Source organism: Tetrao urogallus (assembly GCF_951394365.1).
Source record: "Tetrao urogallus genome assembly, chromosome: 10".
NCBI lineage: Eukaryota > Metazoa > Chordata > Aves > Galliformes > Phasianidae > Tetrao > Tetrao urogallus.
Window position 1 is genome coordinate 10832853 of NC_136823.1, and position 122050 is coordinate 10954902.

At 44.1% G+C, this 122050-nt stretch overlaps 4 protein-coding genes across 4 annotated transcripts; 1 reads left to right on the forward strand and 3 right to left on the reverse strand.

The window, feature by feature from the left end:
- Positions 1-30608: 30608 nt before the first annotated feature.
- Positions 30609-43337, reverse strand: KLF15 (KLF transcription factor 15; the record flags this gene model as incomplete). The annotated part of the gene is given in 4 exon segments (XM_079540378.1): positions 30609-30777; positions 35830-36937; positions 43169-43184; positions 43188-43337. Coding segments are annotated over 4 exon segments (1443 nt in total).
- Positions 43338-61830: 18493 nt separating this feature from the next.
- Positions 61831-71831, forward strand: CFAP100 (cilia and flagella associated protein 100; the record flags this gene model as incomplete). The annotated part of the gene is made up of 14 exons (XM_079540102.1): positions 61831-61906; positions 62102-62185; positions 62963-63069; positions 64072-64264; positions 64902-64969; positions 65569-65732; positions 66355-66435; positions 66634-67017; positions 67659-67707; positions 68859-69010; positions 69817-69949; positions 70171-70373; positions 71412-71505; positions 71718-71831. The coding sequence occupies 14 exons, from the start codon at positions 61831-61833 to the stop codon at positions 71829-71831; spliced, it is 1902 nt and encodes a 633-aa protein (XP_079396228.1).
- Positions 71832-74451: 2620 nt separating this feature from the next.
- Positions 74452-83581, reverse strand: ZXDC (ZXD family zinc finger C; the record flags this gene model as incomplete). The annotated part of the gene is made up of 10 exons (XM_079540483.1): positions 74452-74538; positions 75141-75242; positions 76299-76471; positions 78186-78270; positions 79064-79749; positions 79956-80126; positions 80688-80818; positions 80940-81018; positions 81738-81890; positions 82480-83581. 10 exons carry the CDS (start codon positions 83579-83581, stop codon positions 74452-74454), a joined length of 2769 nt encoding a protein of 922 aa, XP_079396609.1.
- A 2561-nt stretch (positions 83582-86142) lies between these two features.
- Positions 86143-120155, reverse strand: UROC1 (urocanate hydratase 1; the record flags this gene model as incomplete). The annotated part of the gene is made up of 20 exons (XM_079540450.1): positions 86143-86283; positions 87545-87644; positions 92117-92198; positions 94472-94571; positions 96151-96249; positions 97164-97234; positions 101125-101246; positions 102185-102257; positions 102417-102514; positions 102838-103017; positions 103700-103762; positions 104226-104314; positions 106984-107127; positions 107650-107716; positions 108767-108828; positions 109173-109301; positions 111273-111332; positions 111750-111843; positions 114705-114835; positions 120030-120155. The coding sequence occupies 20 exons, from the start codon at positions 120153-120155 to the stop codon at positions 86143-86145; spliced, it is 2031 nt and encodes a 676-aa protein (XP_079396576.1).
- Positions 120156-122050: the final 1895 nt, after the last annotated feature.

Sequence of the window (122050 nt, forward strand, 5' to 3'; positions counted from 1 at the left end):
TCACATTACATTTGGACCAGATCTGGACCCATATATGTATGTGCAAAGACACACAGCAATGTACAGTTACTAGCTATTTCTGTGGGACTGGTAGTAGCATAAAACACACAAAAGAACACAAAGCATTCTAGTTATGCAACATACGTGCATTCCATGCTCTCTATGGCCAGGTATTTATTATGTGCTGTGGGGGTCTTAGTAACAGAAAGACTACCAGAGCTACAGGAAAGCAGATAGTTTGGTTCAAAGATAAAACACTGATTGCAAAAAACATTGTGATGACTAAGGAAGGGAAGACAGAAAAAGATATTCAGTGTCAAGGAGCCCAATCCATATCCTGATTCTTGGCATCAGACCTTTTGACACTACCCACATTTACATGGAACAGTTCCGGGGTGGTGGGAGAGAAAATAAATGTTGTTCTGCAGGCTATATGCCAGAGTATTCATTGAGTTGCAGATGATTTATAGTGTACCAAAGACACTGAGATCAGTGCTTGGATCACAGAGGCTATTTTTCAATGGCAAGACATAGATCCATACAGCACAGAGGAATGAGGGGCTATCCTCCATCAGAGGCACTCATGGGACATCAGGTTTCTGATGCCAGGGAAAAAGCTTCCTGTTTGCTGCCTCCTGGCTCTGCCCCAGAAGCTGCAGTGTGTTGTGTGCATCATTAGTGTTTCAGCATCTTTGTTTGCTTACAAAGCAGATGTTTGACAGGCACAGAGATAATTCCTTCAAGAACTCCAGCAGTTGTGGCCAGCATTCAGATAAGAGGCCCTATATTTCTACAGCCACCAAGCCAAGGCCTTATGCAACTTGGTTAAATTGCCCTTTGAGACTCTGCCTTGCCAGCTCGAGTAAGTGGCAGACGCTTCTCTATGGGAGAAGAAAATCACTCCTTTGTTAGATGCTAATTTACTTTTCCTTTGGGCTTAAATTTTGAAATGCTCAATTTTTCCTGTTGCATTGTTTTTGAGAGGTTTTCATAATGTGGAGTCTTCACGCATCTCAGCGTGGGCTGCTTCTGCCCCTGCCAGCCTTCCACGTTTTGGCATGGAGGCGGGCTGACTCTGACTCTGTGGGAGCACTGAGCTTTCGAGGCCCTTGGTGTTGAGAGGCCATTTTCACAACCCTGTTCCTCCTCCTCTCTGCATGACAGATTTTGCTCTGTCAGGGCACAGCCTACAGCTGACATGTGGAATTTAAAGGATTCCTTTTCTGGAACTAAAGTATCATTGTATGACCGTTCATTATGGAAGAGAGAAGAAAAACCAGGCTGAACTCAGCAGAGTCCTTGAATATCCTTCAACAAGAAGATGAACAATCCCAAGATATTTTTGCAAACATAAGAGGAAATGTGAGAAGATACAGAATCATAGACTGGCTTGGCAGGGACCTTAAAGATCATCTAGTTCCAACCCTCCAGCTGTGGGCAGGGTTGGCAACCACTAAAACAAGCATTTGGTCAGGCTGTTCAGACCTCCATTCAACCTGGCCTTGAACACCTCCAGGAATAGGTGGGCATCCCCAATTTCTCTGGGCAATAACATAATACAAAGGCACTCACACTGTGTAGATGTAAGCCATTTACAGCAGTCTAACATTGGCCTGGTATTGTCACTTACTCACTTAAAAAGAAGATCCAGCATCAAGCATTAGTACTTTGATCCCACCATCACCGGGTGCTGTCGATTGGGCTACTGCTGGCTGAGGTATTTTTATGCTATATCTATGGTGTCATCACAGCCTCCTGGTTCACTGATATCCAGACTCGGTACACCCAGTTCAGAATTTAAACACACACCCTGTTTACTCCTGCTTGCTGCAGTCAACAGAAAGTTTGCCTGCCATATTTACATGTGCTTTTGGTTTTCAGATCCTAGATCACATGCAGAGAACATGGCACAGTTGACAGCAAAGACAGAACTCATTTAGTAATCTTTAAACTAGGGAAAAAAACACAGGTGGAAGAAAGCCTTCCAATATTCCAAGTCTGAGAACAAAACTTAGCTCCATCAGTCCAGACAGGAATTTCCTCAGGGTTGATTACTGAGGGAGTGCTCATCACAAAGGCAGATCTGGGAAACAGAACAAACGCGGGGTGAAGTTCAGAACAAATCACACAGTCATGCTTTTCAAAGCAGGAGTCATAAAAAGCCAAAGTAACTACTAACATTCCACCCTCCTGTTGGAACTCCCTTGAAGACGCTTCACTGAAGACACGTGCAAGGTTCTGATGCCTTTACTCATGCACCTTGCTATGTGCGACCTCTTTTAATTTTATGGTTTAATGCAGCGTGCTGAGTACAAAGGGATCAGACTTTTGCCCAAAGCAATGCCTTGTCAGTCATTTTAAAATTGTTTTTTATTCATGAAAATGTTGAGCCAGAAATTACTACTACTTTCTCTTGTCAGTAGTCTTCATATTCAGAGTGTGTTGTATTATTTATATTATATTATTTTGTGCACTAGAAGACGTGAAGGACTTTGACATGCTCTCACACCTGCTCTTTCAGATTCTGTTGCAGGATTTCCTTAGCTCCTCAGCCCTTGCTGCACGAGGTTGCAATCCCACCCACAATGACAATTCAACAGTGAGTAAAATGTAATGACTATCATAATGTGGCATTTTCCTATTGTTTTTTATGGTAAAAACACTCACAAGGATCCTCCTAGCTGTAGCTGTCAATAAGAAGGATTGCAACCTCGTGCAGTTCAGTTAAACGATGATTCCACTCAGGAACAGTGTCCCTGTATCAGTAGTATGTGTGTCATGATTCTGCAGAAGCTCTACATTTAAAAGAATTGAAACTGTCTCAGATGTTTTTATGGCGATTTCAAAGTAGTGGAAAATGAAATTAGATCAGATGGGATTGGATTAGATTTTGTTGTTGCTGTTGTTCTAGACTATATTCCAGGGGATTTCTGAGTGCTTGAAATCCCACCATGAATCCATGTTGTCAAGTGAAAAACACTGGAGTAGAATTTCCAAGAGTTTTTCTGCTGTTTTCCTCAAATCCCTGGTTCACGTTGATTGTTCCCCTTCAGTCTCTTCCTCCGAATTAGCTTAAAGGACTTGGGAAGGTCCTGCTGAGCTCATTGAGGTAGGGACTGCCTGTACTTTACAAAGACCTTGGCTTCTCAGATCTGCCATAAATCAACCATCATCACTGAAAAATCAATATATTCTTCTGACGCTAACTCATGGCCAGCTGTTGAAACATGCAGTAATACAAGAGATGCTTCAGTAGTTTGCTGTGGGAATCAGAACCTAATTAAACATTGCACTTTCATGTTTCAGTTGCTAGCTCACAGCTGATGGATTAGCTGAAGAGGGGATTTCAGAGAGCAGGTAAAATGCTGGGCAAGGGGAACTGAATCCTTTCATTTATATATGGCACAGAGTAGGCAAAACCATAGCTTTCCAAGAAGGTGAGGAGGAATGCATTGAAGCACCAGTAGATCTGGGAGCTGACTGCCAAATTTCTTTGCTCCAGTGTTGGCCATTAATCAAGTATTTCCATTCCAGGTGGATCTCACTTCATGGTTTCTAGTTTAGAGATGTTCTGATGTTCTTCAAAATGGTTCATTTCTTCCCTTCCTCCTCTTTTTCCTTTGCTCAGCCTGGTCATAATTTTGAGACAAACTGTATTAGTGAAGGGCAAAACTTGGACTGCAATGCCAGAATTTTGCATTTGCAATATTTCTGCAAGCAGATTTCTTTGTTTCAGCCCTCACATCAGACATCTAGCTGATATATATATAGAAATGACTTTCCATGGACCCAACTAAAAAGAAGCTGAGGGTCCAGTGAGAGAATTATTGCTTGCAACCGATTGCATTCAGAGTTGCAACATAGGAGAGAGTGGATTTTTGCTTTTTTTTTTCTCTCCTTGTCGCCTTTGGAAATTTCACAACCTTCATTTAGCCAGACTGAGTCTGAGCTGAGGATCTTGCAACATTGGTTTATCAGTGCCACTGAAAAACAAATCCATATCACGTCATGACTTTCATTGATCCAGCAGGTTGGTTCCAAGCTGATAGCAGCACAGACGAGATCTCGGGGAAAAAAGAATCAAGCCTTGTTGATTCAAGCCAACCCAGAATTGCAGCCTGGCAGCCTCCTGGTCAGCAAATAGACTGCATGGCCGAAGACTTGATTCAGTGCAAACTACATAGTACAATGAAGGAGGCATCTTCTGTGATAGGGCTTCTCAGAACTTTCTGTTTCAGCCTCTACTCAGAGCAACCAGGAGACCAGGGTGAGAAAACTGCAGGTTGGGAAGAACTAGAAAAATGCTACATACTACAGAATGCTACTACATACATTTAAAACAAACACACAAATATATCTCACAGTGAACCTCACAGTCCTATGACCATGACTGGTTGCTGCAGAACATAATGGAGGCCAAAGGCATGTATTCAAACAGCGGATCAGTCTATGGCTGATGTCTGGAAGTAACCTAACAATCCCAAGGAACGTGAGGCTTAGAAGGCCCCTGTTTTGCTCCTGACTTTAGCTGGAAGAACAGGCTGTATCTGCAATACACCACTACTGGCCACAATCAGCAAAAGGAGCTAAGGCACATTTGTTGATGCTTTTCTCCCCTGCAACTCTGCCAATGACCCTTGCAATACTGATGCAGACAGAATAATGATACTTAGTGCGGGTGGCCTGTGTAGATGTGTGAGCTGGTTACACAACTAGAGGACGCCTGGGGAATGGTTTAAACCCCTGACCTGCTGCAACTCTCCAGATTTGTGCAGTAATTGTTATCGGGTTGGTCCTGCCTGGGGCTGAGAGTTTGAGTTTGGATCTAACAAAGAGCTTAACCAAGTAATGCTCTTTGCAGAATTCTTGCTAAAACTGCAGTGTGCTAGTACATTCTCTTGGAATTACATCTTCTACACTTACTTCCATCATATCCATCATCATCCATGGTGAACAAGGCATGTCAGTGTTGGATTTCAGCTTTCTCATCCAGCACCAGCAGCACTGTGTGCCAACAGCCATGACTACAGCATCTGAGAAGGTAGGGGTCATGAGGTCAAGGTGACCCCATCACAAGGAGAGATGCCAGGCTCCTGGGACCTGGGGTGCTGCTGACCTGCTGTACCTTTGGAAGCTGTAGCATAGAATCAAGGACACAGACCCTTCCCAACCAGATAACCACACACAATCAAGGTACACCAGTTCTGCTCTTGCACAAGAAGAACTTTAGAAACACTCTCATTGATGCTCTTGGCATATGATATCCGGGAGCTGTTGTTTTTGTAGGGAACAACTGACATCCCAGGAGGTGGAATCCTGCTTTTGTGTGAAATGCCCCCTGTGAATAAACCATTTGAGAAGGGGAAAATGTAAGGACTAAAACTTTGCTATCAAGCATTAGATTTTCCTTTAAAGCTGGGCTTTACAGGAAGATGAAGGGTTAGGGTATTCACACCAGCTTTATCTCCTCCATCCTATCTTCTTGACAGCCCTAGTGAGACCATGAGGACTGACCTTTCCTAGAACCCCTTCCGCTTTTCCTGGAAACAAGTCTTCAGTCACATGATTGTGTTTTGCTTCTCTTCAGGAATTCCAGATCCTGAATAAGGCAGACTGTAAACAAGGAAACCTGATACCTCAAGGACAGAAAGAGGGAGAGAACAAGATGTCCATAGACATACTGGAGTGTGTTCAAGCATTGCAAATGTGCTCTGTGGTTTGTTTGTGTGTAAACCTAGAGACATGCACATATACACGCTCTTACAGAGTACATACTGTGATTTTTTATCCTGCATCACCAAACGCTGCTTAGAGAGAGCCAGTGCAAGTGAGACTTTCCAGGACAGGCTCTGCTCTTTCAGCCCAGTTCTGACCACAGCTCTCTCTTTGTGTCTGCAGCCCTGTGTTTTCAAACACAGTTTTTCCCTGGAACAGGGCAGAGATTGCAAGGGGTGCAAGCAGGTACGTGTGGACCCACAAGCTGCCATGCAACACCAGCCTCTCTTGGCTGATTGGTTATTAGAACCCTGTCTGGCTTTTAAGGAACGCAGCCAGTATTGTGGCTGGGATGGATGCTGAAGAGCAAAGGGAGGGTTTTTGGTACAAATGAGCAGTATGGTTAGTAGAAAAAATGGGAGAGATTCCTCAAAAAGCAGAAATTTCGGAAATCAAGGGTAGCAACTGGATTGGTACACCACACCTCTGAGACCCTTCCCAAAAAGGGAGGAAAAAAACCATGGGGGAGCTTGAACCCTCACCACAGCATGCTTTCTCCTCTGAATCAGATGCAGTTTGGATTTCTACATCAAATATTCACATACTCCCCAAAGAACTCCTTCATCCTAAGGCATTCTTAGGCTCAATGTTAAACATTTACCTCTTATCACAAAACTAGCCTCAAACCTAATAGAGCTGGAACCCAACCATAAGGGGGTCAACAATAACCTTTTTTCCCTCCACTTATTGCAGAATACTTCTAGACAGTTGGAGACAAACCTCGCTATCAAATCCTCCCCAAGTGAGTAAATTTGTTGCTGTATGCAAACTGCTGATCAGGGAGCCCTGTTTGCTTGATTTTTTATTTTTTTTTTACAGGCACAACCCTCAGTGGTACTGGAGGAGGAACACGCAAAATCATAGCAAGCAAGCCATTAATTACGGACTTATAAAAACTCTATTGAAGTTACTGGAACGATTCCCATTGATCCATTACATTTTGGGTAAGACTTAAAATACAGCAACTAAACTAAAAAGAGCATTAAAAACCTCTTCTCTCTCTTGCAGGATTTTTGCCGATATTGGTATTTTTCCCCGTGTGTCCAATACCAGAGGAATCAATGACCAAAACCTCTGTGTGGTCACTGCAGCATTGGTGATTGGTTTGGGCTGCTGAGTGTTGTCTCACTGTCTTCCTCCTGACTCTGTGGTGTCCCCAGAGCCTTTAGATACCAACACAGCTGTGATTTTTACAACATGGCACAGTGACTTATGTGTGGTACAATCCCACAGAGTAATGAAAGTGTTTAACTGCAGATTCTGCCATATCCCACCAAACTGAGTTGAGCTTTACCAGTCAACATGAACAACAGCCTCATAGCTGAACAATTTCTCATAACAAAATTGTTTTTTTGCACCATATGCAGCCACTGCCCAGAGCCACTCACAGAACCATTCTTTGGTTCTCTCTTGTTACACACTGGTTTAGCCCAGAAAGCACCAAGACCACATAGTGGAGCAGCTGAAGCATTGAAGCTGTTGGACAGAAAAAAAACGACCGATCTCCAGGACTATGGCATTGTAGCTTCTCAGTTAGAGAGCTGCTGATGACTCATTTTGTTCCAGCCCTGAGCTAAACACCTGCCAAGTCATTTCTCTGTGTCAGTGTTTCTGTAAAGCAGAACCAATTATTGTTAGATGTCACTGATACTATTGGTACCTAGCCCAAGACATCTAATAAAGTACTGGAAAATTCATGAGCAAATACACATGGAATTGCAACATGATGTTAATATTCATCTCATAACTAAGCATTCAGCTCCCCTGCTAAATCAGTGGGGCTATGACGTTTCTGCTATCCCCTCCTGCCTGAGTACAGCTACACAAACAGATAATAACAAGTTTCCATCTCATAACCAAATGCCTGTGTGCAGCTCCCATCCTTCAATAAATGTCAGTGGCTTCCTTGGCCATGAAAACAGGGGAAGCTGCTTTCCAGCCTTTGTGGTTCCAAGGTGGGCAGCTGGGCTCAGTCCAACTTGTTCAGGCAGCCATTGCCTGGAGCTGCTACAAGACTCTTCTGAGCCCACATCTTCATCTTTCAATCCTCTGGAGATAGTTCTAATGAGCTGAAACATCTCAGAGGAAGATTAGAAAAACAGCCAGTGGTGGTATCATGTGCCAACCAGCAAAAATTTTCCTGACAGTCCACCAGTGCGTGGATGCCTGATGGCTTTATATCCCTTCTGATATTTCCTCTTCTATCACATAACTGTGATTTCTCTTGTTAGTCATTCTGTAGCACTTCCAGCACCTTATTTAATATTTCTTCATGAAAACACCATTTAAACAAAGATTAGCCTATTTAAAAATTGCTTCCCTCTGTGCCATATTTATTTACTGCTCTATTCTTTCTTTGGTGTAGTCATGCCAGGTAGCTTTTGTTGAGGAACATACTGCTTGCATATTCCTATTATGGTTCAACAAAGCCCCAAAGAGACCAGCAAAAATGAAAATAAAGCTCATTATATGACACTGAAATAAGCTTTTCTGCAGGAAAAAAAGCATTGTCCAACAGCACAGCATGCCCTATGCTGTCAGACAGCACTTTTCCATATCATAATCTTAGCGCCTCTTTAGAAAACATCCTGCTTGCTTGCACAAAAAAAAAAAAAAAAAAGCACAAATTCCCTAGATCACACAAGAAGGAAGCATAATGTCTCAGTAAGAATCACTTCATGAATCATTAAAAAGAAAAAAAATGCAGGTATAAAGCAATTGGGAGGGGTAGAGTATTCCTGCTGCATCTACAGCTGCTGTACAGAGGCAAATTGTTCCCACTCAGGTTGGTGCGTGTGCCCATTTCTTGGCTAAACAGTCGTGCATACACCAGGGATGTTTGCAAGCATAAGCTAACTTCTGTTACTGTTGCAAACATATTTGCAAGTAAAAGTATGCAGTTTCAGAAATCTGACCTGATGTCTTTCTCTGTAGAAGTGGCCAACAGAGTGGGCTGTACGTGCAGCACAGATATCATTTGGATCACTGCTCAATGCCCACAGGGCCAGGGTTAGTAAAGCAAAAGGGAAGAGAGCACCAAAACACTGTGATAACTCTGTGTGCATCAGAGACCATTTTATTGGCTTCTGTGAAAGACCTTTCTATCATCTCATTGCTCAATATTCAAAGCAACACTTGATACTGCTTACTCAGAGATCTACAGTTCAAACCAGAAAAAATATATAGACTGACAGAAAAGGCAGTGTTAGGAAAGTCACAGCAAGAGCTGCAACAAGAAAGCATCTAGCCAAGGAAAAATATCAGTGATGCTACCAGATAAAGGTTGGTCTGGAGTCTGTAATAAATTCAGGCTTTGCATGGCAAGTGTGCAAGTCTGGGAGGAATTAATTTGAAATGGGCTACTTGTTATTCTCATCACACAGGTAGAAATGAGGGCTAATGGCTTGCCCAAGGCCATATGGCAGAGGAGTAACCAAATGTGGAGCCTTGACTTTCCTCTATATGATACCTTTTCATGCCAAACCTGATTCCATCTATCTACTGACTCAAAGAGGGTCTCAGCTACCCACCCTATGGACATATACATTCAAATGCAGAAGAAGCCATGGCCTACCTGGTAGCCTGTATATCTTCTCTAAAGAACAGAGAGAGAAAAATAATAATTAAAGACATTGAATAAAGAAACGCAGATTGTAGAGGCTTAACCCTGCTCATGTTGTCACTGGCAGCCAAAGTCCCATTGGCCCCAGTGGGGCGGTAAGCCTGGCTGTGCCTTGGCACTTGGTGATCTGTGCCTAAAAGAGTAGCAAACTCTTCTGGCAAGATATAGCTGCCATCTCTTCAAAATAACAGCAGGGAGATGCCCAGAGATGCTCATATTCTCCACTGGATGCAGGATAAGAAACTCCAACAAAGCCAATGAACGACAGTTGAGCTGGTAGTTCCCCAGGACACATACTCGCTCCAAAACCAGACTGAGTTGTACCAGAGTATGAATGGAGTTTGCCATAGAAAAAGCTTTTCTCCTAGCAGCTTCCCAGGGCTGTCCAACAGGAATACCTGAAGCATAGGCTGCTAAAGATCCCCTCGCCTCTCACAGGCTCATGATCAAGTTGTAATTGCTCAGCTATTGCATCTGTTTGCGTAATTAATACCAGCTGTTGCTGTGTTAGCTTCCATCCAAGTGCAAATACATTTTTTTTTTTACTGTTAATGTAAAGAACAGTTTTGTGGCCTCTGCCCTAACTGGACCCTGAGAAGTAGCATTTCTGTTTTAATTCCTTCCAAGTTCACACAAAAATGTAACCCTCAAGAAAAGTCAGTTCCTATCCATTCCTATTATCCAGTATATGAGCCGAGGAGTTTCCCACTTGTATGGATTTATTGCCTAGTAATTATAGTTCATGAAACCCATTCACTGGAAAGCGTGTCTTGGATACTCCAACTCTTCCTGGCAAACCAAATGCTTAACATCATGAGGGGTATAAAAATACCAGCAAGCATGTTTGAGTCACTTTTAACATAACAGATTAGTTTGCAGGGTCTAGCGGTGCTTCTAACATAAATCACACTTTAGAGATGGGAAAATACTCTAAATTATCTAGTTCAACTGTGTTTTGCAAGAATCTATTCTCTGCTGCCTTCATCTAAACCTAATTTGAGAAATATCTCTATGCATGAGATTTCCACCACTCTCCTTTGGGATTATCCAACAGCTTGACAGAAATCACTGTTAGGAAATACATCTTGACATTTAAGTCTTCAGTTTCCATCACTCAGTTTAAGCCTTTTACTCCTTATTCTCAAATCTGAGTTACATAAATTGAGTGTCCCGTTCCCTCTCCTTCTTCAATGTTCACCACTTCTCCAGATATTTGCAGAGGGCTCAAATGTCATTGTTCCCCATTTCTCCCAGCCAGATCCCTGGCTGATACAGAGGACACCTTCTCAGCTCCAGCTCACTCTATGTCAGAGATTACCCTATAGTCCTTAGACACAGGTTTCTCAGCAGCGTAGAATCATAGAATCACCAAGGTTGGAAAAGACCTAAAAGATCATCCAGTCCAACTGAGAAAAGAAGGGTGAGGACTGCTAAGGACAGGTAATTGGCCAAGGCAAACAGGCCCTATTGCACAAGGGAGCCATTTCCAGTATGTCAAAGTATTTCATGTTCAATAGGTGTTTTCCTTGCTCTGATAGTGCTTCAGTCACCTCTCCCTTAGCTGAATAAATCCTTGGACCAAAAAACTGGAGCAGCCAAGTGAGACGTTCAGAGTTAAAGGCTGTCGCTATTTACTACTTATTTTTCCTTCTCACAGAAGCACTTGGTACATTGCGGCCTTGTTGCTGAGTGAGTAGAGGCAGGGTGTGTGGGGCATGTAAAGTACATATTACCCGTTCTGGTCAGGACTTGGCAGGAGCCTCTTAGCAACAGCAGCTTAACGCACAGTTGGGCACCCTGACTTCCTCCTCCCAACACCATGCTTCATCTGGGACTTGAGACACATGAGCTCTTGGTCCTTACAAGGACACCAAAGGTGGAGCAGTGACCCTGGCTGAAGTAGTGGCAAAATTTCCACAGACTCCTCTGAGGCCAAGATTTCACTTTAAATGACTGTTCCTCAAAGGCACTGAAGGATTAAAACCGTGCCACATGAGTGCACTGGTTAAAATGAAAGACTTGCTAAGCAGATACAGGGTCCAAAAAGAGTTACAGAAGGTCAAGTTTCCAGTTCAGTGAACCCTGTCAGCTGTCCCAGGGCAGCGCTTTGCTCAGGAGGAATGGACCTGTTGTCAGCACACACTCATGAGAATTAAAGGCTGAGATTTCCAACACTCGTGGTCTTGAAGGCATAAAACCTATTTGCTTTTATGCTGGTTGAGAATTGGAAAGGGAAAATCATTCGTCTCCTGTTGAGCCTCTCTGAATGTTAGGAATTAGGTACTTGCACACTTGCACCAACTAGAACATAATGTCTGATTTGACTACTGTGCCTACTTTCACTGTAGAAATGTCACCAAAGGGATGAGAATGGATATTATGGAAAAACTTCTCAAGGAGAGCATTTGGGCACTGGCACAGGCTGCCCAGGGAGGTGGTAAAGCTGGGCTACGTGATCTTATAGATCTTCGTAATCTTAATGACTCCATGAAATTCTGGGTTGGGGCATAGCCAGAGGAGTACTTCAGTCCTCCCTACAGACTCCTGTTCCTGAACTGGTTACCTTCTTAGTCCCCAAGACACACCTCTCCAAGGAGATAAAGAGCCAGCTTCCCCACCCTAGAGCTTACAAAAGAGCCCAGGTGAGGTCCTACATAAATTTCCTTGCTGACAACCCACTGCAGAGCTGGCCCCACCAAACAACATGGGCACGTGTCAAACACCTCCCATTTTGAACAAAAGGACCAAGGAGCATTTCCTTGTTCAAAATACCACACATCATCACATTGTGCTTACCCACAACACCATAGGTCAAAGATTCGCAAGCTTTCTGACAAATCCTGGCCCCAGCAACATGCGGCCCTGCTGAGAGAGCTGCGTGAAGATTTACACTCCATCCTGTCATTTCTGCAAGATATTTCATCAGTCACCAGGCTGTTCTGCAACATACTGAATTGTGTAAACTCAAAGAAAGTGAAGGCAAAGAGCAACTTTGGCAATCCTGCAGGACAGCGAAGGTGGCGAAGGCTGGGAATGGTCCTGCCACTCAGTCATGTTACAGGTGGTGATTAGATATTTGCAGAAAGTTTTGCAGGTGTTTGCGATCCTGAGACAAGGGCTCTGAAAGGAGATATGCGTGAGCTCTTTTATTGCAGTAAGCTGGTTGACCAAATGCAGTAAGTGGAGTGAGGTTTCATAACTGCGTTTTCACCCTTTGCTGGAGCTGATACCGTGAGATAAAACTGCAGTTTATAACATCTTTATCAAAAAAGTGGTAATCAGCACTAATGGTAATCAACGTTCTTCTGCAAAACAACAGCCAAAGTAGGGAGCTGAACCTAAGGGAATGGATTTAATCAGCTTCATTGACATTTGGCCTGATTGCTATAACTGGAACTTGGTCTCCTATCTTGTTTAAAGTCTAGGCAACTCACTGCCAGTAATCCCTCAAACTGACAATGGGAGCTAGTTTTCACTTCAGGTCAGAGAGGAGAAACAACCCCACATCACATATTCTTGTGTTTCTATACAGCTTTCTCCTGCTCCAAATCATGCTGCAAGAGCCCATCTTCCTCAGGCAGTCAAAAAGAGGTTTATGATCTTGGGACACATCTGACTTGTTTCCACATTAAATGAAGATAGTTCCAATTAAAGGTGCTGAAGTAGCGGAGACTGAAGTCCTGTATTGATCTCCCAAACAGTCAACTGCAACACAATGTGCCCCAACCCTGACCCATACGGCCAGTTGCTCTCCTGAGCCCTGGGCCTCTCCATTGAGAAAGTCAGCCCAGAGAACAGATAATATCACTGGCCAGACAGGGAACATTTGTCTACTGGGTATGTGCATTTACTCCATCATGAGATAGCCATGTTTAACGCTATTAAACATCTCTGAAGTATTTTTTAAGGTCCAAAACCTGACATTACATCCTCCAGCAAAAATCAGCACGGTAGGTGCTTCCTTATGGAAGGGTAGCAATACTGGGGTCTGTCTCTGGCAGTTAGCATAGCAGCATCTTGCCCACGCCAGGGATGCTGGAGAGCACAGTACCAGTTTGCTGACAACATGCAATAATGCAATTGGTCCACAGAAAAACTTACTCTCAATAAAGATTAGACCAAGTAGAAGCTGACTCAAAAGTTCTGTGGTAGGATACAAAGTCTTTTTTCCCCTTAGATAACTGTTGCTAATTACATAGGGTGTTTGTTTGTTTGGTGAGGGTTTTTTGATGTTGTTGCAGAGGCACAGTCATTCAGATGTTTCTCAGGTAAAATGAGCTCCGCTCTTGCCACTCAAGGCTCCAGGCTATGAAATCCCAACAGCAGGCCTCCTACTTGTCATCTCAGCTTCAGGGACAAAGCCCGGGATGAAGACCTGCTTTCTAAGGTGATTCTTCCCTGCTGAGATGCAACCCATCTTTCTGTTATCTTCCCAACATCAAAGTGGTAAAAGGTATTTTAAGGCAGTCTCATAGATAAAATGCTTGTGATGAGGGCTTGCAGTCAAAGGCAGATAAATAAAAAACATAAGAAAAGGAAAGGGGAAGAAATTTGGAAGCAACTGGAAAGTACTGACTGGGACCCTTCAGGCTGCTCCAGCAGAGCTGTTCTGGAGACCAACAGATAATTCCAGGGCTTTGGCTCTGGCAGCTTTTGCCAACAGCATCCTATAACACAATAATCACGCACCTCTGGAAGAGGTGCTAGAGACATTTGGATTCCCTGGTGGCTAATTATAGATTTTAAAGCTGTGGAGGGAGCGGGTGTTTCCCCTATTGGAAAAAAAAAAAGGTATATTTATACAACTCCACACCCGTTTGCTTTCTAATGCAACGCACAAAGGGAATCTCATACATCAACTACAAAGTGCCTATTGTTCTATGTCAGCAGATAAATAAGTCACCCTCTGAAGACTTGGAAGCTTTGCTCTCGGTTCAGGATTATTGTTCCATTTGATGCATGAAGTTGGCAGTTTTTCTTTCCTCTTCTTCCCAAGCGAATTGGATCACTCCAAAACTTGAGTAACATCCAGGCTAATAGCTCACCAGAATTGTGTGTGTGTGTGTGTGTGTATACACACAAGCCTGTGGAAGAAGTTAGGCTGAGAGGTGATTTCATTTGTCTTTTATTGTCATTTGTTTTTAATTATATACTTAAGCGATGATGTTGCAACTGTTGCCTCTTGAACTTCTTCCAGATGTATTTAAAACCTATGATGCTCTATCAGCCAAAAGTTTCAAGGCAGGAAGAAAGGTCTGTATTTCTGGTTTATAATTTGGTTTGCTTTTGTTGTTGTTTTTAAAATCAGAGTGGCTTGGTATCAACACGTCTGACCACAACACCATTATGCAGTCAGTGCTGTCCTTCACAGCAGACTGTTGTTACTTGACTGTCACAGAAAGGAAAGGAAGATGTGCTACAATTTAGGTTCAGAAAGCTCATTTCATCAAAGCAGAAGTCCAAATCCTTTCCAATAGCCTCATTCCTACTTTTCTTTAGTGCAGGGAAAAAAAAAAAAAAAAAAAAAAAAAAGGTCAATACAGACCTCTGTCAAGAGAGCAAATTCCTAATGTGATTATGCTTTTTTCCTGGTATTGTTAATAGTAATTAAAATTCTCTCAAAGAGGAATGTTTTTCATTGACTTCAGCAGGCTTTGGACGAGAAACAGTCTGGAGGTTGCTGAAAAAAATGCTATTTTTGACAGAAAATGCAGAAACAGAAAATCACTGCAACAGAGCCTGGGAATAGCTTTCACACGAACAGCTCAGTTCCATCAGGTCCAGGGTGTACTTTTCAGAACCAAAGCAGGAAGCAAAAGCATAAAGTAGCAAAGAACAGATGGCCAGGTCACCCACCCCAACACAGCAGGCTGATTCAGGCAGCCTTGGGTCAGACTGTTGGTTGAAGCACAAGGAAGAGAGACTCTTTACACAGACTGAAAGTGATAGGGGAAGGGTTTTGACTAAAAGAAGGGAGATTTAGGTTAGATGTTAGGGAGAAACTGTGGTGAGGCACTGGCACAAAGAAGCTGTGGGTGCCCCATCCCTGGAGACATTCGAGACCAGATTGGATGAATTCCGGCAGCCTCATTTGGTGGGTGCCCACCCCCACCTGCCCACAGCAGGGAGTTGGAGCTCAGTGATCTTAAACAACACCTCCAGCCAAAGACATTCAATGATAGAGAGAGGTCTCAGCTTCCCCAGAAGAACGCAGGTCACTGAAGATTTAGCTAGGTGCAGAAGGCTGCTTCTGCTCTCCAGTTTAAGAGCTTATCTTCACACAGAGCAGGACTTTTTTTTAAGGCTTCAAATGTTCTTTGGGATAGGAAAAAAAGCATTTCCTGCCAGCTGTATTGTAATCAGATTGTAAAGACTTATGTTTAAAAACAATTGTGAAATAACTCAAACAAGATGCCCTCAAGGCTCTCTACTAAAGACAACAACAGCTTTGCCATCAGTTTTGATGAGCACTCAGCTATGCATCTGTAGCCCTACATTTAATTAAATGTCTACTATCTTTCTAAGAGAAAGCACCCTTCCTACAAAAAAAGAAAAAGAGGTGTGCTGCTCTTGCTCCCATCCTGGAACTTTGCATATATCCGACATGGAGATTCAATTGCCCAGACATAGCAGTATGAAAGAATAATTGTTCTCGAAAATTAGGAGAGGAACTCAAACCACAGTGAGAAGATTAACATTCAGAGAAAGCAAGAGGCTGCTGCTGCTGCAAAAACAGCCAGCCAAAAATTCATCTGGCATTAACTGGCACAGCTGCAGTGCATTCAACAAGGCAATATTGACTTACACCAGCTGAAAAGCCATCCCAGAACTTGTTTGTAAAATAGGACTAGCATTTAGGGTAAATTTCAAATGCTTTAAATGTGGAAGTGGTACAAGAAGAAAAGACCTTCTAGCCAGAAGTTGTATTTGAAAGGCACAGAAAAGCAGCAGCTGAGATTTGCCATGGTGCTGCATGCAAGCACATGCTGAAAGGAGGGCACAGATGAATGTTGTCCTTCCAAAAGTCAGCTTACGTCGTACCTCAGACAGCCGCTGCACACAGCAGATTGACAAGGGCATGAACATTCACGTGCCACAATTACACTGTGTACAGTGATAACTCCACAAGAAGAACAAACGAGTCTGTTTGCTTTCTTAAAACAACATCCCTGAATGCCTTATAGTGCATGTCAGAGAAGGGCACAAAATTTAAGGGCCTTTTTTTCCTGAACAGTGCATAAAAGCTGGTGAATTGGGAGGGGGTTGCGCAAGGATTGCATTAAACCCTGCAGTACATTTCCAAGCCTTGTTTGTCTGAACAATTGACTCTGAGCACAGACACTTATCAATAGAAGCCTAAACAAATTTCAGAACAAGCTTTATTTTATTTTTCGCTGACTTGAACATCAAGGTGTTCCAGGATTGCAGTTGCTGTAGCAACAGGAAGGAGCTCATTAAATGATCAACCTGAAGGCCAAAGCTATCAGAGTTGAAATGGACGAAGGTTAATATTTAACCTAAATCTTCTTATTTGTTTAAAAACATGCAGCTCACTTTCAATTAGCAGTTGCTTTGTGGAGCTACTTCAGAAACAGCTATGGAGCTGTGAGACCATAGAAATTTTCATACCTATCCCAAATAACATCCAGTCCTGAGCTGTGCAGGCTTTGATGGCTGTAACCTACCAGAAATCATACAACATACGTAGGCAGAGAGCTATTTCTACTGATCTGTTATGTCTGACAATCATTTGATATGCATGCCATCATTCTTAAAGATTGCCACAAACTAATAGCACCACACATTATTTTAAGGGCTCATGAGAATGTGTGATCCCTTTTCAGCCTCCTTAGATTCTGTCCTTCAGACAACCGTTCTGGGATGAGTTACACTTTGCCTTGGGCCCAGCAAGCAGAACCAAATGGAAATAGATTGCTGCGGCAAAATGAAGTGACCCATCCCCTGCTATTGCTTAACCACGTCTAGCCTCCCTCAGTGAAGTTCCACATGTCTGGCAGGCTACTCTTTCCCCAGCTTTCAATATTAACTGCTATTTTTCATCAATGAAATGGCATCTGCCAACAGCCAGGAGGGACCTCATAGCTTTATGCTTGCCCTCCAGTTGAACAAGGACACTTCAGGGAAGGCTGCATCTGAGAAACATTGCTTGGTCAGCTTCTGCTTTAGGAACAAAGCAACACATCTCCTTCAGTATGCAACTGCTAAAGGACTTCAGCAGACCATTACTTTCAGCAATTTCCTGTAGCTCAGATCTGCCCAGACTATACCTACCCCAGCTGAATCTAGCTTTCAGTGAAAATGCTAAGGAACAAAGCCTCTCCCTACTTTTATCTCCAAAACTTGCCTCAAAAAAGGGTCCTGCCTGTTTTGAAGATACTTCCATGGCTGCAGTTTCATTCAGGGACATCTCATTGCAGATGGTAGCCACTAACAAAACATTTGGATGCAACAAGAAACTGCACAGATAGTCATTTGCCAACTTTGCCCTGTCAAAGACAAAGGCAAAAAATTTCTGTAGGAGCAACTGGGGACGGCAATTTCATTTTGCAGTGTGTCTCCAGACCATTTAAGGTCTTTCAAATAATCATTAAGTTTGGAAAGATCATCTAGTCCACCTGTCCACCCATCACCAATACTGCCCACTAAACTATGTCTTTAAGTACCACATCTATACATCTTGAACACCTCCAAGGACAGTGACTCCACCATTTCCCTAGGCAGCCTGTTCCAATGCTTTACCTCCCTTTTGGAAAATAAACGTCTCTTTACATCCAACCTGAACCTCCCCTGGCACAACTTGAGGCCATTCCCTCTCATCCTACTCTTAAAAACATGGGAAAAAAAAAAAGTGACAGCTCACTGTTATTTGTAGTCTGATCAAACATCATTTTGTGATTCTGATTGGGCATCAGCAGAACCTAGATAGCTGGAGTGACCTGTGTGTTCCATCAGCCATGCACTTCACCAAACCATTCCCCTTTCTAATGCTTCTCCTTCCTATGAATATGAAACCCAGAGGCAAAACCACACCAGTAATTTAAACATTCGGATTATTGGTCAGTAAAATTGCCCTGTAAAATAAAGCTGTGAATCATGACTATGTTGTCCAATAGTTTCATAAAAACAATTTTTGAGATTGCCGATGGCATGGGGGAACACAAAGTTCTAAAAAGACATTACAGGAGCAAGGCCCAAGTTACAGTTCTGCCAGTAAATGACTAGAAAGAGTTCACGTGGGTTACCTCAACACTGATGCTGAGAAAGGACCACTCAGCAAAGCAGAACAGAGGTGTCTGCAAGGGTGAGGATCAGAACTCAGACTGAACCATCTGAGGAGGAACCTTCCAAGTGGTAAACCCCAGAAACAAGCAAACAGTAAAATAACCACAAACAAAGAAACTGCCCAAGATCAGCTTTGCTACTGGACAGTCTCCTGGATTCTTTCTGAAGCCAATCTCCAAGTGGGAAGAGCACTTGGACTTCACACAGACAGTGCTGAGAAAGGCTGGGAAGGATGCCTGCAGGTCTCTTACCCCCCAGATGCCCTCCCCCCTGTAATCTAGCTGTGCTCTGCAGACCTGCAGCTGTCAGAGCTGACTCTCCCAGTGCTCAGTAATCTGAGGCTCTGCAGGCAAGTGCTCGTTGCCTTCCTAAAGCAACACTTGCTCAGCAAACACAAATATGTTTACTGTGGAAACTTTGTACTTGCCTTACTGCCCACGCTCTTTGCCAGGTGTTTTTATACCCACAGGAGACATGTTCTAATATAGAAATATAGATTTGCACATGTTTATTAATAAACAGGTGGGCAAATCTATTTGCTCACTGCCTTATTTGAGTGATTTATTCAGTTATTTTTAGACCTCTTAGATCAAAGCAGCAGTATCAGGCACTGGCTATTGTAATATAACGAGGCTACAGCCACAAGTTATCTTTTATTCTCTGGAACAAAACAAGTAGATATAAGGGCGCCAGTCAAGCCCATATTTCTCTCACCACTTTTAAACCAGTGTCTTCCATGATATTGCCCTGAACTGCTAAAGATAAAACAACAGGAAAATGGTGGCCTCTCTACTAAGGGCTGCAGTATGGAATCATGTATTCACACCCCAGTAGCACAAAATATGCAACTCTAAACAATGTATATATATTTTTTCTACAGATTATATACATTTCCACACACAAATATACATGTAGTAAAATAAGATGAAGGACACAGCCCCCAGTATTGCTCCCTTCTCCACATATAGGAAGCGTGCAGGCATTAGATGCCAGTACAAATCAGCCCTGCTTTGCTGAGATCAGTATTAAGAAGGGTTCTCTACAAAAATCACCTTCGCACCCACTTAGATCATTCACAAGGGAAAAAAAACAAATAAAGATCAAGAGCAAAACATCCTCTCAAGGGTGCAGTACTACCCAAGATCACGAGGACATCACAGCAGGGGACCTGAAGAAGCCTTATCAGACAAGATGGGACACAAAAAGCTCCTCAACTCTCACGGGTCAAGGCCTCCCAAAGAAATTTCACTTATCAAGCCATTTTTGCACTCCTTCTGCCTGCTGCACAAGGCCTCCCCAAGTTGGCTACTCTGGGTTTTGTGCCCCCTCGGGGTGCAAACCCAGCTGAACAGGCATTTTCACTGTTCCTAGCATCCTCCTGCTACCCCTGTTGCAATAAGCAGAGTTAATTGTCTGCCTCAGCCAAACAAGCAAGCATAAGTGCCAGTAAAACAAAACATTGCATACATCCCTCATCTGGAAGTTATTTTTGTTTGTATTTATGTTCCCAAATGTTGCCAGGGTGATGCCTGGGCTCAGGCCCACATGTGGAAAAATCTGGACTATGCCCTGTACTAGGAAGCTCTCTAGCTCAGAGGCTGAATTGTGCTTGCTCTTCCTCACCTCACAAAAAAACAGCTTATGTACTTAGCCTTACACCTCAGAGCACAGCCTCTTTTATCCTGAGAAGAGGAAAATAAACAGTTGAGCTTTATTTTCCCAGTGCAACAGGAGAAGCAGGAAGAAGCCCTTCCTTCTGTGCCAGGAGAGGAGATGGGAGCACGTGCCCATCACGCTTTGTGGCACAGCATGGACCTGGCCACCTGAACCCATCTCACATCCCCCTGAGCAAGGCCAAACTCAGCCAGGGCCCTGACACCTCAGTTTAGGGAGCTTCCTCCTAGCAAAGCACAGTTCAAAACCACATTGGCTCAAACACAAGTAAACCACCTCCACCAGCCAGCCTCAAGCCCCTTCCACCACAATAGGATCCCTCTTTCCCCCCATATGAGCTGAAAACCTCAAGATCTTACCTGCTGGAGGCTCATTTCCCAAAGCACCTCTGTCCACACCAGCATCTCTCCCTCTGCCACCTTCTTCTCTTGAGTGCTCTTTAGAAGGGTCTACCCTAAACCATATCCTTTTGCACAGCCCCAAGCCATGCACGTTTCCCCCACATTTCAAACCTCCTCCCCTCATTTGGGCTTGGAAACACCCTCAGCTGAGCTCTCTAATTAGCCCCAGGCCCTGCTGACAATTCTAAGTTCCCACCTGCGCCCAGCTCAAAGTTTTCAGCCCTGAACGGGAAGGCTGCCTGAGGGCAAACCAGGGTTGAAACCATGGCTCTAAACAATTCAGTTTTTGGTCATCGTTAGCAGAGCTGGGACTTCACTTTTCTGCATTTTGCTCTGCATTTTGGCTCAGGTGCACTCAGAGCCTGACTGGGACAAGCTCCAAATCCATGTGCCATTTATCAGCCTGGCAGACACAGGCTCTCAGATTGAACACAAGGCAGGACATCAGATCTGCAAATCATGTTTCCACCTCTGTCATAAAATCATAGAATGTCTTGGGACCATAAACATCTTCTAGCTCCGACCCACTGCCATAGAGGTCACCACTGTCCTCAAGCCCATTCAAAAAATTAGGAGAGAAAGAGCCACTGCATTGTCTAAACAGGACTTCTGGACTAGAGAAAGCAAACTACAGTAGGGGTTATAATTTAGAAATGACTGAGAATATGAGATAGGAAATTGAAACACCTTTTCTCTGAAGACTTTCTCCTTCCCCTCATGATGGTGGCTGTCACTTAGCCACGCTGATCAGAAATATCATGATGTTGATGGCTCCACTTGGAGGCCCTGAAGGCTTCAGTTGAGTCTTTGCATCTCTTCAGTTTTGCATTTGTCTTGGAGTAAAAAAAATGGCATGGTCATAAAAACAGTATTTATGAGGTTGCTGAAAAGTGAAGGAAAATCAATTAAAGGATAACAATGCCAGACAGTTCTCATGTAAATTCCCATTTGATATTTTTTTTAATATTATAAAGAAATGACAAAATCTGATCTTCATTTGACAGAAGAGTTTTGACTGGTGACAGACCTTGACCAGGCAGGAGGAAGGAGGCGTGGACAACAGAGAAAGTGGCTTATGGAACCCACCACTGCCTGTTCCAACCTTTGTGCCCAGGGCTCCTCCATTAACGTGGGCACAGATATGCCTCCCCATAAGGGAGTCCCTCAAGGACGAAGTCTGACAGAAGTGCAAATACACTGCTATGACGCAGAGACCCTATTTGTGAGAGTCTCTGGGGGTTACAGATACCAATGTACTCACTGTGAACAAGGCAAGTAGAAACCTCTTTCTCAACACATCCCTCTAGCTTGTGACTAGATATTTGTTGATCTAATTAATTGCCTCGAAAGTATTAATTAGAATTCATCACAACAAATAGTGGAGTTTATTTATTCCAACACAAACTATCTTGCAGAAGTTGAAGAAAAGATGAGAATAAACAGCAGAGATTAAATTGGACTAGATCTTCTGTATCAACCTTCAAAACGAGCACTCTTATGCAATCTGAAATGTTTGTGTTAATAGATAACAGCTAGAGAGATAGCTCACATATGGTGCACCAGCAATCAGTCGTTTTCTTTAAAACAGATGTGTTTAAGAAGATTCCTGATAAGCAGAAAATATCAAAGTCAAGGAAGGAAAGGCTGCAGGCAGATGAATAGAAAGATCCAGCAAGGTGCAAGTTAGATTTTAGCACAAGGAAACCCCTGAGGGTGCTAATCAGCTTCCTTTTGATCACACCATAAGGGTAAAGTCTTAAACAGTGTCAAAGTGCTTTATGGAGTGACAAAATCAGTAATAAAAAGAAATCAAACTGAATTTCTCCTTGCCAATTACTGTTGAGACAAATGGCCCCCACAGAAAAACACAAACCCGTCTGCAGAGGCCACTGAGGGCCATTGGAAGGACTCAAAAAGCCACAGGCAGATAGAGCCAAGCTGTCCCCTCCTGCTCCCCGGGGTCCTGCAGAAGCTGCAACCACAGCCCGCCTGCTCAGCACCACTCCTGCTAGAGCAGCAAAATGAATGCGTTTGTCATCCCTTGTGCTTGACCTCATGGTTTTCTACAGTGCAGATATTAGACTTACACATCTCAAAATCCCATCACATGATTAAGCTGTGACTGAAGCCTAGGTCTGTAGAATGAACTGGTTGCTGTACATCTCTGCTACAAGATCCCTGAGAAATATTAGCCAAATCATTTAAAATCCATTTTCTGCCTTTGCACAATGAAGGTGACAACTGCTCTTCAGGGGCCTTGAAAGTCTGAATTCCTCACTGGGAAGCGTGTTCTCCTCCTCAGCTGGAAAATGCTAGTGAAGTGCCAAATATTGTTATTAATTTAGCACAGCTAATTTGTTCCACAGAGATCAGCGTGCAACTGCTGGAGCAAAGTGAAGGAAGTGGTTCCAGCTCTCTGCATTGACCGTCCTCCAGCTACACCAGGGATCTGTGGCATGGTATCAGGTAACTTGCATGAAGTCATCAGCACCAATTCTAATTTGCGAACCATTCCCTGAGGCATGACACAGATTGATTCACATTAAACTTTCATGGATGCCTCTGATCTCATGCACAAGGCTGGATTATCTACAAGGCTCTGCCAGCAACGCTGACCGTGGGGCAAGCGCTCAGGCAGCTGTGCAGTGCTTGAGATGGGCTGTTGTGAGCTTTGGTGCCAAAGAAAACCCATGCTCCCTTGAAGAGAAATGTGTTACCAACGTGTGTTTATTTATCAGATCTCAGAATACACTGTGAGGAGATTAAAGGTCCCCATGGCAGGTAAATGAACACCCTCCAGTTGTGCCATTAATTTCTAGAGAGTGAGAGGAAGAGTATGCCAGCAAACTTGTTGGCTGTAAATCACTAACTGGCTTTTCTGGAGAAGACAGATCTCTTCTTGCCCCACGCTCCCCTTCTAGCCAAAAGTGGTCCTCCTCAGCAGCCCCTGCCCCTTCTAGAAGAGGTGAGGATCTGCCTTTCCCTTATCAGAGGCTGTTCCCCCATCCCCATCCCTCAGGCTGCGAGGTCCCACTGACAGCATCAGCCCTATCCTGGGATGCTCACATCCCCTCTCAGCCCCATGGTGTCACGCTCATACCCCGGCTCTTCTCTCCGAGTCCACGTGCAGACACGCTGCTGCCCTCAACACATTACAGCCCGGGTGTTTTTCCAGCCGCTCTGACATAACAAAATTTCCAAGCCCTTTGCCCTCCCCAATGCATTATCTGCCACCAGGGACAGTTGGTCTGAATGAAGCAAGCCCCAGCCAGCTCTCTAAGGTCCAGGACATGCTGTCCATGGAAAAACAACACAGCAGAGAAACAAAAAGTGAGAGACTACCTGGCTGCTGTTTATAGGCTTCTCAGAAAAAGTCAGCAGTCAACAGCCAAACTTGAACACGCACGTCACTCCTTCGCTTATGGAAGGCGAGCATGCTGAATGCCTGGCCTCCTTTCAGCCCAGCAGCCCCATCTCTGCATTTGAAACCGTAACACTGGAATAAGGAGCAGAGCTCAAGTTGGTGCCCGCTGGAGTCAATTGGAAATGCAGGTGCCAGAGGCTTTTTTAGATACAGAACAGTGATTCTTTGTACCTTTTTTTTAGTGTGGGTTGCTGGACTCCACCCTCACTCACACACAAAACAATTTCTGGATGGATATTTCTACTAAGGATCTGAGAGTGCCTCCTAATTAGCGAGTTTCCCAGTACTCGCGTCATATGGATAAATAACTTTTCTGCCTCAGGAAGTGCTAAGACTCACTCAAGGCCTCTCCAGTAATCAGCTACAGAGTCAGGAAAAGTGACGTTGTAGCAGGAAGGATGCAGAGGACCAGCAATGAGTTATCCCAGCCCTATTTCTCCATCTGTCTGTTGCAACCCTATAATGTGCTTTAGTTTCTGTTTCCATTCCTCCCTCCATTCCTTTCCAGGAAACTATAGGCCACTTTCCCCTTGATTTTCTCTGTCAGCTCATGAGCACAAGAAGAGTCACGCGACATGCAGTGGTGCAAGCAGGGTGAGAGCTGGCTTCCCCAGCAGTTCCTTGTCTCTCCTGTGTTTCACTCCTATTTTACCTAACAATTTGGCTCACAGAGATGTGAACGCTGCCCTCCGCCCCTGCTGGCCAGAGCCCTGCTGGATGTTGTTCTGCGCTGCAGGATGCTTGGATAGCAAGCTGGGGCTCAGCGAGACGCTGGCTAAGGCATGCACACTCCATAGCGCAGGACAGGGCAGCTGATGAAAGCTCTCTGCAGCAGAGTCTCCAAGGGCGAAGGGTTTCATCCAGCCTTAGCTATGCAGGAGACCGAGCACTATCAACGTTTTGAGACAGCTTGACCCCAAACCATTGAAAAAGTGGTGCTTGGGTAGGGAATGTGGTGAGAGCTGGAAAGGTGCTCCAGCTGTGGCTGGAGGAAGACCTGCAGAGTTGGCAGAGACATCAAAGCTCAGCCCTGTGAAATGCTGTGCAACTGGGTAGCTACAAACCCAGCAGTGTAGGAATATCAGACCAGAAAAGCCACCAAGTACCATCTCTGTAGCTGCATGAAAACACATGCAGTGTAAGCCAGAATATTCTTCACAACATCTATTTAGATTGGATTGGATTTAGATCTAGAGATTTAGAAATCTGGTGATTTAGATTGAATATAAGGAAGAAGTTTGTTTTTTTTTTTAAAGGACAGTGAGGTACTGGCACAGGCTGCCCAGAGAGGTGGTGGTGCCCTGTCCCTGCAGGCAGCCAAGGTCAGGCTGGACGGGCTCTGAGCTCCTGATGGAGCTGTGGCTGCCCCTGTTCATTGCAGGGGGGTTGGAGCAGATGGCCTTTAAGGTCCCTTCCAACTCAAACAATTTTGATTCTATTTCTATTTTTCACACATCGCACAGCAGAGCAAGCTGGAATAAAACTAAGGCCTATGGGATAAGGGACTGAGAGCAACAAAAGCACTGATGTCCCAGAAGGAACAAGCAAGGGAAGCCAAGGAACTTCTGGGATTGCAGTCTCTGCCGTAGCTGGAAATTCTTCCTTGAGTAAGCCATGCCAGTCACTGCCCTTGGTTTGCATTGAAATCAGTGGGAGCTGAGCATAGCTCATTCTTTAAAAGCAATGTCTCTGAATGACAAGAAAGCGCAGCATGGCAATTGCTGAACTGAATGAATAATGGGTTCCATAGGTGCTGTCAGAAGGGGAGAAGGAAGATCCCAGCTGTCTCCAAACAACTTTCTCTGCACACTGGCAGATCCTTGGTATTTCTCCCAGATGGGGAGTGCAGGTCCAAGCCAAGTGCCCATGGTACAGCATACCCAGGCTTACATAATCCTAGGGGCCCAGGGTAATAATTAACACTGGCTCATTGCCATTGACTTTATGCTTGAGTCACCTGGCTGTTTGGATCAAACGTACAGCAGCCATTTAGACAACGAGAAGGCTCCCAGTAAGAGGATTTAGGTAAAAACAACCCCATGGGAGGTTATGGAGCAGGGGCTGTTGCAAACATTTAATGTTACCAGAGGAGAGGGACACTTTTTAGGCAGATTTGCCTGGGTCAGTCCGAAGCGCAGCACACTGGCAAGCAAGCTCTCCCTCTTGCTACTTCCCTCTCCTTGGCACCTTTTCTAAAAGTGGACATTATCAATGCAGCCTGATTTTATCTCATGCCCCTTCTTTACCTTTCTTTGCTTATCTGATGTCTCACTTATGTGTCCTATCACTCTTAGCCTTCTGTAACCTGCTGTGTGCTACTGATATTTGGTCTGTGCCACTGTCTGGGGCAAAGGAGATTTGGGATGTCTTGGTTCTGTTCCCATTTCCCTCTGCTTTGCTTCATGGTCTCAGACATATCACTTCACTGCCCTCCGTTTAGCCAAAGGCCAAAGAAATCAGGTCACCTTACAGAAAGGTCACTTTACTCTCATTCCTTACACTTCTTACCTTCAGTGTGACCTTCTCAGACGATGGCTGCTCATAACACCGTTCCTCCACTGCTAGCTCTGAGTCTATAAACAGCCAAAAATTGCCAGTAAAAGCATTCAGAATTACACAGAGCACCCACAAGTGTTAGGAACCGCCTTTCAGTCACTGCATAAAAGCTATAACTCTGCACGTGCCCATTCATGCCTCCAGTTACAGATGCCTTAAGTCAGTGAGACTTAGCCATATGCATAATGGTGCCATGCTGTGCTTTACCATTCGGAGTTGCAAAAGCAAAGACATAACAAACCTTTCTATAGTTGTGGCACCAATGCACTCTAAATATTTATTTATCTTCAGGTGTGTAGGCAGTAATCAAGCTTAAAGCAATGCCATTTTTTTCATAAGTCAGCAAAACCCACAGCTAGGCCCAGGCAGGCCAGTAACTCCAAGTAAACTTCGTCTTTTTTGAAATTTTAGTATTTTTTTTTTGTGACAAACCTCTGAAAACATCATTAACTCTCATGCAGAACTAACTCTCACAGAAAAAACACCCTTCTCTTCTGAGCAAAATGTTGAAACTTTTGCTTAAATTTTCCTACAGGTAAGCCTTTAAAACTAGGGAAAGAAAACCAACAAACCACCACAAACTATACTCAGAAATTGTACTTAGAACAGAAGAGGGAAAAAAAAAAGAAGAAAGAAAGAAAAAGGAAGTGTTTCATGGACAGTATTCCAGGCTAAAACATAGCTTAGATCTTAAGATTTCTACACTGCTGTGCTCCAGCAGTGGGCATTTTGCACTACTCCACTTATGCTCTAAGCATTGCCTCTTGCAAAGAACAACTTCTGCCCCAAAGGCCTTGCAGGGTGGGTTGCCCAACATTACAGCAATATCAGAACTCCAGAGGAGATGGGGAGGAGACTGGTTAAAAGAAAGCAACTGTTTTAATGCATTCTGTTGGTAGGGTGAGAACAGAAGGGAATTGGTGATCCTCTTGGCACAGGTTTGCTAATTAAAGCAAGTAAGCAGTTAGAACACTTAAAACAGCTCTCCTTAGAAGTCTCGTCTTCAGGCTACATCTCAGGAGGTAAAAACACAATAGAGTGACCAGAGCTTGCTTTGCCACATCCCTCAGTCCTCTTGCTGGGCTCCTAGGGGTGCTCCAGGAGAAATAATCAAGATCTGGAGATCCCTGGCAGATCAGCTGGCATCTTGGCGGCTGTACTTCAGGGAGACACTTTCATCCTCAAATGCCCGTCAGTCTAAGAGTAAGCCTTGCTGGGAGATCTGGACCTGCTGCACTATTGCTCCCATGGATACTCAGATAACTTTACTGATTTCTTCTTCAAGTGAAGACTGAACACAGTACAAAGATGTCCCAGCTTGCAAACCACAAGAATCTCAATGTTGTGCCTGTGTTGTTCTGCACAGGAAGCAATGGTTGTTGCAGGACAGGGCATCTTCTCCTCAGTCTGAGGCATGCTCCATACTGCAGGTCCCAACACCACTCTTCCAGACGTAGGATTCGCAGCAAAGCCAACCAAAGCACCCTGGCACCTTTGCTGTGCCGAGCTGCTCTTTCACAATCCAATCCTGTGACTGCTGATCTTACTGCATGCTCCTTCCATCTAAGGATTATTCATAAATCAAGTCTCACAGTGTCACCGTGATGCATTCAATGTCACCATTTTACAAGAAAGGGAACTGAGGCACATGGCAATAGAGCCCTTTGCCCTGGGTCACACAGTGAGTCACCATCCCAGCCTCAAACAGACGGAAGCCCTCCTCCTTGACGCTAGCCACTAGAGCTTGAATTTCCTCAAAACCTCAAAACCTGCTTGCTCTGATTTATTAACCGCAGTCTGGCTGCAGCTGCAGACCTGCTCCACGGCCAGCAGAAACCATAGACGGCATTTGGGTCCCAGCGCTGCCAGGCGAGGTGTGAGGGCTCCGGCGAGACAGCTCGTGCCTCCCAGGAACTTCGGGATGAGAAAAACTGAAGGCAACTCGAGGTGTGCTCCGCCACCTCTCTGTTACCAGCACCTGAAAGGCTACATCCAGGTGAATCAAAATTTCCAGCACTAACATCTTGATTACGGAGCTGGTGACAAAGGAAATGGATGAATAATCATTTCAAAAAGGGATTTAAAATTTCCATTTTCATTTTATTGTCAAAGTATTTTTTATGAAGAACAAAAGAAAATATACAGAATTGTAACTTATGTACACTGGCTTTATAGGTATTTTTGTTTCCAATTTACACAAATTTTGATATGTTATTAAAAGATATTTTATATAGATATGCATCTATGTACAGTTTTATTTACATACATTCATAGGATGTGATATAAACCAGTCAATAGATGATAGTTCATTTATATTAATTTCTAGAGGACAAAAGGAATGCATTCGCCTTTGCTAGACCTGCTGTTCCTGCAGTGCGGGCTCCCGCTCTGCCTGGCGCTAGGATCGCAGCTTTGTATTTCCCATTTTGCCAACAAAAAGACAAACAGATGCCGTCTGCGAATGGAAAGGAAATGCAACATCCATTAAAAAATTGCTCCTAATTACTGAATTCTATTTTCTTCTATAGCTTCTTACAATTGCCAGAGTTCAAAAGGAAAAATGAAACAAGAAGAAACACAATCACTTGCCTGCTACAATCTGATCATTTGCTTAAATTCCCTTCTTAGCCAACTACCATACAAACTGATTTCTTTTGGCTGTTCTCACCCATTCACCCACCCCAGCTGTGTGGAGCTCTGACATGGCTGTTGGTAAGGAAAAGTTCAGCGCTGAAGCTCACCCTGGGACAGAAGATCTCCTTGTGTTTGCTCACCTGGTTGGCACCCAGTTTGGGTACTGGGGAAATGGAGCCTCAGCCCCAGCCAGTGAGGCATCAGGCTGAGTGGGCAGTGAGTTCTCAGTGCTCGCCAGGTGCAGAGCACAGTCGTTTGCAAGCAGCCTCCTGCTGCCTTACATATTAGACAACAGCTCTTCTGCTAAAGGCGGTGGATGCTTCAAGGCGAAGGAAAGCAGTTTCCTTCGATTTGTGGGCATCCTTTCACCCTCAATGGTAGCACAGGACAGGAAAAACATGAGCATGGGATGCAGTGAGTCACACCAAAAGGCCTCTGCGCCAAACCATTTCATCCAGCCTTTGGGTTTGTTTGGGGTACATCATAGCTTAAATATATATATATATATATATATGTATGTATGTATGTATATACATAAATATTTATATATAGCCCTAACCAAGGAAAAGGTAAATGCAAGCTGGAGAAATGAGAGCGGTGCAGAGGCACGTTCCAGTACTCGCATGTCTCGCCTCCCCCTCTCCCTGACTCCCACTGTTCCTCCTCCTATGGCCGGCCCCTACAAATCCTTGGCTCGGGCGACCCAAAAACAAAGGAGTTGTTTTCATTTCAAAAGGAATTTGCTGTTTCCAAACTGGACAAATAGAGCAGCTTAATAAAAACTCACAATGAATGGCCTGTACATGAGCAAAGCCCTCAGGAATGCCAGGGCTATAATTAACTAGCAGCAAGCAACTCTTACATTTTCCTGTGCAGCAGAAAACAGCTAAAAATAAAACACTGTAATTTCCAAAAGAAGCAGCAGCAAAGGAGGGAAAGATAGAGAGAAAGGAAAAAAAGCATCCTTAAAAAAAAAAAAAAAAAAAAAAAAAGGAGAAAAAAAAAAAAAAAAAAAAGGAAGAAACATCCCCCTCCCCTGACCCCAAAATATCTTCATTTTCAAATCATCTTTACAGGACACGGGATACTCGGACACGGTGGTATCAAGTAACAGCATTGACTGTTCTGTGAAGACAAATAAATTATCACTAGAAATGTAGTGAGCAAAGTGCTGTCATCGGCTGCTGTGGGACGGCTGCGGGAGGGGAGGTGGGAGCAGTCAGTTCACGGAGCGCACGGAGCGGCTGCTTCGCGGGAACCGATGCACCTTGACGTGTTTGGACAAGTGGTCGCTTCGAGCAAATTTCTTCTCGCAGACGGGACACTGGTAGGGTTTCACCCCTGAGTGAGAGCGCCGATGCCGAGACAGCTCATCTGACCTGGAGAACCTGCAACAGAAGAGAAGGCTTTTGAGACAAGTGAAGAAATATGGCCTCAAAACATCCCCTGGGGTCACTGGGAGACTCTTCTTGTGGAAAAGCCAAAATAAGCAAATTGAAAGGGACAGGACACACAACAGAACCACTCTGGTCCCAACCAGTGGCCAGCAGCGGTGATGGAAACATAAAATTAACCCACATAAACTCTGAACTTGGTGCAATGCATGGAGGCAATATTTGTTTGTAGAACACTTGCACAAAGCCCAGTAATAAGGGTAAATAATATGGGTACAGCTCAACTGAGACAGCTCTGCTCCTTATCCCCCTGCGAGTCCCCTTCAAAGACAGTCCCTCAGTCTCTCTCTTGGAAATCCAAGCACAGATCCTTCTCAGGCGGTGGGAAGAACCAGCATCCCTCAGGAGAGCTCTGCTCCAAGCTCCATCACCAGCATCACAGCAGATGCACGCTGAGATGGGCCCCAGATAATAGCCAGACACAGTTACACAGAAGCTATGCAGTTTATCAGATCCAGCCAAAAATCAGCCTTTGTACATGCTCCTGCTGGCTAAATAAAGAAGACTTAGTATGTCAGTACCAGAGATGGTCAGTGTTATTGCAGTTGAAATCCAGGTGGGCCCCAATGACCGTTAGCATCGATACTTCAGGAGCAAACTGAAGTCAAGATGGAGACTCTAATTCCCAAATTTACCTCCCAGAGTCATTTTAATTTTAGATGTTTCCCAATTTTCATCTGAACAGAAACATCCCCAATCAGCCATTGTGAATCCCACATTAGGCATTAATGAACTCAACTCAGCCAATCCTTTGGTCTCAGCAGCTGGCTCTTCGTCCAGTCTAGACATGACTGGGAAACATAGGGTTAATTAACAACGTCACACTAAAACAGCCTTGTCCAAATGGGTACAAAAAATTTGCTGCTTGACAAAGGGCAATTAAGATTTTTGTTGCCAGAACAGTAACAAAGAGCAGTACAGAAAGCGAGCTTGCAAGAAATGGTATCAGCTGTCTATTTACAATAAATAAATGAAGTCATGGGCACTAGTGGAATAAATGGGGGAAAGAACATGTAGAAAAAATGTGCCCTTCTGAAGCAAAATATCACATCATCAAGCGGGTGGGTACACTGTTTTTATGAAAGGGGAAAAACATGACTGCTGGGCTCCTATGAATAAGTCCTTCATGCAAAGAAAATAAGTTTCCACATAAAGGTTTTAATTAGCAGAGATCTCCTGCCATGAGCTGCAGAATGAGGTGCGGGCACTGGGAAAGGTTCCTTCCATTCCCACAGCACTTCAGACTAGCGCTGCTGCTCAGAGAGAGCCCTGTGAATGAAGATATTCCCCTGAGTGAGGCATAGAAAGGATGCATCCATCCAAGGGTTTTTCTGTGGGAAAATCCTTCACCTATTCTCTTGCTTTCTTTGCCTTGCCCTTGCTTTGATGTCCTCAAAGAGTCACAGGCGCCAAGAAGAGCAGCAGGCAGATGCTCTAATGGAGCCACCAATTCATTTCTTGCTGTCTCTGTGGGACTCGGCTAGGCAAGGAAGGGACCAGTTGCCCATGGTGGCAAGCACATCCAAGAAAAGAGGGAGCAGAGGGAGGAAATCTCCTTTGCATAGAGCTGTCCTCTTATATACCAACTTATCACCCTGAGGAGGAGTGAAACCAGATGTGACTGTGCTGCCTTGTCCCATGTCCTTGGCTGTTAAGGTCACCATCTGCAACACACACAGCTAATCCTGACAAGAGCTTCACAAGCACATTTCAGTGGGAAATGCATGGATAGTGAGGGAGAAATAGGTGCACAGAGGGAACAAGCGGCTCTGCTCCAACCCAGGGAGCTCAGATGAGTTCATCCGATAAAAATACTCGCTGCTTCATAACGATGTCCTTAGCTGAAAAGGCAGGAATGTTGCAATACTGTTCTCCAGCAGTCATGGAAAGATCAACTTACGGAGCCCACAGAAATAAACGTCAAGCTGTCAGTGTGTTGACGAAAAAACAACGCAAAGGTTAGGACAAGGAAGCCGGGAGATCTGGTGGCCTGGCTCCACAGCGACACGATATTTGCAGCACATTCTGGCACTGAAACCATCCCCAAAGATGCTGCACACAATCCCTGATGGAAAGCCAAATTCAAATGAAAACAAGGCACCCCCAAGGAAGACCTCAACTAGCCCAGCTTACTGCTTTTTGCAGGATTCCTCCTTTGAAAGAAAGGTAGAGGGAACTGGGCAATCCCACAGAAACTGGAAGTCTCCTTCATCCTTCTCTCTGGTGGTTACCTGTAACCACATCTCCCTTGGAGACCAATCTTGGAGCTCTGCTATGCATGGGACTTCCAGCCATGCAAGGACCCATGGCGCACAGGACATCAAGGTCAGTAGATTCAGTGGGAACTCCATGGTCCCAGCCATGGCCACCAGCCCCAAGGCTGCCACTGGTTGTGCCTCTGCCCTCTGGTGCAGAGTAGGCCCTGGATGCATCCTGAGCTGCTCCCAGCCCCTAAATCCTCACAAACAGGATGTCTCATGCAGAGTGGGTTGTGGGAAATGCTTCCAGATGAAGGATGTGCAGGACATTTGAACAGTATCGCCTAATCCCACAGCTTTTCATGCTGCTGCCCAGGGGAAGGACAGCGAGAGCTCTCCAGCTCCTGACATGGCAGAGCTGCTGGGCCATCCCGGCGTGCTGATGGAGCCACCTCAGGAGCAGAGAACCAGAGGCTGCCAAAGGCACAGGACACGGATCAGCACATGAGTACAGAGGAGTATGGAGCACGGTGGGTCACCTCCCCACCTCCTCCACTCGGCCAATCACACCCAGTGCCAAGATTCAGCCTCCTCGTTGGCTTTCCCACTGTCTCAGAGGCTGAGGAAGGGTCTGCAGTGCACACAGCCCTACCCTGGTGTATGCAGCTTCCTCACAGCAGCATCGCCCAGCGAGCAGGGTGAGATTCAGTCCCCCCCATGTAGCAACACTTTGTTGTGTTTTGAAATGACCATCTTCAGTGAGCTCACATCTCAAGTGTCTTCAGTGAAGAATAAATACACAAGCACAAGAATGTGGGGAAAGGGGGAGGAAGCAGAGCCCAGCAGTGCTTTAGTGTTTAAATTCATTCAAGATGATCTAAAACCGGGGGAGGACAGAGGATGTGGATGCTTTGACGTAAGTCATGTGGGACACTGACTGCACTTCTGGAAAAGGCAACAATTCTGTACTGATGGAAGGGGCTGAGCAATTCAGCACTCAGCAGGGTCTGACGTGGGAGCAGGGTGCACGGAGCCCTTCTGGGCTGCTCACCTGGAAGTATGCAAGTACGGTCACTAGCCTCAGGGTCCCCAACAACACATCCCATGCCTTAACCCCTGCAGCATCTGGCTGCAATGCTCAGCCTCCACCTGTCCTCGCCCTACATGCTTCCCTGCAGCTCTGCAGCCTGGAAAATGCCTTCTCTATAGAAAAACAGTGCTAGAGCAGGTCACCCAGAGGCAACACTTCACACTCCTGATCCTGAGCCACAGAAGTCACAGGAAGCACTGCTGTAAATCTCAGCATGGACCAGATCCAAACCTCACGTGCTACATGCATTTGCCACAGAAACGGGATTTTTGTACAGGGAAAGCCAACACAAGACCCAGGGGCAGGATGAGTATCGCTGTCTGCAGTATGCACACTCACAACAAAATAAACGTGTGACAGGCCAGGGGCAAAGTGCCTGTGCCTGGTGGGACCAGTGGGCTGAACAACACGATGTTGCTTTCAGCACATCCTGAGCAGCCGCTGAGCCCTCCGCTGTGCCACACCACTCACATGCACGGAAAGAAAATCCCCACCCATCTGCAGAGCCACACAAATTGAAATATGTATATAATAAACAAAGAAATGAATTTAATCGAATCATCTAGGAGGCAAACTTCAAATTTGGGCCAGTTTGGGAACAGAGGATTCTGCCACATTCTGACCTTTTCCCTCCGTCCAATTCTGCCATTTCTAACTGCTGCCTTGTCTCACAAAATTGCATTTTTCCTCACAGCTTCTCCTGTTACTTTTTACCTCGTCTGTTGCCCACGATCACCACCTATTTCTTCACTAGCCATTGCTCACTGGAGCTCTGAAGGATATTCTTTGGAAGAAATCTGGTTTAAGTTAATACAAGGGAGTTAAGGCTATGTTTTGCTCCCATCATCAGTCGTGGTGCTTTTTATTAACACTTGCCAGCAGGCAGACTATTGGACACAGGGCACAGCTAATTGGAAGGAGAGACAGAGGCCTCCATCAAAGTCTCTGGTAAGAAATTCAACTTTTCTTCTTTAATTTTTTCAACTAGTTTTAATAAAAAAAAAATTAGAGATTGCCTCTACAAAACACTTTGCTCAATCAAACCTGCAATCTTCCATTCAATTCCATCTTAGCCTTCTGGGGATGCTGTTACATCTGACAGTTTTTTGCAACTTTGAGCAGCACCCACGCGTTTTTCTCAATCAGTGCAGAGAATAAAACCCAGAGAGCCTGGAGTGCCACTGCCAGCACTTGCAGAAGGCGTGGGATGGAGCATGTTTTCTACAAAACTGCACAGAATGCTGCTTTTCTTAACCATACTCACTTAGTACAGCTCTTCACCAACCATGTTTAGCCCTGTGCAGCCCTGATTCACACCGTGATTCTGCCCTAAAGCACCCTGCTCATTTGGTACCAGCTGAGCATCTGCAGCTGCCGTGTTGCAACCAGGCTATCATGAGTGCAAGGTACTGCCTGCAGTTACAAGCTTAATCTGACCATCTTAGTACAAAATACAGTTATAATAGGCTTTTTCTTTTCTTTTTTTAAAAAGACGCTCATCCAACTAGTGGCAGCAGGGGATGTTCTGCCATTTAATATATCAAGTCCATTGGATTACCCAACAGGAAGAAAAGATCTTAATTCTCAAGCAAACTGAGCCAGCTTTGGGAACAGAAATTGTTTATAAATGAGAGTGCAAACCTATTTGTTCAGCAAGTTAGAGAGGGGGATGAGACACTGCTGTGCCCTGATACTAACCTCCATCCGCAACCTGGCCACGTGCAAGCAAAAGGCTTTTCTCCCGTATGCCTCCTCAGGTGGGCTTTCAAATGGCTGCTTTTCGTGTACATCTTGGTACAACCAGGGAAAGAACATTTGTGCATTTTAATGAGTTCTGCTGCAGGGTTCTTTTGAAATTTCTGACCCATGATGATTCCCGTCTGACCCTGGATCATGCCTCCTGGCCCAATTGGCTTGGCAGCGATGGGGACGGGAGCAATGCGGACAAATTTAGAGGGCAAGTTCAAATTGGATGACTGAACTATCTGGGGCACAAGGGCAAACGTCTGTCCTTGGATGTTGACTAGGAGCTGTGCAATTTTAATGTTCTCCTGTGCTGGTCCTTGGGAGCCAGGGCTCGTGGTGGACTCCTGTTTGATCTGTACAGGCTGAATTTGGAGCATAACCGGTATGCCATTCTCCAGGGACACTCCTCCATTTGAAGCTTGGCCACCTTCCGTCGAGCTGTTCAACTGTTCATTTTTACTCTCTTTTAAAGTAGCACTGGGTAACATATGGTCTTTTTGCTGTAGCGAAGCAACAGAAACTTGGCTGCAAGCTCTCAAGTCCTTGGTCTCACTTTTAGGTCTTTCTTTGAGCTCCAGCTCCATGTTTTCTTCCAGAAATTCCTCAATTTCCTCAAGCGTGGGCTGAAATGGTCCAGAGTCTTCCATATCCACAGAGAATTCAGGCAACCTAAAATACTCCTCTTTCACTATGGGCTGAAGTCTCCTTTTGTCCCACCATGACACAGCGGTGTTCCCCAAAGATGCCTGGGACAGCAAGTAGTCTAAGATGCTGTCCTGACTCTCTGCACTGGATGTGCTTCCATAGCTGGAGCTGAGAACCTGGGATTCCGGGCTGGAACAAGAACAAAAGCTGGACGAGTCGCTGTCATCTTCTGAGAGAGGAGAGGGCAGCATTTGGTAGGATCTCACCCCTGCTGTCATGTCCCTAAAGTATCCCAGAGAAGACCTTGTAGATGAAAAGGATTCATCAGTAGGCACCAGGTGATCCACCATTCCTGGGCGAGCTCTTACAGGTATCCCAGCAGCATATACCACGCAGCGAAGGTTCAGGTGAGAGCCTGGGTGCAAGGAAACAAACCACCAGCAGTCAGAAGTCAGTTTAATTATTCACCTCCATGAACTAAACCTCACAAAGCCCTCCAGCTTGCAGGAAAGTCCAAAGCACTCAGCCTCACCATGCACATGCTGCTGCACGCTTTGCTACGTCTGTGCCACCCCTAAAGGACTGCCAGGGCTGAACCGTTCTGCAGGATTGCACCACGTATTTACAAAAGAATTCTTTCAGAAATCATTTCACAACTGCATGTGCTTCAGATTTACAGCTCCCTTCCAGAATATTACTGCCAAAAGGAAATAAATTATGGGCTCTCACCTAGCAGTGAAGCCAAGAGCCAAAGAAGGGAAGGGGAGAAGAAAAGAAAAAAAAAAATTATTGAAATTTTTACCACCCCAAAAAAACAGAAAAACAAACAAACAAAAAAAGAATTTTATTGCTGGGGTCCATAAAATGCAAATCCTTCCCTCATCTTGTAGCTTTCCATCAACCTTATTTTTAACTTCCTCCGTTCCACAAATACAGGCTAATCAGCGTAATGCAGGGATCAATCTGTCAGGAGCCAAAAATATTTACTGTGCTTCAGCATTCACTAGGCGGATTTTCCCTTCCAGATGTAATGAATCAGTGTGCCAACGTCATCATCACCTGCACTGCCCTTAACAAGGTTGGCACAGCGCTGAGCTAATTACCGTGGCCAGCTGCCGGCTGCCTGCACCCCATCCTTCACATCCCATCCCTTTGGGTACGGAGATCCTGGTAACCCAACCCTTGTGCTGGGTGCTGAACTGGGAGGGCAGGAGTGGTCCCAGTTCTCCCTGCAAAAGTGGGATCTTATGGGACTGCACTGAGCCCCAACCCCACGGCACCCACACAGGCAGCACCACAGCGTGCCGACAGATGGGCACGTCCCACAGTCTCCCAGTCAAGCTAAACAAAAGGTTATTGGGAAGCAGGGAAGGCAGAAGGGGTATCTGTGGCTCTGTTGTCTTTTTTTCTTTCCTGCTTCCCAGGGAAAAGAAAGAAGTTTCTTACGGGCTGGAGCCTGTGCCCCTCGCAGTGACCGCGTCCCCCCGCACGGAGCGCACAGTGGCCCTCAGTCATCGGCTGAAGGTGACTGATTGAAAGCAGAGCCCTACGTGTGCATAATAAAACAACTCTTTCTGGGGAAGGCATGCGGCGGGCAGAGATAGAAGTCATTTGATCAGCCTATGAGGGGTGCGTGTGTGAATTAGGAGGCATGTGACCAGCGTGAAGGAAATGCCACTCAGGCTTGTTACACGCTGTCATTTTCCACAGGCTCTGCCGCTGCATTTTGGACGCTTTGCCATGAATAGTCAATAGCTCTGTGCAGGGACAAGAGCCTTCCTGCTGCTACTGAAGCCCCAGCTCCAAGATTTGCCCATCCTTGCCTCCTCTGGGGAAAAATGAAAAGCCGTATGTGTGCTCAGCAGCGAACGTGGCACACAGCACCCTCAGAGACCTCCATCCCACTGACAGCATCTATTCATATTTTGCAGGAAATAGGGGGGAAAAAAAAGCCTCATTTCTTAAAGACACAGCTTCCTCCTCCATCCACACAGGGAGGCTGAAAGAGCTTAGAAGCGAGCCCGCGTGTTCCCCTGGTTTGTGCAGCTCCGAACGCTCACATGTGCTGAGCGCGAGGAAGTTCACACAGAGGTTAGCGGCTCAGCCTATAACCATATCCTATAGTAAAAGTGAAGAGCCAGAAGAGCTGAAATTTGACACATGGCTCAAAGAACCAACAACAAACTGAACACTGCTGGAGGAACTCTCCACCCGGACTGCAGCAGAGCGGTGCTGAGAGCACACTGTGTTTTTTCTAAGAAACACTGGCGCGCTCTGAGGTTTCCTGGCAAGGTTTCCTTTTGCAAAAGGAAAAAGCTCAGGTTTTCTTTAAATGCCTGCAAGAGGCAGGAAGCCACGTATCAGCACAGCCCTAAACACGGGGAATAGAACTAAACCCTGGTGTGAATGAGGGCTGAAAAGAAGGAATGCCAACGGGAGCAATGAGCAGCAGAGCTGGCAGGGGACAGTCTGTGTGCGCAGTGCCACCTGCGTCTCATGAGGACGGGGACTGTCAGGATGAACACATCATGCACAGCACACACCGGGGCTGCGTTCCACACTCCCAAAGCTCATGCAGCAGCCAAGCGGATTTTGGGGAATGCCTGGAATGCAGGATCGAGCCCAAGCTATATTTTATCCTAAAGGCCAAGCCAACAACCGAAGGCTTTCATCCCTGCTTCGTCCGAAGTCTCAGCCAAAATCAGGAGCTTCAAAAACAAAAACAAAACGCCAGGGCTACGCGAGCGATGAGAACGAATGATGGTGTTTACATAAAGCACCTCCATCCCTGACAGCAATGTGAGCACAGGCAGCTCAGCACGGGGCAGCAGCTGCTCAACTATGCAGCACCACAGCCGCCTTCGGAGAGGTCCAAAGTGATAGGATGGCCCCCGTGCCAAAAACATGTTGTTCTGCTGAGATGTGTCCATCTAACCACCGGCTTAAAGAGCAAAATAATAATAAAGGGAGTGAGAGGGTACATTCTGTCTCACAATGACACCAAATGTTAAGCCCTGGGAATTTGCTGAGAGCTGGGGACTGTTTCCCAGTTTGTCACTTCTGGACTGTCAGCCCAGCACTGCTGATAACACAGCGCTACGTGGGCTCAGATACACTGACACTCATCTGCTATGTGTGTTGCTGCAGCTCTTTCAAGTTTAGGACTGATCCCTGCAGGATTTACCCTTGCTCCATAGGTTGTAAATCAGTGCAGGCTGCCTCCTGCCACGAAGTGAGCAGTGAATTTCTAAGATATTAAAATGGAAGTCAAAGGAAAAAAAAAAAAAATATATATATATATATATATATATATATATATATATATATATAGATGGAAGTGAATAAAATAATAATCAAAATGAGAAGCCAAGAGCCAGAGAGCCCATCTGCTGCCAGCCCTGCTGCAAGGTGGCTGCACAGCTCATCGGACACTAGGGCACAACAGCACTATTTAGGGGCCTCCCTGCCTTTTTCCAACCCCACTGCTTTTGGGAAACCTCAAAACCCTCCCCAAGTCCCTATTTTCTTTCGACCACCCCTTTCACATCCAAACTTTGGCTTCCACACAAGGCAGCTGGCAGTGCCACCCCCCCCCCCCACACACACACACACCAAGTCCCCAAAACAACACATGCTAACATGGGGGGCCAGGGGGGCACATCTCACACTCCAACACCAGCACAGCCACATCTCCACCACTGCAAAGCATGTGGTTCATTGTTTTTTTAGTGGGTTATTGGTTATGCTTGTGTCTGGGTGTTTTTTTCTTTCTTTTTTTTTTTTTTTTGGGGGGGGGGGGGGGGAAGAGGGGGGGGGTTGTTCAGTTGTTTATTTATTAGTTTTCCCTATTTTTAATATATTATTTTTCCTCTCTCCCCCTCCTCAAGCTGTTTTTTCCCACCGCTGGAAAATGTGACCTTCCCGGACAGGCAGCCCCTCGCAGCCCCCCCCCAACGCCCCACGGCGGTACCGGGGGTTCCTCTGCCGGACCGCGCACCCCTCGCACGCCCTTACCTGAACTTCTCCGCCAGCCGGCCTTCGGGGATTGCGGGGGGGGGGGATAGGGGAGAGATGGGGGGGCGGGGGGGAGAGAGGAGAGACGGGAGAAAACGCCGAGAATTCAAAAACAGCGTTGAAAACGCCAAACGCGATACCACAACGATTAACGAACAAATAAATAAATAAATAAATAGATTTTAAACCCGGAGAATCGAAAAACGGCCAAAAAATAAAATAAAATAAAATAAAAAAAATAATAATTAAAAACAAAAAATAATAATCAACCACCTAACCGCCAAACGGCTGGGAAAAAAATAAAAAATAAAAAATAAAAAATAAAAAAAACAAAAAAACCCGCACAACTAAACCGAGGAACGAAGAAGACAGAAGACCCCCCCCTCCGGTCCCAACAGTGCGGCGGGACGCGGAGCGGAGCGGGCGCAGCTCCCCCGGGAGGCGGCGCGCGGTGCGGCGCGGCCCCGCGGCGTAGTACTATAAACCCTCCGGCACGGCGCCGGCGGCCGCGGGGGGGCCGGGGAGAGGCTCGACCGCGTCCGCAGCCCCCATTGGCCCCGCAGCTCCGGGGGCCGGCCCATGTTCAGCCTCAATGGGAGCCGCGCATCGCACGGCCCGGCCCCCGGGGCAGGCGGTTCGCGGCCACGTGCGGATCCCCGCGGGTGTGCGAGTCCCGGGCTGTGCAAGGCTCGGGGGTGTGCAGGACCCCGGTTCTTCTCCTGCCCGTGGGAAATCGCTGCTGGCTTCTCCCCTGGCATTATTACAGTTGGTTTAATGTACGCATATAAGGAACTAGTTTTATATGTGCACAGTATTGTTTGTGTATCTGTATACACATATATATGCACAAACATATATATACAACACATATGTATATATACACACACATATGTGCAAACATATGTATATATACACACACATATATGCAAACATATTGTCATACATATGTATATACAATATGTATGTGTATATATATACATATATATACACACAATACTGTGTATGTGCATTGTCTACACACATGTATGTATATACACTAGTTATATATATATATGTGCGTGGATATAAAATCATAGAGCGGCATAAAGATCATCCCATTCACACAGCATCACACAGAATCATAGAATCACCAAGGATAGAAAAGATCTCCAAGATCATCTGGTCCAACCATCCATCACCAGTATCACCCACTAAACCACATCCCTCAGTACATCTAAATGTTTCTTTACACCTCCACCACCTCCCTGTGCAGCCTGTACCAGCACCTGACCACTTTTTCAGAGGACGAAATTTTCCTAATATCCAACCTGAACCTCCCCAGGAGCAGCTTAAGGCCATTACCTTGTTTTATCACTATTAACAGGGAGCAGAGGCCGACTCCTGCCTTGCTACAACCTCCTTTCAGTAGAGAGCAATGAGATTTCCCCTGAGCCTCCTCCACACTGAACCATCCCAGCTCCCTCAGCCGCTCCCCATCAGACTTGTGCTCCAGACCCCTCACAGCCCCGTTGCCCTTCCCTGAACACATTCCAGGACCTCGATGTCCTTCTTGTACTGAGTGAACCCCTCAGTAGTCAACTGAACATAGTACTCAATCCCAATCCCTCTGCAATGGACACACTATTTATATATGTTATATACACATTTCTAAGTTACATGTCGTACATATGTGGGCTCAAACACGCCACCATTCATTCGCTGTGTCTGTTGCTGCAGCTCTTGCTTGTTTAGGACCAATCTCTTCAGGGTTTTCTCCTGTTCAGTGGAAGATTTTAAATCAGTTCATCGGTGGTTTTTCAAGTTCCGTTTATATGTTTCCAACCCTGGAAAGGCCCAGGCCAGGCTACCAGAAGACAGCCTCATGGCAGCAAACCTGTACAACTTTCTGAGATCCCCATTAGGAAAAAATAGGATATTAGGAACAATTTCTTCTCTGAAGGAGTTGAGATGCACTGGCAGAGGCTGCCCAGGGAGGTGGTGGAGTCACCGTCCCTGTAGGTGTTCAAGAAATGTGGAGATGCGGCACTGAGGGATGTGGTTATGGGCATGGTGGTGGCGGGTTGGGGTTGGACTTGGACATCTTAGAGGTCTTTTCCAGCCTTAACAGTTCTATGATTCTGCTGCTCCAGGACGATGGGCTTTGGAGATGACTTGACGGTGCCCGGGCAGCCCCCATGGCTGCAGACCTAGGGAGCAACAGAAGCTGGGCTGGGTGGGGGAAGGAAGCCCTGGGGGGTCACAGAAATGGTTTGTAAGGGGTACTGAGGGATGGGAGGGCTTTGTGCCTTCTCTTCCCCCCGGGGAAGTGAAGTTTAGCTTGATGCAATGCAAAGGCATTAGATTGAGAAATTCTGATACAGCTAAAATCCCAGACCCTTAAGATTGAGCTTATTGGAATGAGAACTGCTTGCTTGTTCAGACAGGGAATTACCTTAGAATGTTTAGTACCATGGAAACAAACAAAATTTACAACCTTCATTTTACTATTATGACCTAAATATGCATTGGGACACATTAGAGGTCTAAATTTTGGACAACTTCTTTAGATTTAAGTTCCAGTAAATTCCAGCTTTCTACTTCAGAAGAGGGAGGAAAATCACATATTTACTCACGTGCAAGTAAAACAGTGCACGCCCCAGTTCTGCTTTTCAAGCTGCTTTCACTTCACGAGGCCAAATCCTTTCCATTTCCCCACCAGCACCATGCAGGGCTGGCTGCATTCTGTTGTTACACAAAAGCTGAAGTGTGCAGAGGGCTCTGGCAGACCCAGATGCGTGCAGCTGCTGAGATGAGATGTCCATCCGCCTTTCCTTGTGCCAGTGTACAGCACGCAGAGGCAGTGGAGGGACCCGTGGCTTTACCTGCTATGGACGAGTCACTTTGAGGGATGGCTTGAAACCTGTTAAACCAGGTAACAAACTGGTGAGGCTGAGCCCAACTGTGCTGGTTCATAGGATGAGTAACTTCAGCCACAGTGCAGAACCCTGCAGAGCACTGTATCCATTTAATACTAGGCAATAGCAATCATTAGGAAGCAAAATGCAATGGAAATGAGCACACATGTAACTAGGGGTTCTGTAGTTCTCCAAGATTTTCCTGGGGAAAAAAAAATATGCATGTAGGCAACACACAGGGAAAATGAGTCCCCAGCATCCGGGATGAGCCTCTGACTTGAGCTTGCTTGTGCACTGTGTGACACGTTCTGGATGCATCAACATTCTTACACGTGTGCAGGTGCCCTCTGCCACACGCATGGGATTTGCTGTGCTGGGAAACTCCAGGAAAGTCCTTGCGCATCTGTGTGGTGCCTATGGGACCTCTGGGTGTTCAGCAGTCTTGCAGATGTTCCTGTTCTGACCAGGCTACTGGGCAGCAGGACATCCTGGACAAACATCCAAAGTCCGCTTTTTCTGCCCAGGCATAAATTCTAGACAGACAAAGGACACGCTGAAACCAAACAAATACAATATACGACAGCATGAGTTCTGAGGTTTAATTTCAGCATAAAGAATTTCACTCCTGTGCAAACTCACTACAGTGCAACAGAAAATATTGAGAAAAAATGCTCAAGTTGGTGTTGCTTGGAGCCCAGATCTGAGGTCATCCTTTGTGGAGGATGTCCACAGCTTCATCCTCTACAGCACCTTTTCTGAGCTGAGATTTTATCTGAGGAGTTTTCTTTCCCAGGATGATCACACTGAGGTTGTCGTGTGGCCTCAACCCACAGCCATGGTTCTGGGGTCCATAGATGCACATTTGGGCGTAAACCAAAGTTGAGATTTACATGTGACAATGGCAATGCCATGCACCTCTCAAGTTGTGAACTGATCTTTTGACCGATTCCTTGAAGCCCCATGACAGTGAAAGCAATTGGCACATAGCTGAGCTTTGCTCTTGGTGTCGGAATCCCTGTGAGGTTTTGCTTAACAGCAGAAGAAATGCACATATCTCCATCAATACAATGACTTCTGGTCACTTCTGACTGCCAACTCTTGGTGCAATGACTGCTGGCCTGGGGCAGGCTGTCAGGTCAGGGTTAGAGAGATCCATGCTGCTGTCACCAATGGCTTTGGATCAGCTTTCTTCTGCTCAATGGCTTCATTTGGTACTGCAGCAAAACTGACCCCTGCTCCACGCTGTAAGATGCATTTGTCCTCTCGCCATCTCACACCTTTTGTGCATTAAGACACTTCCTTCCCTGTTCATCTCTTCACCAAGAGTCCTTTTAAAATCTGTTTACCTCTGTCCTTTGATCCTGCCTGGGGATTTTCCATTTTCTCTTTGCCACCTTTCAGGAGGGAATTTCGGTCAGACTGGTTCTCCTGCTCAGACAGCCTCTGTGGCATTCCTCTGCCCAACAAATGCAGGGCCGAGGTGAGGTTAAGGGACTTTTCATTGTCCTTTGTCTCATAGTTGTGTGCTAAAGATCCACTCAGGAAAGGCAAACACAGCTCAGCATTGGAGCCTTTTAACATTTTCCTGGAGATAATAATAGCACAGCATTATCAAGTCAAAAAAGAAACTGCAGGCTGATGTTGATCCCAAGCTGTTATGCACAAAACTGATAAAGGTGGGAGAAGGAATGTCTGCCCACACATTGCCTTCCCATCTGTGGCTGTCCCAAGGCTCATTTTTCCTGCCTCAAGTTTTCCCATCTTCTGTAAGTTGCTCAGTATTGTGTTACAAATGACTTCCCGTTTCTGAGTAGGGTGGAAGGAAAGGAAGATTTGAAGATGGGCAAAAGGAGAGATTGTGCCGCACAGGTAAGCAATGTGCTGCCTCAGAGGTCACCTGCTGTAGTTCTGCACCAGCAAACCGTTAGTAATGAGGCAAGCACACTTGGCAGAACAAGGGTTAGTCAGGCTGCATTGATTGCTTGCACACTTCTATGTACAGATTGATGTTGCTCTTTTCCAATGAGAGAAACAAAAATAATCAGGAGAAAAAAAATTGAGGACTTCAATCCGTCAACAGATGGATCTCAGTTAATGCCACAACACAGTGCCTGGACCCCGCTGTCCTGCATCTTTCAGCCCCATTGCAGGGAGCAAGGGGAGCACCCAAGCCTGTCAAAGTGCAGTAGCACTGTGAGCGCTTTAACTCAGCAGTCCTTGACATTCACAGATAAGGACTGCAAGTTCTTTTGGTACTACAGAAATATTGACACAAAGAATATGTTTATCCCTGACTGTGGTTCTGCAGGACAAGGTGGAAATGGCAACAGCAATCTCAGGGCTTAATTTCTTTGGCCTTGCAAGGGCATCTCTGCTGCAGAGAGAGCAATTCATTGATTCCTCTTTTCTTTTAACTAGTTTGGAAATTATGTTTTCTTTTTAAGTCAGAATTATAGGTCTAGAGGGAGATAAGATAGGAGAAACTCATTCTAGGCTTTTTTTTTTTTTTTTTTTTTTTAATGTTAATGCTCTTTGGAATATTAAAGACAGTGGGGAGCTGAGCAGAGTTTCTGATTTTCTCCCAAACTTTCTGTTCATTAAGATATTGAGAGAGAACATTAGCTGACTTTCTGGCTGTTATTTTCCCAAGCTATGTTTAACTAGGTCCACTTCCAAACTTGGCTTTCTATGCAGACCTGCATTTTAATATATGGTCAAACACACCTAAGAGAAGTGCTACACCCACTGATATGCTGAATGGACCAGGTAATCAGACCACCTCCTAAAGCTCCTAGAGGTTCCAGAGCAAGGAGAGCAGCCCGGTTCAAGTTGTCCCTCCTGAAAATGGCTCAGGAACAGGCAGGTCTGTCAATGTGACAAAATCCACTGATTCACTTTGAGATTCAGCACCTACCTCTACTGCGTTTAAAAAACCAAAATAGACTGGAGGACATACAGGAAGATCTGGGCCATGAGTAATCCTGGCTGTGGTTCAGGAGCAGATCTGCAATAAGCTGTATTCCCCTGCCCTCTCCTGGAAGGAATACGCAGAGCTGGGTGTGTTTGTGCAGGATCCTTGTGCTAGGGACTCTGGGCAGCAGATTGAGGTAGTGAGAGAAGATGGTCATTTTGAAGACAGTGTTTAGAAAAATGAAAAACGATGGCTGTGTTGTATCCATCATGTGTTGCCAACACCGAGTCTGCCAGAAATTGGCACATCTCTCAAAAGCATGTGAATGTTCTCAAGGAAGAGCTGCCCTGCCTGTCCGTTTGCATTGAATTGGGAAACCAAGAAGATGACCCAACCTGCAGAATCCAGAGCCTCTCCCTCACCTTAAATAGTAAACACAAAGCCTGCACAAAAACACTGGTAACCTTCGCTCAGGTCACAGCAGTGACAGGTCAGAAATGCGACACTGACAGGGGACAAGTGCAAAAAGGCACATGAGAGCCCATCACTCGGCCAAGAACATGGTGAGAGCCCAGCAAGGAGATTCTTCTTTGTCCCAAACACCAAACATCCAAAGCAACACTAGTCTTGTTTTAGGAAGAGGACTGGTTAGGAAATTGCTGCTGTTAAGATAATAAGGGGAGCAGTGAACCACAAAAGATGAATGTGGTCAGCCTGTAAGTAAGACTATAGTTCAATAGTTGCAGTGTAGGATTATGAAACAGGAGCTCTGGAAGGACAGAACCAACCTTGTGTGCACTATTTAACCTCAAAAATTTTCTCACACTTTGAGTTTTCTTTGTCCTTATGCTTTACCATGTCCTTGTAAGCCCAGCAACATGGCAGGCAAAACTCCTCCACTGTGTCATAGAATCATGCACACACTGGAAAAGACCAGTAAGATTACTATGCCCAAATGTCAACCCATCCCCACCATACAACTAGCCATGTTCCTCAGTGCCACACCTTCAAGTTGCTTGAACACCTCCAGGGACAGCAACTCCACCACTTCCCTGGGCAGCCTGTCACCATGCTTTCTGCAAGAAAGTTTTCCTAATTCCCAAACTGAACCTCCCCTTGGTGCAACTTAAGGCCATCATCAAGAGCTGAGTTCCCTCCATGTTGCTGAGGTGCTGCTCAACACAGGAGAAAGTGACACCATGCTCTGCAGAGAGACCATGAGTGAGTAATTGTGGGTAGGGGGGGCTTCATCTTTCAAACCTTGACAGTTCTCTCTTTTTTTTATGTTGAGGAATCACTGAAGACCATGTAAGACATACATAGTACCCCAATAAGCTCCACAAGTGGGCTCTTTTCCCACAAAGCCTGTTTGCTGGGTTTGCAGTATGTTCAGGACATTTATCTGCCCTCCCCCCCCCCACCATCTTATCAAAGAGTTGAAATCAACGAAGCAGTTCCAGCTGCCTTGAGAGACATCTCCTATTTCCTGCTTCAGCACAGGGGTTAAGAACAACGTTTCTGTTCATCACAGAAATAAACATTAAATGAATGTTGAGTTATATCCCTCTTGTGACTAATGTTCTAGCTTGTTTTCTAACATTAATTCTTCATATAGTTTTTTTTTCCCTCTTACATTTGTCCAGACTCCTGTGTTCCTGGGGGAATAATTACCCACTCAGCAGTTACTCTGAAGTCCAATTGTAATAGTTGGCAAACCTCCATTCTTCCATGCAAGCTTTCAAAATAATACTTTAGCTTGTTTCAAATAGCACCACTCTCTGGAACTTCTTCCCAATTTGCTTTGCCTTGGATTGATATTCATTTCACTGCTTGTTGAGAGCTGACCGCTTTGCTTGTCACAAGGCAGATATTCTCAACAGAACAATTACAAACAAACAAAAAAACAGAACAGAGGGAAGGCGTGTTTAAAAATGATCCATTGTGATGTAATGGTCTATTTCCTCATCTAATAAATCCTTACTAGGAATGTAAGCAGTGAAGAAAACACTGATTCAAACCTGGATTATAATTCACCAAAATACAGATGTGATCATAGGAAGTATTTTCATTCACACCAACCTTGGAGTTGTCAGAAAGTTTGGGTAAATTTTGGTCATGTGTTCTGTGACCTAAAAATGTGCATTTTCTTATTCTGTAGGGACTTGGGGACAAAACATTCACTGTACTGGCATAATAAGAAATAACTGAGAGCTGAATTCAGATCACTGGTATATACTTTTTCCTATAAACACTGCTTGGGAGGAAACCGCGTCCTTTCCCAACTGTGCTACTATTTAATTTATGTCTACATGACCAGAAGCAACCCACCTCATCTCCTTTCTCTCTGTTTTTTCCATCTGTTCCCTGAGGATAATAGTCTTGGCACTGTATGATACTGAACAAACTGATGTTCAAAAATTGCATTTAGGTTGTCTGGTGAAGGAAATATAGCAAAAAGTTGATGACAAAGTCTTGTCTTCAGGACACTTGAGCTGTTCCAATGTCATGGGGAGTGTGGCAGATCCTGGAAGGAGAACCTGGAATCAATGAATGGGAGAGAAGAGCACATCATATTTAACTATTTCACTCTTCCTTAACTCTACTTAATGACATGCTAACTCAGTTTTTTCCTAAAATAAAGAGAGATGGCTCTAAACCTTTGAACATCACCCAGTGTTTGACCAAGTGTCTGGATTTTATTTTTCTTTTGGCCTAAGCCTGTATTTAATTGTGAGCCTTTCATAAACCAGTGGATGCAGTAGGGCTCGTCTGGATAGCACGACAGCTCCTGTCACTCAACAAGCATCACCTCCATTTTTACAGTTAAGCATTGATCATGGTAACTTGTCAGGCTTAGCTAAACTTCACTATTGTAATTCCCTTTTGCAAGCAAATTCCTGTCTTGATATCACAGCCTAAGGTAAATACAGACAAGTTTCTGCTCTGCAAAGTATCACGGTGCCAGCCTACTCACAACTTTGCTAGGGTGACCAGTCAAGAACACTGACTTCGCTTTTACTCCAGAAATAAGAGAGTTATCACTGATCTGAGAGGACGGAAAAAAGGCTGGTTCTAAGACATCATTTTTCTCTTTTAGCGTGCAAAGTCAATTATAATCACAAGTGTATGTTGTTTGCAACAACCAGTACTAACCAGGAATTTCACTGCTTGGCACAGAAGAGGATGAAGAAATCAATTGCAAACTCTGTGTCTTTATCAAAATCGATCCTGTAATTAAATATTTACCTTCAAGACTTGTCCAGCACAAAATTACTTTTTTTTTTTTTTAAAGGATGATATCCTTCCCTCTGCTCTACATGCTAAAATCAATGTACGTGGATTATTTAAACCCTACCAAATTTTACTCTTTTTCTTTTTATACAGTTTTAAATCTTCCAGTGTCTTCACTTCATGAACTCTCATAAATGCTTCTGCTAACATTTCAGGTCACCTCTCCGTTACTTTCCCATTCCCCTTGCTGCTTTTGCCCCATGCCCAGCTTCTGCTGAACAGTACTAATTCTGCTGAAGGAGAGGACACTGCACTGCCACAGTCACACTGGAAATCCTGTTGGACTTTAAACTTGGAAAACTCAAGCATTTCCAAAATCTTGGGAGCCGTTCTTAATCTGTCAGCATCTTTTTGGGAACAATCTAAGAACTGCCTGGGCATTCACAGGAAAACTGAAACTGTCAGATGTTCTTTCCTTCCTCCTGACCTATGTGCAGAGTTGTCAAGATGGACTGTTGCTTGGGCCAGCACACAGCCAAACAGTTGAATTAGAAGCGTCATCTCAACAACTTAAGGTTGGAATCAGCCCATTTCAACCCAGGCCTGGCAGGTGAGCACTGTCAGCAATGCTGTACCAGGTCTGGTAAAGGGCTGGCGAGACATAAGCAGTGCCAAGTCACAGCAGATCCCCTCCTACAGAGCAGCTCCACGTGTTTCACAACTTGCCTGTCCTGCTGTAGCCCCTGGGGTGCTGTGGGTTGATGGGATGGAGGTCTGTAACACCTGCTCAGGTGCACATTCAGGTCTCACTCCTCCCCACAGCACCCTGCTGCAAACAGCTGTATATGCGCCACCCTGATTTCACCGTGGTTGAATGCCAGTTGAGGCTGCTGCTTTATCTGTCTGCCTTCAGCAGAGCTCAACAGCAAGTGTTCACAGCAGCTGCTAGTAGATAACGTGTTCATGTTCTTTCCATCACTGCCACAGGGATGAGTACCATGCTTTACTGGCACTCTCTGTGGTGCTTGCTGTTGCAGCTCCATGGCATCTGCCTGTGCTAGCCTGAGCTCCAGGCAAGGGAAAGACTGCACATCTGCTGGAGTTTTATCCCAGCCATAGGTTGAAACACAAGGGTACTCCTTTTTAAAGCAAATTCCATTTGCTTCCAGTCTGAAACTGCAATTCTGTGCAGGGAAGGGCCAGGTGTGCAAGTTGATATCCAGCGTGCAAAGGTGGAAGCAGTGTGGCCTCCAGAAAAGCTGCTGCAGCAGCCCAGTGCCAGACTGAGGTACAGTATTGCAGCCTTTGACGTCATTCCAGCACAATCAGACTCCGGCGTCTGTTGGATAGGACATTGCACACAGTCCCCCCTCCCTGAGAACTCATTGTGCAACACCGAAACAGATTTCACTGAGGAATCAAGCCCAGCTCTGCCCTGCAGAGAATTGGCTCAGCACTGCCAGGATCAGGCCTTAACTGCACAGAAATAGATTAGATCGGTGTCAGGCTGCTCAGAAAGCTGTCTGATTATTTGTCTTCAGGCAAAAACATTTTAAAATATAGAGGGGACACCAGCATGCAGCAGCAAAATGATGGATGCAAGAGCTGTGTGCCCTCCCAAGCTGAGCTGTTTGCATGAGGCAGAAGGAGAAGATCTGAACGCCACTTCAATTTGTTGCTAGGACAGTGCTCACTGCAATTGGGCTTGGGCAAAAAAAGTAAAAGTTACCAAAATCTGGGAGGCATATAGGATAGAATCATAAAATCATAAAGGTTGAAGACCACTAAGACCATCCAGTCCAACCATCAAACCGTCACCATCAATATAGCCCACTAGACTGTGTCCCTAGTGCCACATCTCCGTGGTTACTGAGCACCTCCAGGGACGGTGACTCCACCGCTCCTGGGCAGCCTGTGCCAATGCATCACACTCCTTCTGAGAAGAATTTCTTCCTAATATCCAACCTAAACCTCCCCTGGTGCAACTTAAGGCCACCTCTGCGTATTGCTGTTACCCAGAAGCAGAGGCTAATTGCCACCTCACCATAACCGCTTTCATGAGCTGTAGAGAGCAGTAAGGTCTCCACTAAGACTCCTATTCCCCAGACTGAACCGTCCCAGTTCCCTCAGCCACTCATGTCATCAGTCAGAATAAGTGCTTGGAGATGTTTATGTCTTTTCTGGGATAAAGGAATCAAGGGACATTGACGGGGAAGCCAAAAGACGATGATATTTTGGGGCAGGGGGCAGGAGAAATCAGAGCATAAGGTGCAAAAGGCACAGGAAGAACTTGCCACAGGCAGGAGCAAAAAAGGCCTTAGGGCTCCCAGGCAGCTCCATTGGAGCAAATGGCTCAATGTTGGACTGGGGCACTGGCTGCCACCTCCAAGGAGAAGGCTGAGGGCTGGCAGTTCCATCCAGCCAAGAGAAATGAGCAGCAAAGGGGCCTCTGGCCTGGAGGATGGAGCAGCAGCAGGGCGGGCTGTGCAGCACGGGTGAGGCACAGTGCTGGAAGTGGGGATGGAGAGGTGTCCCAGCCCTCAAAGCTCAGTGAGTGAGACAAGTCCTCATAAAAACATGAGCCAGCAGGAAAGTTTCAGCAACCCAAAAGAAGAGGTGTGGGAAAGAATAAAAATGCTGAGAAGTCACCTCAAGCAGAGGCTCCTGAGCCACGTTGGAAGGCGGCCACCGCATGGGACAGGGCCAGGCAGGGAAATTGGCACTTCTCAGCCCTCTCTGGAGCCCACTGAGACAGTAGACAAAAAGTTTTGTCAGCTCAATTGCTGCAGCCTCCTCCTCCCTCTTCCCCACCTTCAAGAGGAAGATGTGCCAGGAGCTTCTCTGGCTGGCTACCGGGCCACGTGCCTGCAGAGAAGCCATGTGGGCTGCTCCAAGGGGCCACAGTGAGCAACTGTACACTGATGGAGCTGCAGGATTCACCTCTGAAAAGAGAATGCACTGTGACCCACAATGCGCAAAGTCCCAGATCTAACACAGCATATGGGGCATGGAAGGTAGATCAGTCAAACTGCTGCAGTTCTCACTGGGCTGATCCCAAACAACTTGAGACCTTCACTTAAGAACTGGGCTCTGTTCCTCCTGCTGCAACAAAACATGGATATATTGCAGTGGTGAAACTGCTTGCTTCACACTTTACCATTGCCAAAGACAGAAGATGATTTACAAGATGCTAGGAAAAGCATCAAGAAAATAAACAAGAGACTTCAACTAGCCCTTGAGAATGGCTTAGCCATAGCTCAGGCTCAGTAAGCACTGAAAAGTCTACATGAAACTAAATATGAGGATAACAGAAATCTAAGCATTCTTACAAGAGCATTTCCCACAGCCAGCACTGATCCGAGCAGCTTTAACAAGCTTCATTAAATTAAATTTGGGAAGCTTGCAAAGGGGGTACTGGCCAGAGGGGCTGGATCTGAAGGACAGGCACCAGCTGGCTTTCACTGCAGGGTACAGCCTTGGGATCAGCAAACTTCAGTCTGTGTAACACGTGGCAGGCCACTGCAGAGCATGCAGCACAGCAAGCACTTGCAGGCTCTTCTCCATGCCTGGATAGTGTCCTGCTGCGTTCCTATAATTTGAATGTTAGCTGCTGTATCAAGATGTTTCCCAGTGAGACAGAGGCTGCCAGCCTGAGCCTGAACCAAAGCTGCTCCAAAAAGTCGTGATTTACTTTGGACACGCTGCTGCTGGCAGGGGGAAAAGTGATGGGAAAGCAGAGAGCTCACCGAGCTGCTCCTCTGGCACCAGCTGAGCAGAGCCAACATTTCACAACCCCTGGGGAGATGGATGGGAAGGGAAACCATTTCAGTGGGCACCTGAATGCAATCAAGCCTCTTCAGCAACAGAAACGACTGTCATCCCTGTGCCGTGCCTCAGCCTTCCAGTGTTGCAAAATCCCTCCTCATGTTATATGCAGGCAGTAGGGTTTCTAATTTAGAAGCTGCGCTGGAACAAGAACAGAAGAGGCATTCAGGGGTGAAGGTTTCATCTGGCACAAATCTGCAGTCACCAGCGAGATTGCTGCTGTACCTGAAAGCAGCTCCCATCAGAAGCTCTGAGCACCACTGCTCCCATTCCCTCAATGACAAGTCCACCCTCTATCTCTGGTGTGGCCATTTAGATGTAGCAGCTGCTAGGTTCAACTCAAGGAGAGATCACAAAACCTGTGGGGGAGCAGCCCTCAGCCCAAAGGCAGCAATGCTGGTGCTTGCTCCAGGCAGCCCAGCTGTGCTTAGCACACAGTGCTGATAAGGAGAGATGCTGGTGCAATGTGGGAAGTAAGGAAGTGGTAAGGAGGAAAACATCAATTAACCTTATCTCCTCACCACTAAAATCAGATAGCAGCATGGGAGCCAGTTACTAAGCCCTCAGTAGTCAACAAGACACCTCCAGAAGGAGGATGGGCAGAGAGCTCAATGCAATGAGAACCGAGTCAGACAGAGCCACTTTCCTACGGCACGACCTCAGGAGACATCTGTCTGCATCTGAGCTGAGGAAAAAAGGGTTTTCCCGCAAACCAAAGGGACCCACAGGGAGCAGGTGTCATTCAGCAATGACAGCATTCACACCTAGGAAGAGAGAACAGCCAAAAAAAAATAAATGAAGTTACATTAGAATTAGTGTTGGCAGCACTGCTATGAGAGAATGCTCAGAGGAGGGAGAGAGGTTTTAGGTCCTGTCTGTAAAGGCTCTGGGGACAAGCACCATTTAGAGCGTGACCAGTTCTGTGTCTTGTTGCCTGGGACTTTTGCCCCATCTTGGCAAAGAAAGAGGGTGACAGCTCAGGAGGACCCATCCCCTCAGCTGTGGGCTCTGAGAACAAGAGCTTGTACAAAGTGAGCCTCTGTCTGCACCCAGCACTGGAACAGGCAGGTCAGGAGCAGTGGCAGAGCCTCGTTACTCAGATGACGCTTTTCCTTTGTCTCTTGGGAAGGAATTGTAGACAAGGACAAGACCAAAGAACTGCCAATCTGTAACAGAGCAGCTTCCAGCAGAGGCCAAGTTTGGATGCATTGGAGGAAAATCTTCGATAGCATCCCAGTTCCAGGAAGAGTGCAATACGTTGAGTGTTTGCTCATGTTGGGATAGCTGCAGAACCACAGCAGGGCAGACAGGCTATTTATAAGTGTATCAGATGTCAGCTAAGCTCTCTGCACTTTCTGCAGAGCACACAAGCCTAATGAGAAAGGACACAGACAGAGAAGAGCAAATGTGCACAAGTTAAAGAGGTGTCCATTAATACAATACATATCAGGAAGAACAGCAGCTGGCCCCGTGCCCAGCACTGCTTACAAGGCCTCTCCAAGCCAAGGAAGATCACTTTACTACCAGCACCGTGAGAAAAAAAGGCTGAGAATGCTCAGTTTGATGGTTGTGCATTATTAGATGGAGAACTGTTTGCCCCTGAAAAAAGAAGGATCCAAACCTATTCATAGATATTTCATTATGCCCTAAGTATGTGGTGTGTAACAAAACAAGAGGCCTGCTAAAGAGTTACTTACCTCTCTCCAAACCTACTACAGGAGAGCTAAAATAGATCTAAGCACAGTCAAAATATAGTTGTTCCAATTAATGTTCCAGCTAGCATCTGCTCTTTTTAATTAGTTGAAGTCTGGTTTCGTCTGGAGACAGAATTGCTGAGCAGAAGCACGCTGGCTTCTTTTCTGCTTAGCCTGCTCTTCTGATCTCTCCTGGTCTTTGGAAACTTTTTCCCCACTTCACAGAGGCTAAAGCCTCTTGTGCACTCAGTGCTCACAGGTTCTCCATACATTTCATTGCAATCAGCTTCAAATCTGTTTCCAGTAGAAGGAAAACTGAGTTTTTGCAGATGGCCTCCCTACCACGCACACACATCTCTCTGTTTGTGCATTGTTTTGTTTACTGACAACTCAGTTTTCTTCTGCATGCAGGCATTTTTGTTGAGCAGATGCAAGTGGAAGGAGAAGGGCTCCCCAGAACCTGTTAACCTTCCTGTTTTGCTCGAAGCTTGCTGATCCTTCACCTCACCCTTTGTAACGCAACCTTTGAGGATCTGCATGTTTCAGTTGCACACAGATGAATAATTTACAAGCCACGGCTGTTGGAACAAACAAACTCCTGCTCTGCCCTTCTGCTCTGTCCAAGCCCTCGATGGCTCGTCTTAAATTTCCTTCACTTTGCTAAAACCTCCAGGACTTCAGCAGCATTCAGAAACCTTTAAAGGAGAAACTGGCGAGGGAATTGCAGAGTGGCATTGCAGAGCAGCAAACAGCACCCACAGCAAGTATTCCTTTTATCTCTGAGCAGGGCATTGACCTGTTGTACTAACTCCGGGTAGGAAAGCCACTGGCAAAGCAACCTCAGATGTAATATTTACCCAAGAGGAGACATTTCAGTGGAAAACAAACTACAGGATCTGCTGACATCCTGGTGGAGAAAACAGTGGGCATTCACTCAGGTGCAGTCAATGGGATAGGAACAGGATGTGGAAACTTTCTAGCATTTCCAAGCACAAGGCTGCCCTTGCATGAGTTTTCACTATCCATGCACAGCTACAAGAAGCCTCACGTGTGGTATCAGTGCTTCTCTGAGCCCCACAGCTCCACACTTGGAGCAGAGATGCAAACTGAGGGTCCTGCAAGAAAACAGCCAGGCTGGCACCAAACATTTACAAACCACATCGCCGGTACCCAGCGATGCCTCATTCTCTGGCAAGAGAAGGTAGATCCTATGAGCTACCCTGGGGATATGAGCCACAGTTTTGGATCACAGATAATAGCTCCTGTCAGAGCTTCTCTGGAGCAACAGACAGGATTGAAACAGCTCTGGAGCAAAGTGAATAGCAGGGTTGTTTTTATCTTTAATCCTTTCCACATGAGCAGAAATGGTTTGGAGCCATAAAGCATGTGCTCTCTTTTGCAGCTCTTAGAAATTAGCCTGACCCATGACTTTAGGAATCCTTGTTCTGACCCACATGCCCCTCCGAAGGAACTGTGTGTGCAGGGTGCATGGGATCACCGGTTCCATCGCCACAAACAGCAGCTTCACCATCTCCCTGAGCACAGACTGGCACTGACAGAAGCAATCCCACCATCCCATGCGTCTCTTCCTCAGCCCATCATGGTGAGCAAAATAAAAGGATCTTTTCCTCGGGCAGGGTATTTTTCAGCTGGATTGGTTCCCATGCAGTCACAGCAGCTGTAGTTTTGCCACAAAGCAAGCGCCAGGAAAACGGCTGGAATGGTGCCTTAAGAGCTTAATGTAAAATCACAAAGTTGCAACCTCGTGTTCCTGGGTCAATTGTCCCTGCAAATAGCAAGAATTTATAGCCTTGGTTAGGCAAGTCTCTTTGGCTTCAGCTCACTGTGACTCTTTACAGTGGGCCAAATGCAAACTCCTAGGCCCCAAATGTACTTAGCTTTGAGGGAAAGCTGGAACTATTTTTCGATTTGGGATTAGGGCTAAACAGTTCTTCAGAACTGGCCTTGAAATTGTAACAATATCGTTTACTTATATCATTACCAAAGCAAGGCAGTGGGGCCATTCAGGGGCCCAAGCTCAGCCTCCTAGACCTTACCTTCTGCTATTTGGAGAAATCTGCATCCTCAGAGGTTTTCAAATCAGCTGGGAAAGGCCTCGTGCAGCCTGAGTTAGCCCTGCTTGGAGCAGGAGGTTGGACCTGGAATCAGGAGCTAGCAGAGCCTCACACAAACATGGCTGGAGATGGCTGAACCACAAAGCAACACCATTTGGGAAGGACCACTGAAGGCCTTTTGGTCTTCATGTTGGGTGAGGTAGCCCAGAAAGACACTGGGAGTAAGGACCAGTGGCAGGATGACCTGAATAAGTCCTGCTCCACCAGCATGTTTGCCAAGAGGAGAGCTGAGCTGGCAGGTCTTGTTGCAGAGCAGCCTCTGGGGGTATTTCTCCTTTAAGAGCCAGAGGCTTTTCTTGGTGCTCCTCATGGCTGGAAAACCCACCTATAACACAAAAGGATGGGAAATGGGGGTCACTGAGCCCTGCGGTACAAGACTGCTGCCAACCTGTAGCTGGCCTCTAGCTAAAAAAATTCACCTTGAGATACAATCCCTCCTTGAAGAAAGCTTCAGATGAAGGGAAAGGGTAAGCAGCAGTGCTGTTGGCAGACCACAGTCAGACAGAGCTGGCCACCTCCAGTTGAGCACTTATACTGTATGTGCTATGGACCTCAATCCCTTCCTCCTGCCTTGACTGCTACCCTGGAAACTGGCTCTGATTTGCCTTTCTTCCTCTTGGGATGTGCTGGGTTCTGCAGATGCATTGTTCAGCAGGAAAAAGAAAAACAAGAGCTCCAGAGAAAGAAAATAACCACCAATCCATGTGGTGCTTCTGTGCCACTTGCTGTTAGTTAGGTTGTTCCCTTTGTGTGGTGTGTATCAGGGCACACTTTGAAGAAATCCAAGTGGAAAAACTTAAACAAATGAGTCTCCTTGAGAAGACTTCAGGCAATGGGGAGATGGCAGCTCAGTGACCTGTGCAGTATCCTAGGTACACAGGGAGTTTCCTGTAAAGATAAGACTACAAAGGAATATTTATTTACCGAGATACTTCTTTAGCTTTCATCTCTGGCAGCGTTTCTCAATCAGCCGTTTCAAAATGTTTTGCCAACACTAATTAACCCTCACAGCACCTCTGGGGTAGGGATCAGCATCCCCATGTCAGAAAAGGAGCAGAGAAGGCAAGCGACTCCTTCCAAGGAAGAAATAAATGGAGCAAGAAAATAAACATATCACAGAATCATTAAGGTTGGAAAAGATCTCTAAGATCATCAAGTCCAAACGTATACCTATCACCAATATTGCCCACTAAGCCATGTCCACACCTATACAGTTCTCGAACAACTCCAGAGACTGCAACTCCACCACCTCCACCCACACCTTCATTTGGAGACAAGAATATCCTGCAGAGCCAAGTCTATGCCATAACAAAACCCTCCCCTAAAGGCCCCCAGGTCTGCAGACATCATCCTGCTGGAAACACAACAGGCAATCCTCAACTCTTTTCATGCAAACAGCTTGTCTTCCCCAGATCTACATCAGGGAAGCACAGACCAGGCATTTAATAAGGCCCAAAATGCGGTGCCCTGAAGCTAAACTGCACAACCAGAAACCCCTAACGAGCTACAGCACCAGTCAGCTGCACAGCCTACGCCACCAAGCAGCCTTTCCCATGATGTGCACATGATATTTATTCCATTCATTAACCAAGTTAATGGTGGCTAAGAATAGACCCCAGATGTCCTTCTGGCCTTAAAAACTTCTTTGCCCTCAAGGAAACACAAAAGCCTAAGTGGCTCATGGCACGTCCGGGATATGAGCCACCAACACCATTTCCACATTTCCAAATATTCCCAAAACACATTTCTGATTTTAAATAATCACTGTTCCAGTTTTGGGAAATCAGAGTTTAGCACAAAACAGAGCAATGGATATATAGATATCTGCATGATGTAGGGATTAGGCCAGACAGAGCTGTAGCTGTTCCTTCATTCTCTATGTTATCTGTTTCTGTGATAGCTACTACTGCAAATTTGTAATCCTGTAATAAACTGGTATTTGTGAACAAAGGGCATTTGATATTACACCTTCAGAAAAGTGTATTTTAAGTACAATTTACTCCTAAATTATTTTTTTGATAATGGAAATTATTCTACAGTCTTATTTTTGATACATACTCCCAGTACATCTGGGAAATTTCCTAAAATGTATCAAAAAAATCCTATGGTTTTTGTATCAGTGCTAAGAATCAAAGTACTCGTGTACTGAATAAAGATTATTATTATTATTTTTTTCCTCTGTAAGCATTTCCCTTCTGTTGCCTAAGTCCAATCTCTTGATAATCAGCAATCACGGAAAAGAATTAAAACAATCAAATGGGATTTTGCACTTACAGAAAAGTGTGCTATTTATTGCATGACTTATTCAGATGGAAAAAGCTGTTTGGAAACCTATCTGTAAATAAAGGAAACTGCTATTTTGGAAAGCCAGAATTATTTTAATAGAGAGTCTAAAGAAGAATGTGATCCATTTGGAATTGATTTGGTCTTCTCAGAAGCAGGAAAGAGAAAATACAGAAACCGAAAATCGTTTCCTCCGTAATTCGCTTTCCTCAATTGATAGTTTATCAAGTCATATAGAACCATAAAATCACTTGGGTTGGAAAAGGCCACTAAGACCATCCAATTCAACCCCAACCATCTGCACCGTGCCCACTGACCACATCCCTCAGTGCCACATCTCTACACCCCCAGGGATGGTGACTCCACCACTCCCTGGGCAGCCTGTGCCAGTGACTGAAAACTGCAGTCACTTCCACTGTCAGGACTCCAGCTCCCAGTTCCACATCCCAGTGCTTTATTGCGGAGATGGGGTTAAGCACCTGAGCCCCTTTTCTACCTGAGAACTTAGGGATGCATAGCAATACCTGTGACATGATGCTTCTCATTGCAGCTGGACCCTGTGAGCCTTTTCTCTGCTGCACCAGGCCAGGAACACTTGTCCCAGGTGCAGGGAGCCCAGCTACAAGTGTCACCCAGCAGCAGGAGCCCGGGTTTCTATGGCAGCACAAACAGAATATCAACAGCACAGTGCCAGCCGTATCCATGCCTCTGTCCCTGTCCAACCACGGCTGTGAGGAGCGTGGAGTCCATGGGGTGAGAAGCCAAAAAATAATGGGGGGGAGGGCACCTACATCATTTGCTTTTGTTGTCAGCATCGGATGTAACGCTGTACTCAGACAAGAGGAGGCAGTGGGTGTCTCACGGGAGATCTCAGGCGTTAGCAGTCTCTGCCTCCGTGTGTGAGCTGGGGGTGTACAGGGGGATAGGGCACAGCGGTGGGATAGAGCCCCACAGATCCAAACCTGGAGTCACTTCCCTTCTCTGCGAGTTCCAGCACTGTGTATTATTTGAGTGTACAAAACACGAGCTTGTTGTGTACTCTGGGAAGATGGTGGATGAATCTTCTTCTGTCATTTTTAGAATTGTTTGCATGTTTACTTGGTTATTCTGTGGGGTTTTTTTTGTTTTTTGTTTTTTTTCCTGCTGCACAGCAGCTTGATGAAATGGAAAATCACTGAATAACTGTTTCTATAGATTAAAACCCTGAATGCTTTATCTGATTCACGTCCTGCTGGACACTGATGTGTAGCTACTGAAGCGTAAAAGTGAAAGAGGCAGTGAGATATATATGCCAAATGATTCCAGCAACAAAGCAGTTTCTATTTGCATTATAGAGTGTAATAATTGTAATTAGCACAACCAGTGCTTCTGCAGCTTTTGGAATTGTTTCCAAAGTGCTGTGCAAACAATCTATTAGAAAAATCAACAATCTCAGACCAAGAATATTTATAAGTTGATCTTAGAAACGGCTCTGTATCCTTTGCTAAAGGTAATATAAAGTGCTTTTTATTTCAGGGAGCTTCACTGACAGCTTATTTCCCACCTGCCAGTATCCTCTGCCTAGTCCTGCTTTCCAGTCCTATTCCTTGCGGCAGAAATTGGAACAACCCCGTGGAAAAATAAGGTTTTTATGGGAAGGCTTTTGGGTTACAGAAGTCAAGGTGTGCTCTAAGAGGGCCAAACACTCAGGTGTTTGCTACAATCACCCCACATATTTTACAAAGCGTATTCACCAAATACTGCTTTTGGAAAGGATTTTGGAGTGGGTACTTCAAGACCAGAAAAGGAGAGAGAAAACACTGGGGTGCATTACAAACTGCTTTAGTTCTACCTCAGACTGCGTCTCATCAGTGCTGAAAGTCTGACACCTGAAGAATAAGACACTAATTGGGCAGCTGCAGAAACACAGCCAATAGGAAACACATCGCACCAAGGACATACAGGGAAATTAGGCCAGATGAGTTTAGCTCAAAATACATAAAAACTGGAGGCTGTTCACAGCAAATAACGATGCTTTAAAATAGCCTTAAAACTAGCTCAAGCGGAAGAGGATATTTTCTGCCGTGCTTATGGTTGTATGGATCAGGAATACAGCAGCAGAATTACATCAACTGAACCAGTACCAGGACTCTGCCTTTTTTGATTCAAGGATAACTGTAACAATGATCTATCTGTTCTCTGTGAGTGAGATCATTACAATTATGCCTTTTCCCCTAGGACCTGCAGCAAAGACTACAAAGGAGACTGGTTTCAGAGAAACTAAAAACTAACTTTCATCGCTTTGCCAGCCTAAAATTAAACGTGACCAAGTTTCCTACAGCATGTCTGTGCTGTCCAGCAATCATTCAGCCTTATCACAAGAAACCCACAGCACTCACAGTGCTGGAACAACTTCTGGTAAGAGCTTCAGGGAATAAAACTGTTGCTTGCGAACCAGCAACGTGCAGATGAAAGTGTGGGTTTGGATCAGAACTGGAACTCGGTGGTTAAGATCCAGAAAGCCCCGAGGTCCATTGCTGCTGTAAAACCTCACTGCATCAGTCTCCAGCAGGTCTCAGTTGATTAATTTGTTTATGCTTTTCTTTGGGCCAGAATCAAGGATGCCACCTGTATATGAAGAGTCAGTTTGTGAGAGTCTCTCTTCTAAACCTGGAATGGAAACCTACCTTGTGTCAGGTAAGGTCACGATGCTCCAGCAGCTTTCCATTCTTTGGTCAGAGAGGTCTGTGTTCATAGTCTTCTGCCCATGATCAGATAAGACAGGCTCCCAAAAGCTTCAGTAAGTGTTCTGCCCGAGGAAAACAGTGAACAAAGACTTCAGTAAATGAGGTTAGGGTATGGGAAGACAGAATGCAAAGGAACGCAGCTCTTGGCTCTGCAGAAGGGCAAGGAATGAATCTTCCCTCTGATAGATCTCCTTGTACAGCCAAGGTCTGAGGTCCTTACTCCCTTTTTTCTTGATCACTCAGGTACTAATTTGAGCTTGAGCATCTATCAAAGTTGATTTTATATCCCACCATGAAATCATGAAGCCGAGTATCTCCTTGCACAGGAGTAAACAGTGCCCTGCTCTCCAGAATCAGGCCTGGCTAAACGTTCCTATTTTACAGATAAACTAATTGTCTTCAGGCTTTGACAACAAAGGGGTTAAGCTTACATTAACAGTTATGACTTATATCTTAAACTCACCTCATTGCCTCTCCAGAGAGGACTACATGCCTACCAGTAACAAGAGATGGAAGAGACCCAGGTGGCACTTAGTATATTGAGGTTTCTAATCATAGATTGAGTTTGTTAAATGCTAATATTAAACGTTAAAGCGAGCAGGCAACTGCCACCAACCAGAAGCCAACTCAAGAGACATGTTGCCATGATGCAGCAGATCCAAGTCTCTTTGCACTGGGTTCTGACATCCTGCCTTGTATCTTCTACATCCTTGTCCATTTCTTGCAGAATTCCCAGAAGAGGATAAAGAATCCATTTACAAAAATCCATTTACAATTCCTCCAGATATTGATATTTTTGCAATAAGAAACAAGGAAAGAAAAAAGGCAAAGGAGGTATGTATGTTCTTTACATCCATGTGTTACTCAAGAGGCCCACTGGGGCAGGCAACTAACCAACGTAAAACAGGACCATACATAAGGAAAACAATACCTGCTAAATTCAGCTCAGATTCCCCTTTATCAGCTACAAATTCACTGAGATCCATGATGTGAGATTAACCTTACACAGAGCAGTGTGAGCACAGACCTGCTAGTTGCTATTGCACAACCTATGCACTATCATTTTGCTTCCATACCCAAAGGTAGGTTTGCCACTTTCTCCTGTTCCTGGAGAAGATGCCTGCTAGTGCTGCTAGTGTTGATTATCTGCAGAAAATTTTGGTGCAAGGTCTCTCTCCTTCCAGTTCAACAGCCCTAGGAAGAAAGAGAACATGGGCTTCATGCCTTAAGTTTCTCTCCATAAAACAATGAATTACAACCCAACAGAGCTGGGTCTCTGGAATGTCTCTTTCTTTCTTATTTCCACTGAGAATTTTCTCTAGGGCACATGATCCAGCAGCACTGGGAAATCACAGAGAGGTTATGATGTCTCAGAAAGGCCTAAGCATTGATGCAGCTGCAGAAACCAAGCAGTGATGTGAAAGCAAGAGGTCTTTGTTACTAAATCACAAAGGGAAGCCTCCCAACAAGCTTATGCAAGCCTCCTCAGCTGACTGATAATTTGATTTTAGCTTGGGTTCAAGGTCACTAAGTATGGGGAAGGGCACCAAGGATGTCTGCTGAGCAATGCCCTCTGCCTCACCTGCACCCAATCTGTACAGAGGGCAACAAATTACAGACCTCAGCCCATGTGAAAGCACTGAATACAAACATTTCACCTTCCAGAAAGCTTTGGAGTGGGTTTCAAGAGCTTCTCTTAACCCAGACTTAGGCATTTACATCATCAGGTTATTAGTAGCTGCAAATTTCTAGACTGTGAATGAACACTTGATGTCACTAAAAACCACAGCAGACAAAACAGATTATCAGTTTGTCCACATAACTGACTTCCTATAGGAACGTGAAAAGATGAAGACCATGAAAATTCATGAGAAAATGACTTACTCTGCTAAAAACAAGGCAAAGGAAAAAGGGTTTAGGAAAGCTTTGCAAAAGGAAGAGGAAGAAGAAAACAGAAAACAGGCAACAGATGAAGAGAGACTGAAAGCTCTTCAGGAGTGTCTTTCTTGGAAGATAGCCATTAAAAAAGGTAGGAAGTGGTTCCTGTCTTCGTAGCAGTGCTGTTCAGCTGGAGAGCAGCCTAAATCAAAAATGGGATGGGACTGGCACTTAGCCCTAGCTGACCTTAGTGAGCTCCTGTAGGCACAGTAGTTACCTGCTTCACCTTGATAGCCTGTGTGTGGCTGGGCTGTGTCCATCTCATGCCTTTACATTTGCAGCAGATGTCACATCACCAGGGCAGCCTGAGTTCCAGATCCCCTGTGGCTTCCACAATAGCTGTGAGCCCTGGGAGGCAGCACAGAAATCAGCTGAGAGCTTGCAGGACCTCATGTTGTGAGGACATTTTTACTAAGCTGACCTGGAGCTGGATTTTGGTGGACACGAACCTGTCGTTTTCTGTCTCTGACAGAGGAGTAGCTTTGCCATTAATGTCTAGAGAACCAAATTTGATCTTTGTAAGGACAAGATTCTCCCCTCAATTCTACTTGTTTTTACAGAGTCCATTTGAAACTGATCAAAACCAGTGTCAAAACGGTATTAAAATAATCAGTCTTGCTAGCTCCAATGCCAACCACATCCATGCTTATAGCTGCTACCATATTCACTGTTCTTTGCATGACCACATTTCTCCCTGTCGTCTGATGAATTTTTTGTCCTCATTTCAGATTATCCACTAGAAAAAGAAACTTTCCGTGACTACATAAATGATAGAAGAGAGATATTTTTACTTGAGGTACTTGGTTTTCTTTAAGAATGTTACTCTCTGTTCATTTAATTGTCCTTCATTGTTGCCTAGGGTTTTTGTTTGTTTTCAAGAGACCCATTGCCTAGAGGTTACATCAGCAGGGCATATATCAGATCTCATTAACTTGATTGTCCAAGCCACATGTTAAAGACACTTATAGTCTATAGACCATCAGTCCACTAAGAAATGAAATAGGCCATTCACATCACCCAGTGGCTGCCATCCAATTATTTCCCCCTTAATTTGCAGAATACACGCATATACTGACCTTCTGGCTTTTGCTCTACTCATATAATTTATCCCTGAGAGCCATTATGAAATCAAAATAACGTTGGAATATCCCCATTATTCATCTCTATTGTTGTGCTATAACACTGCTGAATCATCTTCGTCGCTGCTTATTTGTTGTGTTACTTCTGCAATATCTCTGGTCTCTATGTGCCTAGTTTGCACTAAGACATGTCTTGGTTTGAGTCATTACCCTCTGCCAACAACTGTAAGGCAAGAAGGTGACCAAGAGCAAAACCAAACCCACACACCTTTGGTATCAACCAATGTGACCACGTTATCTTTTGGGTTCATTTCAGTATGCCATAGCAGTGAAGAGAGAAGAGATTCAAAAGTTGGAGAACATAGCAAAGAAAGAGGAAAGAAAACTGGAAAAGGCTGAAAACAACCTGGAGAAGGATATTGCCGTATTTGATGAGTTCCTGAAGGAGAACCATAAAAGCTCCATTCAAGCCCTGAAAATGTAATGGAAGTTGAGGGAACCATCCGTGCAACTCTTTTGCATTGGATAAAGGAGGCTTTTCGCTTGACATTTCCCAGAGGGTTTTGGATAGTATCCAACCTCAGATTCCCTGCATCTGGGTTTTCCCAGAGTTACAGTCCTGGTAGTTTTTTCTCTCCACACATTCAATGAAAGAGAAGAAGGAACCAGTAGCTGGGGAATCCCCTCGTTAACGAAGCCTTCAATTTGTCTGCAGTAAAGAATCCACCATTGTTCCCACCACTTCTCACAATACTTGTAACAGGCAGACTCTTCTCCCTAACCCCTCACAGCGGGAACAGTCCCTGAAGCAAAGCAAGCCAGGCACTTCGGCCCATTACGTAAAGGCAGAGCAGAAACTGATGCTTAGCAGCAGCCAAATTAGGAACACTCTGACCTGGAAGTGCTGCTGGACCCCACGCTCCCTTTGCCAAGGCAGGGCCTTCAGGCAGGAAACAAATGTCACTGATGGTATGTCCTCACCTACAACAGAGAGGTTTCTAGGGTTCCTCCCCATCTTTTTATCCATGTTACATGCATCTCAGCTCACTACCTCTTTATTGCTAAACTGTTTTGTGACTCATTTTGCTGTATTTCTCTCTAGTGCTGAAAAAGAATCTGCAGTGAAAGCAAAGAAAATAGTGGAGATCCACGCAATTAGTTCCCAAATAATGAGCCTCCAAAGGTAAGAATCACACACTATCCCTGCCTAGCCTTTACCAGCCCCTGCAACACAGAGAGGTTCACATTTATCTCCGTGTGCACGAGGACACGAGCTCCCTGTCCCTTCTCTAGGTGTAGTTGAGTGTCAAGGGTTAAAAACAACTCGCTCAAACAGGGGCTTTCCTCCCTGCTAACAAACTGCCCACTTTTCCCACCCCAGTGATATAACCAGATTTGAGAATTCTCTGCGAGAGTACAAGATGTACAGAGACTTCCTCTATCAGCTATCTCCAAAAGAATGGCAGGAGGAATATGAAAAAAAGCATGAAAAGAAGTTGAAAACAGCATCCAAAGCTGACAAAGGAAGTGCCTCGGAGAAGGGTAAGTGCCATGGCAGAACTGCCCACTCCTTTATAGTGCAGCCTCGTGCTCCAACTGTCCATCTCCTCTTGTGTCCAGGCCAGGGTCTGACCATTGGGATGAGTATAAGTGGTATAGATGTGCCCATTTCTCTGCCGTCTGCAGAAAGTTTGAACACAAGTTTATTATCTGGGACCAGACCATGGCTCAAAAGCCTCCTGAAACCTCTCACAACAGAAAATCCGTAAGTATCTGACAAAAGAACAACAAAAAAAAACAAACAAACCTCAATAAACTTAAATAATAGAGAGCACTCAACTGACTGGGAGTTTGGAACAGAGGAACCCTACTCCTCAAAGTAGAACCTGGGCACCGTTCTGGAGCAAAGCTTCTCTGTGCCCTGTTTGTGGCTGAGTTTTTGGTTCGCGCTGTTGGCCACAGCCAGCTGTTTGGTCGTCAGTGGAGGACCAAGGACAAAGTAGACACTGCATTTGCCATCTTCTTTCAGTAACAGGCCCCAGGCAGTAAGAGGCATCTGTACCATAGACAGGGTCACCCCTTACACAAAACCACTGCTAATGTGGACACAGGTGGGCCTGGCACTATGAAGACAAATTGAGGTTTTCGCCCCTCCTGTGGGCCAAGGTTACAGCTCCTACTGACCCCTCAGCAGCCCACAGACAAGAGGAGCCATACTTGTGAATGCTCCAGGGACTGATCAGCAGCAAACAGCCAACACGGGAAGCTGCCAGCTACCTGCAGCTGGAGCCAGAGGCTGCTTGTAGGTGTCAGCATTGGCTGCTTGCCTCACTCATGGTATATTAACAAGGTCTCTTTTGAGTTGTCGTTTCTCTGAGGGCCTGATAACACAAAATGCTTTTTCAGAAATTCATCGGAGGATCAAGAGACTGAAGCCTGCTCGGATGAAGATGAGGTCAGAAGCCTAACACTGAAATATTTAACTTTGTCCTGTGTCACGTATTGACATTACTGATTTCCGTCACCTTCTAACCATTTTTTTGTGGGTTGAGGTCTTACCGTTGCCAATAACTATATGTTTATATATGTATGAATATTCATGGTTTTGCAAGCCATATTTTAAATATTTTGGCTTAGCTTTTCTCCTCTCTTTTCCAAAATCCTACCATCATTTCAAAGCTCCCCACCCTGCAACAAGATATGATCACAGTAGGAGGCGTTGAGGTTAATGAAGTTTTCACTATATCCAAAAGGGAAGATTTCTCCCTCAAATGTTTGCAACACTTTTTGCTCCCCAAAATGCAATCTGAAATGAGCCTTACCACCTGCTTTTCTTGAGTTCACCACATTGGCTGCTGAGGACAAATCTCACCGCCCTTGTCTGTAAGGAGGCAAAGCTTCAGAAAAAGGCTTTGCCCTGGAGGTTACAGGAGTGAAAAAAATAAAATAAATCAGCAGGTGCAAAACACTCACCTTTCAGCACCCACATCCACTGCCATAAGAAACCAGTGAGCCATTCTGCTGCATGACAGAACTTCTTTAAACTAGGCCAGGGTCTGCTCAGTAATATCCCCTAAGTAAGCACATTTAATTGGGGTCACATAGCAGTGTTTGGGGGCTGTGCCTGACTGTCCTGCTGGGGGAAAGCCACAAATAACTCCAGTAAGCAAAGGCACCAGAGGGCATTTCCCTCGTTCCTCTCACCCAGATTTATGTTTTCATCTGGAATTGAGAGAAAAGGGTCACAAAAACATTTTATTTTGATATTGAACGGTTTCTACGTTTCAAAAAACCATGGAAACGTCTCTTTCTGAGAGTGAGCTGCAAATTACATGTTATTTAGGCAACATTTCCGTAGAAAAATACTTTTTTCAATACTGACCAATGCTGTTAAATAACATATGCAAGCTTTAGGGCACCTTCTTCAAATCAAAGCAGCAGAACAAGGATGAGCTGAGGACAAAGCCTCCAGGTTTACGTAGTTATGTTTACGTGGGCAGAGAAAGAACAGCTGGGATCAGGAGCACAGGCCCTTACCTTGCTTATAGCCTTACTGCAACACTACACAAGCAGTTATTTATAAATATCACACATTTTCTGTTCCAGGAGCCTGAGCTGTATTTTACTGACCCCCAACAACTGCTGTCTATTTTAACGGAAATGGAGGAACAGAATTTCTCCTACCTCTGTAATTTCCAGGAGACAGAGAAAGAAATGAATGAGTTTCAACACACCTTCATCAACACACAGAAAAGGAAGTGAGTGCGACCCTGTGGTGAGTGGTGGGAGGGGGGTCCCTACGCCCCAACTTTCAAACAGTCCTTTGTGTTGGAAGGGTCCCTTAAAGGCCATCTGTTCCAACTCCCCTGCAATGAACAGGGACACCCACAGCTCCATCAGGTGCTCTGAGCCCATCCAGCCTGACCTTGGCTGTCTGCAGGGATGGGGCACCACCACCTCTCTGGGCAGCCTGTGCCAGTGCCTCACCACATTTATTGTGAAGAATTTCTTCCCTATCAGATGCAGTGTACTCACACCTTGGTGCACAGCCCTGAAGGCACAAGCTGGGGAGCTGATGCGTGTAGCATTGGGGGCTGTAAGCCAGGAAGGATGGTGTAATTCTTCTAAAGGAAGATCAAAGGCAGAAACAAGGCTCATCCTGAGAGATCCAGACCAGTGCCTGTTTTGACTCAAACCCTTCCTAGAGGAAGGCAGCAGACCCAAGTGTGATTGCAGATGGCAGGTAGACACACCTATTCTCATTTGAAGTGCCTCTCATTTGAAGTGAGTGCTTTTAAACGGAATCTACTTCTCACACTGACTCGTCACAAAACCTACAGCATTACTTAGCTGTGCTCTCTTCCCCCCTCCTTCCCCCCCACAATAACTGCTATCCCGGGAAAACCCAATCTGCTCTCCGAGCCGAGGTGCAAGTCGCCCAGAAATGGAGTGTAGTGATGCTTCCACCTACCGGCAGCAGCGGGGACAGCCTGGGTGGAAGCAGCAGAGGAACCAGATGTTTTGAGAATAGTTTTCCAAACAGCTCCTCTCTCTTCTGGCCCAGGGATCGGGAGAGAACGCAGCAGAAAGAAGTTTTGCTCACCTTGAAATCCACTGTCACCAAATTGGAAGAGAGAGCAGCAGACCTGAAGGTCAGAGTTGAAGACTTTTCCTCAGAACGTGAAGCTGATGTCCAGGTACACCCCAAGGTGGAGGTAAAGTGGGACAGCACAGCCATGAGCTGCTCCTCCAGCCATAGCCATCCATCCCAGGCACTGCTAAGCAAACTGAGAAGCAAGCAATCAAGTTCTAAGAGAAAGCATTCTGGTTTCCTTCTCTATTCTTTTAGAGGGATATAGTGGTTCTAACCAGGCAGGATCCAACTGGTGCATCTCACTATATCTCCTCTTTTCTCTAGGATAAAATGCTTGCAAGCTTGAGAAAAAAAGTGAGGGAGATCTATGGTCAATGCATTGGAGAAATCAGGGAAGGCATGGAGACAGTGGAGATGCTGGCAGCAATAGAAAAAAAGCTCATTGAGTTACTGGACAACCTGGAAAGAATTCCACCTGCAAAGATAGCAGAGATTGAAAAAGTCAAGAAAAAAGAACAGAGAATGAGGTAAGACAAGAACTCCTAGAACTGAGGCCTCTATTTTTAACTACTGACAATCAAAATCAAAGCCCCTGAAATAGGAAACATTAACAGTAATCTGAAAGCCCGGGGGACCCACATCCCAATTTAGCCCTCTGATAATTTCACACTCCCAGTGCTTGCAGCTCGATCAGCAAGCAGCAGCCCAGAGCTGCGTTAGGAGAGGCCAGGAAAGTGCCTGTATTGAACTGATTGAACAAAAAATGACTCCTCTGTTTAAGAATATAGGGCACCTGTAAGCAATGCCAGCTTTCAAATGTTTCTTCTACAAATCTCTGCAGTTTAAATTGTGCTTCTTAATTAAAACAGGAGTCAATTAACACAACAAATTTATGTTCCTAGACATTGCCATTGGCTCTGTTACACAAATGGAAGTTCCCATGCAAACAGCAAAGACATAACTGAGGAGCTGACTGTATCTGGCCATCCCTGGGTAAATCAGATTCATTGAAGAAAAGTACTTTGAGAATTTAAAGCCAAAGTGACATTTTCCTTGTACTTCTTTCTCTGAGTCTTTCTTTGCCTTTATGGTAGAAAGGATGTGTGACACTTCCTCTCTATGTTCTGTGAATGATTTTGTACTCTTCACTTACAAAAGAAATGTGGCCCTGGAGACACCCAAGGTCAGGCTGGACAGGCTCTAAGCACCTGATGGAGCTGTGGATGTCCCTGTTCATTGCAAGGAGTTGGACTAATGGCCTTTAAAGGTCCCTTCCAATTAAAATGATTCTGTGATTTGATGAAGCAAGATACACTTTTTCTGCTCTGGGGATGGAACAGAAGAATCTGTGAAGGAATCTGACCAAACCTTGGCCCCGGCCTGCCTCCGAAAATCAAAACAAAAGAGTGACAAAACAAAAACCTTCAAAGAGCATTTAAAACCCAGCATCATCTATATCCAAATCCCTGAATTCCAGTGGTCTTACAGTTAGAAAAGGAATGGGTCAAAAGCATATTTGTATATCTGTGCACATTCCAACCTCCTTTTTTTGCTCCCTTCAAAAGGCTGAGAGAGGAAAAGGAACAACAGCAGAAGCAGCTGCAGGAGGAGAAACTGCAACGGGCCCTTGAGAGAGCACAGGCAATCATACAGAAAAAGGTAAGTGCAGCGATCCATAGGAACACATCTCACCTCTGCAGCCCACCTCAGGGAAGATGAGGCACCCAAACCCAGCCATTAAATGGGGGAGGAACTCAACCCTGCCAGGAAAACAGCTAGCAAGGAGCATGATCCCAGCAGCAAGAGAACCCTACAGCACACGTGGTTCATGGTGCTGTTCTAACAAACACGTGCTGCCTCTTTCTCTGCAGACCGGCAGAAGGCTGATGTTCCGTTCCAGCCCACCTGCCAGGAAGGAAAAGAAAAAGCACAACCAAGAACAAAGGGATAAGGAGAAAGAAGAAATACTGTACTATTTTACTTGACAGCACAGCTTTTACTACTTAACATAGGGTTGATAGCACTCTAGAAAAAGGTTTCTGTAGCTCCAGCCTGAGCTTAAGCTATTTGCAGTGTGAGAACATCATGAACTTCATGAAACTCCTCCTACCTCTGCAAGACCCAAAGGAAAGGAGCGTCAGGCAACCACTCATTGCTTTTCTTAACTAAGGAAATAAAATAAATGCTCTTAATTTGCTCCTTTGGCTCCTGCTAGCAATGCTTTTCTCATTCAGTTGTTGATGCAAATAGCTCTATCCCTAAAAACCTGACCAATGTCCTGGGTAACAATTTTGCCATGGCACAACTAAGCCAAGCACTTACCATTTATCATTAACCACAGATCAGGTGAACAGCTATAAAATGAAGTCTCTGCCTTAATCTGAAGGATGGATTGGTGGACTCCACTCTGCTACTGTGAAGATACAAAGGAGGAAAAAACCAAACAAGCTCTACAGAAACAAAGGCGTTGACCATTAACTTTATGTCAGGTGCAACCATATAAAGAACAATACCCAGTGACAAGCTGACCATAAAAAAAAGCTTTATTAACCCTTTTGCACCAGTAGTTCTTCAGGCATCCATTGCCAGCAATGGACTTCAAGCCAAGTGATCCATTTGTCGGCTCCAAGAGGTTAGCACTTTACATTCACTTACAAAGCTGAGTGAGGTACATTTTCAGAAGTAGAAAGATTAAGTTGCAAGTCCCATAAAAAGATGGAGTGTTCCTTGGCCACTGTATTAGATTAAGAACTGGTATGGTCCTTGAGAACAGAATAACACAGGCGTTGGCAGCTTGAGGAGTCTCAGCTTTTAGAGATGGAGCACGGTGAGCACTGAGCAACAATCACTTGTCCCTTCAGCATGATTCCTCCTCAACCTTCCTACCTTTCAGGAGAGGATTCTATGTTGTGGTCACAGCCATCAAGTAAATGATCTCCCCTACCAGCGAGTTTGGTTTGGAAACCCCACCTGAGAGGGTAACAAGAATCCCTGGGCATAGGCTGTAAACTCAGGATGAAAGGAACAGAGACACCTCAATGCTCAGATACTTAAACAAAAGACAGAAAAATAAAACTGGTTCAACCAGAGGATAAAATACTGTCCAGGAATTGGGATCTGAAGTTGGATGTAACCTGCATACTTTTTTTTCTTTTCCCATTAAGTCATCAACCAAAAAAAGCATTCTTCTGGACACATACATAGTTCAAAAAGGCACAGGAAGTAAAAGCTTTTCTGAATGACCTCATGTGAATTCAACATCAGTATAACTGTCAAATAAATATGTGCAAGATTAGAAAGATCACAATATTTTTCTGCATGACATACCTTATTCTGTAAAAAAACAGACACATATGTGCACACACACCTCATTGAGAATAAAAAAAACCATTACATACACCGTTCTATCAAATTCCTATACGTCATTTTATAGGCAATTAGTACACCACCATGAGAAACCTTTAAATTACTACCTCAAAATGTAACCAAAGGCTGTTTTAATTTCCCCCCTATACAATTCTATACTTACTTAGGTGTTTGCAGTCCAGATAAGTTCAGTATGTACAACCTCTTCCACTGCCCTCCAGTAGAAATAGCAGTTTTTCAGCGAGGCAGGTCTTACTAACAGCTCTTTTTCCCCTCCCATGAAATTCTAACAATTGCATATTCTGTAAACCAGCCGAAAACCCCACATGCATGTGATACTCTGGGATATCAGTAAAGAACAAGTGTTGACAGAGTTAAAAAATAATAATAATAAAATATATAAAAAATAAGAAGGTAGTGGCCAGTTTACAAGCAACCTGGCAGCAGTTCGTAGATGAGACATAATCAAGGTGCTTAATTTATGTGACTGTCAAAATCCCTCCCAAAAAAGGGAACACAAAGATAAAAACCAACCTCTCTCGACACTTGGAGTCTTAGCTCATCACTTACAGTGAGTACAATTCTATTGCGTTTCTCTTTCAAGTTTTGCTGGAAGAATTCAGCAGATTATTTGGGATGAGGGAACAAGGAAAGGGAGAAACTCAACATGAGCTACAAACTGATTCACAGCTAATATGTAGAATCTAGCTTGCTAAAACGAAAACTTTAGAATATTTCATTTTCATGGTGTAGGGCATCAGCTTTGTTACATGTGACACTTGATTCCAGTTTTCTGCCAAAACACGGGGGCCAGAACAATCTGTGTGCACGTGTGTGCATGTAAAATATCTGTAAATTTTAGGAAAGTTTGAGCTGTCATAGGCAGGATTATTAATTTCTGTTAGCTGCAGAATACTTGCTTTCCTCTGAAAACAGTAAATATTACCTCAGTTTGAAGTTTAATCGAGTACTTCTCCCTGAAACAACACTGTACAGCAGCCTGCGCTGGGCTGCGACCGCTAGGCAGCTGGGTTATACTACACAGGCACATCAAGTAGGATTTACACTTGTTAAGAAAACCTTTCAGCTGTAACTGCCTTTAGCAAATTGCAAAAAGCACAACCATAATCCAGTACTCCTAGTTTTCCTATTTTCCTCAGAAGAAGACCCACAGAGTTATCTTATTTTGTCGAGACACGATTGCTCAATTGGCTTTCAAGTAACTGTCCTTAATAATGGTCATTCCAGATCCTGTAAGTTTATTGTGCTTCCAGTGAACTGAGAGTTATCAGAACCTGCATCGTCTTCAGCAGAATTGTGTGGTTCCTGTTGAAGCAAAAAAAAGAAACAAAAACAGCAGAGTTCAGTACTTTCACCTCTTAATGCTTATCAGTAAGAACATCCTGACATTAACCTGAGATCAGAGAAATGCTCTGAATTGCTTGAATTGTTCCAAAGCTTTCCTACTCTGGTGACCCACTCAGACACCGCTTCTCTGTTTTTTTTCATCTAACTGCCATTCCCATGTAGACACCTCTCTGACATTTAGGATCAAGATTTTGTTTTCTCACTTCCCATCCTTCCTGCAGACCATTACACACATATCAGTTCTGATACTCAATCTTGACCTGCGCAGTATCTACAGGATAGATAAAGATAATAAGGATGGGACACTCCAGTAATAAATGAGTAACATTTTGTTATTCATTACCCACTAATAGAGGTACAAAAACAACCACCTGTGACATGTCAAAGGTTGGTAACACACACAAGATAACTCTTGCAGTACACTTCTCTACTTCCTGCAATTGAATCTGAACTCCTCATAGTAAACAAGGTGTTTCCATTACGCAGAACATGGGTGTTTAGAATGAACTATTCACTTTTCAAGCAAGGCCATAAAACCCAATGGCTCTGATATGCTGTACCTGAAGTATGTGAACAGGTAAATCCACCGTAAGCTGAGAATGTGATGAGGAGGACTGAGAGCTCAGCTGAAAGGGCAAATCTCCCTCTCCTGAGGGATCATCCTGTGAAGGCAGAAATGTGATGCTGTTAGAAGACTCCGAAGCATCTCAGAACAATAAATTCCACTCAGCCCCAGAGTCTTAAAAAATTGATGAAGCCACTGCACTGTACAAGGCCTACATCCACAAAGATAAGACAAATCCTAACTACCACTTAAATTCAAACCTTATTCAGTACACAACCTATTGTCCCTATTATAATCAACTAGGAAAATTGTCCAGATCTAAAAGGGAAGGAAAGGTTCACCTTCCATTATATTTAAGGCTCAGACATAAGCTACAAGATTCACCGTGCTACGTGAAGCTGCTACTTAACAGAAAAGTTGCATTTACACCCATCAGAAAGAGACAAAGCATTCCCCCCATTGCTTCTTATGTATCAAATCTTGTTAGGAATAAAGCAAAAAGAACCTATCATCTCTCTGGATACTACACAGGTATGTACCAGGCTACAAGTGTACTGTTTAAAATACTCCACTAATCAGTCCACACAGATACTAGCTGCTTCTAGACAGAGAAATCTTAAATTTTTATTTCAGCTGTTAAGAGGAAAATCAGTTTCAGCTGAAACTTCACGTTGTGGGAATCTTCACATCATCCTTATTAACTTTGTGTATGGGAGAGATGGAGCAATGTAAGACATTCAGTGAAAAGAGGGAACAAGAATAGAGCACACACATTCTCAGCAAAGACTGGAAGAAAACGTTGCACTCAGGATGATGAACAGAATGCTCCCCCCTGCAGCTACAGTGCCCACTGTATGATCCAGGCTGGAATGAAAATATTAGCACTAACAAAATAAAAACATCTATTTCCACAGCCCATTGGTTCTAGTCCCAGCAGTTGCATGATTGAATCAGCTGTTTTCAGGCTTTTCCAGACCTCTCTAAAGCCACTTTACTTATAAACTTCCCATGAGAGTGTGGGCAAGTGCCCCGACGAACAGAGCACACACTGAAGACCTCCGATTTCCATCTCGAAGAGTACACGTTTAGATTCTTCTACAGATGCTCCAGTTAGAATAATAAGGTAAAGATGTTTCCTCTCCTCAGTTCTCACCTGAAGAAGCTGAATTTGCACATACTGTGCTCCCGTTGCAGGGTCCCTTATCGTCAGCCCTCCATTCGGCAGAACAACGCTGCCACCCAGCCGACCACCGGGAGCGGACGATGAGAAATTGGTGGGGCTTACTTTACCACCCTTGCTTTTCCTCTGACCAGAGCCAGTTGTCCCTTAAAAAATAAAAAGGTTTAATATTTAGGTGGTCAGAAGCAATTTGCCAACGTTTCTTGCTCGTGTTTTTCAATTCTATGCAGTCAGTTTACCCTGCACCACCAATCACACGACACGGGAAATGCATGGAACAGTACAGTGTAATTAAGCACCATCTGACAGCAAAAAGGCCACAGCAATCAGTCACTGAACTCCAAGTGCTGACTGAGCAGTTATTTTACATGAATGGCATAGAACCACACCACAAACCACTAAGCTTAGGGCTCTCCCCTCTGGTAGCACAGAAATGCTGACACGTTTGCACAGCTACAGAAAGGAATCGGGAAGTGAAATTGCATTTTCCAATTTTTATTTTTCTGTTTATTTCCTGAAAAGTTATGTACATCATTTTTTTTCAAATCATAAAAATAATAATAATAAACCATAGTGAAGCTCATCTACTTCCAGAAATATGAAGGACAGGCTGAACCAGCTTTACACAGCTAGCTGAAAGCCACCAAGGTAATAAAAAACCAACTTAATGGATAAAATCCTGTCATCTGTTTGTCTGATTTTTAATCTAAGTAAATAAAAGGCTTGGATAACTTCATTGTAAAAACAAACTTCACTCTACGGTGCTTATGTCGCCTAGCTAAACTAATGAGAAATACAAGACTTGTGATCACTGTGAGAATCACATCATGGCATTAAGGCAACAGCAGCTGGTGAAGGCTGACTACCAGCAGACCAGAGTGAAAAAGGAAACAGGGATGTTGTGAGACCACTTTAGAAACAGGTGCAGATTTAGTACAATCATCTGTGTAAACAAATGTCCCAACACTGGGCACATGCACGCATTTTATGATACAAGCACACTTAGCACTAAGCTTCATAAAGCAGCTCTGTATCTGCATGTCGTCTCACTGAACCAGACAACATGAACAGGTACAGATTATATAATGAACAGTGTGTCACGATGCTCAATGCAGAACTAGTCACTTCACTTACCTTAACAATTATCACCTTCCCTTTTACAGATACAAGAGGCAGTGAGAACTAAACCATATATAAAACAGAACAGATTTTCCATCACAGCACCAGGGGGCAGATGTAATTCAGACACCTGAGATTGTCTCCCAGCACAGTGAGCTACCAATCACATCCCATCTGACAAATCCACATCAGACAGCTTTTACTTTTTAAGAGAAAGGCAACACATCTGAAATGGTGACCTAAAATATCACCCTGCTCTCTACAAAGCTTCTGCGTAACAGAGAGTTTTGAGTATTTCTAGATAACTGAAGAAATAAATACGAAATAATTCCTTAATGCTGCATAGACGTTGTTACTATGCAAAAAAAGAAGCACAGCAAATCCTGCTGATCTCTTCATTATCTATACAGAACAGAAGAGAACCCACAAGGTACGATCAAAAGCATGAACAATGGAAAGTAAAAAAACGTCTTCTTTTGGTTGCTTTAATAACAAAAATCAAAAGCAGATGAAGGGACAGAGGGATATTACCTTTATAACAACCACGGAACATAAGATTTCTTTGCAAGCTTACTGTGGAACTGGTGTTCCACACTTAACAGATGGCACACCGTGTGCATAATTATTTTAACTACCAATAAATGGATATGGTACTTAAAAGTGTACTCAGATACCTGTTCCTATTTCACTGCCAAACCCTTTTATAATTGTTTTAGCACATATAACGCAATGTTTTCTCACCTGTGCTGCTCCCATTCCCTTTTTGTTTTCTCTTCTTGGCCAGCTGAATGGCTCTGTAGTCTGTTCTCGCAGACCCACTGCTCTCCTAAGTTTAAAAGAAAAAAGAAGAGGAAAAAAAAAAAAAAAAAAAGAAAAAAAGCCAAGAAATGCAAATATTTTGAATGCAAGAAAAAGCCAAGACAATGAAACCATACTGATGAGTTCCCAGTAGTGGTTATCTTATATTGCAAATACTGAACTCTATATTCCCAAACTCTTCTGATTAGTTTCCATGAGTTCCCTGTATTTAATATCTGGAGTTCAACACAGAAGGAAATTATCTTCATAATTATAAACATTCATATTTTAATAGGGTAAACACGGCAATAGAAGGAACACTTCATGCTGCAAACAAACAGGCCTCCAACAACATGATAAAGCAAAGAGGGAAGAGTATTTGAAACAGCTACAGGAATGAAGGCTGAGGAGAAAACGTTTCAGTTTCTCTCCCAGTGCAAAATCTTTCCCTGCATGTAAGTAACGTGAGATACCACATCTTCTTGGACTTGGGTTTTCTTGCAAATCCCATTTCATCCTCAGATAAATGGATGGTTGCTTTCTAAAACCCCTACTCTAAAAAGCCTTCATTTCACTCTCCCCACCAGAATTCCAATTTTTCTTAATCTTTCTTCCAAATTTTCTCATCACCACACTGCAGCTACTTCTGACAACACACTGATCAATGTCACATTCTACAACCTTCATCAAAAACCAGCCAAAGCACATCACCTGCAGAAACCAAAAGAAAAGCCTGCCTGGAAGGTGTGAGTAGCAGTGGATATCCCCAAATTCAGGGCGTCTCAGTCATCTAAGGGTAAATGAATATAGCTACTGCGTACCAAAAACGAGCTGCCAGTCATTGTGCTAAGATCCATTTCTTTCTGAGCGCTGTAGCTTCCTGGAGGGTTGGAGAAAACAAACTGAGTCACTACTTTGCTGCCCTCTTGCTGACCAACAACATCCGAGCTGGGAAGCAAATTCCGTTCCATTTTAGTTGGTGTCAGTAACTCAGGCACATTGGTACCACCAAGGCTGCTAGAAGGAGTCAAAGTGGCTGTGTCAATTGTTAAATTATTGCTGGATGTCAAACCGTGCACATCCTGACTGGGATTCCTCACTGACAACGATGCCAGTGAACCCAAGGCTTCAGCGTTGACAGTCTGTACATCATCCAAATTTAAAGTGCTTTGCTGTAGAACTGTTGTCCCAGTTCCCAGCAAGAGAGAACTGTCCAGGCTCTGCGGCATATCGCTGCTGGCCACCAGTATCAAGGGATCGACTGCCTGGCTTAAAGAACTGCTACTGACAGGCAGGTTTCCTCCAAGAGTTGAGCCTACTGAGGCAACATCTATGGTGACGATTCCAGAGTTCACTAGCGCCATGTCTGTTGAGATTCCCGAATTGTTGCTGGACACGTTGGAGAATAGGGAAACGAGGTCTATGTTGCTGAGGTCGCTGTGTCCTGGACTGGTGAGCTCACTGCTGGGTGTGAGGGAGCTGGTTGCTTCGAGCTGCGTCAGGAGATCTGCAATGGAATACAGTTTGGACATTTTTAATCGCTGGGACAAAGAAAGAAGGAAAGAGTTTGACTTACCATGAGGAGTTGTGAAAATTTAAAAGAGCTTTCATCAGACACTGAGAATGAAAGAATATGAATGATCAGAGGAAGAAGCTTTTAGAGACGTTGAGTTGGTCTGCGGCACCTCACACAGTTTGAAACAAATCCCCTACCTGGGCTGAAGTTGTGTTGCTTGACCATATGCGTCTTCATACTGTGCTTGGAAGTGAACAATTTATTACAGCTGGACACAGGGCAGCGAGTCTTTAAAGAGTCCACATCCTGAAGATGTTTTTTGGAATGAATGTACAGACTACTCCGTGCTGAGAATTTTGCACAACAGCCTGCAAGAAGATACAGATGGCTTTAAGGACTCAGCTCGTTTCAGCCTGACGTTCAGGCTTAGTGTCTCTACAAAACAAATCACAGCAGTGCTGCAGAACTCTCTGTTGGTCTGTAGCATCTGGACATACATTCAGAGGACTCAGAAGAAAGCCAAATATACGACCTCTCGTTTTACATCATAGGACATCTCAGTGGATAGGACAGCTCAGCAAGCCACTTCTGACAAGAAGAAATGCTAAGTCACTCAATATATTCCTTCCCTGCTGTGGCATTTTAAGTGAAAATGCTTGGTGACAACTGCTGGTAAAACCATTAAAAGGAGAAACAGCCACCAAGAAGAGCTGTTTTACTTTGTGAAGATGAATACTCCAGATCATACCCAACCTTCTACATTCCTGGAATCCAACTGAAGTGATGGACCTTCAGTTTTATCTCTTCAGATTCTGTTAGAAGTCTCCCTCTGATCCTGTAACTAGCTTGTGTTTGGGGAAAAGCACACAGCTTTCCTCTATTTACGCAGCACACACCAGTTACTAGTTAATGCAAGAGCTGAGCAGTACCTTCTACTGGGCATTCAAATGGCTTTGTACCGAGGTGGGTTATGCTGTGGCCTTTCAGGTGTTCTGCTCTTGTGAAGGACTTCCCACAGCCTTCTACCGGGCACATGAACCTCCTGTCATCTTCATGTTTCCTACAAACAAACAGAATCACTATCAACAAGACCACATCCACTGCTTGAGTACTGGAAGGAAAAACAAAACCTAACAAACAGAGAGGGACTTAAAATAAACAGCACAATCTGAAAACGCTACCTCTTGTGTCGCAACAGCTTGGACATGCTGGTGAAAGACCAGCCACAGCCTTCGAAGTCGCAGATAAAAGGCCTCTCACCTTAAGCAAAGAAAAGTCACATTAACAATACGACATCACACACTGGTATTTGATTAAGAAATCCCCACTGCTGCTTAAATTCAGTTATTTCAAGACTACAAGACTCAACCACCACCTCGGGTAAATCACATACAAGCAGTGATGCCCTCTCCCCTCCTCTACAGTCATCACTTTCTTTATCTCAAGGCCACTGCACATCTCCATATGCATCACGGAGCACAGATCGTTCGTTATTAGCACATCCAATCAAAAACCTGTGGTCTCAGTTTTGTGCTCTTTGCATTCAATACAGCCCATTGTACCTTTCCTTGTCTGTTTTCCAAAACCTGACCTTTCTCAGTGCTCTCCCCATTCTCCCCCAGATACTTCCCCAGTACTCCACAACTACCTTGAATGTGCTCAGATAATCAGTGACAGCACTATTCAAAATAAATGACTGGAAGCTCTTTTCCTGCTTTCATGACCACAGCTCTATGCTGATTATTACAATATGAAGAGCTTAGTTGCATCACTTCTATGACCCTTCACTTAATCAAAATGACACTTCTTAAACTGCAGAACCACGAAACCAGGAAAGCCAAGGACAGCAACAAGCACACGACAGACCACACCATCCCTCCCACCTCTGTGCCCTGCAGCCCTTCCAACACACCAAATCCCACTGTTCACAGCCCATCCTCTATGTGCCTTCCCCAGGCACACGCTGCCTTCGTGAGTACCTGTGTGGCTCCTCATGTGGATTTTCAGCCGACACGCTTTGTCATATTGCTTGTTACAGCCTGGGAACGAGCAGGAGAACTGCTCCTGCTCCCTGAAGTGGGCCCGATTGTGGGAGAACAGGGCGCTCACTGTGATAAACGTTCTTTCACAGCCTATGGAGAGACAGGAAACATGCACCAGGTTGGTATGCAAGTGAGCCAGGAAGGATGCTTTCCTACAATCATTAAGGTCGGAAAAGCTCTCTAAGATTGATTCTAATTGTCAACCCACAACCACCATGCCAACAACCACATGCCTCAGTGCCACATCTCCACGGCTCCCAAACACCTCCAGGGACAGTGACTCCACCACTCCCTCTGAGTGCACTCTTTCTGAGAAGAAAGTTTTCCTAATAGCCCTCAATATTATATTCAGACCCAGAAGAGACAAAGAGGGGTTACAGTTACTCAGCCAAAGCAGGCAACCTAAGCCTGTGTAAGGTGCACAACCCAAGGCTGGCGCTTCCATTGCTGGTGTTCCACCACCCCGGCACAGCAGCACCCCCCGATCCCAAACCTCCCCCTTGTTAACGAGGGTGTCAAGGAGCGAGGCGTTCCCGGAGGCTCCAAAAGGAGAGGAAAAAGAAGCGGCAAGGAAGCAAAACGAGCACAGCTGGGACCCCGGGCTAACCCGAGGGCGGCCCTACGGGGACGGACGGGACAGGCACGGAGCCCCGCGAGCCCGGCTCCGGGCGCGGCTTACCGGGGAAGTCGCAGCGGTAGGGCCGCTCGGGCTCCAGGTGGCTGCGGCGGCGGTGGGCGGCGAGGCGGGCGGCGCTGGGGAAACGCTGCCCGCACGCCTCGCATTTGTGCGCCGCCTCCTGCTCGTGGGCGCGGCTGTGGGCCCGCAGGTTGTAGACGGTGGTGAAGCGCTTGGAGCAGCCGGGCGCGGCGCAGGCGAAGGGCCGCAGTTTGTCGTGCGAGTGCAGGTGCCGCCGCAGCTTGTAGGCCGTGGCGAAGGACCAGGCGCAGCCCGGCACCGGGCAGCCGAACGGCCGCGCCGGCCCCCCAGCCGCCGCCCCCCGGCCGTCCTCCCCTCCGCCTCCGTGCGCCGTCAGGCGGTGCAGCCGCAGCTGCTGCTTGCGGGGAAAGGCCTCCCCGCAGCGCGGCTCGGGGCAGGGGAAGGCCGGCGGGGAGCGCGGCCGCGGGACGCCCGGCGGGGGCTCGGCGGAGGCGGCGGGCGGAGGCGGCGGGGCCGGGGGCGGCGCGGCGCTCGCGGCCTGCTCGGCCTGCTCGGCGCCGGGCCCCAACGTCAGCACGCCGTTCTCGATGCGCACCAACAGGCTCTGGTTGTTGATGGTGATGGTCCCCGAGAAGGAGCCGTCCTCCGTGCCGCCGTCCCCGTCGCCGTCGCGGGGCGGCGGGGGAGGAGGAGGCGGAGGAGGCGGCGGCGGCGGCGCGGAGCCGGGGCCTTCCTCGGGCGGCTCCGCGGGCGGAGGGCCGGGCCGGGCGCGCCCCGCTTCCCCGCCGCCCGAGCCGGGCTCGGCGCTGCCGCGCACCACGTTGAGGACGAGCAGCAGCCCGTCGCTGTCGGGCGCGGCGCCCGCCGGCGGAGCGCTGGGGCCGGGAGCCGGACCGGTGCCGGGCTCCGGCTTCTCCTCCACCAGCAGCACCGGGAAGCTCACGTAGAGGCCCGACGCGGCGCTGCTGGCGGCAGAGGAGGAGGCGGCGGCGGAGGCCGCCGGGTCCCAGTCGGGCGGAGGCGGAGGGCGGCCCGGGGCGGCGGGCGGCGCGGCGGGGCCGCCATGTTGGGCGCCGGGCCGGGCCCGGGCCGCCTCCGCGGCGGGCAGCCCCTGCGTTTCCATCTTGGGGGTCCCTGTAGCAGCGGCTGAAACCGGAGCCGGGGGGCGGGGCCTGGCGCGGTCGGCGGGGAAACGCGGAACGGCAGAGCGGAGTGGAGCGGGAGGAGCCGGGGAAACCCGGAGTGCGGAGCTACGGAGCGGGGCTCCGGCGGAAAGGGGCCGCTCGGGCCGGGGGTGTGGTGTGGCAGAGGGCTTGAGGGGAGCGGAGCTCCTGCTGGGAGCGAGTGGGGCTGCTCGTGCCTCAGGGAGCCTCAGAGCCGGACAGCTCGGGGAGCGAGGGACCGCAGAGGGAAATGAGGTGTGAAGGAGGAAGGGAAGGAGGACAGAGGGACGGGGAAAGTGTGATGGTAGGAAAGGAGCTCTGAAACCATACTCTGATAGTGGCGTTGGTTGGAATCAGGCCCTACACATCTAGCTAAAGAAAGGTAGCTGAGTGCTTTGTTGTTTTATTTTTCATTCTACTTTTCATTCTCATTTTCAGCTCTGTTCCGGCTCTCCAGTCTTGAGCAGAAGGAAGAATCAAGCCATCCTTGTGGTGGGAATCAGGCTCCGGCGGCTGTGAGCCCTTCGAGCAGTCCCAGCAGATGGTGCTGTGATCCTTCCAGAGGGCAAATTATTTCCCCAGAGCTATTCTGCATCGAATTTCGGACCGCAAGCAAGGCGAGCTGCTGTCCAGCCGCAGGTGGCTGCAGGGTGCTGATGCTTCCTGCAGTACAACTGTGTGCACACAGCTCCCCCCTGCAGCTGCAGAGCTGTCTGTGCAGCCTCAGCCTGGGTGATTGAGCTCAGCCTCCTCTGAAATCCCCGAGCTGTCACAGGGCCTGGGTCAGCCCTGCTTGTGGCTGCTGCCGGTGCTCCTGGTCTCACTGCAGAGGTGCGTGCACTGCGCTCTTCCTTCACTTCCTTCCTTTTTGTAGAAGAAAAATGGCCTTAAGTTGTGCCAGGGGAGGTTCTGGTTGGACGTTAGGGAAACTTTCTCAGAATGAGTGGTGAGGCACTGGCACAGGCTGCACAGGGAGTGGGGAGTCACCATCCCTGGAGGCGGTTCACGAGCTGTGGAGATGTGGCACCGAGGGATGTGGTTATGGGCATGGTGGAAGTGGGTTAGGATTGGACTTGGGAATGATAATTGTCTTTCCAACCTTAATGAATCTATGAAAATAAAGGCCAGCCTAGGCCTTTAGTGCTCAACCCAGAGGTGCATCCCTGATGGAAGGATGTCAAATCAACCTGCGGCAAGCTTCAAACCTCACTACAGAAATTAATCTCCTCTGTTATCTACTATCTGGTCTGATACAGTGACTGCAGATGTGTGTTTTGAAGGAGACTGCTGTGCCTGTAATGAGCTTTTCCAGCACTGAGGTCATCTGCCTAGAAATGACATCAGCGTCCCCACAGAGTGAGGCAGAACAATTGTCCATTCATAGACCCAGTTTCTCTGCAAACTGCAGAAAAACAAGGACACTCAGAAGAGCTCAAGGAGTTTTTGCCCTGGCCAGGCCTATGGCTTCTGCCTGTTGGAAATCACAAGCTGCTTCATCCCAGCAGGGAGTGACAGGTTACTGTTAGCACAGTGCTAAATAACACAAAGGTGAACAATCCATAATAATATTTCTTCAACATTTTCTGTGGTAGATTTTTCAACTCACAATTAAGATGACTATAGAGCAGCTCCATAGTACGTTCCTGTACTTCCATAGTACACAAAGACATTGTATTTTCTGGATGTTCCCTATGACAAACAGTGCCCCAGTTCTTTTGGGCTACAACTAGAGCGGTTGTATGAGGTAGAGCTACCAAGATACCACCCCAGTGTGATTATTAATAGGTAATGCCTAACATATGTTAAAGAAAGGCTGTCAAATCTGGCTGGCAACTGCTCACGTCTCAGTGCTGTAACTTGTCAATGCGTGCTTTTTTCCACAGTGTAAAGCAATTCTGGTGAACTGCAAAATGCACTTCACAGAAGGTTTGGTTGCAAGCAGATGCCAGCCTCTCACTGCTCATCTGGAGATGTACACTTTATGTGAACAAAGTAAATGACTGACTACTGAAATTTAAAAGAAAAAAAAACAACACACAGCACACCAGGTGTACTGTTTAACTGGCACCAGAAGCAATGTGTGGGTGCAGCACACACACTTGTTAAGTACCAAAATGCCACAGGGTTTTAAAGTTATTTGGTTTCTTGAGACCCCACAGTTCAAATAGTGCAGCTCCTCACTCCCCACCTGCAGCAGCCAGCACAGGTCACCATGAGTAAGCTCCCTGCCTATCGCAGAATGCAGTGAGGTACTGTTAACACCATACTATGGGAAGTTGAAATGCAAAATAAGACATTTCTCTCGGTTGCATCTGGACAGCTAGATTATTATTTTTTAGTTTTATTTCAAGGAAAGGAACTGAAATTTTGTCCCTTACAAGGAGAAATTTCCTATTGCAAATACTCCCCCAAATATGCTCTTTTAATGGTTAAAAGGAAAACAGAAACAATTGCAAGGCTTTTATCATTTGCACATTTTATCATACGTTTCTACCAGGAGAACATTGCAGTTGGAATACCACTAACATTTGAGGGCTTGTTCTAAGATGTTCTCATCCACCACTTTTTGAGGAAGAGTCACCTTCAGCGCAGCACTGTCTTTCATTGCTTGGCAGATGGTTTCATACGCGTAGCCATTACCTGACCAGCAGCGCCTCGCAACCTGTCAGACCAGAAAATCAATGTGTAAAAATTGCCCATTTTCCATACCACGTCCCATTTTGTGCAAATATTGCAAATTGTGCAATTCTGTGCAAATGTTGTGATATTTGTGCAAACACTGGCACCCCATTCATCACAATAAATCTTTCAACTCTCTACCAGTTTCTAGTTTCCCTATTGATAGCTTTCTTTTTTAAAGCCTACTTCATTGATACGAGTAGCATTTGGATGGACTTGATGCATTTTCATGCAGAATTGCATTGCTGGACTGATTACAGTGGTAGAGCCAGGTTTATAAACTTCACAGAATTCCCTCTACAAAACACTCCGTACTCCATCCCAGTTCTGTACAACAAGCAGTTGCTTTAGATAACAGTATGATTTTTATAACTGATGCTTTTTAGTTGAATAAATATTTAAAAGGGCAAATTTTACCCAGTGCATTTTCAAAATACGAAATCAAGAGGCCAAATTCTCTGCCCGCATACAAGAGAAGCTCCACAGACAGGGAACTATAAGCCCTTCTGCATTTTGACCTGTGTGCAAGAAAAGTTTGCCAGATGAAGAAAAACACCGGAAACATAAGGAAGGAGTGCTTACAAGGAAGCAAGCGCTTCCTTGTGTTCAGTGCCTTACAGTTCTCTGCATTATGAATCACGTATCAGTATCTGAAAGATTCGGACACAAAAGTGTTTGAGCAAAAAAATCCCTCAGTTCCAACTTAGCAAAATATTTAAGTATTTGATTAACATAAGGCTCGTAAGAAGTTCTCAGGATCATAACAACTAGAAACGACCTCTCAAGTCAACGAGTCAATTTCCCTGCCACTCACCTGTGATTATTCCTGGCAGTATATTTCAAGAGTGCACGACAGTTTCTTTTTAGTCATTTATATAATGGGGTAATGTTCCCAGATTGTCCTTTTTAAATATGTACGTGAAGGAGCAGGGCTTTTCCTTGCAATAAATCAGAGCAGCAAGAGATTTATTGGGTTTTTAAAAGGCTGTCTGTGATACACAGTGCTTGCTAAGGGTGTGTCTTCATTAATCTACAAATTGATATAATTGTTCTCCTTCTTCCTCAGTAGTTTAGATATTAGTATATCAGTAGAATATCAGTAGAATATCAGTAGTAAAGATATTTCAGATCTGAGACAGGGAATACGTTCAAATTATTCCTCCTCCTTTAAAGACACTTAGATCTAGAAGTTAGAAGTTAGTATGGTGTAGTGCAGGTAGTGTAGTATAATGAATTTTGCTTACCCCATTGGAAACATCCCAGCTGAGCATCATCTTAGCTCGCTCTTCAGCCTCCGTGGACCCATCCAAAACCAGGCCAAATCCCCCATTGATCACTTCACCCCTAAAAAAAACAAAAAAAAACCAGAAATGTAAGAATTCAAATCAAAAGAATGCAAATCAATCCCCCAAAACATTGTGGATTTGTTCAGCTGCACTGGAGGAAGAAGGATGAGAATACTGTAGAAATGGTGCTGAATAAGGCATTGGCAGTGACCTTTCATACAAAAAATACTCCTGGTGGACTAAAGAGTTACTTATCTCAGTAGTTTGAAGGTTAAGCTCTTTGTGTTTTCTATGCCAGAGCTTGCCATGTCCATAGGACAGTGAGGACTGTGTGCTTACTGAAGCAGACAGATGGATCTGTTTATATTCTCTTGGGACAAACATGAGCGTTTCATTAAAAAAGTGTTAAGCACCACTTCATGCACATCTGCCTTGATCATTTCAAAAGCATTTATTTCTGTATGAGATACATAGATGTGTAGAAACTGCAGTGCCAACACTTGAGGAAGCAGATTTATTGGTAGAAGAAATATACTACAAACTAACAGACTGTATGTGGGACAAATAGCAGTCTGGTTTTATAAGGACAGGGGAAATACATCTTGTCTCACTTCAAAATCTGGTCCGCTCAAGTTCCTGTTTGGTTGCATATGGTAAATTCAGTTGGAAAATCATTGGTTGCTGTAAATCTGTAAGAGACTTCTTGCATTATAACTCAGCATCAGCAGTGTATGAGATGGGGCATATCCTACCTACAGCAACACGTGGCAGGACAGACTAAAAGAGGTTCTGGAGGCAGGGTCTCGCCCTCTGCATTTTGTACTTAATATAATGAATACATCCACAAAATTTACTACAAGTGACATCAGAAATACCTATGAGTCAGACAGAATTAGGTGTCCTCCAATCCAGACAAGAATAATTTCTTACTGTCTGTTTCCCAGCACTAACTGGAACTTCTTAGGAAATGGGAAAATGATGCTGCACTGGAGCCTCACAGACTTGAGATCTGCTTCCTGAACCCAGCACTCATGTCTTCCCCTTGTCACTGCAATGCAATGTACTTACGTGATGCTCATTCCCTTTCACTCGTTATATGCACTGCCTGTGTGATAAGCAGGACCTTACCACATAGCTGAGCAAAGAACTCTCAGCTCCAGCTCTCACAGTCACTGTGAGACCTTTACTGCAATTCCTTCCACTTTATTAGATATACTACTGTTACAAACATTTTCTGTTCAAAAGCACAGTTTCCTTGTAACTGACAATTCTCATAGCAGAATGTCAGCAGATGAATGTTTCCTTCTTCAGCAAGAAAATTTCAGTCATGTTTTCAGCTGAGGTGTTTGAATACTGTAAACTCTGACACAAAATGATTCTTTCTGATCAACACTCAACAGTAACACAAACAGCTCTTATTGTGAGAAATCTTTAAATCTGCTCTTCGTCTCATTTGGGGATGAAAACAAGCATCCAAACGTTTGCACTTCCTGCCATTTCTGCTTTTAGAATCAGTATGGCATCACAGTGCAATCGGGATCACAGTACGATCACACCTCAGGGCAGCCCACTGACAGTATCTGACAGCAAGAGGCCTCCAGAGTGATGCTTTATAAAGATTTGCCACATTGGCAGCTGATGTTCTTTCAGTGGCAGAGATCCCTTCTGTGCACAGCATCCCAAAGAGCATCCTTTGAAGCTCAGGCATGAGCAGCGAGTGTCTGATCTCAGTTGCACTCCATAAATTTACAGTCTCTCCATCAATTTCCATGGAGTTACTCCAATGTAAATCAGAATCACTCATCAGAATCTGTCCTACTGTCTAAAAGTCACTCAAATTGAATGCCACCATTTGTTAGAATGGATTCTCTAGCAAAACCTCTCACTTTTAAAGGGGAGTTCTCTGCCTTCATTAGCATTGGGTCATATTTTCAGGTAATTAGAGAAACATGTGGCATTTTGACCTAAGCTGCCTCCTATAATTTCCAGATGTCTCCTTCCAAGGTGATCAAAGAAAACAAGGCCTCCCTCACAAACAAGATGTCACACCGTCAACAGAGCAATTCAATTCTTAAATTACTTCTGCCTTCTTGTACTACAGGTTACTCAGACCCTGCGCTATTCATTCTGCAAAAAAAAAACAGGCAGCAAGAAATGAATAACATTCACTTGCAATAATCACAGTCAAGACTATGCTAATCTTAAGTCTCTCAAACAGCACATGATGCAGATTCCAGCTAAATGAATATCAATCCTGGCTTTCCTCCCCCCTCCCCCCCCCCCTTTGCCCCACAAGGCTACAGCACAGAATTTCTGGTCTCATACAGAAGAAATTGCAGATCTGTCAGCAGCTCCAGCCAAGCCCAGCTTCTGCAGGGAGGACTGGGAGCTGGACGCAGTGCAATAGCTGTTTCTGATCTCCCAAAAAAGAAGTAGTCCAATGACAACTTGATTTCCTTCTAATTACACACATTTGAATGTGTATATATCCACATACATCCATATCCATATAAGCTTCCACGTGCACTTTCACACCTCCACATCAACTGACAAAGAGATTTTACCAGGCACGCGGAAATTTCTTCGTGGCAAAGTCAGCTGTATCTTTACCTCCCTAGAGGAAGCAAATCAGTCCTAAAATCTAAAAGCATCCATCTTTGCAGCAAGGAAAGTAATTTGTAATGGTTGGGGGATGGTTTTGCTTCTTTTCCCACCTTCAAATTGTTCTTTTTCTCCTTAGAAGGCCAAGGGGCGCAGGTCTAACTGGCTAGGGTGGTACTGGGATTAGTTAACCCAAACAGAACCACCTGTCCTGCATGGCTTTTGGGGCTCCACAGACCATGGCATGTAATGACACAGCATTGTTAGCACATCTGAGTCTCAGCATGGTTGTTTTCTAAGGCTCGTGCAAAGACAAGCCTTATTTTCAGGCTCCACTTTCTACACTGAAGCACAGTCATTTAATCACACAGGCTATGACCACTCCAGAGAGCAAGGTGAGCAGATACTGTTCTGCAGTGAGAACCCTAAGCAGCCACAGGAACTGGGTAAGAGGATAATCAAGCCCTGCTTTTCTGTGGATATTTTGATTTCAGGGAACAGCCACTCGCTAGTTTTCCAGTTCAGTACACAGATGACAGCACCTTTGCTCTGCCTTCAGGGATCGCTTCTTTCCAATAATGTATAAGGAGCTAGGAGCCAGGGCAGTCTCACCATGCAGCCAGTCTGCATTGCTGAGAGGGTGAGAAGCGTGCAGGAGGGATTGGCTTTGCAGAGGCCGGAGACAGGGAACAAGATCATTCGTATCCTTTGGATTCTGACAGAGCATCATCAGTGCACAGAAGAACATTTGTGGCATAAGCAATTACTTCTTCAGTTCCAGTGATTGCAAATAGCCATCATGAAAATACTTAAAATATTTTGCACAACAGTCACTAGAAACTGCTTTTCTTCACTTGTATTCCAGAAGCAGATGTTTTAAAAGGTTAAATTCAGCTAAAGCCATTCAGAAAGATGTAGTTCATTGCTATCTCAAGTTTGTGACTGAGGTGATCACAGTAAGCAGACATTACAACACGCGTTTTCCATTCGGAAGTTGTGAATAAAGTCCTGATTACTGTGGTTGTTATTACTGACATCAGTAAAGTCACATTTTTCACTGCATGTATATAAGCCCTCAACATTTTCTTATCCCATTGTTCAGTTTTTCTCTTGCACACCTTCCATTCAGTAGTTATTCCACTGAAAAAAAATCAAAGGAGTACAGGGAAGGGAATGCATCTGAGTTGAAGGGTAACTTTTTTTAGCTCAAGCTCATCTGGACAAGGAATAATTATCATCAAATGTCTCTGAGGATAACATCTGCAACAAGTTCTTTAGTTTGCTGCTGTTGGCACGTTCCAGAACTGGATGAAACAGTGAAGTGAGAGGGATCACTAGAGTATTTTATACAGGGTTGTCTCTCTTCGGCTACATCAAAAAATGAAGACGTGGCTGTGGTCTTTCGTGCTGCCGAGCACACGCAAAGGGAGAAAGAAGACTGAGGGTTTGCTGGTACCTGAGCTGCTTTGCATCAATAACCCCTCACTGCACTTTAGCACATGGGCATTTATATTGGGGTCCTAAGGTCACAGATTTAAATATAGCTTAAGGGGAAACCTAAACATAATCCATCCACTAACACTCTGACTGTGCATGTGTGAAGACAACTTTGGAAGTGGGATCTCTTCAAGAAAACCACAGCAGACTGTCCTTGTTTGGCAAATTAAGTTATCCAAACTGTGCTGTGGCCAATGTCCAAAACACTTTTTCTTGACATATGGAAACGAATTAAAAGAGCCTCATACAGAACTACACTTCACCTTATAACGCATCCTTTCAGCCCTTGCCTCCAAACCTACCCTTCCCATGACCATAGCACCATACTACGCCAGTGGTACAGTATGCTGCTCCCCTCCTGTCTCTTGCTCCTCCCCCAGCAGCGATAACTGGTTTCATAATCCAGCTTTAGGAACACCAACAAGTTCTCACCAGCCAACTCCACCGCCGTTGTGCAAGGCAACCCAGGTTGCTCCTCTGAATGCATCTCCCACGAAATTTTGTACTGCCATGTCTAGGAAGAGAGGAAAGGTGTTACCATGGCTCAGACGTGCTGCATTTGTTTTCTGTTGGCTGCTCACTTCCTTCCACTGCCATCTCCACTGCAGCAGTGTGATGGCAGCATTCTCTGGCCACAGAGAATTTTGCCCTGAACTGCTGAAATCACAGGGGATGTTTGTTTCAAAAAAAAAAAAAAAAAAAAAAAAAGTCAAATGCATCATTTCTGCTGATATATTCACTAGAGCTTCATACATTCACTACAGTTTGTAGTAAAGCATATACCTCAAAAGAGGTACATATGGAGAACAACAATGTAAAATTTACTGAAGACATTTATCCAGGTTTAATTCAGAAGCAGTTGCTTTTAATAGCAAAAATATGCTAGCACTCAAACTGGTCACACTTGCAAACCCACAGTTAGTATATATTTGATGGAAAAATGAGTTTACTTGAGCACTAATCTATGTTAAACCCTGTCAAAAGCCCATTATGGCATCTTCTCTCTGGCATTATGTCACTTTAATAACCCAATTATCATAATTGCAGTGCTGTCAGGAGGGAATGGGAGATATTCAATTCTCTTTATTCTTAACACATACGATTTTCTTCCTCAGCCAGCAGATGATAAGAATGGAGGTTGGAAAAGAAGCATGGCAAGTGGGATAACGATGTAATAACGTCAAGCTCCTTGGCTTTGATAAAGGTCACTAACTGTGTAAATGTCTGAAATACACTTTGCAGAGCAGCAGTGGCCCAGGTTTGACAAGGATCAGATGGAGGTACTTACTGTAGAACAAAATTACACAGGCAGAGACTCAAAAGTTCTGTGCCAGAGAAGAGCCATTTCAATGGAAACAACTCAAATGTGGTGTTAAAACAGCAGGAAGGGAAGGAGAGAAGAGAGGGGAAGACCTGAGATGTAAGGTGTTCTTTAATTACCTCCAGAGGCTCACTTGATTTCAAAGACGAGCAGAATCAGTGGCCATTAGGATTTGGAAAAGCTCTTGCAGAAGGCAGATAGTTCATGTAATTCAGAAAACTCATAGAAAAACAGATAGCATAGTAAGCAATTGCGTTTAGCAGGCCTTGTTTCTGTTGCCCTCTCCTGAGGGCATTGCCTGGTGTTTTTTATATGACTGAGCCCTTCGGTGGAGGCATCCGTTTGGATTGTTGTTCTCTGTGCAGCTTGGCAAGAACAAACATTATTTCAGGCCTCTGTCCATCTGGCACATTGCAACCAGCCAACATTCTCAGAAAAATGTTGAAGTGAGACTAATAGGCACTGCTAAAAGCCTCATTTCATCAGGCAGCCCATTTAAGATAGCAGGGAACTTTTCTCCTGAACATTGACCCATAATTTGTTTCTATTATGAATTTCCAGTCCTAATGGCAGTTGTTCAGTATTCCCAGCTACCTCAATCATAAAGTGTCCTTCTACAGCAACTTGCATCCTCCTGCCTTGGGTCATTGAATGATTGTCAATTCATGGCATGTGAAGACACTACTGAGTTAAAATTATTACCATAATTATGGATGGAAGATTGAGACTTAGATAAAGAAACGTTTAGTGCTCCACTCATGTTTCACGTCCATAATCTGGTATCCGTTGGGTTTATTTTTTCTAAAGCACCATTCCTTCATTTCATAAAAGCAGATTCTGGTTAGTTCAGGTCAAGATTGCAGAATTAAAGGCTCATATTGAACAGCAAACATACATTGCTCAGTCACACTGTGAGTGAGAAACAGGGAATGGCATCAAATCCAGAACTCCTGACTTCATTCTTGTGCTTTTACTATCCAAGTACTTCCTCTATGACCAGAAAAGCTCCTTTCAGAAACTCCCGAGCAATAAGTGAACAGAACCGTGAGTCTTCATGCTTTAAGAAAAATGCTATTTGAGATCTGATTTTCATTTTGTGTATCCCAAGGAAGCCCTGCCATAACTCTGCTCACATCACTTGTTGGAAAGACAGAGGCGCAAAATTAAAATCAAATACAAGGTGCAGTTCTCTAAGACCAACTGCTCTCCATCTGCATTCAGGTAAATTCGGTACATCTCCACTGAATTTTCAGGACTCTTCTGAGCCCCTCCTATTTAAGTAGCTCCACATTCATTTCTGTATTACTTGACAGCTACCGTGCCAAGTTCACAAAGTCTGATTAACTGGGATTGAAGGGTTTGAATAAAAACATTTTAAAACATCAAAAATATATATGTGTATCTCTCAATATATAGGTGCATTTCCTTTTTTGCCTGCACAGACAAGTCTCAGGTGCTCTGCTGACCTGCACAGAAGGCTGATCCATCATAAATGTTTGATGTTTCTCTGTAAGGACTGTCAGTCCCACTCACATCGTGGTGATCTCGGCTGAGGACTACTGGAGCCTGCAAAAGCAAAAAAGACAGCAAACAGAGTCCTGCATGAGCTGTCAGTGCTACCATGGGTTATCTTTCGCTGAATTTGCTTCTACTTAAGTCATCAAAAAGCACAGCTTTGTCCCACCTCCTAAATCCCCTGAACCCCTCTCTCCCTCCTATCCATTTATTACAAAAGGAACGCTGACACGCTATTCATGACAGCCAGCATCATTTCACAAATGAGAACATGAGTTAGTTTTTATGAAAATTACATCCTTAAAAGGGAAAGGAGAAGAGAAGCAGTGTGGCTATTTCAATACCTGAAACCTTTCTCTGCTGAAATTGCAAACACATTTCAGTGCAGAAGAACTCATTCAGAAAACAGTTATTTTTCCAAGCAACCATAAATAAATAGTTATGGGGTTTTTTGTTTTTTGGTTTTGGTTTTGTTTCCATTCTTTTGGAAGGCTCTAAGACTACAAATAAGGCAGCAGGAAGAATTAGTGTTCTCACACAAATCAAACAAGACCATTCTTGATCTGGAATTTAACTGACAGCATAATCTAGATCAGTTTGCAGGGTTTCATTACCCTTCGCCTTGCATACGTTTCTATGAGAGTCATTCACTTTCTTGGCATGGTGTGGTCTGGAATTAGTTGGCTCTGTTCTATGCTGGCATTGGATTAGAAAATAACTGAAACTAGATATGAGCACCCAGCTTTCAAGAGGGTGAATGGAGATTTGAAGAAACACAAAAAAGGACAAAATCTGAAGGGCCTGGGATTTTGACCTTGTCAGTTGTAGCTCCAAGGGAGTTCTCTGTCTGGTCAGGTTTACTTTTTAAGATTAGCTTGCAGTGACGTTCATTTTGAATCCTGAGAAGGTCAACAGCTCAACATTTGAAATATTTTAACAAACATTATCTGAGTAACAAAAACACAGACCTTTCCTTGATGGAATCCATTCTAAATTTGACTTGGATTTGTCTCTTTTAAAAGGGTAATTATTGTAGCTCGGATGTAAAAGAGATGAAAATGAAAGAATGGACATGCCTGGATCTGACACTGCTGTATACATACAATCAGGAAACAGCAGGGCACTGATGAAGCCTATTTATGAGCAGAGATCGCAATCTTTCATAGAAGTTTTACCATCCAGAGAAGGAAAGAAACAGGAATTTGAATCAAATCAACAGATGTGAGGTTACTCATTTGAATGTTTCAAACTCAACACAGCAATTCAGCTATTGCAGAAATTCCTTTTTAAAATCACCGAATGTTTGTCCCAATTCATTTTTTCCCCACTTCATGCTACAAAACCACAGCTTATGTTATACCTACAGACGGTCAAATACCAAATAAGGCAGATTCCCAATGTCAAATAAAAGGTAACATATTTTCAGTTTCTAGACTTGCCTGTTTGTTATACAACACCAAACTGATTGCTGACTGAGAGGAGAATGGAACATGCTAACAGAGTACTGCATCCATGTAAATGTCAGGCGTCTCTGCTCTTATTGGTGGAAGCTCTCTCCTTTCCCACCTGCCACGCTGCTATCAGATATAAAACATAATTACCAGACCATATCAAGAGGAAAAAGGCAAACCTTAATCCTTCCTTCAGCAATCGCTCGATTAATAGCTGTGGCTATAGACACACGACCCCTCTGATCGGAATATAAGATTCTAGCTTGAGATCCAACCACCTATAAAATAAGAAAAGCCACAGTGATAAGGTTTTCTGTGCAACCGGCTTATCTTCTGGCCCCAGATAAATGCAGTCAGAGGATTGTCCCCTTCTGTAGGAGAAAATACAGATTATTTGTTCATCAACTTCCAGCTTCCAGAAAATAGAAATTAAGGCCTCTTTGAACAGAGTTTTATCTCTGCTCACACAATCTGCAAGATGTATTCCTGTAATCAGCTGCTACTGTCCAATAATCCCACTTTTTAAATCAACCCCATTGCTAGACTATCAACAGATGCCTTATCAACAGCTGAGAAGCAGATGTTTGGAACTGGTGATGGGCTGTAAAGAAAGAGAAACGCAAAGGCAAAGAATGGCAGAGAACATCTGTCCTGCACAGCTATGCTCCTCTTCAGCCTTTACTCCACAGACCAGTCTGGCTTCCAGATGAGGAGAGCACGTGTAAGCCCTTCAGTGTTACCAGTTAGCTCTGCAGTGAGAGCCCGGCCTTAAAGAAATACAAAGGATGCCTCATCACCATCCTGCTTCAATATAACACAACACAGAGTACCAGTTTTGGAAAGGGTGGTGGGAGCTGAGGTCCAATGAGGTCAGGGCAAGTGAATGCCAAAAAAGACAATCTGAATGGTGCTGAAAGGCAGTTACAGATAGAGGATGAATACTGCCCTGTTTCACTCCAGATATAAGGCTAGATCTTGTGTATTATTTGAACATTTCCAGACTGGGGGGGAGGGGAGTGAAGGGAAAGAACCATTTCAGCTCACCCTAATGCCCTGCTGTGAAGAGATGTTTGAGTTGTCACCTGTATACTGCTCATGTTTTCATTCATACCCATACCTACTTTTCATTCCAACACTGTGAACTGTTTGGACCAGGAGCAGTCACTTGTCCTGAGGAAGGATGTGCACTTACCAAGCTGTGCCTCCCAGCTTCCCGAATCCAACGGATGTTGTCATGGTACTGCTGCTTCACAGATGTGCTCACTTGCAAGGGAAAGCAAGAAAGAAGTAGGTTTTGAAAATGAATGCAATATGCTCTAAATTAAATTAAATTCATCTGACAGCACTAGCAAGTTATATTCCTGCTCTCTGCTACAAGCACGCATATAGGATGTGCTGCATTGAGTCTTCTTTGCAGCCAACACTGTAATTCATAAAATATATTTTAGAGGAAGGTACGAATGTTGCTCAGGAGGCAGCTGGAATAATAACTCTCATTCAGATCTTTAGCAAACTAAATTAAACTTTGAAATATGGGTTACACATACTGTTCTTTGTTGGTGACCCGGCCTGCCTACTAAATGCCCAAACCCTTTCTGAGCCTTTGTTAAGTTAGAAACTGTAACGAACTCTGTGATACTGGGTGCCATAGTTCAACATTTTATCAGGTAGTAAATAACTCATTTGACTATCTATCTGAAATTCTCAGAAGCAGCTGGTAATATATACTGAGGATGAGCTACACTAGTGCTGGGATGTGGATTTATAGCACTACTATACTAATTACTCTATACTCTATTACTCTATACTGAATTGCCTATGAGAATGTTCTTACTCCAAGGTGACGTTACATCCTACAGACAGAATTATGTTGCCTCATATTACTATGGAGCACAAACTGCACAGAAAAAATATGACAGATTAGCAACACTGCGTATAAACCCACCTTATACCTTGTTTAGGCATGTATATTATCTGAGGAAAGAACTGCATACAACAGCTCAACCACCCTCCAGCTTCTGCCTGTGCCAAGCTAATGTATTCCCTACCGCTTCCCATCTCTCACCAGTTTTCAAGTCAAACTACAACATACAAATGACTTACCTGTGAAAGTCAAACTGGAGTAACTGAACACTGCTAATTTGAAGTTGTCCCAGGTAATTGAAAAGTGATTCTATTACACAATATGACTGCAAATACCTATAGTAAAACTAGAACTATTCTGGGCTAAACATGCCATTAGAGGGAAACACTAAATGCAGTCATTCTTGCAGAGGCAGTCCTTCCACACAAAGTTTTAACAATCCTAAAAGGACCTGTCAGTGCTTTATGGGTTGGTTCCAAATGAGAGTTTCCAAACACAGCAGTGAGGATTAACATGCCAGCTCTTAGATTCACAGGGAGAGAAAGATGAAACATCTGCTTGTTTAGAAAACAGAAAAGTGAAAAGAGTTCCTTTCTGCCACTTTTATAAGCTCTCACAGAAAATACTTGTCACCTTTTATTCCTCGCAGTGCACTGACTTATGGAAAAGATCTGTCTGCTAATCCTATAGAATGTCCCTAGAAGGGAAGGCAGAGGAGCAAACCAGCTGCAGGGAGATACCAACATAACACGTCTGTCTCCCACAGCCTGCTCCAATAAACAGTTATAATCTCTGTCCTAAATTGTGGCGTTGTCCAACTTGGATATCATCTGTTATCCCTGGGGAAGGGAAGAATTCTCCCTTTTATTTGGTCTTCCTTCCTGCAGCTGAGAATCTTAAAGCTTCTTCTAGAAAGAGCTTAACTTTAGCTCCATCTGTCCCATTTGTTAAACTGCTGTCAACTCCCCCATCCCACATCCCAAAAGCAACCTCTTCCTAATCCAGGCAGGCTACTGTGTCAATGCTGGTATTTCACAGGCATTTCTCTACTTATTTAGGCTCTGCAAGATAGTAAAAGATATTGCACTCAGAGGAATAGCACTCAAATAGATCTCCCTTTTGATCTTAGGAGATTTGTATAGTTAACAGGGCAGCCTTCAAACCACCACGAAGGCAGAAAATATGAATTAGGCTGCGTCTCTTGCACAAAGGCCAACTTAAGAGCTCAGGTAGCTCAGAAGTGGAAGCAGATAAAACCACGCAGGATATTTGTTTTTTTTTTTCAGTCTGTGAGGATGAAGCATAACGATTCATCTCCCCAAAAGAAGAATAGTTAACATCAGATTTGAGGCCAGGTCATAAGTTTAGATTTGGAATGCAATAGATGCCAGCTCTTTGGAGTTTTCTTTCAACCATCACAACAGATCTTTTTACAAAATTCAAAGGCAGGTTCAGATTTTAGATGCATATGTATGTGAGAATATCCAGACCCTAGAATTTGGTCCAAGCCCAGATCCCTCAGGGAGCAAGACAGCAAACGCAACAGTTATGAACACGAATCCATGAGTGCCTGCTTACTTTCTGGCCAGATTTTGTTTTCTTCTTCCCACTATCCTGCCAAATGCAGCAGAAAATCCAATAATAGCATTGCCCTTAAGCCTGTTTTCACCTGTTGGAATTTTTGAAGTGCCATTTTTTTTTTCATTTTTTGTATTCTTAAAAGAGTATATGTGCCAAAATACAATTCATTATTTTTTAATGAAAATTCTCTGCTCGGCTCTACATTAACATCTATATAAGCATCCATGCACCATTGAACACGTAGTATCTGATTCATTTCCTAGTCTTGCAGTGCAAACCATCCAAATGTGATGTATCTGTTCAGTCTTGAGAAAGAGATGACTGGCAATTTTAATACAAGACAAACTGCTAGAGATTTCTGAAAACACGGCAGTACTGGATTTCTCCTTTCCTTCAACTAACAAAGAGATCAGGTTTAAAAACATGAAAACTTCATCATCCACAAAACAGAGCAGACACATCAGGGTCAGAGCATTAGAAACACCTCACAGTCCAGTGCTATTTCTTCAAGATAATAATTAGAAAAAGCTTAAGGAAGCAGATGGAGCTGACAACCTGGCAGTCAGACACCCTCTACCAACAATTCACCTCTTGCAAAGAAGTATTAAGGCTAACATCCATCCTCATTATAGGAAGACAATAGCAGCATTAGTTGAAATGAGGAATGTATCCAAATGTGGTACATCCTTACAATACTAACCATTCCAGAACAAATAGAAAAACACTTAAAATCTTTTATTTATACTCCAGTGATTTCTTTTGTGAAAGAAGCAGAAAATATTTTAACATAAAAAACAGGAAGAAATAAATTAATCAGATATAAATATGCTCTCCTCCCCATAATAATTTGGATTTGCCAACCATTTATTTCTGATTCCAAGGAGTACAAACCTCCCCTGTGTGGAAACAGAAGAGCAGAGGACTGCAGTGCTGCAGGACAATGACACTTAAAAGTTTGAGTTTGATGTCCAGCTACTGTGAAAGCAGACAAAGAAAGGGAAAGCAGTAGAACTTCACACTGTAATCTTGGAGACTGGGATTCAGCTTGCTAACAGCCTTGTCTCTGTTCCTATTCATAAACTGGGGATAACAGCAATACCTCACTTTCAGTGACATGGAACAGTGCAATTCTTAGATAGCAGAGCAGTAAACACAATATTTACTCTAGATTCTACTCATTGATGGAACCAACCAGCTTTCATTTTATTAAAAAATAAAAAAAAGCTTTGGACCTCAAAATTGTAATCACAAATAAATGACACTGGATGGAGCACCAGGCCCAATGAAACCTGGGTTTCCTGCAACTGATCTGCTTTCTAACCTCTCTAACAAATCTCCAGATTCATATCCCTCATTCCTCTGTGAGACAGCAGCAAAGCTATTTGACTCCTTTATAAAACACATGGAGACCTGATGAAAGACACTGTTTGCCTTAAAGTTACAAGGTGACAAAGTACAGGAAAATAGCAAAAGAATAGAAACGCTCTCAGCCAAAATTACAATGATAGTTTGGGGATCAATAGCCCCTCCAGATGGTGTTTCTCTATTTTACCTACTGGTTATAATCCTTACAGGAATTTTGGGAACAATGACATCCATCTCCTGCCCACATGGAACAGGCAAGAGAGTGCTCATTACGGTTGCAAAATTCTGATCAGTTTTCTCTCCATACCACTCCCAGTGATGAGGGCACGTGATGTTGCCTTACCTCCCTGTCGAATTGAGTCCTCCAGCACAGACGTGGCAATTGAGTCAGTGGTAGCAAGGTCCTGTGGGTCACCTGAGGTACAAACCCAGCGGAATGGCCCAAATCCCAGGGAAAAAATGTCCCTGAGAAGAGAACATTCTTCATTAAGAGATGGTTGGAATTCTTTCTTTATTTATCCTGGCTGCTAGCAGTGCTTTTCTTTCATTAGCTAGAGACAGAAGAATTTCAAACATTTTCAATGAACTAATCTAAACAGAAACATCAAGAGCCATTAACTAATTAAACAGCGATGTTTCATATAGTCACTGACTGGAGTATATGAAATACAGTCAGACCACCATTTGGACAGTTCAATCAAACAAGTGCATCATCAATGAATTGCAATTGTTCTTCAGTTTCATAAAGTGTACTTTTACTGTTGCCTGGTCTTTTCCTCCTTAAGCCATGCTAACCCTGAGTGCATCTACACTATCAACAATTCTACTTCTGAACAAGAACCCAAGTCCAGACATTTGCTGGAAGGAAATGTAAGGAAGAGCTTTGATTTGGCAATGTTTTAGCTTATTGTTCAGACATCTGGCATCTGTTTACGTATGACTTTTTAATCCTAAAAAGGATAAAGCTTTACACCAAATTATCAAGATTTGTCACATCATGTCTTTCACTGCAGAGCATCAGCAGAACACCTCTGATACTAGAGCTTCATAGTAACCACACATAACACGTCTCCCTGGGTCTAGTTCTTCTTTTTCCCTGTTCAAAGGAAAACGTGAGGAGTAGCTCTACTGAAACCAATAGAAAAGACAAGGATGATGCTTCTAGCCTATGGGACATCTTCCTAAGACTCATTGGGCACTACTCCAAAATAGAGAAAAAAAAAGGAGTAACTGTGACATACCTCCTATGAGAATAAGTTTACTACTGCTACAGTTACCTCCTTTTCATCTTGTACAGTACATTGCAAGATTTGAACTAAATGGCACCTTCTTAGTACAATACCTCTAGACACCAATAGTCATAAAGCACTTGAGTGCTTCATTGCAGGATCAATCCAACATACCCCATGATGTGCTGAACATAGGAAGGATATCTGAATTCCGTTTTATTGGCTCCTTTTTTCTCAACATCAGCACCTATAAAAGGAGTTTTTTAAATAAGAGGCAATAAGTGAGAGAATGGGAAGGACTAGAGAGTTTGTACAACATTGTGGCCAACTCTATCCTATCAAAGAATAGGGATAGGAAGACGTAATCCAGATTGTCCTCATTTCCACTTTTCCAGGATCTACTCACCAGCTCTTTGAGCCTCCAAGAGAAAAGCATTGCCATAATCCCAGAAAAACATGCCTTTATCAGTTAGTCTGTTAATAGCAGCCACATGTCTCCTCAGACTGAAATAAAGAATGAAACAGCTATTCTTGAGATCGATTAAATATCAAGGAGAATATTATCATGAGCTCACTAAAAGCAAGGGAATGGAGGGAAACAGGTAAAATGTAATACATAAATAAATAAATTCAGACAAACCCACAAAAGACTTAAGATACTTTCAAACCCCGCAGCACTTGTTATCCCCAAATCTTGAACTGAGTCACAGCCACTGCTGTGATACTGCATATCTAACAGAGAGAAGTCATATCTTTCAGTAATCTGCAATCACTTGCAGAGCAACTAAACTTAAAGGTTAAAAACATGCATCACTAAGACATTTTACCTCTCTTGTACCAGAGTTCGGAACTTCCCTGGATTGGTAGACAGGAGCTGCTTTGCTTCCTCAAAGCCAAGCTGGACTGGATAGTATCCCCCATTGAATGGGTTGTGACATGAAGTTTGATCAGACCCCAGATCAGCTAGCAGCTCCCCTGTTGTGTCCAGCTCATATGCAAGCCTCTCCCTGGGGAGGAAGGGAAGATAATTAACAGTGTTTGAACAGAAGCTGTTATTTCATATTCAAGCTCCTCTTTCAGGTGAGATTCCTCTATCAAAACAGCTGTTTATAAACATATGCCCTTGGCAAGCTGTCTTCTTTTAGCAGGCAGGAGGTGGGAAATCATGGTGAACATCTGCGCACAACTCTTATACTTCACATCTTCCTGTACAGGAACACCAGTAGATGAGTCAAATACCAGTTGTATCGGTCAGTCTCAGACCTTGGCCCATGAGGTAAAAGCAAGGTTTAGCACTGGATAAAACCTTCAGAGTGCTAGAATTCATACCCATCATCTGATGTTTTTATTCTACCAATGCCTCAATACTTCTACTCTTCACTGAAGTCAGATGTTTTCTTGGTAACCAGTCAGTGAAAGGTTAGGAGAAAGAGGGTTAGAGGGTCTTCATTTGAAGACAAATCTCAGTAATTTCTTTCCCTAGGAAATTCACTGTTTCATAAGGGAAGATAATGCACAAGAAGCAACTGAGAACTGTGACAGAAGATGAAGATACCTCTTCTGCCAATGAAGTTTTTCATGAACATCCAGAATCATGAACTCAGCCCTATGCTCAACGCCACTTCCCTTCCAAGTCTGGAAATAAGTTCCAAAGCAGTAATATACCAATCACCCATATATACTACTTACCACAGGTCTACCACATTCCCATGGTAACCCAAACTGAGGGCAATTTTATTCTTCCTTGCATCTCTAGAACAGATTTTAAAAGACTGGTTTAAAAAAAACAAAAACTAAACACCATGCACTATGCTGCAATACACACACTGCAACCAAAACTAACAGTCTGCATGCAGTCTGCAACACCCAGCTAGGCAACAGAACTTTTGTCCTTTATGCAGTTGTTCATCAGTTATTCCAGAAAGAATGATCAACTCTTGAAGTGTAACACTAGATGTAATTGATATATGCATATTCATGGCACTGTGAAGAAACATTTAACACACAGTATAAATTATATGAAGCATGAGTAACAGCAAGCATTAAGCATTGGTAGTCACTAATATGGCTGGATTCGCATTCAAAAATCAGACCTGGGATAGGAGATGTCCTTCAACCCCTCTTCTGTGCATACTAAAATGGCACAGAGCAGAGAGATGTAAAGTGAGCAATAGAGTGTAGAGATAAAGTAGCTGAGTAACGTTACAAGCCATACCTAAGGCGAGCAATGCAGTGGTCCAAGTCATTAGAAATTTCCATGAGCCATCCTTGCTTGTAACGTTTCATAAGCGCTGCTTCATCAACCTAACACACACAGCAGAGACCTTAAAACTCTCATTTTTCCCATTGAGTCACTTTTACCTTTTATTTATTTTTTAATTGGCCTGGAAAAAATAGCAAATTAGTAAATCAGTCCTACATTGGTCTAAACACAACAGAGTAATTGTTCAATTTCTTATTTTCCTCCTCTGATTTTTATTAATACTGTTCTCTATTACTTCAAGCTAGAAACAAGAAAAAAAAATGCTTTTGATTCATCACTTCCCAAACGTTTACTACAAACAAAAAATTCGTACTAAAACTGTACAAGAGTTAACATACTTAGAAATTTAAAATTATTTTTATTGTTACTTTTCATGATTATACTGAAAAAAATGAAAAGCAAGATTTAAATACATATTATTATTATTTTAAATTAACTCAGACATTTCTGCTGTACTGCCCAGGACAAAGCAATGGTCCTGAATTGACCCAGCAATGGTGCTGAAATTGACCCTCACTTTCACTCTTTGAGCTGGTTGAAATTTTCAACCAAATATGGAAAAGGAAAGAGCTTTTCTTTGTCCCAGCTGGCTGATGCCTCTGTGAAAAATGGAGTGGATCAAAACAAAACTACATCTTCAATTCCTTCTTGCTTTGAACTTCGAATCTCCAAACAAGCTCAACCCCAAATCTTCTGGACTCACTTTCTGTGTGTGTGCATCAAGAGACAAGCTGGACAAAAATATAAATGAATACACAAGTTGTGAAAGCTTTGGCACAGATTCCATATTAATGATTCAATGTCCAAACTCACACATCATTAGGACTTTTATAATGAGCTATCAGTGGCACAAAGCAAATGACAAAATTCATTCAAGTCATTTTTCCGTGGTAGCAACTGATTTAGACACTGAGTGGTGCGTGCCCAAGAATGCATAACCTGAGTATCCTACAGTATTTCACTAAAGCATTTTTACTTCTCTGTAATCCACCCCATCACTTCCATTCCATTATTTCTCATTAACAAAGTATTTATATGTAAATTAAATAAGTTCTGTATTCAGGAGTTGCTTGAACACCAGGAAACCTTTTCTTCCCCAATTATTCCTAGCATGAGAAACCTTCCATCATTTCCTGCATCAGTAATAAAGACTATCCTTCCCAAACCCCAGATTATGGTAATAGCAGTGTCACTACCAATAGAATTATTCAATAAGAAGTCAGGTGCCATGAGAGACAGCTACTTTGGGAGTTATTTAAATCAGCACAGGGAAAAGAGATTAAATGCTTCACATGAATTACAAGAATTGGGTTCATTTAAAGCTCTGCATAACACAGAAAATCTATTTAAATTCATTACATATTTTATTTCAGATCTCTCTGACAGTCTCAGAAAGACTTTCACAGACTTGCTAGCACACAAGAAAGCCAGCTTCCTTCAAACTGTTTTCAAATATACAATTAGAAAAACAACAAACAACCTCAGTTTTAAAATTTGCACGACCCTGATGAGCCAATATCACCTCCAGTGTAACCCTGGAGAGCTGAGTGCAGCTCAGAGGCCATCATCTGGCCCTCCACACTGTTATTTCATAAAATTACAATCTGCTTCATGTCAAACAGAAGAGGTAAAAGACTTGCACCATTAATCCCTTCTGTCTGAACTTCGGAAGCCCTGGCTGACAAAATGACATCTCTTGCACAATTCATCAGTGCTATTTGCATAAATAGTTCCTTAAATAAATAATATGTATATATATATAGCTATCCACATGTGCTCCTGAGACTCATTTCCGACAAGGATCATCTCACAGAAGATAAAAACCAGGCGATATTCAGTCTCCTGAACAAAATCATCTGCAGCCATGGAGATGAAAAGGACAAAAGACTGCTGTGAATAGCATTCACTAGAATCTCTCCTTTTGTATTCTAGCATTTGAAAGATCACGATGACACAGTAAAAGTCTGAATAAGAATTTGTTCAATAAGAATGCTTTCAATGATAAATTAAATAAATTTATTTCATCTTCAGGGAGCACTTGATGAAGCCTCAAATACATGCAAAACTCATGTTTTGCTAACAACAACAAAAAAAAAATGAACAAAGAACTCACACTTCTGCATGATCACTGCAGAACAGCTGAAATCCTATCATTTCATGGCTTCAGTAAGGCTTCAGCTGGCCAGAGCAGGACAGATCTACTGCATGCCACATGTACAGTCCAGCCCATTTTGTTTTGAATTTTAATTATCATTATTATGGGCCAGATTGCAATATTCTTACCCTTCTGATTGCAGCAAGTGACATGCCTGCAGCAGAGACCCGCCAGCTGATTCTCTTTATAAAGCAATTTGGTTGAGAAGGTTGCACTCCCACTACAGTTTGTCCTAACTGGAGTTTGATTCTCCAAATCTTTCTTCCTCTAGCTCAAGCACTGAGCATGGCTCATTGAACAGAATCATTCTGCATTATCAGCGAAGCAACCCTAAATAGTAATCATTCATATATTCACAATATTTGCTTGCTTGTTGGGTTACAAGGGTGGAATAGCAGTGAGAAATCTCAGCATGAAAAGCAGCATCTCAGCTTGGTAGGCAGCATCTCTTGAGTTTGGCCAGGTAGTGTTATTAAAGGGGTCTGTCTGATCAGAAGAAAGAGCTCTAATTCAGCCCACGAAGAAAAGACAGAAAGAAAGGAGCACCACTCTTACCTCTGCAATAATCCCCACACACCCAGCAATGACTGCAGCCTTCGCTTGAGCCCCACTCATCCCTCCAAGACCAGAAGTAACAAACACCTTTCCAGACAGGTCTTCTGCCTTCAAATAGTGACGACCTGCATTCAGCACTGTGAGCTACACACAACATAATACAGCAATTACCAGGAGTTATTTCACCCAGTGTCCCTGAAATCTATTAAAAAAAAAAAAAAAAAAAAAAAAAAGCTGCATTTTCCCAATTAACTGCCTTAGATACCTGGAACAAGTAGCTGTTTGCAAGCAGGATTGTTAAAGGTACTCTTAGGCACTGGTTTTCTATATCCAAATGATGTGTTCCTTTTGCAAAGACAGTTTGAAACTGTGGAATTGGCTTCAGAGGTCCCTAGGACCATGAAATGGCGTTAATCTTTTAAAAAGGAGCCACATTACAAAGGTGATGTTACAAAGGTGTTGGTTTCAGCCATCTGTACTGATACCTGTTTCTGCCACTGCCAAATAGAATAATGAGCAGTTCACAATACAGAGACTTACTCAAGATGGCTGCTAAGGAAAACAAGCCTGCTAGATACCTGCACATAACATCCTTCCACAGTGCTTCATTTCACCCCAGTCACCAGCCACACTTACCAACTAATCAAGCTTTCCCCAGTTTCTTACCACAGTTCCATGGACTATTCCCTGGGGCCCAATGTAGCAGTAGCTCCCTGCAGTCATCTGACCATACCTAGCAAGATCAAAGAACATGATGACTCCATATGTTACTCAGGCAGAATGAAGGCTGTATGCATCAACATATATTTCTAGTATAACAAAAAAAGAAAGACTCCTCAACCTAACAAACACACAAAAACTAATCTCTTGTACTTCTAGTTGTTGTTATTTTATATTATCACAATCCCAACTTAATAGACCTTCATTAACAGTGCTTTCAACATGTTTTCAGAGGATCATTTAGCTCTTTAAACTACTGAGTTTAAAGATATAGAGACTGGAAAAAAAAAAAAAAAACAGCCATAAATGTTGGTTCAGCATTTAGCACAGGGACTAAGACACAACCAGATTCCTTTTCACCTTCAGGCACTTTTGTACCATTGGTTTTCAGTGCCAATTCTCTTTCTAAGACACATAGTCATTTTGAAAGTTATAACCCCAAATGTGGCCTCAATTCATTACTATGAAATCCCCAGATACATGGTAAGGGACACTTTATTTGAGTGCTTTTATTTCTTACCAATCTGTACACATTCAGCTCTCCCATAGTTCTAATTGATTCTCTTCATGGCAAACAGCAAATAACCATCCTGTGCTCATCAGATAGATGAACAGTAAAAAAGCAGGCAAATAATCATTAAAAAAGAAAAAAGAAAACCTTACAGCATTCTACTTCAAAGCTTTCTCTTGATGTAAAGAGAAACAAACACTTCATAACTTATGGTTTTTGCAGATTGCAAAACAACCACTGCAAAGTGTAACCAGCCAGCGCTGTACGTAGGCTATGATTGTGGCTTCAGGCTGTAATTCAGCCAAGTCTTATAAATAAACCTAATTCTAATTCCTAGCAGACCTCAATTACATCCTTATATGTGTGGCTGAATGTAACTCAAGCTCCTAAGTAATTGCACTTAAGTGTGCATTAATGCGTTGCAGCATCAGGACTATAAGCAGCACAGTTGAAGTCCATCCGCATTAGATATTTTAAACAGCAGCTGCTTGATATTTGAATTAAATTTTAGATAAATATTTGATAAATTTTAATAGCAAGGTGTCTTCTTACATTGTTACTCCCAAAGCAAACAGCTTCTCATAATCATCTCTACTAGAATAGTTGGGAATAACCTAAGAAAAGAATAAAAAGAAAACCCAAATAAGCAAATTATAGATTTAAGAAAATCTTTTTCACTATCTAAATTCTCTATAGCTGAACTGTTTTGAACAGCTCAGGCTCATTCAGAATGAAGTCCTCTGATAAGGAGAGGATCTTACTTCTCTCACTGCAGATCAGCTCACCTGAGGTGACAGAAACTGTACTGCAATAAAAGCTGCAGAATTTAGACCTGAGATTCTTCTGTGAGCTATCATTAGTTCAGGTAGTATCAATTACATTTTAATTCAGTAGACATATGAAAGCTAAATAGAAGAGGAAGGAAAAAAGCAAAAGAAAACAAGATGCTAACACCTACCATGCCATTAGTAATGACTAATCGCGGAGCATAGCGATGGCTGGGAAAGAGTCCCAGAGGATGCCCACTGTACATTACCAATGTTTGCTCTTCGGTCATCTCTGACAAATATTGCATTGCCAACCAGAACTGAAAAGGAAAGCAAGGAAAGTGAGGGAATCTGTTTCCATCATTCATTTATATTTCTTCATGAAGCTGCTAAACGGAGTACGAAGGCAGCTGTAGAGATAACGAGGTGTATTCATATATGAAATAACAGCCAGAGCTCTCAACACATTCTTGCTTTTAATAAAGTCCATTAAGAGACATCACTCAGCAGGAAACATAAATCAACGAGGTCTGAATAAGTTCCAGAATAATTTCTCCAATATAAACCCCAGAAATGCTTTGCTAGCTTTTCAACGCGTCATTTTGAAAGCCATTCTAATTTTATCTTGAGATTGACCATTTGGATCTGGCACTTTTCTGGCAATGTATCCAAAATCAAACTGCGAAATTTTCCCAATAAAAGAGATGAAATACTCATGTATATTTTTGATCCTGGCCTGATACGGATAATTCAGTCTCTTCTGGCGCTTGTCATCTTTTCAACAGATGTATGCATTTCAATTTTTCCTCACACCAAACATACACCAAACAAACAGCTTTCACTATGGACAACACTCCTTGAAATACCAAGGAATAAATAAATGCATCTCCAATCCATCTTCATAATTCAACAGTTACTCTTGGTTTATGCCACAAAGTACAACTATCTAAACTGCTATAGGTTTAACTCACATCCATCACTGTCTATTACAAAGACCATTCATTATATTTCATGGGCCTAGAGTATATGACAGCCAGGTCTAAGAAGAGCTTTTCCATGGGACGCTGGAATTCAACAGTAGCTCGAAATAGAGTTTCTGCAGTTACACTGAAAAATGGATCTGCTGATCAGAGAGACAGTAACATCAACAACAGGCCTGCAAGCTTGAGGACAAGTTGGTAAGTGGAAATTTACCTCTGGTTGTTTTGTTTGTTTGTTTTTCTTCAAAAATTATTCAGGACAAAGCACAGGCCTGTGTGGATGACATAAACCAAACCCAGCCTTTTCACTGGGAATTTTGCAAGGACAAATTTTCAAAAAGCATGCTGTTTTTAAGCCACAGAGAACAAAATGTTCTATCACAACTGAATCATTCATGTGATCGCTACTCCAAATAAGCAAGACCAGAAAGGTTTTGTTTGTTCTGCTGTGAAACAACTGCAGGTCAAAGCTCTAACTTGGATGGAAACAAGAGGAAAAAAAAATACTTCTGTCTTTGGCAGAGCCTCTCCTTCACCTTGCAGCCTAGCATCTGCCTGAGGGATGTCACCCCAGTCAGGCCCACAGTATGAATTGCCAGCACTGGTGTCTTGAGAGATGCTGTAAAACTTTCATGCAGTGCATTAAATGACATAACAGACATTTATGAATTAATGCACAGAGCAAAGAAACGGTGTGCACTTTTAGATTGACAGTCCTAACTTAAACATCCCAGCTCAGATTTTAGATAGGATGTCACTCACTTGCCATTGCCATCAGAAGAGCAGAGTTAATCCTGAAAATAAAAAGCACCATCAACTGCCCAGCTAGCATGTGAACAATTTCAGCTCACTTGATTTCATTGGAAGAACTCAGGGCTGCACTTCATTACAGCCTCATTTTTTCATTCCTCTGTGTATTGGGAAAAATGTTGCAAAAGTACCAGAAATAAACAAAAGATACACTTTTTGGTTTCCTAAAATTTATTTTGCATATAAATTATTGTGCAAAGTACAAACACATACACACACACACCAGAGAAAGACAAAGAGCTTTCTACATCATCTTACGCTGCTTGACATTTTTTTGAAACACAGTCTTTCTATTGGATTGTCTGTGCTCTCTTTACTAAATAAAGCTCTTCCCATCTGCACAGCTCATAGCTGAGCATTCCTCTATCCAGACAGGATGTTTTGGAGTATTTAGAGACAATGACTGCCAAGAATTATTGCAAACTCTGCCTAAGCAGAACGTGCCTGGGGGAGCGTACAATGGGTTTCATGACAGAAGCTGCAAAAGCAGTAGCGTCCTACCTGAGCCCAGTTGCTGAAGACCTGCCCATTTCCTCCATAAGTGACAAGCTCCTGTGGAAACTGAGAAGGATAATTTAATAATAATAAGGCAAGCACGTTTCTGAAGTATTTCTCTGCGTCTCCAACACTAGCTGCTCAACACGTGCTGTAGGAGCAGTGTACTCAGAGCTGTGCTTTCTCACAGCAACCAAGCTCCTGTGTATTGTGGGAGCTGGAGTGAGCCTTGCTAGCACTGCAAGAGTCCTCAGAGACTAAGTTAGGACCAAAACCCACCGTGCAGAATGAAGAACTACGCATTGCAATAAGCGATAGATATTAGCAAAAAAGACCCAAAACTCAGAAATCAAAACACGACCACAGGAAAAGTTGTAGAATCACCCCAATTCTTCAATTTGTGTGCGAGCACTTACAGGAAGTAACCTGCAGATTTGCTTCTGCTTCATGACTCCGACTTCCTTTATTGTCACTGCAGCTTACCTGAGCCACCGAGGGATCCAGATTATTCATGATCATCAGCATGATGGCAGCAGCTGATTTGGTCTTGCAAGGATAGTCTTCTATGGGGTACGCTCTGAAATGGCATTCACCACACTTTAGGACACATATAAAAGAAACAACAAAACATCTGACAGAAGTATCCCTGCACATCAACACGTTCCTTTGAGTTATTATCTTTTATTGAAGAGGAGAGAAAAAGGAAAAAGGAGAAAGTGCAGATCTAATACAGCCTGTACCTTAAGAGGCACATCAGGTTTCAACTTCAATCAGAACTAAGCAAAGAAAAAAGAATGCATTCAGCTTGTCATTTCTGAATCAGGTAGTCAGAATGGGTTATAAATATGGCAGCTGTGAGAGCTCATTGCTTTTCTATATGGATTATTTGGGCATGCTTAAACCCAATTGTTAGGCCAAGGAAAACAGCATCATGGAAGTTGCTTTTGGGCTCTTCTGCCCTTGGAAATTTGAGATCTCATCTAAAAAGGAAAAAACCCAGCTCCAAATTCAATTCTAAAGTAATCCCCAGAACTTATCTAGCTATGGAAAATATGAGTCTTTTTACTGAATAAGTTGTATTTCAGTGACAAATTTGAGAGGTTGGGAATAGGAAACCCTACAAGGACTTGAATCACTAATGTGATTCAGTACCAACTTCTGCAGTTGCCTTACATATATTCTCCTCCATAATCTATTTGCTTTATCAAGTTGCCCTAAAACTTCTAGTCTTAGCTCTATATTATGTATGTGGATGTACATATATGCACATATGTGTGTGTATATATGTTTTCTCTTCAGGCATGAGATGGTTCCTTTGCTGTGCTTGTATAAGTCTGAGTACAGTTGTACCAAAGCTGCTGAAATGTAACACCAAGATTTATAATCAAGAGTTCCACTCTTTCTTTCTCTGTAAGCAACAAAACCATCATAGATGCTGAAAATTCCTGAAAGCAGGTAGGAACATTTGACATGTTGTAATGCTATAACGCAGTGGAAAGTAAAGTAATAATAGTGGGGTTAGCACAATCCTAGGCTGCAGCAAATGAGGACAAGCCCAAACACAACAGCCATGGATGCAGAAACAAAGGAAGAAAATCTGCTTACCTTTGGAAGGCCTCCAGTAAGCAGGGATCTTCAACAAGATACCCTTGCCTCCATTGCCAACTCTTAAACGAGGTCTGGGAAGGGTTGGATCCTGGTTCCACCCCTTCCAGCCACGCAGAGGCATTGCATTGCACTGCATTGCATGCACCTGAGCCCCACTGGGTTGGCCCTGCCTTCCCACCAGGTGCTCAGTCGGTGCTTCAAGCTGTGACTTTAGCATTTCTGCTACACATGTTCTTTAAACAATCTTCCTTTTACTGGACCATGGATCTTCAGTGGCTAGATGCTTTCTTTATGCAAGGAAGACAGTTACACTAAAGAAATTATGCTAACGAGTGCAAATGGCAAAGATAAATTCCATAGATTTAGCAAATGGGTTCTTCCCACGATCATATGCGCTTTATCCCAGCTATTTACATCAGGATACTGAAACAAATGCTTTGCACTCACTGCCAAAATAGGAGAGAAAGCCTTTGAGTTTTTAAAAATATTTTTTTTAATTATTATTAATTTTTTTTGCTTTTCTAAGTTTGAGGTGATAAAACAGGAGGAATTATACTATTTCATCAAGAGAAGTCATTCCCCCATAAGATTGCTCAGAATTTAAGAAGCCCAATGTTCAGGAATGGACTGAGAATGCTTGTATGGGGAGAAGGGTGTTGTGGGGAACAGAACCAAATGGGACTGTGCTCCCTGGGATAAGCAGAACAAAACCAAATACTACTAGACTAGACTAAGGCAACAAAAGATATGTCTTAATCTGAGACTGTAAGAGTCAGCTGGAAAAGGAGAGCTGTAAAATCATCACAAACTACAAAGAAAATATTCGAAGCTGTCAAGAATCACTGATGCCAGTGATGGAAATGAGCTGGTGGACTGTCTTATTCAAGCTGAGAGCAGAAGGTGTCCTCATTTGTATTCAGGACTACTGTCCTCTGCAGTCCAGCTCTGCAGTATCTTTCAGATTCTCTTATTGTCATCACTTTAGCTGATTTCTGCAAGAGCTGACCCCAGACTGTGGGCAGCACAAAAACATGGATGTCTGTGGAAATTAAAGTGCTTTTTTGTTGCTTGCTTATTCAGATTTCTGTATAGACATTAACCAGGCCCCTGCTGGATGCAAAAAGGAATCAATCAGTCTAAAAAAAGAAGCTAGCCCCTGGCAGCCCTTTACAAAACTGTTCTGCTTCACAAACATTAGCCTCCTTAGATCTATAATGAAGTGATGCTTCGAGATCAACAGGCACTGCCTATTACAAGACAGGGTCAGATACAGGTTCCAAGCATGGAAAAAATGTGCTGCTTCTCGTTCAAGCCCAGGAAGTCTTCTTTGAGACTGACAAATAATCAGTCACTCACAGCAGATCCCAAAGTCATCCACTCAACTGATCTTACTTCTTGGTTCATGACAACTAGCATCATCTCAAGGCTAACGCAGGCTTCCTGTACAGGTTGCAATCAGATTTTTGAACAGTGACTGGTCCCTGGAAACTCTAAGATTTGCTTTGGGGTAGAGCACATGGCATCTCAGTGTAATGCCATCTCAACTGGCATTACCAAACACATGATCTTATTCAGATTCCCTGTGTTAAGTGGTGCTGAGCTTCCCAGCAGCAAGACTGCACCAGCCCTGCCAGCACCTAACCAGAAGGGTGCAGTCTGTTTCCCTGCTAGTCCATGAGGCTCTCATGAAGACAGAAAATAGAATGAAAGCTGAAGGATGAAGAATGCAGCTTTACAGAAGACACACATTAGCAATCAATGGAAACCATACCTCTCCCGTCTAAAGACAGACAGGACATCCAATTGCAGCATGAACCCTTCACTTCTTACCTCATCTCAATATCTGGGAAGAACCTGTACATGTAGATATGGCCATACAGCCTGAGTTCTTCAGCAAATTCCAGCACCAGCTTCTTTTGTATGTCAGGTGGGAAATAACGTAGGGCATTGCGCAAAGCGAGCTGTCAGGGGAAAAAAAAAAGACACAGTAACCAAGCTAAAAGAGAAATGGAGGCAAGTGGGTGGACCTGAACTTTAGACTCAGCTGGAAACCTATGCCAGCTGTCACAAGGATGGTTTAATTTAAAAGGCCACGCCAGGGGAGCTACCCATCTCCATCCTTCCTTGTAGATTCAGTGGACGTACACATGCAACCCACCTCTTCCCACTCACCTCAAATCTGCGTGGAAAGCGCTTGGAGATTTGATAAGTAATGCACAAACCTACAGACGTCTGATAGGGATGAATCCTCTCTTGCAGTGCTACAGGGCACTGAACTACCAAGAAAAGCACTGTTTAGAAACCCTTATTGTGAGATCCTGAACTCCCAGAGGCTCCAAAGATCTTACTGTACCTTCAATTCAAACAAGAGACCTTAGCCCTGAATTATGTGACTTACAGAGGAAGATGTTCTTGGGTGAAGTTTCGTTATACATGCAGCATACTAATGTATTGTATAGTATGATGGCATACATTATTTTATTGAAGTCACAAACATCACTTCTAAATTAGCTACAGTGATTAGTAGACAGTGAATTAAATTCTGCAGATGACAGTAAGTGGCTCATCCTTCCCATTACCTTCAAAGATATTATCCACTGTTAAAGTTCTACACTGCAAAGTACCATGTGTCCTTTTAGATGAACGAAAACATAAATAAATCACTCTTTTTAGTAACCGTCTCTTAAGTCATGTCTCCGTATTCTGTTCCATTTGATTAAAACCATAATGATAACAAATATTTTGTAATCTTTAAAATGCCAATTTCATGTGAAGATGCTAAAAACTCTTATAAGTTCCTTGATATATGACAATACTATGGAAGTGACTCTTAGTCAAAGAGATTCATACATTTCATCTCTTCATTGGGCTGATTTTTATGGGCTGTGGATAAGACAGCCCTTAAAAGGGCTGAAGGATGGGATCAAATTTGCTACCAAATTTGACAGCAGCCTACACTATGACCAGGGAAGCCCAGTTTGAGAGGGCTGAGGATGAAACCTGCTGTTGTCAGTTCCAACCTATTTGTGCGACCTGGTGTAGGGAACCTGCTTTGGCAGGGGGGTTGGACTCGATGAACTCTGAAGCTCCCTTCCAACCCCTATGATTCTGTGATTCTGTGAAATATTCAGTGCAAGAAGTGAAGGGGCAGCCTGCAGCACAGCAAACAGGTATCCAGAACAAAGGCACATAGAACCATCCAGTCTGGGTATTTCACACTGATTGCTCTTCTGGGAGGAAAAAGCACCCTGATAAGAATTCCTGAAAAGGGCTACAAAGTCTTTTGTTCAGCTCAGTGAAAAACCTTATTCAACGTGACTGTACTCTGATTCTTAGGGCTAGAGTTGTACAGCCCCTTCACCATTTGAGCTTGTTGGTCTCACACACCTTTCAGCCAACGTAGCACAGTATCTCAGAATCTAAAAACAATCCATACTAAAAGATGTTCTTGTTGGCATATTTGCTGCCAAACAGGCAAACAGACCCTTTCACTTCAGCTACGCAATCCTTGCAAATGAGCTTTGCCATTCCACACAGAAAATGACAAGGAGTAAGACCTGTTTAAAAGACAAGCAAATGCAAATTCCCTTTTGATCTACTGCCTTATTCTTCTCCAGCTAGGTAAGTAGTCATTTTTCAAAACTTCATTAAACACAAAAATCCCAGCTATATCCATGCAGTGACAAAATACAAGGGGACTTCGAAAGTCAGTACCTCAGAGGCAAGCAGCCTTCACAGAGGTTTCTAGCTCTAAGAAATTCCTGAAGTGAGAATAAAATCAATTATATCTCTTGTAATAACAAAAAGGAAAGCAGTGATACGCTGAAAAGGGAAAAAAGGTGCTTCTACATTTGGCCTTTTGGCTATAGAGGAGTATCAGGATGAAAGTGTTTTGCTTCCATTCTGGCAAGGCTCACCTAGTCTCTGATCAGTATATCTGTTATTTGAGTTATAATGAAACTGAAGGAAAAATAGCATTTTTCTTTGCTCTAAAAACACAAGCAGGCAAAATCTGCCTGGATTTTCAAATAAATACACTTAGACCGAGCCCCTGTCCTATTAGTGTTCCATGTTAGCACAGACCTGAATTTTGATGATGCAAACATTAATGAAACATGAACTTCAATGTTACATGAGGGGTGAGAAGGGCTCCTGGGTTGCTCAGACAATAGAGAGCTGATCTTATAAAAGAGGACTAAGACTGTGCCTTGTTTAGCTTAACAGAACAAAGGTGACATTTGATTGCTGTCTTACTGCAGGATAAGTGTCAAAGTAGGAAGCAGCTTCAGGGAAAAGCTGGAGAGAGGAATAAATGGCTGTAAATTAGCCATGAAGAAATGTAGCCTTGAAATTAGAAGAATTTAAATAACAGATTCTGAAGCAGCCTCTCAATAGCAGCACTGGGTCTCTTAAAATTGCTTAGAAGGAGCCTGACTGCTTCATGAAAAGGCAGTTGGCATATGCATCAAGGAGAATTTTGCATATTCATTATTGAGTCAAACTGAATAACCTGAGAAAGGCACTTAAGGAGCAAATTCAAACAGACCGATCATCAAGCTTTCGAGGAAAAGCAACACTTGGCCATTATTCCTTAAGTTTCATTAAAGCACCATATGAAACGCTACTGTGATCTTTAAGATTAATTGTACTCATAGCTGACACGTTCCCCTCTGATATTAGACTGTGGGCATTTCACCTGTAGGTGTTCCTGTTTGTAGCTTCCTCAGCCAGCAGTCTGATTGGCATCTATCTGCTCAACACCTCTAAAAAATCAGCTCATCGTGGTGATGTCCAAGCTTGGGGTGAGGCCAGGAAAGCAAGTTAGGATCAGGTGATGGTTACCAGGATGAGATATGGCTCTGAGTTCACCAGGCAAGCCAATAAAGGCAAGACAGGCCCAAGGCCAAGTCACCCTACAGGCTGGGGCCCATGGATAAGGATTTTTCTGATTCTTTGCAACACTGAGAAGTGTGCATTCTTCCCAGGTTGCTTTAACAGAATGCCAGTGAGTACCAAGAATGCAGTGTCCAATGTTCTGCAAAGGACGCACCACTCATAATATTTAAGGGCTGTTTTCCTTGCAGTGTATTTACATAAAGATACAGAGGCTGAGAAACAGAAAACTGGGATTTCCTGAGCCATAGAGGGAAAGGGAGAAGTCGCTGCTATAGGCCTCAGGCAAAGAATGCAGAAGAAAGACGACTCAGGAAACATAAACAAAAATCAGTTCTGAGAAATGGCTTGATTTATCCAAAGAGATTAAAGTTGATATGGTAGGAAGCATCGTATATCTCTTCGGCAAGCCCCAAAACATGCAGAAATGTATAAATCTTGCTTAAAGGATTTCTATTGTAGCCAAAAAAGGAAGCCCAAGAAAGTAAAAAAAAGAGCAGTGCTAAGCATTATTATTGTGAAAAAGGGTAAAATTGGAATGAAGGCATGTGGACAGAGGGACAGATCCCTAGTCTGAGGAAATTAGCAGAGCATTACTAACTTCACTTCTGTCAAAGCTTTCATGAGCGCCTCGGTTAGAAAATGAACACAGTGTTATGAGTAAAGACAAGCCTCGCAATGTGCTCAGTATTACATACTGCCAACAAGATCTGGAAGCCTGTCTCAAGACTTTAAAACCACCTTGCAGACAGACAACCTGTCCTAAGCACAAAACGCTTCTTAAAAAGGAGATTCAGCCTCTCAGATATAAAATAAATACCAGCTGAGCCTCTAACCCTGTTAAGAGTTGAAGGTGGAGGATTAAGAGTAAAGCAAATCAGAAAGGAAGCTTTTAAATTTTTAACAGGCTAATAAAAAACTGAGCCAGCATGACCTTTTATCACATGTGGTAGATAAGAAGGAGAGCTGAGGGAAGGATGTAAGATAGTAGGCTGGGACCAGAAAAGCAGCCTACCACTGTCTCCTTGCAATGCTTTGGGGGCATTCAATCCCAATTTCCATGCAGGCAGTGAGGGCTTTGTCATTACCAGCGTTTCTTCAGGTAGACAGTAAAGTCTGGCATTGCTCTGAGAGAAATACCATCTCCTTATGCTGCAGTATACTCCTCATGGGGAAAAATAATTGAGCAAAGGCAGGGAACAAAATGGGGATGTTTGGCAATCTGTTGCCATGCAGTGAAGTTCACTCCCTGTTCCTTTATCTTCACATCCACCTTCACAGCTCCTTTCTGCATGCTCATGAGCTACACTTCCATCTGCCTGAGCTGTCCCAGGCACAGACTGAAATGCCTCCACCACGAATGCTCCTGACATTGGAGTAAATCCTCTCCGGATATCTCACAGCTGTTCCTCTCCCTACCCAGAGAATGGGCTCTCCTCTGCTTCTGGAAATGGGCTTCAAAACAATTTCAGCGCTAATGCCAGGGGGAACTGCCACGAAGGCAAGAAAGCTGCACGCAGCTCAGTGTGGGTGAGGAACTTCTGTGTTCTGACCAGAAAATCACACTGTCAGCTATGACATGTGATGAAGCACAGGCTTTCAAGCTAAGGAAGCCACCTCATCCTCTCTTCAACACAGTTCCTAAGGGTCTCTACCCACCAACCATTATTTTCCGCTGCAGATATATTTTTTAAATCTCTAACATGAAATACTGCAATGATTGCTTTAGTGTGTACATAAACTATTTAAACAAAAAGAGACTGGAAAAGAATTACACAACGTAAGACAAATAATTAACTCAATTCCTTATAAACTTGTCTCAGTTCCAGGATGTTTCAGACTACTGGTTCAAATAAATCATCTCTGGGTCATTATGCAAACACGTAGATAAGTAACTTGTACCAAGATGTCAATTTGCCACATTTCATGTTTACTGTATTTGTGGGGTTAGCAAAAATACACAGTGTTTTTGCAACAGCCTTCATAAATTCGTAAAAAACAATTCTGGACTGACAGCACTGAAGTTAAGGCCTCTTCGGCCATTTTAAGTCATGCAAGCTGTTGTGCAGCAAATCTTCATATCAATCAACTCAGGGAGAAAGACAGAAAGAAAAAGAGCAGATTTTCCAGTATTTTGTCCCATTGCTGAAGTTATAACAGAAAGGAAATACATTTGCCCACGCTCAGAAAAGCATTTGATGCCACTCCCCATTGCATTTAGCTGAAAGGAAGAGAAGTGAACCTCGTGAAACCCCACATTACCTTTTTCTCCTGAGCAGTGAGATTAGGTGTTCTCACAGGTGCATGGGGTATTCCTTTCCTCCGACCTCTGTTTTCAGGCAAAGGGTTTAGAGGAAGGCCACGACAGATTTCCTTCAGGCTAATCATGGCTGCTAACGAAATACAGGAGGAAAGGAGAGGCAAGGTGGAGAGGCGTGAGGAGAGGAGAACAAGGGCTGCAGGCAAGCAAGATGCACAGCAATTGAGATGTACCCTGCTCTGGGGTATCTACAGATGACAGCCCGTCCTCTGGCTTTGGAAATGCCTGTGGAGCACAGAGGGCCAGCAGTGCAGGCGACACACCTACCCCATCTGTGCCGTGCCATTGGCTCTTCTGTCCTCCCCCAAATGAATGATTCACAGCTTTGCAGTTTCTTCTCTGGGTGCTTTGCAGCAGGAGCTGCACTGAGCCATGAGAGCAGTCGGTCACTTTCCCAATCATCCAGTTCCCACAGGGAGTCGTGCTCTGCAGCCCAAACCTTGCCCGACACCACAGAGATTGTGCTTTCACATTTCTGTAGCTGAGACACCAACTACAACTGACCTCATTCATGCCAGTGTCCACGCACACGAAGATGGACAATCTCTGTTTGAGCACCCTGAGTCTGGGCTGTTCTCAGATGCGGTCCAGGTGTCCATCCTCTGGACAACAGCAGATGTCAAGGATAACACTAACATTTCCCCCTTAGATGTTAGCTCCTTTTAGCCCACAGGCATGCCTGGATTTCAGTAGTATTAAGCTGTTGTACTGGTTTTCTCAAGACAGGCAATAATAGGGAAGAGGAATGAAAGCTTTCAGTTTTAAAGCACTTTTATAGGCCACAGTCAACAAGAGCTGGACAGCCTTACGGTGCTGCCATCCAGACATCAGAAGTAAATGAATATGCTTCACTTTGACTTCCCACTTAAAGAGCACTGTGAACTTTGCTCCCTGTTTTTAGCTGCTGTATAAATTACACAGGAGCTTCTTGACCTTTATTATTACATCCACGGAACTACAATCATGGCCAGGGAATTTTTCTCAAGTGCCATAGCTTAAGTCTGATGAAATTATCTGGGAGAAGCATTTCAGTTAGTAATCATTACATAATCCACCTAAACTGCAGAAAAAAAAAAAAAGCTGTGTTTTCCCACAAAGGCAGCAATTGACAAGCAAAGAGAACAAAGCATGGTTATTAAATGACAGCTCATTAATGTCACGTTGGCTTTAGCTTTAGGACACACTGTGCATCCCCAGCTCCCACTGAAAATGCTGGAGTTGAAAGAACTCTGAACGTCCCAGGGGAGCTGAGCACACAGCAGACTCAAACCTTCTGAAGGATACACTGTCACGTATGGCAGAGAACTGTGCTTTGTGATTATATGTTATTGTAACTGCTTTCAAACAAAAGGCAAAGACAAAAAGGAGGGGGAAATTCTCCTTCTTATCTCAACGTTTTCTACTTGGTTTTCTTATTCAAAAACATATAAAAATAGGAAGATAAGGGTAAAGTCAGAAAAATCTACTTCAATACAGAAAGATCTACTTCAATAAATAACCATGCCTTACATAAATCTTTCCTTCTTGTTTTTTCTACGATCCACACTTTGCAATTCTCTCCAAGGCGTGATTCTATGCACACATGGGCAGAAGAATAACCTTGACTATTCCCACTGAGCTTCCCTCTGTGACACCAAGCAGAAGTTGATGTTATTACACTGCCTTACAAGCTGAAGAATCATAGGATCATGGAATCGTTTGAGATGGAAGGGACCCTTAAAGGTCATCTAGTCCTTTATGTGGACTAGATGTTGCCATGCAGTGAAGTTCACTCCCCATTCCTTTATCTTCACATCCACCTCCACAGCCCCTTTCTGCATGCTCACACTTCCATCTGTCTGAGCTGCCCCAGGCACAGACTGAAATGCTTCCACCACGAATGTCCTCTGTGATGAACACCTACAGATCAATCGGGTGCTGGGAGCCCCATCCAGCCTGACCTTGAATGCCTCCAGGGATGAGG